Source organism: Corvus cornix, chromosome 2, assembly GCF_000738735.6.
Source record: "Corvus cornix cornix isolate S_Up_H32 chromosome 2, ASM73873v5, whole genome shotgun sequence".
In the NCBI taxonomy this organism is placed as follows: domain Eukaryota; kingdom Metazoa; phylum Chordata; class Aves; order Passeriformes; family Corvidae; genus Corvus; species Corvus cornix.
This window is the reverse complement of record NC_046333.1, coordinates 55,393,972-55,538,150: the sequence shown is the minus strand read 5'-3', so window position 1 is coordinate 55,538,150 and position 144,179 is coordinate 55,393,972. Positions and strand designations below refer to the sequence as shown.

The 144,179-nt window shown below is 40.6% G+C and overlaps 4 protein-coding genes and 1 long non-coding RNA gene across 9 annotated transcripts; 2 read left to right on the top strand and 3 right to left on the bottom strand.

Moving 5' to 3' along the window:
* Positions 1-24,186: 24,186 nt before the first annotated feature.
* Positions 24,187-33,912, bottom strand: TFPI2 (tissue factor pathway inhibitor 2). Of its 2 annotated transcripts, none has more exons than XM_039549523.1 (5): positions 33,611-33,912; positions 33,341-33,520; positions 32,708-32,887; positions 31,296-31,469; positions 24,187-28,923 (listed from the first exon to the last, which is right to left on the bottom strand). In XM_039549523.1, the coding sequence occupies exons 1-5, from the start codon at positions 33,690-33,692 to the stop codon at positions 28,823-28,825; spliced, it is 717 nt and encodes a 238-aa protein (XP_039405457.1). In that variant the 5' UTR covers positions 33,693-33,912; the 3' UTR covers positions 24,187-28,822. The 2 variants fall into 2 exon arrangements, with proteins under 2 accessions (XP_039405457.1, XP_039405456.1); XM_039549522.1 differs by having other exon boundaries at positions 24,187-28,926; positions 33,611-33,910.
* Positions 33,913-36,995: 3,083 nt separating this feature from the next.
* Positions 36,996-40,659, top strand: LOC120409816 (guanine nucleotide-binding protein G(I)/G(S)/G(O) subunit gamma-11). Of its 2 annotated transcripts, XM_039550143.1 has the most exons (3): positions 36,996-37,106; positions 37,235-37,338; positions 40,219-40,659. In XM_039550143.1, exons 2-3 carry the CDS (start codon positions 37,243-37,245, stop codon positions 40,342-40,344), a joined length of 222 nt encoding a protein of 73 aa, XP_039406077.1. In that variant the 5' UTR covers positions 36,996-37,106; positions 37,235-37,242; the 3' UTR covers positions 40,345-40,659. The 2 variants fall into 2 exon arrangements, with proteins under 2 accessions (XP_039406077.1, XP_039406078.1); XM_039550144.1 differs by lacking the exon at positions 36,996-37,106 and having other exon boundaries at positions 37,123-37,338.
* Positions 40,660-40,760: 101 nt separating this feature from the next.
* On the top strand, positions 40,761-121,567 carry LOC104689336 (probable acyl-CoA dehydrogenase 6). Of its 3 annotated transcripts, none has more exons than XM_010399402.4 (9): positions 40,761-40,899; positions 53,602-53,722; positions 92,711-92,840; positions 95,841-95,947; positions 101,957-102,124; positions 107,266-107,439; positions 113,439-113,600; positions 113,717-113,867; positions 120,740-121,567. In XM_010399402.4, the coding sequence occupies exons 1-9, from the start codon at positions 40,777-40,779 to the stop codon at positions 120,828-120,830; spliced, it is 1,227 nt and encodes a 408-aa protein (XP_010397704.2). In that variant the 5' UTR covers positions 40,761-40,776; the 3' UTR covers positions 120,831-121,567. The 3 variants fall into 3 exon arrangements, with proteins under 3 accessions (XP_010397704.2, XP_020440244.1, XP_019141136.2); XM_020584655.2 differs by lacking the exon at positions 120,740-121,567 and adding an exon at positions 114,359-115,475; XM_019285591.2 differs by lacking the exons at positions 40,761-40,899; positions 53,602-53,722 and adding an exon at positions 70,871-70,991.
* Positions 98,227-113,187, bottom strand: LOC120409817. The gene is made up of 2 exons (XR_005601618.1): positions 112,167-113,187; positions 98,227-107,605 (listed from the first exon to the last, which is right to left on the bottom strand). It is a non-coding gene; the product is annotated as an uncharacterized LOC120409817 (long non-coding RNA).
* BET1 (Bet1 golgi vesicular membrane trafficking protein) lies at positions 115,802-129,258 on the bottom strand. Its single transcript, XM_010399156.4, has 4 exons — positions 129,076-129,258; positions 125,521-125,636; positions 123,535-123,591; positions 115,802-122,995 (listed from the first exon to the last, which is right to left on the bottom strand). Exons 1-4 carry the CDS (start codon positions 129,092-129,094, stop codon positions 122,840-122,842), a joined length of 348 nt encoding a protein of 115 aa, XP_010397458.1. The 5' UTR covers positions 129,095-129,258; the 3' UTR covers positions 115,802-122,839.
* Positions 129,259-144,179: the final 14,921 nt, after the last annotated feature.

Below are 144,179 nucleotides of genomic sequence, written 5' to 3'. Positions count from 1 at the left end.
CAGCAGCAATTTTTACATTTCCGAAACTTTCACATTTGGCTGCTAAAGATGCATTCCAAAATCTAGACATAGATACCCACATAAATACAGGCTCAGACACAGAGCTCTGACTTCAGAGGGCTGTAGTCAGTTGATGTCTGAGAAAACCAGACCATTTTTTCTTAGCAATGAGCTCCACATGGAGCAGCCTGATTTCTCTGAACACCTTTCCTATATGTATAAGACCATTGCTAAAGCAGTGAAAATATTATTCAAAAGACACAGGATAAATGTTACAGATCCTGGATTTTTAAAACCTCTCTTCAAACCAAAACTTAACATTTATCTTAAAAAACTGACTATGTGTATTTGGACTAAGACTACCAAGCAGTATTTTTCTTACAGGTTGTTTAAAGGGAGAGTTAATCTGAGTTTTTATTCTTTTCTTTTAGCCATTGGGAAAGAATAACACAATATATATACAGGGAGAGTAAAAGCACAGAAAGCTTTGCAGAACCATAATTTTTTCTCTTCAGGTATTTATTTTTGGTGATATCTTATCTTGGTGACAGAAAACACAAATGACAAACAGCAGCAAACAGTGCAGAGACTGGCAGCTGTGTGCATGAAATATGACAAGGTTTATGTAACCAGCTCTGGCTCATTTCTCAACCATTATTCAAGAAGTGTTACACACTGAACCCGCATGACTCTGATGACCAGCAGCATGCATACAGATCACCTCCAGGGACTGAGCACCAGGGCTGCAAGTCACCAGATCCAGGATGGCAGGTCAGGAAGTCAGTCAAATTGTGTTCTTACCCTTTCTGTGTGCTTGCAGTTTCTTGTGAATGAGAGTAAAATACAATAATTCTTGAGTAATTTGTGAATAAAGCTGAATTAAAATTACCATACCTTCATCAGTTGTGAGAAACTACAAAATACAGGGGTTTTTCTTTATTTACCATTTTTTAATGAAATAATATGTGTCCATCGCTATAGAACTTATTCCACCAGAGAATATACATAACCACTTTGGAAAGCTGAAAAGGCAGAGGAGAGAGCTGGGCTGACCTACCACAATCACAGAATAATTCAGGAAAAGACCTTTAAGGTCATTAACTCCACTGTTAACCCAGCACTTCCAGATCTACCACAAATCATAACATCTAATAATGTTCCCAAGAAAACACCCCTGAGATAAAATATCAGCAAAATTTTCCTATGAAATGCCATTTGTAGACTGGCATCTGAAGAATGAGCTCCCACATTTAGGTGTTGCAATATTCCAAGGAAGTACTTTGATATTTTGATAACTACTTGATGACTAAATGCAAGAATCTATCTGTACTTCCGTCAGAAACCTGCCTTGTTTGGATGCACATACAGTCCTAGCTGGACTCTAGCCCACAGAATTGTCAATAGGCCAAGTACTGGATCCTGATGGGAAGCAAAACTTAGTATCTTTCCATCCTTTAACAAATAAAGATGTTCAGGAAAAAGCTCTGTAAGGTAACTAAGCCAAGCTTCTTCCTCAACATGTCTGGCATCCTGTCAGGAACTCTATGTTTTGTAGGCGATTGGCTGTTAAAGTGCATGTTCTTGTGCACTATGTGCTTTGTCATTCTCAGGCTCAGCTCAGTGGACACAGCCAACAGTAGCTTAATGCTGCTCTTGATGTGAGTCTCTGCTCCATCTTTAACATAGAATGCTTTCTTATCTATAAATTATTTCTAAAGATTTTTACACTGGTACCAGCACAGATAACAGCTTGGGTGGCTTTAATATTTTCAGATTCTGCTCCTTTAAGCCAGCTGCAGTGTGAAATGCAAATACAAACTGGGTGAACTGTTTGATCCCTATTTGCATATCTGGGACGGTGGTCAAGGACTGTGGTTCCAAGAACAGTAGTATTTTCAGGCTTTGCCCCAGAGCTGTTCAGCATCACTGAGTAGGTGGTGACACTACATTTATAACATCCAATTAGTGTTAGTAGTAGACAGCAAGAGCCGCACAAATGCCCCAGAAAAGCAAAAGAGAATGACTTGCTTCTGAAGCCCAACAGGTCAAGGGCAGTGATTCCACCCCTCTTCCCTTTCCTGATGAGACCCATCTGAAGTACTATGTCCAGCTCGGGGGTCATCACCACAGGAAAGACATGGACCTGTTGGAGTGGGTCTGGAGGAGGGTCACAAAAATGGTCAGAGGGCTGGAGCACCTTCCCCTGTGAGGAAAGACTGAGAGAGTTGGAGCTGTTAAACCTGGAGAAGGGAAGGTTCTACGGAAACTTTACTGTAGCATTTCAGTACTTTAAAGGGGGCTTATAAAAAAGATGGAGAAAGACTTTTTTTAGCAGGGCCTGTTGCAATAACACAATGGGTAATGGGTTTAAGCTAAAATACGGTAAATTTAGACTAGCTGTAAGGAAGAAGATTTTTGCAACGAGAGCAATGAGACACTGGAACACGTTGCCCAGAGAAGTTGTAAATGCCTCATCCCCACAAGTGTTCGAGGTCATGTTGATTTAGTTGTCCAGAGCAACTTGATCCTATTGAAGATGTCCCTGGTCATTGCAGGAGAGTTGGACAAGATGATCTTTAGAAGTCCCTTCCAACCCAAACTGTTATATGATTCTGTGATAATGTCTGGGCCTAGAAAGATGCATAGTATAGACTTGGCCCATTAAAATTATTTTCCTTTGATAACAAAGAGGAAATTCATTTATGTATCTTCCCTGTCTTCTGTTCAAATCACTAATATAATAAAAAGTTGCTACATGAATAACATGCATCTAGTGGAACAGCTCCAAGCTCATTTTCTTTCTGCTCCAACTATAATGAAAATAAAACATTTGATCTTCTTCTAGACAACACTTGGACTTGGTTTTCTACTATGGTTTAATTGGACTCTTGAAAACTTTTTATCCCACTGTTGTACAGATGAAAATTTATATATGACAGTCTTTCACATTAATAGTATAAACCTCTATGTTTGCACTAGATAGTGTCTTTTCTACAGCTGAAATGACATGAAAAATATATAGGTAGAAAAAATATTTGAACTGTCAGTCATCTGCTAAGCAGAGAAAGCCCACAGACCTCTGGGCCTGGACAATACTATGTGAAGAATGAAATATTAGGTGTTGAGGTGGGGAGGAAGAACAGGTTCTATTTTATTGATGCATTTTCAGGTGCTGACTGGTCGCTGCTAAGCTTAAGCACATAAACATCATAGGCACAGGGAAGAGAGTCCAAAACATCCCTGTGAGATTGCCAGCTCTGTATTTCCTCCCAATCATCAAACTCTCCAGCAGCCCCTGACGCACAAGTTACTCCTTCTTCCAAATCCCTCCCGGGGTTGACTAACCATGATGTGCAGAAACTCTGCCAAGGCAGCTTCTGACACAGATAGTAAATACCAGGATACATCACTGGGTTTGTACAAATATTTTTTATGTCTTGAAAGATTTTTTTAAATTTTAATTGGCACTTGCACCATAATGTAGAAGAATTGCATTATGTTATTCTGTGTCCTCTATGTATCATCCAGGCTTGTCCTTCAACAGATCTGTAATACAGATCTGTAATACCACTAGCTGGTGTAACTGCCTCCAAGGAGGTGCATGAAACTTCCTGGCTGCCCCTTGCTGTGGGCTTTTTAGATGACAATAATTACTCCAGCTTTACGTGTTCTTAAAGGTCAAAAGGCTGTTTTTCTTTTCAGAGTGCTTTTGCCAATGAACCTGTTGGTCTCTGCTCACAAATCTTTTGTTCTGTACCTATGAGAGAATTTCAACAACCAAAACAAACCTAGACATCTTAGGTCACCAGAAGAATCTTTTCCAAATACCTAGTGGGACTGAGGAGGTAGTTCATGCTATAAAATGCTGGTGTAAAGTGCTCATGCAGTCCAGTTCTCTCACACCTAAGCTAGCATGAACTGGACTGCATGAACTGGTGGTTCCTTACAGTCCCCAGTTAACAGAGAAGACTCCTAGCAGCTGCCAAACAAAAGCTGTGCTGACAGTGTGGCTGTAGTAATGCCTGAAGAGGCCACCTAAAAACAGAGAATAGACAAGAATAAGGGAATAAAGGTAGGTATTTATTTGAAAGGCCTTCAAAGGTACCCCCTGGGGAGCCAGAGGCTATTACTGCCAAGATAGACCCCAAGCTGGACAGCAGGTCACAAGTTCTTCACACTTTTGTAAGTTTGGTTCATTTGCATATCAGGGTTAATTCTCCAATTAAAGCTTCGGTTAATGATGTAATTTCCCCAAGCTTGCTCCACAGCCCCCCCCCCCCCCCCAACCCCCCCTTTCAGAGGCTTTGTTTTACATTTTGGGCCTAGGACAGTCTGAGTGTCCTTGGAGAGCAGCCCTGGAGAGGCTTTGTTATGTCTGCCTAGCACGAGAGAGCAGAAGTTAACAGGCTACAAGAAACTTCAGAGTTACACACTAGGCAGTACAGGATTTGAAAAATATGGAAGTTAAAACCTAAGGCATCAATAGATCCTCTGACATGTATTTAGAAGGTTTTTTTTGTGGGAAGAATCACATGAGGGAGAAGAATGACCAGGAGATGCCAGAGGAGAAATAATGAGTCATCATAACAACACTGCCAATTCTTTCTCTCCTTGCTTCTTTCCAACATAAAAGGAGCAAGTTCAGCACTTGCAGCCCCCAATACAGCTGCATTTTGTAGCAGCAATATTTCCCTCCAACACTGAAGTTTTTATTCTGGAAAGTGGCACCCCACTTATTGCTGGTTTAAATGATGATTCTCTTCCAACTCTGATCCCTTTTCTGAAAACCTAAAATATTTTCCTCCCATGAGGGGAGCAGCAATGACACCACTACATGTGACAGTCAAAACTCAAGTGAAGAATATAACCCATGGTCTGGATCCCAGCTATTCCAGCCAACCGCAATATATCACCCTCTTAATTAATTTTTTTAAAATTTACTTTGAAACTACTAAGGCTTCTTGACAGGTTATTGACCTACCATTTCCCAGCAGGAGGCTGTTAAGGGTTGAATTTATGCAACAGGAAGCAATCTTTTAATCTCTAATCTGTCCTTTCAAGAACAAATTAAAATTACTGCTGATAAGCCCCATCCTATCTTGATGAAACATTTAGGGATATGGGTAGATATGTATTTCACCCATAACTAGGCAGTAAAATTGTTTGCTTAATAAATTCTGCTTTTGCCCAGTTTGCTGCAACATCCAAACAATCTAAAGTTAAAGAACAATTTTATCTGATTTTGAAATATGCTGCACAATAAATAGCCTTATTTACAAAAAGGTTGGAATTCAGAACTTTCTAGAAGTTTGAGCGCTTTTACAATGTCCTACTTTTTCTTACTCAAAAGTCTGGAAGTGCATTTCTTCACAGATTTTCCTTGCATTGCTTATAATTTTATTTGCAGTGGTTTTTTCATGCTTCCTGTGCATCTGTAAGTGCCTTCTGGGATACAATCCCTTTCCTATGTCAAGAATAATATGTGAAATTGCTCCTTTGGTGGTTCTTGCCCTTTAAATCCTGTTTGTCTGCACCACTGGTGCTTGCTCACAATCCTCCACTTGCAAACCAAGGAAACAGCATTGATCCTGCGCTCCAACAAACCCCTGTAAATGAGTTCAGGAGCGATGTCGTAGGTTCTGCTCACACAAATGGGAGCTTGGGCTCTTCCGAGGTCAGTAACACAGCACCCTCTGCTCCAGAAGGCAAAAGCCACAGAACTCAACCCCATGGGCCAACCTTTCCAGCACTTTGGGGGCAAAGAATCCAGTAGGTCACCACTTACCCTACAAACTGAGAGCATATGTCATGGGCACTGCATCAGTGTCCCAAAAGGATGACACAGTGATCAGAACCAGTGACAACAGCTGCCAGTTGAAGAGTTCAGAGCTTTTTGTTGCTTTCTTTTTTTCTTTTAAAAATAAAGCTAAGCATGGACTTGTGTCATCTCTCTCTTGGATGACTGGTGAAATTCTCCAGTTTTCAGGTGTTAAAGCAGGGGAGCAGCTTTCCCTCCTCCTGGGTTATGGAAATAGATGATGGATCTGAAAGGTAAGTGGTGCCCAGAAGAGAGTTTGCTGCCAAGGCTTTGCTGACAGGTGCAGTTACACCTAGAGCTTCTGTCTGAAATTTGCAGGTGTCCTGCTAATTTTCAGAGGTTGCCTGATGGCTTACTTCTGCCTCATTTAATCTCATTTAATGCTGAAAATCATTTCTCTCTGTTTAGCATATTTCACAGTCTCTTTAACTTGACAGTGGTAATAGACACTCACCTGGCTAATCTTCATATAAAATTCCCAGTTTAGGTTTTATTTAACTTCTATCAGTTCAAATCTTTTTAAGGAATCTGAAGGAAATTTCCACCAAAATGCCCTTGTGAAAGATAAAATGTCACTTTTGAAAGATAAACTACCCTTTTTTCAACTTTCAGACATCCTACATAACTCACACATGTCATCCAATGTAAATGTGATACTGAAATAAACATAGAACAAAAGTTAAAAGGAAACTAAGCAACAAGGTTTGCATATTAGAAAACATTTTGATATTTGCAGAATAAAAGGAAAAAGATAGAAATGAACTTCTGAAATTTTCTCTGAGAAAATACATTAAAATCTCATCATCTTCACTTTTAACCTTGCTGTGAATAATGTCAGCTCTGGGTCAGCTTTGCAGTAGTGACCCCCACACTCCTCCTCCACCAACTGCCTCCCTTCCTTTCCTGGATTCCACAGCAGAGCTGGTATTTCTCTTATCTCTGCTAGCTTTTCCCACATCTAAAAACATAATTTCCTCCCCTAACTCCCCCAGTCACCAGCTCCTGGGAGTGCATGTACTCTCCAAGTAATAATTCTTGCTGATCTTAGCAAGCCACATCACTCTTCTGGCTCCTTTGAGTGCTCTCCAGAGCAAAACTGGCTGCAGAGCAACCAGGCTTATACCAAAGCACTTTCCTACATTCTCTTTCCTATGCCCTGTGTTGATGTAAAAAGCAGCCTGTAAAATGTTAAGTTATTCTCTATTATTTCAATAGTGGCCATGAAGTTTATTTGGTTTTATAGAAGGAAACAAGTATTTTAACCTGCTCTTTCTCTGCTTTTGCAAAGGGCTTCAATTTCATATTACTGTTTTCCTCTAATTCTTTCCTAACTGCTAGGATATTACCACAACACATTGAACCTCCTCCACATGTTTGCTAGAAGCCTTTTTTCAGGAAACCTATGAAAATGAAGTAGAAAAATGATCCCAGACCTAGTAAGTATAAGAAAGAATTGCCCAAGAATGCATTGCTGTTTGCTACTAAACAGGAATTAATTTGATATTCAACATTTCTATGATTGGATTTGTAAGTCAAGACTCTGGAGTGCCTTGGCGCTCTCACCAGAGCATGGCACTGCTGTGGGAAGTGCTGTGCAAGCAAAGGGGGAAAAAAAGACACTTGAAAAACTAAGTCAAACAATAAACCACTTGGAATCTGCATAGATGTAATTGCTGAAGTAAAACCACTCATTGTTCTGTCTGATTTTATCAAAACAAAATGCCAGCTGGTACAGAGGAATGCCTTTCTTCAAGAAAAGAAATGTCTCAAAGTGCCGGGCATGAACTCATTAGACAAAATATCTAGCTCCTCATAGTCCAGCCTGAACTGTGAAATCCAACAATTTATGTTTGCATTCTTGCAGTGGCTATCAAGAAGACATTATAAAAGAACTCTGCAAGAAAATTAAGTGGGATAGAAGGGGAGCACTGCTGTGGAAACAAATGTAAGAGTGACATCAAAAGGTAGCTGTGCTTAGTCATGAGACCAGACTCCTTACAGGACAAACGTGCTACCCTGGAGGCTGTGGTTTCCTACCTATCCAGCAGTAATAATGATGGGAAATGAATGCCACTTATATTTGGCAAACACTAGTAGAGGTACAATGCTGAGTATTTAAACAGCTTGGTCTGGTCTGGTTATTTCCTTGAGACCCAGAGCTAGAAGTGGGTGCTTAGACCTTTCTTGTCCAGCAAACGAAAAGTTCTTCTTCATTACAGGAAGTTTTTGGTAGAAACAGAATCTTTCTCAGCATTTTTTCCTCTTTTTTTTTCTGCCTTCTTTGTGTGAGGATGCTCTACTCTAACTAGCTTTTTCCTGTAGAAAAGAAGAGATGAGAAAAGTTTTCTACATACAAAAGTTTATTAGTAGCTGAGTGCAACCTTTCTTGAACGAGAAAACTTCACAAAAGCTTTGCATGCACAGGTTAACTCTCATTATTTATTTAAGACTGTCCAGCTGGCAGAAACACATCGAGACTTTAAGCCATTTCGTGTTGTATTTCTTTGTCCTCAACCTTTAACAGATGACCCAACTGAAGTAAAAACATAATAGCATAAATGTGTATAAAACTAGGAGGAAAGGGTACAGAAAATTATTTTCTTCACACATCCAGGGCAGTCCAGAGCAATGACAGGGTACTATTGAGGGTCCTGCACACACTCTATTTCAGGCAGCTTGTGGGGCTGGAGGTATGGAGCAAAACAGAGAAGGATTTGGAGGTGCAAAAAAGCCTCTAGCAAGATATTTCAGTTTCTGACATTCCTCATCTTCTGAGATAAGCACTGAATCACTTTTTGTCTATCAAATGCTGACCATTTTACACACAGACATTATCATCTGCTTTTGAGACTAAATGTAGGAATCAATCAGTATTTTAATGTAGCTCAATCATCACTGGGGATTTTATTCATATGTGTTCAGTTAATAATTTTAACATGAAAATTGATTAAGTTTAGAAAAAGATACCTGAAGCCTACTTGAATAGGTGAGGTAATCAACTTTTCTAGAAGCAGGGAGAAATGAAGTAAAACGCTAGAATCAGTTTGGGTAGATTTTATTCATCCACTGACTTCAGAAGGAACATAATTTCATCCATGACCTGATTTCTGTAGCAATACATTCACTGTTTTACTAAGTTTTATTTTAAAAATTCATTTGAAAAAAGAAAGATAAGGAGAATATTATTTGTGCTATCTTTATGGAGTTACTTGGGAATTAACTTATCATGGCAGTATTTCATTTGCCAGAATTCTTTTCTTAGGTATTTTCTATTTTTTCTGCCTAGTTGTTCAGGGAATACAGCTCAGACTTTAGTGTAATTTAAGAAATCACTGAGAAAGCAGAATTTTAAATGCAATCAGATTGTTTTAGCCCATGAAATCAAGACATTTTTTTACACAGATTTGTGTTCAAGAGTTAAAATAATTATCTCCACAAAGGGATCTGGACTCGTGTAGCCTAGTCTTCTAAACTGATTCATTTAAACCTTCCCCACTTCTCACAGCTGACAGAGACGCAGCCTAAAGGTGCTGTGGCAGCATAAGGTAATTAAAATCACAACACAAGATGACACCTTTTTTTTCCATGGAACAGGGAATCGATCTAGCAATTGGTCTGGACATACTTCCATAAAAAGAGATCTTTAGAGCATGATGAGGAGTCCCTAAATTAGCATAGGTGTCCTTACCACAGGGAAATGATTAGCTGAATTACTTCTTTGGCTATTTCTCTGCCTTGTGCAATGCTCAGTTAGAATAGATAAAATAGGATTGCTTAAGAGCTGAAATTATTTAACCTATGGGATTTATTGCATCTGAAAAATGAAGTCAGTTCTCTGGAGGGAACATGCAGTTACTTAGAAATACATGCGAAATATATAGGGTGAAGTAATTTATCTGGAATGGGGAACATTTCATTTCTGTAATTTAGTCCTTGATCTGTAGCTGCACTTTGTTTCACAGGCAATTTTAAGGATTATTTTATTTGACTAGCAGTATGGAATAAAATCCTGAAAATGTTGAAAACAGGCTGGTGCCGGAAAGAGTCTGGTGCTGAAGCACAACTGAAACAACTGCGACCTGCCCCACCAGCTGAGCATGCTGGTGTAACAGTACTAGCTCCAGAGGAGTAACACTGGAGAAACAGCCCAGAAAACTGTTATGAAGAGCAAAATTAAATTAAATATTTTGTTCATTTGTGCCCCACAACTTCCTGCATTCAAAATTTCGGCCCTCAAAATTTTGCTAACCTAGGAGATTTTAAATTCTGTAGATACCTACATTTTTTCCTCCAAAGACCTTAGTGACTAAAGATCTTTCAAACGTGGTTGTAAGTAAACAAACATTTCTCTCATAACCACCCTGGTGAGATTTACTGAGTCGTCATTCTTTTGTGTCTCATAACCATCTAGACATTGGCATTCTCAGAGCACATACATGAGAAAGCCTTGCACACACAGGGGCTATGGGAGAGATGAGAGATGAATCAGATGCTGGAATCTGACTGTAAAGTTGGTTTCTTTTCTTTTGAAGAGGCAGAAATTCAGATGGCAGCTACTTAAATTTTTCATACAAAATGTTCCCTGATGCAGCTTTCTGGAATCCAGCTCTCTGATTTTTTTATATTCCGTTGGACTATAGTTATGTTTAATAACATCTTTCTCTTTCAATGAATACTGAATTATTGAATAATTTCAACGAGAAAGATTGGAAGAGGCTGTATGGTGAGGCTAGAACGTTTAAGAGGAATGTGTAGGTTTACAATATTTTGGCAGAGGAAAGAACTGACTATGGGTCTTCATATCTATGCAAGAGCTGTAACCATTGAGCTGATGGCTGAAACAGTAGGAAAATTATTATTTAGCACAAACTTCCCTGCAAGGAAGAGCCTAGTGGGGAATTCCTCCCCAGAATGACAGGCCAGTAGTCTGCTAAGATTGAATTGTGTCCCACTGGCGCACTCAAAAACTGCTTTTTACTGTCTACCTTAAGTGTTGGCTATGATAGATACTTCTTGTTGTCAGTTAACCTTCCCCATGTACAATTTAGGGGCCTTAAGAATGTTGTTGGAGGTTATGAGTTTCTGCATTTTAACTGTGGTTAGGCTGAATAAGTATGCTTGAATTTATTTTTTTTCTTTTGGTGAATCATCTTCAGCTAATAATGAGGATTTTGCACATAGCTGAATCTTTCCTGTACACATTTAAGCTTCTACTGGCACCTAGACAAGCATACCTCATGGTATTGGCACCCTGCTCCTGGCAGGAGGCTGGGACATGTAGACTCCCACAACAGCAAAAACCAAGAGTGCTCCAACACTTGCTCAGCCCATGGCTGTTAATATGTTTTTGTCGTCTCTCTAGAAACTATCTAAATCAGCTTCTAAATGTTCCCAGATTCTTTTTCCTGGTGAGCAGAAATCTGATGGTGACACTGAAAGGCAAGACTCCCACAGGATGCTGTATGTCAGCCTGTCACAAGGCTCTTCAGTTGGAAATATTTCTTTTTTGTCTTAAGCTTTTATGTGGCCTTTTTACAGCTTGAAATAATGTTTTCTATCAGTTCAGGTAGAATATCCTTATAAACGTTTATTTATCTCTTCAGTACAACAATGAGATCTAGGGCTAAATGCTACAGATAAAAAGGAGATCGAAGTAACATGCACAGAGATGCAGCTAATACCTCTAAGTAAGTGTCATGTTCATAGTACTCATGGAGAAATGGCATTAGCCAGAGCAGTGTCTTTTCTCTCATGTCTTCCCAATCATTCACTCTTCCTTTCTAACCTGATATTCTTCCTATTCTTTCATTCTGTCTCTTAGTGACTGTACCTAGGCAGACACTTTTCACTGAACAGGCACACGCTTGGCAGAATGTCTTCAGGTGGGATATTTACAGACAAAACTAGATAAAAAAATTTTAACTTAATCTAAAACATTTCCTTCCCTTTCCTTTTACTTCATCCAAAACAAGCGTTCAAGAGGTTGAAGAGGGAGCAAGGAAACATCATGTTACCTGTACATCTTTGTGGGATTTCTTGAGATACTCAATGCAGTTACAGTCAACAGCTCATGAAACAAAGAAAATGTATCTTACATCGGGGAAAAGACTCAGGCAGAAACTCAAGTGATAGTGATATTGCAGGTATTTCATCTATCCTATTCAAAAGAAATCAAAATGGCTCAAAACAGTTCCTTGCATTATTAAGCCACTGAATCACTAATTTCCTCTTCAGCAGAAAAGCAGCTCCTGTGTAAAAGATGGCAATGAAATCAGAAAATGTGCTAAAAGACAGATCATTACTATTGTTTCACTAAGGGTATGGTACAGGTTTTCGGTGGCCCATCCAGCTGACCAGTGCTAATTTGTAGCTGGTAAGGATCTGATGCCTTGTAGGACTACCTAAAAACAGAGGCTAGACAAAATTAAGAGAATAAAAAGCAGTTATATTTATTGAAGGTCCTTCAGGTACATTTAGGACAGTCAAAGCCCCCAGGGGCTACAATCAAAAAATGGATGACAGGTCATGGGTTTTCATACTTTTATAAGTTTGGCTCATTTGCATATGCATAATCCTCCAATTACAGCTTCAGGTAATAAAGTAATTTATCCCAAGTTTGCTCCCCCCAAATCACTTTTTTTTACATTTCTCAGGGCCTGAGACAGTAAGGTGTCCTTGGTTTCCAGGCCTAGAGAGGAATTGTTTTGTCTGACCAAAATGGGAGAACAGTAGCTAACTTTATATATGGAGTTTAGAGTTATAAAGAGTTATAACTAAAGAATTACAGGGTTACAGATATATGAAAAATACAGAAGCTAAAATCCTAAGGCATCAGATCTATTCACAACAATATTGTGACAGCAGTCAATGTGAGCTGTCTTGGACACTGAGCTGTGATTTCTAAGCAACTAAGCCTTGTTGGGTGCATCCATTACAGCCTAACAATGCTGAACCTTGCTAAATGTTAGGCAAAATTAGTCACTCACTATGTGGTATTAACAGACTCTTGATAAATTTTCATGGTTAAGAAATATATATTTCTTCAGATTACCTGCATGTGAGACAAATATCCGTCACTTGCAAAGAGGAATTTAATTTGTCTGGACAAAAATAACCTCAAAGGCTCTGAGAACTCTGAAGATAAACTCCTTGGTATTTCTAATGGGCTAGAAGAAGAAAAGTTTCTGCCTTGGTATAATTAGGATCTTGTCTTTTTGATCCTCATTTTCAAGCTGCTGTGCTTCAGGACTCAGTGAATATTTTGGCCTCATGACACACATGCCTGTGTGCAAGCAGGGAGTCTGCGGGGCATGTAGGGAAGGGATGTCCTCATCAGGTTTTGGAGTGTGCAAATTAGGGTTGGGAGGGGGGGATACTGCAGCAGCTGGGGCCAGCGATCCCATCCAGGTGGGAAACAGTGCATCTCAGAGTTTCTGCTCTGGAAAGGAAGACTACAGCCCAACCCAGCACTCTGGAAGGTTTCTGAGTGCTTGCAGGCTGATAGGGAGGCACAACACATAAAGTGTGTGTCTAGATCAGGAACAGGACAGCTAAATACTTCTAAGGTTCTTGCTTTATTATAATATGCAGGTTGGGTCTCACAGAAAACTGGCTTTCCTGGAAGATGAGGCAATACATACTTTGAAGCTGTTCAGCATTTATGAAGAATTATCTCTGATTGTAATGAGAAATGATATAAATCTGCTTTTTTATTGATTTTCAAATTGAGTTATATTTTATATTTTTTAAAACTTCTCAGTCAGCCTTATTGAGTATAATTTCCCATTCTGTTTTCCAGTAGTTAGTGAAATGAATCTCACTTCCTTGTGGGGTATGTCAGCTCTGTGTGTCCTGGAACCAAAATGGAATAAAAAGACAAATTATATGGGGGACAGGGTAATGTCTGCTCCATATTGGAAATTCAGATTGTGTAGTTGTGTCGCAATGCCACATGACTTCTCTGTCCAAATCCAGCCCAGCATTACCCAAACCTTGTTTCTAATAATACATAAGGTGATCACTTACTCAGCCCAGTCTGCTGCTATTCCCCAGCAAAACAGAAACGGTACCACAAGGGCTGTGAGAGCAGCAGCTGGGAAATCTGATGGACATCAATTTTTTCAAGTGAGTTTATCCCCCTTCTGAGCCATGAAAATGTTTTCTCAAAAACAATTCCAGGCACTAATGATTTTACAGACAGAAATGTTGTAATTTTTGAGACCGTACATTATGCATTTTTTTGTGAAAAAAAAAAAAAAAGGAAAAAAGAAAACAGTCCACAGGGCAATTCAAAGTATTTTTTGAACCTGGAAAGAAGTCCTTGTTACAGTATCAAAAGAGTTACTTTAGTATTTTTCCTGGTTTTTATTTTTTCAAAAGCATTTCCTGGTTTAATTGTTGTTGCTAACTGGCTTTCATTTATTTACCACACACGTGGGAAGAATTGTAAAGTTCTCTCTATCAGTAGAAAAAGCAGTAAAAAAGAGCTGAGTTACAAGGGGTACAAGAGCGCAAACCAAAATTTTAGGGAAGGAAACTAGTGGAGCGAAGCTAGTACGATTTTCTGAAAGATGCTGTCATCATATTTGGTTGCAGTAGGGCATACCTGAAATTAAAACTGACGAAGCAAACAGAAACATCAAATTAGCTAAGAATGTTTTAAAGCCAAATTCTATGGTATTACCAAGAATTGCATTAAGAGTATTACCTAGAAAAAGACTGGAGGGTTAGACTTTTGGATGATAAGAACATGTGGGATGCTGCTAGGTTAGTTTCACAGAACATCATAAAATGCTGGGCTATAAAACCAGCAGTGCGTAATAAAAACTAACTGCAAACACTCTGTAAACCAATCTTTCTATTTTAACTTTAGAGGAAAATGTGATTTCAGAAGTGAAGGAACCATCCATGTTTCTTCCAAATAACTCTAACTAGATATGTACCTCTAACTATATATATTTTATATAGTAAACTAAATGGGAGACAATAGCTTCTTTCACTCTACGGTATACTAATAAACCTTAGTTTGAAAAAATAAATTCTTACTCCTAAGATGACTTAGCAGGAATAGTCTATTACCCACATTTAGCTTTCTAGACCCACTTTATGTGATAAGAAAAATGAATACAAGGGAACTCATGTATATGCTCCTACATTTCTCAGTATAATTTGTGTTCTATACATCTGTCTTTTAGATGACAAATTTTAGGGACCAGGTCTTTTAAAAAACATAAAATAAGCTGTTCATCTAAGTAAAAAAGAACAGACTTGTGCAACAAAAGAAACTGCTGATCAGATTTAACTTTAGAAAATAGCATGGCTGTTTATTCAGCTTGTAAAAAGTTGCTGAGACTTTATTTTTTGAAACAATTTTGAGACACAGAAATGGGTCAATGATGTGTGAGAAGAATCCCATGGGTGTCTGCCTATGTCAGATATTGCTCCAGCACCTTTGCTTTCCATTATACTAGATTTCAAACCTTTGTGCTTAAAGAGAAAGAATCCAAATATTTTATGTGGAACAGAAAATAGTATGTAAGAAGTATTTATATTTTAAATTATTTTATATTTTTATATAAAATATAAAGTAAATAAATATAAATATAAATAAATTTGCATTGACGTATAAAACATTTGGCTAAATAAACTAAGAGTAAGACCATCTTTCTTTTTGATGATGGACCAGCCTTGCCTTGCTTGTACTGTGGTCTGGCTGGACATGACTGCACTAGTGCTAAAACCAGCTGCCCATTTGAGAGCTGGTTTTCTTGGCATTAGGTACCAGAATTACCCAAACTGAAGTTTGCCTGCTATCCAAGCCTTTCCGTTCTGTTTTAGGCAAGTAAGTTAGGTCCGTTATGATCCAACTTGTAAGTAATTTTCACTAACTTTGTGAAATGTCTAACTGTACTACAGGACATGACTTCTACACTTTCTCTTTCCTGCTCTGCACAATGATCATGAAAGGACCTCCCTCGTTCACAGGACAGCATGAGTGGAACTGACAATGTATAACCTGAGAGACTGCGCCTTGAGGCTTAGCCATGTGCTGGGTCCCCAGTTTTTGCGTTGGTTTCCTAGCTCATGTGCAGTGCCAAGAAAATGCAACTTCACAATGTTTTTAAAGTCATGCAGGCCAGCAGCAGCCCTGGTGCTTTCATGCTAGGCTGAGACTGGGTTGGTATTTCCAGGCTGAAAGCCCTGGGGGTACAACACCGAGATGGATGATATGGCTCTGCAGGGATCTGTGCAGCTGCAGAAGCAGAAACACTTTCTTTATGTTCACTTATCTGCTCATCTTTAGCCCCAATGCCTCAGATAAAGGGACCCTGTCTGTAGATTAAGCATCTCTGATAACTGTTCACGGTGGATGTACAAGCACCCTGAAAGGACTCCTAGGCCTTGCAGTTCTTCAGATGATGTAACACTGGGGTTTTCCTGTATTTCTTTGTGACTTCTCAGTCAAATGAACATACCAAATTTTCATCTACCAGGCTTCTGTCTTGGTTTTGAAAGACAGGTGTCTGCTAAGGAAGGCAGAAGCCTCCCTTGAAGTGGCAGATATAACCCCCTTCCCTCCAAGTTATTATAATTTTGAAATCAAGGGCCTTTAGGCAAAGATGTGGGAAATAGGAATAACAGTTCTTTACTATTATATATCTATATGTGTATAACCAGTCAAACAAACAACAATAACCATGGCAGTAACAGCAAACAATCACAAACCCAGTCCCAGCCTTCTCGGCTGTCAGGCCCTTTCCCCTCGGGTGCAGTTCCGCTCGCAGCCGGCAGGGGCGCTGGCGGCTCCCGGTGAGCAGGGCAGGTGCGATGGTTCCCCCGCGGCTGCAGGGGGCGCTCCGGAGCGAGCTCGGGGAGCATGCGGCGCTGGTGCCCCGGGATCCCGGGAAGGGATGGAACAAAGGCTTCACAAACCCCTGGGCAGCCGATCCCGGTGTCCGGCCGGACTCTCGGGAACAGCAGGCTGGAGCGGCGGGCTGGAACGGCGGGCTGGAGCGGCAGGCTGGAGCGGCAGGGACGAGCACAAATCCCGGAGGCCAGACGAGATGTATCCAAATGGGGAACCCCCCGGAGGTCGGGCAGGCAGGGCAAGCACGGCTAACACGTAGTGAAGGCTGGAAGCGGCAGCGGGGCAGGGCGGTCACAGCCCGGCCTCCAGCAGGGCAGGGAAAGCGGCTTTGGGATCCCGGCATTGTTTCCAGCAGAAAGAAAAAGCAGCTCTTTTCTCTGCAGCTCCTCTCTCTGAACGCTGAGAGCGAACTGACCCCACACCCAGGTGAAACAAAGGAGTAGCCAGGCCCACCCCACCCCCAATGGGCAGCTCTTTTGTCTTTTTTAAGTACAGCCATTTGTCCCCTAGCAACATGCATGTGGGAAAAAATTCCTTTAACAGGAAAAAAACTAGGACTAAACTAAAACCCCAACAGCTTCCAAAATTTCTCATTGATATGAAAATTATATATGCACTGGGTATATATGAAATCTCTGACTTGGCTTTGTCGAAGCATTACAAAAGAAACAAACTTTGTGTTAAGGAATATCAGTCTGTGTGAGACTGTTTAGTGAGAACCTACTTCACACATTTTATAGGGCAGAAAAGAACAAAGCATTTTGCATCTTTATTTTTAGGACTTTTTGGTTAGACTTGATTGCTCTTGTACTCCTTTTACTAAAAATTATATATTTGAGAGGCAATTCAATCTTATAAAAACATTCTTTACTTAAAACCTGATATTTATACTTTCATTTTTGTTGCAGCCCAGCAGTGAAAGAAAATATTTGGAGCTTGGAGATTACCCAAAGGACAGAAATTTGGGGTTACAACAAGCAGCACTGCTTACCAGGCCTGCATTTCACACATATTGTGAGTGATTGTATTGAGTGTTCTGATTGCTTCCAAACCAGTTCCTTTCTGTATGCCTTCTATAGGAGAAATTCCCTCAGTTCATGGTTTACTCATATGTTTGTCATTCTCAACCATCAATGCATTTGTGAACCTCCCTGCTGTTTTACTAGCATGACTGGATCCACATGAACCCAAAGCTCTGGCCTTTCCCATAGTCTGCTGCAAGGCCACCCCATCACAGCTTTCTGATTCAGCTGGTGCAGGCAACCAATGCAAGAACATTACACAACACATAAGGTGTATGTGTATTTTCACACATTGCTCCTCACCCATCCCAGTCACTAACCAAACATTAGATGTGACAGAAGACATCTTGTCAGACATGGGTAAATGTGATAGATCATTCATCTTCTTTGTCTTTGCTGTGGCATTATAGCTTTCCTCTTTTTTCTGCAGTCAATGGGAGAATTTATGTCTTAGAAACTGATTGTGTTCCTTACAGATTTCCAAAATAAACAAAATCTCGAGCAATGCAGCTGGCATCTTAATTGTCTCTTTTGTGTTGAACATTAAAAAAAAAAAAAATCCAGTTATATCACAGTCTATGCCAAAAAAGTTAGTAAAAGGTCAAGAAGTCAGTACGAGAAGTTGGGTTGGATGATGACAGGGACGAATTCAGTGCAGCAGTACCTCCATTAGCCAAAAGGACTGTTAATGTGGGTGCCATGGCAGAGACCTTGAGAGTTACCACATGCTCACCTCAGTCCCATTTCTGAGATCTAGTGACATAGTAGCAGAGTCAGATATAAGCAGGGAAAGTGAAAATAACCACTACCTAAGGACAAAAAATAAGAAATTAAAACCAGTCTGCTTATCCTGGCCAATCTTTCACAAATATTTAAAGGTAATTGAATCATTATGAATAGAATAGTAATGGTTTTATTCAGTAGGTTTTCTGGATTGCCTTTTAATTGAATGAGAGGTACATATAAAATTCAGCTTCAGCCCCACCTTCTACCCTGAAACCATCACCCTTACTTTATACAGCACTGTAAAGCCTCTTGATGTGGTACAGCTCCCTTAACTGAGCTGACAGACCTATCTGTCTTTGCAATCTTCACAGTCTGCTCCCATCAATTCTCCTTCTCTTTCATGTATGCAAATACATATATATGGCATGAGCCATCAGTTGGGTTTTGGTTCTCATGAAGAGGCCAAACAATAGCACTCAGATTTTTTTACCATCTGCATTTTTAGTCAACTGTGTTCAGTTCAGGACTGCCACTCAGATGCACTTGAAATATCAACTTTCTTCAAATAATCTGTTCTTTGTGCCCCAGCCACAGACCACAAGCTCATTCCCTACTGTGCATCAAGTAAACTTTGAGATCAAAAATATTCTGGTCTTAGGTCTTACTGGAACTGGAAGTAGCAAGTGAAAGGCTGTGTATTGCAGGAATCCAAACTATTCAGTATGTCAACACTGTTTGAAGAGCCACATGTGCGTCATGTTCTTGTTTGCAAGCTAATTAGACCGCTTGTTTTGAAAGATGGATTAATGAATTAATCACAGGGTGCGGTAGATGTTTTTTCTTGTCATTCTGAGACTGATTTAATATAAAGTGTTCTATTTTTTTCCATGTATGATTCATTTCAGAACTCAAAAACACATAAAATAGAAATGTGAAATGATAACTGTGTTAAAAAATGAAAATTATAATCACTGCCATCTTTGGCACAGCAAGTTTTCTTTTCTGTTATCTGAAACTGCAGATAGTACCAGCAACCATGGAAAGAGGGAATGATATGGGAGCTTTCTCATTAATAAATCAAAGCTGAATGGAAAAGGGTGCAGTTTTGATTGCACAAAATGCCCGACAGGTTTCTGATTTGCAAATCTGAAAACAGGGATGGTTCACATCTTGATGCTTTCTCATACTGCAGCATTTATGGAATTTTTTTTCTTCTTTATTCAAATCAATTACATTTTGGGCAACTCCTAATATTGCAAAATTCACAGCCCCAAATTTACATTCAAAAGCAGAAGGCAGCAGAGACTGGGATCTGGCTCAGCCTCCAACCATTTCTGGCCACTCATTTCTGGCCAATTCACCAAGTCAGCCATTTATACATGCACTTTTCACTTATTTTCCTGTTTTTCAGCTTTCCCATTCTACACAACTGCCCACCTAATGGGCAGAATTATGCACACCCTTTTCATGGTGATCTAACCTGCACGGTGAGATCCTGGTACTCAAGAAAAGAAAGAGTCTTATGTTCAGCAATGCTAAGTTGTGTGATTCTGAGCAGGACATTTAGCATGAACTGTGAACCACCTGGTCTTCAACCACTTTGAAAATGAGAGGTGGAGCCAGATTTTCAAAGGTATTTACCTTAATAAATATAGATATAAATGTCCAAGGACAGAGATAAGGAGCCCTAGACACTTTCTTAAAAGCTCCTGGGAAATTCTTGGGAACTCAATAAATAGAGGTTAGAAAGCTATGCAGTTATTAAAATCCCACAAATCAAACCTTTGCAAATGCAATCTTTGTTTCCTGATCCCGTCTGTTTTCACCTTCAGCTATACAAACACTCTCTGTGCCAATAAAAGATTGTGCAGTTCATTCACCAACAACCTCCTTTTCATTCTTCTTCATTACTAAAACTGAAGAAATGTCAGAGACCAAAGTACAGACTGCAAAATCTGCATTACTAGTTGTAGGTTCTTGACGGGTTCGGTCGGGACGGTCGGTGACGGAGACGAGAGATCTCTATAGTCTGATCTTGGGACACATGGGGTTTATTGTAAAGGGCGTGGGTATAGGGGCACTGCTCAGAGCTGCCAGACTCAGCTCTGAGCAGGCCCAAGAGAGCAAGAGAGTAAGCGGGTAAGAGAGAGAGAGAGAGAGTGTAAGAGCAAGGAGAGTGAAGAAGAAGTAGTAAGAATAAGAGAATAGAATGGAAGTGTCTGAAGTCCTGGTTACAATACAATAAATCATCTTCTGCACTGAATATTCTAATTGTCACTAACCAATCTAATACAAGATACAAATCCTATAGCATTTACATACAGCCTATAAGAGTTCTTATATTACCATAGAGTGTTACATCTTAACTTCTAAAAACTACTCTTTGGACCCCTTCTGCTGAGCTAGTAGGGTCTGCTCTGACCCTTGCACCTGCTTGCAATCAAAGGGTATTGTTCAATCAGGAGGGGATTACCTTCAGTCGGCCATACCATTGTTTTCCAGTTGTTCAGTAACTAAGACTTGGTATTTCAAAAGTGGCTTTCATTTCGATGTTGCCTGTAGTTTTCATATTCCCAAAATCTTTTGTCAGGCAATCATATTTATAAGGCTTTCCTGTTTCATCTTCCCCAACACTAGTAAAGGGGACATTGTACAGCCCAAACATATCCCATAAGGTTGTGCACTGAGCCAAGGCAGCAATCCCACACCTGATTCAGAAAATAAGCATTTTTCTTGAACATTGACTGTTAAATGGAAATTTAGCAGAAGTAACACACAGGAAGACTGAGTCCTAATTATGTTTCAGAGTGTGACTATCCAAGTGTCTGAAAGAGACATTATCAAACCATAGTGAGTGAATGCCCCACTAATCCACTGCTAGGTATGGATTTAGTTATGCATTGCAATTTCTCTTCACATCTGCTTTGTTTGAAAGCAATAAAATAGAGAAAGCTGTCACAGTTATCCACCAGTTCAAAAAGCTCAAAAATCATGCTTTAGTGTGTTTTATGGAGCTCTCACTGCAGCTGAGATCTATTGCATAAGCTGGAAAACAAAATTATCATATTTTATGTTTTCTGTTGTCTGATGGTAAAAAACGCTACCTTTTAGGCTGTTGCTGACTACAGAGATACATTTCAAAACTCTATTAATCCCCTATGCTGCCACCTGAGAGTCCAGATAGCTGATTTTTAATTTCTTTTGCTTCTTGTACATTAGCTAGTGTATGATAGTGCTGCAATATGAACATATGACCAACAAGTTTGCCATGTAGTGCTCAAGAACATAAATCAACATTGTTCCTTGGAATAAAATATGCAGCTTTTATCACAGAGCATACTGTACAGAATAGACAGTGGGATGGGTTTGCTGGAAGGGGCAGGGAAGGAGGGCTCTGTCACTAACCTCAGCATCCCAGCAGGCCAGGTCGCGTGGTGGAAGCCCCCTGTTCACTCCTGCTCTCCCCCTCCCCATGGCCACTTCCCCACCCCCATCCAGAGTGATGCACCCAGTGCTGTGTCCCTCTTCAGGCCCTGCTCCTCTTGCTCTGTACCTCTCAGCTCATGTCCCTGGCAGTGAGCTGCCCCTGGCCCTGCACAGCACTGGGACAGATGTCCTCCCCAAATCAAAGTGGTGCTTCTAGCACAGGCTGTGACGTGCACTGGCAATAGGGATTTCCCGTGTAATCGCAATCCTAAGTGCTCTGGGTGCCCAGATGGATGGACTCACTTGTATCCTTAGTTTTTCTGTGATGTCCTCAGAAAACTTACTACCATTTCCAGCCTTATGTTACTCTTCACTTGAGACAGTCACTCATACTTACTGGAAAATTTGGACTGAAAGCTCAGACCATCTGGCTAATAAGCACAGAGAACATGGTCAGGTCCAGTGGCTCTTGGCTTTTTCAAGAACATGGTGCAGGCAGAGGCTGTTCAAGAGGGCAAAACAGAAGGAAGTGCGATGAGTCAAAAAAGGCTCTCCCCTCCTCCTTCCAGCCCAGGATTCCTTAGCCAAGGAATGATCATCACTGCACAACTTTCAAAAATGTCTCTTGTGATTAGGAGGGACCATGCAAGAGCTGGGATTATTTTATTTTCCTCTGATCTACCCTTCTCAAGTGCTTAAGAGAGTCCTACCTCTTTTCTCTCCACAAAGCCATCTGAGCTGTTTGTCAGTACTTCACAGAGCTGAGGGTTTCAGCAATAAATAGTTTGAGGGCATTTTGAGGCTCTGAGATCTGCAGCCTCGCCCTCTGCAGCTGAGACTCAGCATGCTCCTCCCTAACACTTTCTGGGCTGAAATCAGAAAGCTATTTTGCGAAGTCAGATTTCTCAAAACTGAGAAAAAATAAAATCTGAAACTTAAGTGCTACTGAGTGCTCACTGCCATATTTAAAGGCGTAATTCAGTCTGTTGGGGATAGAAAAACTGTGGGTGTCTATACAAAAATGAGGCAATAGAGTTGGATAATTCTCTGTCAGCTCTATTGCAATAGGTTTGTAAAGAGCTTCTTTACTGTATATCTGGAGTTCAAGAGAAGCTTTCCATCTGCATTACTGCAGAGCACAGTCTGTAATCTTTTTTCAGTCTCCTATTAAATAAGAAAATAGAAAATTGGAAAACAAAATGAGGTGAGCTCTACTTCACTACATTTTAGTGTTTGTGGCTTTAAAAGGTTCTATGATAATTAGAACTTACATTATTCATACTGTACAGTTTTGTTTGAGTATTGCTTAGGTTAGTTCACACTAGAAGGGTGCAAAATTGCTCTTATGAGACCAGTTAAGGAATTCATTTTAATTGCCAGTACAAAAGGGACACTTAGGTGCCTACTAGTGTATACTATATCAGAAAGAAGAGTATCCAAACTATATGATGAATTTAAACCATACTAAATTCCTCCTTCAATATAAACTGATTATCTAATTATCTGAATACTGTTTTAGATTTAAAAAGAAGTCTTGGCAAAGGTGGAAGGAACAAACCCTGATAAAACTGAATCAAGGAAATGCCTTCAATATTAAAACAGGTATTTCCCAATATTTTTGTAGAATAGGCTTCATAGCAGTTTTAGATCGAATCCTATTTGAAGACATATTGAAGTAAACCAATGAGAGTTGCTCCACCAGATCAAGCAATCACATGCAGAAGCTCTGTGGGCACTGAAACAAAGATTGGAAATTTTTTGTTTAGCCTTTGTTTTTTGGCTTGCACTCACTGATGAACACTGGAGAACTAGATCTCAGGTAAAGCAGATGCATGTGCTGCTGCAGAGGAGCACTGATCTATGCAAGATCATGTTTCTGCACTTAAAAGGAGGTTATTAAGTCTTTGGATTCACTCCAGCTCTCGTTGAAATCGTGGTAGAATCCCTCTGGATGGCACAGCGGAAATTGTACAGGCTCCTTGTGCTCCAGTGCAGCAGCCTGGATGCATGAGGGAGCAGTAAATACCATTTGTAATCACTGTTTTTCTCATTAGACTTCCCTCCCACTTTTAGAGAAAAGGGTGGGGGGGGGGGAGCTTTGCCAGTTGTGCTACTTTCTACCAGATGCATTTTTATTAAGTGTTTCAACATCAGTAAAAATCAAGATTCTCCTTGTTGAAAATTACGGTAACAATGCAAAGCTTTCTGATTTGGTAATGTGGTGTATTTTTCACGCTCTACTCTTTTGACTCTTTAAATAGCTTTTATTAGTATAATCCATTCTCTTTATCTTGCTTCCCATACACAGAAAAAAATCTCATAGACAATAGAGTTCATATGCATTTATTAGATACTATGAGCTTTATTATTGCATTTCACACTAAGCTTTAAAACATGTAAACAGGCACTGCCATCTTAGAAAAGCTGCTGCAAACTTCCCGAGCAGTGCCCTACCTCCAAGAAAGCTCACTGAGCAAAACTATTGTAACTCAGCTGGCAGATACAGCATTTAACCTGTAGTTAATACATTAAGGCCTTTAATGAGGATCTGGCCTGGGAAAACAATAAGGCTTAAGATTCCTGTGTGGTCACCAGCTTGAAGTTCAGCCCCACCAAGTCAGACAATGTGATGTGCTTTGAGTTGCAATTGCATTTAAAACCTTTTCACACAAAAGCAGGTGTGTGCTTTTGTGCCTAATCCGATCTCTCTGGAAGAGCACCAGTTTTGTCCATATTCATCTGAAATTATGGTCAGCGCTGCCAGTACAAAGGGGACCTTCATTAAAAGTGACTTGTTTTATTCCCACATAATAGATACAATGTCCTACATTTCATAGATTAGTCTTTAACTTGCCTGAACTATCTCTCTTTTATAAATAGTTCACACATGAGCTGGGAACGCTCATTTCTCCAGCATTTATTTGGAAATCACAGCTCATGATCACACCAGTGGCTAATGCTTTTATGTATCTTGTTTACATATATTACTTTTTATATATCACTGCTGTTCATCAGGCTCTATATTCTATGATTAACACCCCTTCTCCTCAGCAATTAAGTAATTTATCAGATGACAGACATTATTGTACTGGACCACCATACAATGAAAAATGAGGCTTACTTCAACAAAAGCAAGTTTTTCTGTTTTCTAATTATTGCCAGTGATAGTCTTCCTTTCTAGAAAGACAGTGAGGCAGATTTTGCTTTCAATAACACTGATGTAAATGCATAATAATTCTGGCAGAGCCACAGTGCAGTTCTTCCAGATTCACATAGTCATAGCTGAATAGTGTTTCTCTAGCAGAACAGATTTCTTTTCCCTGTCTGGGTTAGAACAGCTGCCCTCAGCCATATGGCTGACTTCAAGCTTTGGGATAAAATCTCTCACCTCTGATCTGAGACACAAGTTTAGGGATTTTTAATTTTTTTTTTTTTAACATGGCCCATTGTTTCTAATAAATGCTTCTTTCTAAAAAAAGTTCCATGTTTTCTACCTCCTCAACTGATGAGAAGTGACAGAGAAACAGGAATGCTTCTGGTAATCAGAAATCTGACTCCAGGCATACAAGCTGAATTCATTGTCAGTTTGCTACTACAGTATGGAATTGTGAGAAAGCCATTTATTGGGGCAAATCGCTGTTAAAATTATATGTGGTGAAATTCTGCTTGCCATCATGTAGCTTATCAATAAAAATATTATGTGGTTCCACGTTAATTTTTTTCTTTTCTCTTTTTGACATTTAAAATTCCATTGAAATATAAAGATGAAGACCTACGATGAAGAATCAGTGCAGATTTTCATTTTTATAATTTTTATACAGTTCTTTGCAAGATATCTCTAAGAAATTATCTGGAATAATGGGTCACAATGAAAGTTAAAGAGCAATGATGTTGCAATGGAGTTTATTCAAATCTGCTTATTCCAGCAACTACTTTTCAGGGGCAGGTATGACTGTCCTGTGCAAATCACTAGTCAGGAGTTTCAGTGGCAGTTTGCCTATGCAAACCTGACTGATTATAATCACTGCTTCCCTCCTCTACATTAGAAATTTGCACTGTGACACACAATAGTAGATGCTGGACACTGGCTACTATAATAAAAGTTAATTTGCAGGATGGTATGGGCTGCATCAATTTTCAACGTGGCAAAACACTAACAGTTGGCCCAACCTCGGGCCTGTGTTGCTTCATCAGCAAACTGAAAAAGGAAGTAAGTAATGAATCATATAAAAGGCTGTAGATGACAAGTGTTTAGATTAGTCAAAGTCACAGTAGTCTGAAGGGATAGTAAACTAAGAACACAAAGCAGAGCAGCACAGTGACAGCTGAAATTCTTTGTAGCTAAAAAAAAAAAAAAACCACCAACCAAAAAACAAGAGATGAAGGCATTTACCTGGAAATATGGTACAATTTATGTAATAGCTTCAATAAGGAACTGAAAAAACTTCCATGAGCACCTCCTTTCCCTGCCCCACCTCCTCCAGAATACTCTACAGCCTGCTCACTAGGAAACCCTGTGAAAATTATGGTTTACATTAAATTTCTATGTGATACCAGGTAGATAAGGGATTAAAACCCAAACCTATGATATTTCACTGCATACTTTAGCAGTAAGCCCTTAGACTTTAAATTGTATTTTTATGCAAGAAAAGAAAGTGCCTGTGGAACAGCTGCATTATAAAGGGCTGCAGTGGCCACTGCAGCACCCTGGTACATCAAGACAGCTCTTGCTGAGACCCTGAGCTGGCATGAACAGAAGAGTACCAAACTCTTGGATCCTTTCCAGGACATGAGCAGGGTATTGCGTTGCTCAGGGCATGTTATGATGTGTGACAAGGCACCCAATTCTGACATCAGAAAGTAGAGTGGAGCTGCTCTAAGACTTGGGACTCCCTTTAAATCCTAGGTCCACTTTTGTACCCCATTCTAAAGATACTCCTATGAAAGTCAAAGACCCAGAGACATAAGAAGTAATAGTAATTTCTCAAACATGATCCCAAAAATTATACCCCATGGTGTTGCTGTTAAAAGACAGCCATCCTCTACAGTTAAACACCATGTTTAAGTTGAACTCTGACTTCCTAAACAAGCTCGTGTTTTTATAAGCCATGGTCAGAACATGAAATAAACACAGCCCTAAACATTAGCATTAGGTATGAAAAAATATTCAGAGGATGCCTTGGGCTGCTGCTGTAAACAGGACAGCCAAAATTCATAACCCACAGGAAGGAATACGGGCAATGTCCATAGATATCGTACCCTGGCTCCCCCAGGGAGTTTATACTGTCCCCTTTATTTGAAGGCTGGTTACCAAGAGAAGAGGTCTGGCATGGGACAAGCACTCAAAGCTCTGTCACTAGTTACCTGCAATTGTCTGCTACAGTGTTCTCATTCATCTGCACTAAACAAGAGATGATTAAAATAAAAAGGGGTTTTGAGACCAAGAACCAGAAACAGAGTGGTAGAAAGACAATGGCAAGCACAGAGAGCTGCTTTAATTGGAAATGTGGCAGTGATAGAAACATTAGTAAGAAAATCTTGACTAGTTTGCCCATCATGTTCCCTCTCCAAAATAGGCTTAAAGCACACGCCTGAATTTTTCTAACTGAAAGCCAATGTCATTTCAAACAACTAGTTTGTCACCCACACAAAAGCTATTCATATAGTGCAACATCAAACAGGAGACCCAGCAGCAGACAATCAGCTTAACTATGCACCCCTTTGAGAGCAGGTCTTTCGAGAGAGCCAGCTGAGCTACAAAACTTCTGGGGATGAATAACCTCAATGCAATTTATTGGCTTTCTTCAAATAAAGACCTCAGTGTAAGGAAATGATTGAAGAGACAACTCTGTTAGAGTCATAATCAGCAAATTATAGGTTCCATTACACATATTGGTCTATACAACTCATTCAGGAAAATGACAGAACAATCTTTTTTTTTTTTTCCCACAAAAAACATTTTATTAACATTACTTACCAATTTATATTTAGAAAACATTGTAGGTGAAATTAACTGAAATTCAGGCATGATTAAAATACAAAACATAAAAGGATGTGCAAAAGTATCACCATAGGCATAACCTACCATAAGAAATATAAAAGTGCCTCAAAAGAGGGATTACTCTTTTGTAGATGAAATTTGCAGAAACTTCTACTGCTCTAACAGCTACTGCATTATCACAAATATCAAGATCCTCTGCAGATGTAATCAGCATAGCTCCATTAAAATCAGTAAAACTATGCTGATTAATGCCATATGAGGATCTGGAGTAACAGCAAAAATTTCAGATGTCATGAAAAGTAATGGCCATGTTTTTATTTTAATACTCAACTAGCTTATTCATTGCCTTTGTCAGAGTGTTTATCAAGGCACCCCTATTCCAAATTCTTTCCTGTGGGATGAGCTGCATTTAAATTTGTACTTCTTTTACTGTTATGACAGCTTCTGAAAGCCTTGACTAAGAATGTTAACTGTAAGTGACAATCTATTTAAATGATAGGGCCAAAGTACATAAATGGCAGAGCAATAAACCTCTGAACACACTTGTGAAAAGTTCATTTTCTTTAGTAAGCAGAGGATGCAAAAAAAATTTTAAAAATCCATGGTAGCTTTTCAGTGTTGTAGTCTCCTTAGTTATACTAACAGACAATTGATTTTTCAAATTTTAATTGATTTGCAACAGCTGAAATATTCTCCCAAGGCAGTAGTAATATTCCCCCCATAAAAACATGGAACTCTAAACACCTGTCTTTCCAAAGTATTATTGCAAAGACAACAGAGAGAAAAACCAAACTTAGGTTCATTCTTCTATTAAATGCAGTTCCTTATAAAAAAGTAAATTGCACAAAAAGCAGTCCTGAAAGACAGAACTATGTCAGTATAAAACTTAGTGAAAAATATCTTACAAAAGAAGAAAGTGGAATCAACAAAAAGTGTTTCAAACATCCAAGTGCACATCAGCTTTACGACTTTGGGTTATACGTCTGAGATTTTTTAATCAGTTTTCTCACTATTTTTCTGCGGAACCCATTTGTTGGCCTGTTGATCCTTGGTTTCTGATTTCCTGCTAAAAAAACAAAGGAAGCAGTTAGGGAAACAGCATGACAAAACTGTTACTACTCTTTATTGTTTGGTTTTTTTTCATGTTATGCTGTTCAAGCAGTTGTCCAATAATAACAAACATATCAGAAACTGTAAAATGTGCTCTGCATTCCCTATTCTCACACTCTAAGGTCTCCAGAGTGTTTACCTTTGGCACTGGAATCCTACTTTGTTGCTCTTTTCCTGAGCAGGCATCAAAGCCTTATCTAGCTGTCCTGCAGTGACAGCAGAATGGAACTAAATACACTGCCATCTATTAAAAAAACCCAAAACAAACAAAAAACGCCACCCTCCCCCCAAACAAAAAATCCCAAACTATTCTTACATTTGTCTGAACAGTGGGGTAAAGGTTAAAAAATACCCAGTGTTTCTGAGAGATGAAAAGAAAAGTTGAGTTTCTGCACAAAACTCACAGAAGCTGCAGAGTGGCCTAAGACAGTCCAAGTTAACTCCAGACATGCTTTCAAAGGCTGCAAGAACTGTGTGAGTGCCGTTCAGAAAACAAGTACTCTGCAGTCTTGACTGAAAATCTTTGTCTTTCTGCTACCTATTTACCAGCATGCAGAGCCACTGTGGCCAGTTACCAATTCTTTTGCTGTCACTCCAATGTGTTTGCTTTCTTTTCTAATATAATTTTTTAAAAATGAAATTCATCACAAACCTTTTCACTCAAAACACTATACATCAATTTAACAAGCAGTTGCATATTTGCACAGGGAAGGTCAACTGAATTCGAGACTCCAAAAGGTAACAGAAAAGATGCTGGGGAGGAAATAATGGAAGCAGAAGAGGAGGAGTGGCTTAAGTTGCCTGAATTATTTGCCTAATGTTGCAGTGCCAAGCCACAGAAATGAATATGCATAGCACAACATTAATTAGCACTAATTATGCCCTTAACTTTGGTCTTTGGCTGTACCAAGCCTTATTGAATTGTGAAATCCACAAGCTGATGAAAAAGCTTGTAACTGATACTTTACATGTGGCTATCTGGTGCTCTAGTTATAAGACAGACAGCATTTCCTTACTTCTTTCTTCCACAACAACAACAACAACAAAAAGGTGAGGAAGAGAGAAGCCCCAGGTGAATCTGGCAGGGGCAGTGTGGAGGTGAGACGCTGAAGAGGCAGTTTCCTTCCTCCTCTCCCCACACACTCCAGCCTGGAGCCTGGCCCTACCACTTCACAGGTAGTAATGAATGCGAATTAGATAATCACAAGCATCTCCCATAAACTTAACATACTATTAGAGACTCTCTCATAATACAATGGCAGAGACACACTCAGACTTGTCATCCACAGAAATACTGCTGTCATGACTAACTGGCAGGCAGTACTTTTATTTCTGAGGACCGTACTCAGGGTGCAATCCTTGCCCCAGTCCTGGATTTCCAGCCCAGAACTGAAGAATCATCTCCCAACATAAGGCTTCTGACTACACAACTTCAATACTGAGTACTCAGACCTTGTGCATATTATGTTTAAAACAGAACTACTTTTTAGTTTTTCCTTTTTTTTCCCCAAAGGCAATGTACATGCCTGATATGGCCTTAAATTTTTTTCCCATTAGTATCAATTTTTAAAATACTAGCTATGTCTGTTTCCTAAGTGTTCTGGGGAACAACATACAATTATGCATTTCTCTATTTCTCTCATTTATTTTCATATCAAATGAATTAAACTAGAGTATTAAAACTTGCAATAGCTGGTATGAACATATGACTGCAAGTAAAAGCACAACTGTTTTGATTTACAAACACAGCCATTAGCTGGTTTGAATAAAACCATTAGGAAAAAATCAATTATCATTCCAAGCTTTGCCCCCACAGCCACAGATACAGCTGACACAGCAAAACTGATGAGGCAAAAGTCTTTAGTAATGGGAATAGGAAATATGAGTAGGCAACAGGGAATTGAGGTAGGATGGTAACTTCTGAAAATGAAAAGGAAAAAAGTAAATTGATTTCACAACTGACTTTAATCCTATTTAAAACTATGCAGAATAAAATGATATTTTAATTAGTGGTCATGGAGGTACTGAACAGTTTGAAGACTGATTCCCTGTGGGCTCTAGAAAGCAGGCTTAGTCTTTTTGTGTGCCCTTCTCAATACTTCATTCAAATATGGTGTAACCACCTCACATCACAGTGATCTTGCCAGAAGGATTTAGCATTGTATTTCAATTTTCCCTGCCTTCGAAAACATTGAGTCCAAAACACAAAAAGCATACCCCTGTAGCAAGCCAAGGTGAATAAAAGAACACTGTGAACACTTGTTACTGGTATGTGGATTGCTTTACCTGCTTGTGACTGACAAAATACAAAAAAACCACCCTTACCTTTTCTACAGACATTGTAGCAATCCATTTCAGTGACAAAGTTGTTGGCATTTCCACCACAGCCAGTATATCTGAACTCTTTACATGATTTAGTCTTGGAGTCATAGTAATAGCGAGGCACAGAAGAAGAACACAGTCCTTCATCCTTTGGGCTATAGCATAGCAAGGGGCCAGCTTGGGGAAAAAAAGGACAAAGGAAAAATGGACAAAGGAAAAAAAGAGAGAGAGGAAAAAAAATTACATAATCTCTGTAAATGGCTTCTTAAAATTGACCCTGCTATAAATTTTGTGTCTAAACAGCTCTTTTTCCCCTTGAATTGACACTATTACCAATGACTTCAGAGACTTTCTGCATCTTATTCCAGTGAGTCGTGCATTTGAGAAAGCAACAAACCATCCCAGAAAACAGGATTATTATCCTGTAAGTGAAATTCATCTGCTTTCCCCATTTGTGGTGCTACACGTATGATAGCTAAGATTTTTATATAATGTTATTCCATATATATAGGAATATAGCAATAATTTCAGTGGAACAACCTCTGTAGAAAAAAAAAAAGGCACAACTTTGCTATGATTTTGCCAGCAAATTCTGCTTGCAGCAAAATGTACAAATCCAACAACTTTCCTCAAGAGCATGTTTCTTTTTGCCTCAACAAAATTTTACTTTTCCTGCTGTAGACCCCTTATCAACTCATTAGAAGTGCAAGAGAAATAATTCAGCTTTCACCTAAGAAAATGCTGACAATCTGTCATCAGCCACAAATAAATGTCATCAAGCACTAATAAAGTTTAGGCAGTTAACAGCTTTCATACATTCTGGTAGATTTTCAAAGATCCTATCTTGAACTGGATGTTCATACCAAATGATGAACCTGGTGTTCATACCAAAACTTAGTTATAGTCACCTGCTCATAATTACCACCATTCTTATTTAAAGCTCAAATAGAGAGACAGTGAAGAGTCACGTCAGGCAAAACACTTTTATCAGAAGCAGAGCTGTTGAGTGCCAAAAACCTGAGCCACCTAACACCATCTCTCAGGCCTGAATTTTAGAAAGGTGCTTCTGCTTTATATTACAATACCACTTCTCTGAATGTGACTGACACAATCTCTGACACGTCTGCCTCAACACAGATCTTCAACCTTATAATTTCCCTTCAGATACACCTCTCTAGAAGTAAAGAAATTATTTGGGTATAGTTGTGGGTATATTTAAGATCACAGCATTTTTGTTCTTTCAGTAACAGCTAAGACAACATATTAAAATTAAAGTGGACAATATAAACATCTGCTTCACACAAGTCTTCAAATATACCACTGTATGGGTATTCAGAGAAAAACATCAAATAAAGTATCATCTTCATATCACTTTCAAACCATCTATTTTATTAAAAATTTGGAACAACCATTACTTTTTTCTGGCAGACAGTGGTCCATACAAGACTGCAAATCTCTGAAGTTATTGCCATTTCCATAACAGCCACCGTAGATGAATTCCTCACACCGCATCGAGCTCAAGTTAAAGGCATATCTTCTTAGATAACTCCTGCAAGGTCCTCCATCAGCCTCCAGCCGGCATAATTTGGGCACTTCTGCAGAAAAAATAATTTCATCCTCTGTAAATTCACCTCTTCATGGTTCGCATGTTACTGCAGACAATACACTATTACTTCAGTTGCAAGCAAGTCCCAGTTTGTCCCACATGCATTTTACTGGAGGAATCCAATGCATTGATTAGCAAGTAGGTGCAATATTAAACTACACTTAAAGTACTAATAGATCAATTCCACACATCATCTCTGGGCCATCTCACTCTGGATTTTCTGCCTGAAATTTGACATCAGCAAGAAGCTGCAACAAGCAGGAGGGACATCAGTTAGACTCGATCATCTTAAAGGTCTTTTCCAACCTAAACAATTCTCTAAGATTCTATGATACATCGAGTGGGTGCAAAGCGTCCCGCAAGCCACGCAGCCTCCCCGGTGTCCCCTCCAGCCCCCTGCCACCCCGGGGCCCTCTGGGACACTGCCGGTCCCTGGACTCACTCTTGATGGTCCAGCAGCTCTTCTCACAGTCGTCGAAGGTGAGGAAGTTGTTGGCGTTGCCGTAGCAGCCCCCGTAGGTGAACTCCTGGCAGCTCTGCGTGTGCCGGTCGTAGTACCAGCGCGGCACCAAGGCGCGGCAGGGTCCGTCGTCGGGGGGCAGCAGGCAGGCGCGCTGCTTCTCTGCGGAGACACCAGCCACCGGGGCTAAGGCCACCGCGCCGGCGGAAGCGGCCCCGGCCCCGCGGGGTCCCACCGAGGGCCCTCTCCTACCTGTGAGGGGGCGCTGGGCCAGCGCGGCGCAGGCCAGCGGCAGCAGCAACGCGGGCAGCGGCAGGCGGCGGCCGGAGGCCATGGCGCGGCGGGCGGGCGACAGCGAGGACCCGGCAGCGAGCAGCGCTTCACGCTCCGACGGCAGCACTTTATATGCACCGAGGCGGCTTCCCCGGGCCGCCTCCTTGCGCAGGTGGTGGGAGGGGAGGGTGATTCAGCGGGTCAGGAGCTCTCCGTTGACCCGGCCGTCACCGGGGCGCGCCAGGCTGCGCGATGCGGGAGTCCGGGGAGCGCCCGCAGCCCCCGCCCCGCCCCGCCCCGCCGCCGTCGGGGGGAGCAGCGGGGGCCGGGCGGGGGGCGCCGCCGGGGCTGGCTCCCCGCAGGGCTGCGCCGCCCATAGCCCAGGGGCCTCCTTCCCGGGGCTGCGAGCAGCTGGCTAGGGTCCACTCCCCGCCCCACTCACATTACGGGATGATGCTCAAAGAGCATTTCCTGTAAATCACGGCGAAATCCGGACAGGTCACTTAGCGAAAGCCCCCTCTCTCTCCCCACGTCGTCGTTGTCCCCTACCCCCCACCCCCCGAGGCCGCTCCCTGTTCAGAGGCTCCGGGTAGAGGGCGGTGGGGCACCGAAAATCAAACGCTGAGCCTGCTGCAGGTCCTGATCCAGCTGGATCGACTACAGGTTGCGTAGCGAGTGCCGCTGAGACAAACGCGCGGCAGTAGTTTACTACCGTTGTGTAAAACGCTGGTGAACTTGAGAAAATCGAGGCATCGTCAGAGGGCTTGGACTCTGGGGAAACCCGAGGGGCCGAATGGATAACACCTCTGGCCAGTGCAAAGAGAGATGGATTTCAGGAAATGTAATGACCTGTCTTATTCTGCAGATTTTAACCCCACCAGGCAATGGGGTGTGGTCTGTGGGAGGAGGGGGTGAGCAGCAGCAGCACACTTTCCCTCTCTAATCTATTAGAGACATTACATTAATTAGTGTTTTCCTCAGACTGAATATAGTGAGAGATAAGAGTGGCTGCAAATTAGGCGTGTTCTCCATAGATAACGACAAACTAATCTGATCTCCTATTGTTGTTCTCTGATCCCTTTACAGTGACATTGGGCCGCAGTCCTGCGGGCAGGCACTGCCCTCGATGGGGTACAATACAGGGCCCTGGAAATCTGTGGCCTGCAGGAAAGAAGCCACAGTCTATACGGGCTGTAAGGAGGAGCTTCCTGATTATTTGAACTGACTTTCTCTCCACGGGTTCTCCGCTTTCCTTATGTTGTGGAGGATTACAACCTAGTTTTCTGACATCATTTTATTTTTCATAAAGGCAAGAAAGGAGCAAATCTAATCCCTACCCCACCTACGTGACTTCGGAAAGGATATGAATGGTACCTCTTTCCATTGTTTTTCAGAACTGTGCCTTTTTTCAGAATCTCCAGTAGCTAAAGGATAAGTGGGTGCTTTAGTGACAAGAAAATAAACCCTGGTGCAGCTTGAGTCATCATGATGGGATATATCTGCCGTGCTTTAGAATCTTATAGCTACAACTGTTACTAACAGGTGTCCTCATTTTTAGGGCTTTTGTTCAGCTTATTAGGCAGAGCAGCTATATTAAATCTTATGTCCCTCCAGAAGGAAAGAACAAACAAAACAACCATATACTTTTTCTATTTCCAAAAGAAAGCAAAAGGTCATCTTTCGAATATTGGGAAACAAAAGTGATTTTATTATGTTGTTCTTTAATATGATGTCCTCGACTGATGTCCTTTAGTTTTCATCACATTTTTTGAAATTGCAAAGAAAGTAATTGAAATACTGCTTTAAACAATAGCAGCAAAGTGAATGGTATAATGCAAACACCATTTTCAGTATTTTCCATTTCCTCTGTGCACAGACACTTATAAATCAAAGTCTGAGTTAAAGCCACCTATCCATCAATGCTGCTATTCAGCTTCTCCTTTGCTATAACTTAGATCAGGTAAATATCTGTAAAAATATATGAACCACAATAAAAGTTTACACAGCAAGTGATAGAAAGCCCATTTGTGACTGCCATCTGCAGAGCTAGTCATGTCAGCAGACAGATCAGTGAAGGCTTTCCATTACAGAGCTATGGATACCAAGTTCTTCCCACCCTAACCGTATCAGTGGTGTGCCAGAGCCCACTTTCAGCTCACTCCTGCACCTGCCACCACCACATCACATGCTCTCTGCCTCCCCACACCACAGTGTTTCTGCTCCCACCAACAGCCGGGGCTCCTCTGAGTCTCTGGCCAGCCAGTTCCTTCCATCTGTTTTGACTGGCCCAGGACCAGCAGCTGGTAGGGTTTGGGAATGCAGCTGTCAGTGTAGGTTATGAGGATGTAGAAAGTGCATACCAACAGCTGGGGAGGGGGAGATAGTAGCCAGAGGGAGAGGAAGAGAAACTGATTTTAGTGAACTGGCTAAAGTAAAATGAATACAAACCCCAAGAGCACTACAGGACCAGTGCTGGAGAAAATGTAAATCTTACATGCTGCTGACAGCTGCTTACATCTGGTGAGTAGGGAGAGGAGGAGAAAGGAGCTATGTTCAGTCTCAGGGGTCCTGAATTCTGCTTCCATTGCTATTGTACGAAAGCAGCTGCTAGGATGAGAGATGCTAGGTGCTGTACGAACATGCATGGAGGTGCCACTCTGTTCCTAAAAGCATAGAATCCTTTTTGGGATCTAGATGTCAAAACTATGCAACCACAGGAGAAGAATTTCCTAACTCCTTGCATCTTCTGAATGCATCACTTCCCTTACATTGAGTACTCCACCTCAACACCTGTCATAACTCCATGTGTCCAGAGACCCTTTGTGCTAACCAGGCACAATAACCCTCTTACACAGAGTTGCAATTCTGCTTTGCAGACATACCTACCAAAAAATTGCTATGTGTGGCATTGTCGGGCTGGCCGCCTGCTGAGGCACTTGACATGGGAGTGGTTCCTTCCCCTCTCTACTTGGTCCACACAGTTGTTATGCACAAGTAGTTGTAATGCACAAGTATTCAGGAATGTACCCATGCACACCACCTGCTTCTGCCTTAGCCGCTGGGCAGAAGAACACAGAGCCCAAGGATGCTGGTGGCACAGAGCATGAGTCATTTCTATGGCCGAGAGTTGCGTGAGGAGAAGGTGCTGGGGGGAAAGATCTCACTGCTGGGCCAGAAGCTCCAGCCGAGCTCGCTGCTCTTGCCCCGCACTGGTGTTGTAGAGGATGAGGCCGGGGAGGTCAGCACAGGAGGGTTTTCCCGCTCCCAGCTCCTGCTGGGACGGCCGGACCTCCCTGTGCAGGCAGGACCCGTGTCAACGCCCCGGCAGCGGGGCCGGGCCGAGCGGAGGGCTCTAATCCGGTTAGGGGGGATTAGCGTGCAGGTTTAAAGGCCGGAGCGGCGCGGGCCAGGGGTGCAGGCGCGCCGGAGAGGAAGCGGCCGCCACCGAGCAGCGGGGCAACTCGGCCGGCAGCGTGTGAGTGAGCCCGGGGGCGGGCCGGGGGCGGCCGTCCCACAGCCCCGCCACCGCCCGGGGGCTCCGGCCCCGGCGCCCTCGCTGCCCAGACGTAACCTTTTGTCCTTACTCCCTGCGCGCTTCAATAGTGTAGACGATGCCAGCCATCAACATCGAGGACCTGAGCGAGAAGGACAAACTGAAAATGGAAGTGGAGCAGCTCCGGAAAGAAGTCAAGCTGGAAAGGCAGCCGGTGAGCGGGCGCGGAGAAGGGGCCTGAAGCTGCCCGGCGGGCGGCGGGGCCGGGTGCGGAGCGGGGAGCAGCCCGTTCCTCCCCGGGCGGCGGTGCGGGGGCTCGGGAGGCGGCCCCGGGCACGTCGGGGGGAGCCGCTCGTCCGTAGAGCCCCGGCTGTTTTGGGACGCCCGCGGTTTGCACCGACGGCTCCTGCCACCACTTTGGGTCAGGGGCCCGGGACGGCGCTGTTGGCACCGCACCGCTAACACCCCATAGGAGCGCCGGTCCTTCTCGGGGTGACTGTGGAGCCGGGGGGAAGGAGCGCATCACCCCTGGGATAAAGCGCCCCGAGGGGCTGGCAGGGCCTGCCCGCCGCGGCTGTTCCCGGTGGATTTGGCATCCCTTAACTTCCCCTCCCTGTGTGTCCCTGGCGCCCAAGGCCGGCACAAGGCAGCCTTGCCAGGCGAGGGAGGAGCACGTCGCGTTCTGTCCCCCTCTTCTGCAGGCAGAACGCACTGGGACGTGCTGGTGCTAGGGGAGGGGTGGTCCTACCCTGGGAAGCCAGGGGAGCCCTGTCACGGCTCTACACCCTGCCCTGGCCCGTAGCTGGGTCTCGGGCGCCCGCGCCCCCGCCCCGCTTCCTGTGCTGTGCAGTGCCCGGGCGGAGGGCAGGACCCAAAGGACCGCCCGTGCCGAGCCGTGATCCACCCAGCCTTGAGCCATAGAAACATTTAGACATTTGCACTGATTGTTCCTTTCCACGAGTACTTTCCCGTTAAAGGTTTATGGTTTTGTACGTTTTCTATAGATGAAAGATGTGAAGAACTGATCTTGCTCCACGATGAAACTAATATTCTTTTTTCTCAGTTTTTTTCTTTTTTTTTCTTTAATTCTGCATGCAAGCAGAAGCAAACTGCACGTAAATAAACGCTTCTAGTTAGGACAAAAAATACATTTATATGTGGGAATCAGTAGCATTAGTCATGTTGATTATGCTGCAGTCTAGGTGTTCAGCCCAGAAAATAAGAATGCCAGAGTTACGTTTTAGGTGTGAGTTAGGTATCAGTGGTTGTAGATGTTGTGGTATAGTCTAAAGCTCCATCAGTACTGAGGGCTCAACATCCGACTAGTCTAGATATCTATATAATCTCTCAGAGAGTTCTCAGACGACTGAAATACACTCTGCAAGATGTAAAGTTTTCAAAATAATAATAATTTTAAATACTTGTCTACATCTTTGGAATAAACCAAAACCCTGATCACTTTAGGAAAATGGATATTTTTCAATTTTCCTGTAGTAAAGCACACACAGCATGCTCAATTTCACCAGTGCATTGTAACAGAAGCTTCACTGTGAGAATGAAATCTGTGTTGTAATTGCCACAGTCCCCTGGGACCTGTATGGGTGTTACAGAAACAGGAAAATGCAGAAACCATATTACTGTTGGTACCAAAAGTAAAAACTTCAGCGAAAGTTTTCTTGACCCCCACTTGCACCTTTACAGAATAAAAAGGAAGTGTCCTTTGGAATGAATAAAAATTTCTAAATGTGTATTTAAGCAAGCTTTTTTTCTTATAAGTGAAAATTATCCTGGCAGTGCTGGCTGAAGGAAAACAACCCCTGATCCTTCATATACTTTGGCATGCAACTTTGCTATGGTGTAAGCTGCTCCAATTTGAATGAACAAGGTTTGCAATGCATGGAAGAACAAGACGTGTAAGGGGATTTGTAGGCCCAGCTTCTTATTTCCTCTAAGGCAGCTAGATCTTATTTTATGCACTGTTTAACTGGGAATTAACTCTGTTCTTTCTGATGGCTTAAAGCCTAGTTTTGCACAGGCCATGCTCTGTTGTCTGTGATACAACAGGTATTTGTTGGTTCTTTTGTTGTAGTTTTACCTTTGAAATAAAGTATAATTAACAGAGGAGGCAAGGGGCCTTAAATTAGATATACTAATCATCTAGTGGCCTGGCCAACAGCTGGTTCCTGCTGCTGACTCTGCACAGCTGTGCTGCTGCAGGGACTGCGGGTAAGAAGGGAGGAGGTAGGAACAGAGCAGGAGGGTATCTTCCAGTATGTCAGGTATTCGAGCATCAAAGGACAGTTTCTGCTGACACGGAGCAAGAGATGTGTGTGCACAAGGAGCCTCAGGAGCCCCAGACATTCACTTGTGCACTCTCAGACTCCACAGACACCCTTTACCGCGTGCGCTGCATGTGCTCCTGTGTCAGTGAACAGAAACTAAACACACCTCTTCTCCATAGGTGGGTTCTGTGCAGGCTTACCTACATCAGTGCTAGTTTCCTTTGAATGCCATGGGAAGTGTTATGGTCTCTCATAACACAATAGGCTCTTCTATTAACCATAGCTTGAAATAACCCCTGGTAACAAGCAAACAAATTGTCTTTCCTAGTTAGGCTCTTATTCAAGGTGCATCATTGCTATACCAGAACTGCAAAGTAAGAATTTGCATTACCACTGAAAAATCATTGTTGAATGTTTTGTTTGTGAAAAACACATAAAGTCATAAACACTTTGAATTCAAAGTTACTGACCTTGAAACTATTCACCATAAGTCACGCTGCTGCTGAGGGAGAGCGTGATCCACAGCTTAATAAAACTAGATTGGTAATTATGAAGAACATACGTTTAACTATGCAGCAGGAACTGCTGTTCGGAGTGGCGTTTACATTCTCAGAGATACGAACATGTTCTGTGCGTATTGGGATGTGAAAAGAGAGGAAGGAAGCTGAGTCTGCATGTGCTTAGTGCTGTGGCCAGATATTTTATGCTTGGCGGAGAGGCGAATGAGAGAGAATGTAAATTCACGGGTTTCCTCCTCTGATGTACATTCCGCACGGCCGTAACGCAACCACTTCTCTGTCCTTTCCCTCGAGGTGTCCAAGTGCTCCGAAGAGATCAAGAACTACATCGAGGAGCGGTCGGGCGAGGACCCGCTGGTGAAGGGGGTTCCCGAGGACAAGAACCCCTTCAAGGAGAAGGGAGGCTGTGTCATCGCTTAGGAGAAGGGACCCCGCGCCTGCCCCCGGAGCAGACATTCCTCCTGTACCCCTAGGGCGTCACTAGCGTGTCCCCACCGCCGCCGGTCCGTGTCGAACGAGCACAGGAGCGGATTTCTTTTTATTTTCTATTTCTCCTTACAAAAATACAGAAACCCGCGCGAAAGCTGCCGAGCCCCCGCGCCGGCCGCTGGGCAGGGCCGGCTGTGTCCCGCTCCCCGGCGTGGCCGGCCCCTGTCGCTGCGCGGGGCCCTCTCGCCACCCGCTTGTCGGTCGCTTCATGGCTGTTCGTTGGCATTAAAGAAAACCTGCCCGTAACCCGAGAGCTGCCGTGACTTGCTGCAGGGGCGAGAGTAGCGGGAGGAGGGACGAGACGGGACGGGGCGGGGCAGGGCCTGCCCCGGCCTTTGCTCGGGAGCAGGAGCAGCGGCGACCATGGCGCTGCGGGGCGGCGGGCGCTGGGCGCGCCTGGGCTCGGCGCTGCGCGGCCGCAGCTCAGGGCCGCGGGACGCCGGGGGCACTCCGCAGCACCGCGACCTGCGGGAGGCCCTCAGGAAGGTACCGAGAGGGAACAGGGAGCGGCGGGACCGTGGGACACCCGGCCGCGCCGCCCCGTGCGGGGAGCGAGCCAGGGCAAGGGCAGCGAGCCGACGGAACGGCTCGGGGTGTGCTTAAATAAGTAAACTTCCCTCTGCCAAGGCCAGAAATGGAACCGTGTGTTCCCTGCCTGTGACGCGCGGGGTGGCAGAGCCCTGCCCTGCGTGTGCTGCCCCGGGCGGAGCGGGGGCTCGGTCCTGCAGAGCAGAGCCCCCGGGCACTGCGGCCGTTCTCCAGGCGCACGGATGGACACATAATGGGAGGCTCCTGCGAAACTAAATCATCAATCAAAAGGAAACGCTTCTGCTAACGTAGCGTGTAAATTGAATGCCAAATGGCAACCTGTAAGTGACAGTAGGGCCGGCGAACTCTGTGTATTCCCGTCAGCGAGGTCAATGTCACCTGTAGGACGCCGTGGTACTGTTAAGAGCACCTGCCAAAGCCAGAGAATCAGCCGGTTTGGCTGTAGGGAGCCCTGGTGTGGTGCCCGCTGCGGGGCCGAGCAGCGGTGGGAAAGAGACGTCCACCTTTAACCTATGAACCACTGAGAAAAGCGCTGGAGTTCAGTACCTGCTGTAAGGGCCAAACAGGATTATTGTGGCCACCAAGTAAGAACAAACATACAGTGGGTTCAGAAGAAGGCGATAGGGAATGTAAGGACATCTCAGATTGACCTGTAGGCAAGTTTCCAAGTTCTAGCTGGTCATGCAGTGCTCTGCTGTAGTTTTTTTTTTTAAACAGTATGCTCTGCATTGCCAGATACTGACTTTTTTACATGAGTTTGGAGTAATGCTGTCCTATCTTTCGTGGATGCTTTTAAAAATTACTTGCAGAATCTTATATTTCCCTGGAAAAACTTATTTTTTTCCAAATTTCACCTCTTTTCCAGTTCACTGTGGACAAAAGATAGTGGAGTTACTTCTGAGTCATGTGATGTTTACCTCAGGTTTGTTTTTTCAAGCATTAACTGTCACACTACCAGTGTTAAAATATCCCAAACCCAGTGTAATTAGTCAGGTTTTCTATCACTGAGATCTGGTATCACTGAGCTTTGGGAGAAGTGCATGCATCTTCTGTCTTACAAAAAAGAAACCTGAGCAAGAATGGAAAGAGGTGCATGACCTGTCACTTTCTTAGTAAATTAGTTTCATTAGTCTAAATTCCTGGACTCTTTGCGAAGCAGAAATAAGATGCTACAGAAAGAACCAGTAGAAAAAGCTGGAAATGAAGCCTCCTCTCTCACCTGGACTAATAGTGTAGAATTTCGTAGCTAATACCATTGCATCAAATTTGTGCTGATTCTGTCTAGAGAGAGCCTTCATATTTCTGTGTATCTACAGAGATATCTGCCCAATGAACTTGTTCCCTGGCACACTGCTTTTCATTACCTGCCCAGGGACAACAGCTGTATTAATAAAATCAATAAAAAATAAAAATAATAATAAAAAAATTGGTGTCCTGAAATACAGAGGAAAAGGCCAGACCTTGTGAAGGCAGTGATCTGGAAGATTTTGTAAGTTCCGCTTCTTTGTCATGTATAGATTAAGCTTCACATTGTTTTGTATCTCGAGTATTTGCAGCTGTGTATTTATTGATGCCAGGGGAAGTAGCTGTATTAGTGTCTGCTAGTGCAGTGTTTGCTGCTCAGCTGTGTGACACAATGCTTTTTTGTGCAAAAACTTTCCCCTCCCTTGTTTTTATGTCCCCCATGCCTACCGAAGTGCAGATAACAATATGCTCTATCTTGCTGGATTCAGTGCAGATAATTATATCACGGGCTAAGAGGGAATGTGATGCTACATTTTTTGCAGCCCTGTGATGAATATATTGTAGAATAAATCACAGTAGACAGTATAAAGCTGCTTCTTCGTTGTCCTGTAGTTTAAAAAAATGCTTATGTAACACTTACTTTAGATTTGATCTGATTTCATACTGGAAAAAAAGAAAAATCACTATTTATGTCAAATCCAGTCTGATGTTGTTCACACAAAGCTTCTAGCAATCAGTGTTTGTTTTGGCTTAAGTTAAGCCTGTGACAATGACTTTAGGATAAATCCCAAAGTCGTTGGGAGAGAATGACCATTCAGTACCTGCAACACATTTTAAGTATACATGTTATGTATTCTGGGGCACCCTTTCCAGTAGCTAAATCCAGACGCAAGTACCAGAGAAATCAGAGAAATGAGCAGTGCAATTCCATGAGTGAGAACTGGTTGGTTGGTTTTTTTGTTTGTTTCCATAATTTTTATTTTTTAGTATGTTAAGTTATTGTTCTTTAAATGATCTATAATTTCCCAATTGTTCTGAGCAGGATGAGGAAGAGACTCTTATAATTCTAGGGGGCTGTTTTTAGCACAGGTATTGAAATAATCCTGTGAGTGGTTTCCTTTACAACTTTATAGGTCACCACCCTTCCTCTTGGAGATTGAAAATGTAGCTTTTGCTTAACTTGTTGAACAATGCTTGCAGTACACTGATATCCTACAGCTTGCTTCAGTAATTAGTATAACTGATTTGAAGGAAAGAGATTAAATTTATTCTGTGTGTGTATGTTAACAGTATTCATATACGTACAGAACGTATATCTGCTATTTTTTTCTCTGGCGTTAGTAGTAAGAAACTTTGGGAAATGGGGAAATTTGACATATATTTTGCTAGAGTTGCCTGTAACATCAGTGACATTTAATTTTATGCCCAGTGGTGACTGGGTGTAGTTACACTGTGTTGTGTGTCTGTAGGATGAAAATTTCCCCTGTGACAATGAGACTCCCCAAAAGACAATGCTACTTTATTTGCTACTCTTGGCTTGTATGTCATGAGTTTCTGTTTAATAATATATGTATTTTTGCGAGCGTTAATGTCTCTTCATATTAGAGCATGCAGGATCTGAATTTAATCTTGACACTTTCTTTAACTTTCTGGTAAAATTTCTATAAATTTTCCATCAAAAAAACTCTTTCTGACTACCTGCAAAATACTGAAGGGTGACCACTATTAGCATTGGAGCACCTTGGATGGAGTTGGTTTATTTATCTTTGTAAGAAAACATAAAGCCCTCTTATAGAACAGCAAAGTAGTAACTTGCTGGTGTTACAAAAAAATCACTTAAACGTTAGTTTCTCACTAAGTTGGAAGAGAGAAAACACACAGCTGAATCTAAAAAATACATGACTTGCACCTGTCATTTAAAAACCTAATTTATCATGCACCTGAGTTAAAAGCTTCAGGAAGAAAACAGATGTGGCACTGGTAAGGCTCACAGATTCTGTACTGGCTGCCCTTCTGTCTAAGGGAAGCAAAGTGTATTCCCAGGTTCTGGGGTATTGCAGTAGCCTTTGTCATCTTGTGCCTTACAGAAACATCACACAAACCTTTAGGGTCTAACTCCCTTGCTGGTGCCAAGAATTTTTGGTAGCAATTTATCAGAGAGGAAATCTTCATGATTGAATTTTGTTGTTATTGGAAGAGGCAGCTGGGATATACCACTGTAATATGAGAGACCATCCAGTACACCTACTAGTGCCCTACCAAGAAGTGCTTTTGAATCAGTGTAGGTGAACAGGAGAGAAAAAAAAAAAAGAGCTTTAGCTTATTCAACCAACCTCTCTAAAAAGCTTTTTCTCATAATAGGAAAAAAAGTCACTTTCTGTACAAATGCTCAATTGTGTAGCAAAAGTGCAATAAAGGCAATTTTGTAATCAGTGCTCATATTTGTTATTTGGTGTCAGAGTAGTGCGTACATCTGAGATTGCACTTCTTGTGTCCTAACACTGGATTTTTTGCCTGCCCCATATTAACATTAGAACAAATTTCCGCTGTATCTAGTTAGACTTTTCAGTGAACAGTTTTTAGTAGAACTGTGCCTAGTGGATATTTTTGCATCTCAGGTCTAGCTATTATATTGCTTTATCATTGCCACGTTTGATTAGGTAATACAGTTACACACTTCTGACAACTAAAATTGTGTCTTAATAAGCAGTTTATGACTGAGTAAACACTGGGGTTGATACTGGTTTTGCATGGCTGTTCAGATGTGATGGTGTAGGCTGCAGTGAGATAAATTGTTTTGTTCCTGCAGGGATGCAACCCAGAGTCAGAAGGAGGACCCAAACCCCAACATCCCAGCCTCTAGTGGACATTACACTATATCTCAACTCAGCATCTCTGTTTTGGAAAGTATGACTCGAAGGAGCAAAAAAAGATGGTCACTTGCTCAGTTCTGTATCTCTTTCATAACTCAATACAAGTAGCCTGGATAACGTTCATAACTCAATGCCAGTAGCCAGATCTCCCAGTCATCCAAAAGGCTTGTCCAAGGTCAGTGCCTAGATTGGCACAGCACCCATTTTTGATCTTGTAGGACTACCCTGGTTTAAAAGCATCTGCCCTCAGATCCTAGGAATAGCTGTGCCCTCAGCACTCGCTTTTTCACAGATTTTAGGATCCTCTCTTTTCTGCCATACTCTTGGATAGGGCAGTTGAAGGGGTTCCAGTTGTGAATGTGCAGGGACTGCCAAGACACTCAGGTTTGCACAGGAAGGATTTGTCTTTGCAACTGTCTTTGGAAAAATGACATAGGGAGGGAGAAGGTGTTGGCTGGGATCATGTGTGTTCCTCCCCAGCTGGAGCTGCCTTCTAGCCATCTCATTCCTCAGGAAATGGTTGAGCAGGGCTCAACTCCAGGGTGGTGGCCTGAACCTTTCGTTTTCTTAATATGGTGATGATGTGTGCCCTCTCTGCTTCAGCAGTGGGGCTCCCAGATGTGCTGGCAGCTGCATGGGGTGGAGGGCAGAACATGCTTCTACACTCACTGGCAGACTTGTAATATTTGAAGCTTTCAGTAAATGTTGGCAAAAACTTTGTGGTTCATTCAGGGTTTGGATTTTTTGGTTTCCTGAAGTAACAACTGTAGCGAGATGTATGGGACCAAAAGATAATCAGTATTCAAATTTCTGAACCAGTAATCAGCTTTGCTTTATCTATTAGGTGTGTTGCAAGGAATTGAGTTGCAGTGAAAAGGAAGAAACACGATGATTGAAACAGAAGTGTGTCTAGATACTGAGAAATGAATAGACCAGGCAAAATGGCAGAATACTTATGAAGTAAGTGCATGCTTTTTTCTGTGGAAAATCGGGTCTTGTAAAAATAGATGAGTACAGATATGTTTTATTACACAATGAGAAGCTGCCAACTCTTACATTAGAGAGGGGTTCCTCCACTATTTTTGTCCTCTGAGAGGGGGAAAATTTCATTTAGTAGCAGTTTGTTCTTGTATTTGGTGATCACTGCAGTCTTTGGTACCCAGTGCAGTAGCAGATTGCAGATTATTTTGTTGCCTATGGCACAGCTTAATTGAAGGTACAAAAAGGAATTGTGGTGCTCTAATTAATCAGTTTTAATTACATATACTTCCCATTGCAGCCTTATATTTTCCAGCTATTAGGAAAATTTTCTGGGGTTTTTCCTTATATAAGCCTCCTGAATATAGGTTTAAAATCCATTGGAAGCTTCTCTGGAAGCTCAGCTCTGGCCACAGCTATGTGCAATAGTATTGCAGAAACCCACTTTCTTTTTTCTTCTCAGTGATAAATTCCGGCTGGCTTGAAGTGTTCTTTTCATCCAGTAGGTTTTTTTCTCTGTGTGGGCTACATCTTGTCCTGCAAGCACCATGTAGAGTAGTTGACTTCTGCATATGAAATGCGTGTGTGGTGGTTGGGGAGATCAAATGTTTAAAAATCTTAAGTCACAATTACTTCATTTTTGTTCTTTATTTTAATTATCAGGGTATTCTGCTTCTAGGACTTTTTTTCTGCCGCATATTTTTCACAGGGTCATGAAATGAAGGTCTACTTTTAAACTGAACTTTTTCAGTTCAACCCCATATCATTGTGGAAAATGTTATCTTGGCTTGTTTCCAGACACAGTCTAACGACAGCTCAGAGTATGGAAGTTTCCATATCTTCATTGAGGCCCAGCCTCAAATCCCATATGCAAACAGGGCAAATTCTTCATGGACAACTCTTGTAGACAATCTTTTGCCCAGGTGTGTCACATCATATATTTGGCTGGGTAGCCAACTGGCAATATTGAGTAAGAGGTGCATATTGTATCCAAATGCCAAATCTTCTATGTTGTGGGAAAGAGGAGACTTGTCTGTAAAGCACGGAAGTGTTTTGGCGGCATCTGGGACATTCACCACCTTGACAGGACCACTTGCATAGAAGTGAGTCATATTTTACATAGATCTCCTAGGTGAGCTCCTAACTAATAATAATGTATATTTTTATGAGAGGAGTGAGGACTATCCCACTTGTTTCAATTAGTATTAAAAAAAAAAACCCAAACCAACCCCAAAAAAATGCAAACAACCCCAAAAAACCCACCCACAAAAAAACAATCCCCAGAAAACAGTCCTGCAAAACTTCCTGAAGACCTTTGCCCTGTGCTGGTGATGCATCCTGAAAGAGGAAGCACTAGGCTGTAACTTTGCTCTCTGGATTACTGCAGACCACAGGCAAACTCATAATACTGGATTTCGCTTGCCAGTAGAAAGTGCACTTAATAACTTTGTATGAGCAGGCAACGTTAACACTGCAGGGAACATTTTCTGGCTGCTGTGTGGTTAAATCATATTTGTTTAATGGTGTTATTTTTAGCCTGTTGTGGTCTTTTAAGTCACATACTCCCTCTGCTTCTGCACCCAATGTCATCTCAGACTGAATGATTGTCTCTTCTGTTGGGGCACTCACTGACTGTGTCAGGTCCAGGCTCGCCACCACCATGCTGGGTGATCCAGGCACACGATCAGCTCCTGGCTTCTGCTCCTAGCATGTGTTGTGGGGACTGGAAGCACAGAAGCAACTAACTGCCATCCCTCCTGCCAGTGCTAGAGGGACTCCACAGGTGTCGGAGGGGACAGCAGGACATGGTTTTGCCTACTATGTGTCATAGACATTCTCATCAGTGAGCTGCCGTGGCAGAAGCTCAGTCTCTCCACAGACTCTCTAGTAGGTAGCAGCTACAAGGAGCTGACCTGCTTCTCTCATGCAACTGTATTCTCCCTAGTTCTGTCCCGAGTGTGTTTCCACACTTCAGTCTCCTTCCCTGTGCCCTTTCCCTACCTTTCCAAAGAGTATTACTGGGAAAGGATTGTTCATCAAGCTTTATGATGGCTTTGGAAGAGTCTTGAGGGAGTCAAGGAGGGCCATGACCTCCAAGCCCAGGAGTGAGAAGAAATGAGTAATACACTCTGAGAAACTCATTCAGGTGTGCTTGGGATGCATGCCTTGGGGGGACCCAGGTGGAGATCAACATGTGGGAAGTGGGCTGCTGCTCTTTGGACTTAGGACTTTTTTTCTGCCACATGTTTTTCACAGGGTCATGAAATGGATGTCTGCTTTTAAATTGAACTTTTTCAGTTCAACCCCATATGCTCATGGAAAACATTCCCCAGGCCCTCTTGGGGAGCAGCTGAGAAGACCTGCACAGGCTGCATGTGTGGCCAGTCAGGAGCTTGCCAGTGGGGTCCTGGCTGCCTTGCACCCCTGAGGTGGGTTTTGGTGTCCAAGTTCGGTAGCATCCATGTGTGGCCCACGGGTTTGAACACCTCAGCTTTGCCTTGCATCTTTGTAAAGTGCTACCTTGACCTCAGCACAGTGTTGCTCCAATGCTGAGTTGTCTCATGTGCAGTCATTGCTGCTTGTGGTTTTGATTAAAACTAAAGGAGAAATGTTGTTTTGAAGGCTGTTAATAATTTTCTTTCTTTATCGCTGATACGGAAAGCAAAGGAATCTCTGGTCTGTTACCTCCTATTCAAGTCATTGTTGTGCTAATGTCTAGGTGTAACCACTCAAGAACTGTCATTAGTGGTTTGTTGTTTATTTATTTGCTTTTTACATTAAAGATCCTATTAACTGTCATCTCTGGTTATTATATTAATAGAGTTAAGTTCAATTGCTGTAACTTGATTTAAAGGGAAAAAACATGCTGGTCCTAATATAATATGGAACAGTTATGTCATAAAATCATACAATCATAGAATGGTTTGGGTTGGATAGGACCTTAAAGATCATGTGTTTCCAGCCCCTCTGCCATGGGCAGGGATGCTGGTCACTAGATCAGGTTGCTCAAGGCCCCATCCAACCCGACCTTGAACACTTCCAGGGATGAGGCATCCACAACTTCCCTGGGCAGCCTGTTCCAGTGTTTTACCACCGTCTGAGTAAAGAATTTCTTCCTAACATCTAACCTAACCCTGGCCCCACAGACTGCCTTTAATCTTCTTAATACAAAATACCTTTTTCTCAGACATTTTCTCTTGCTTCTCTAGTAAATTAGTCTAATCTCAGCTGAGGTATAACTCACAGGAAGCTTTAGTAAAGACTTGTCATTTTTTTAAGAATTCAGTTTATTGTTTCAAAATTCATCATCTTGCTAATAGTGTGCTGAAATATCCTACCACTGTACAGTCTTACAAGGGGTGCTTAGAAGAGGTGTGTATAGAAGTAGTATGGCCTTTAGTGTCTGAATTGCAGGATAGAAGGTAAACATGCTGGTGGATAATGAAAACTAATCTTTAATTGCTGTAAGGGACATCTGTACATACTCTCAGTACCCAAATTAATTCAATTACAGTTTCTACTGTTGTAGAATGCATTTGTTTTAGAATGCAGAATTAAATGGCAATTGCTAATATTTCTGGGTAGTTGCTAGTACAGTATCAGCACAAAATACTGAACATCAGCATCATATATTTTTGTTACTTTTCTCATTTAAATGACATACTAAGTTTCAGTGGAAAATAGTCAGAACTGTGGCAATGATTTGGGGGGGTATTTTCATTGCTCTTTTCTGAAGAGAAATTAGAATTATCTATTTTTAAAAAATCTGAATTTATGTCTCTGTCCCTTCTCCAACCCTGCCATAGTATTTCCCCAGTCCTGGGCAGGGAGCTACAGGTGCTGTTTTCACAAAACTTTGCCCAGATAATTTCTAATGAAAACACTTATTTTTCTTACCATCATTCAGCATGAAGTGAGTTTGTTGGCTTGATCCATTTCCGACTGGGCAAGTGTCCACAGTGGTTTTTATAATTCCCAGCTGATAACAGCCCTGAGGCCATTCTTTTGGAGGCTCCCCAGAGAGCAGCCTGAACTCTTGCTGGGATGCAGGCTAAACCAAGGCTGCCTCCAGAGCCTAGTCCTTCATATTTGCATCTTCAGTGTTCAGATGAAGTAGCCTGACATAAAAACCAGTCCCATACATGAGACTTACTGTGCCCTTGCTGTCAGGAAAATAACAGTTTCTGTTGTGGTTTACTGGTACTTCAGCAGGTGGGAAAGTTATATGGCTCCTTGATCAACTTTACATCCCAAATGCCACTGAGATTTGGCAAGCTAGATCAGGTGGAAAGATTTCCTTTGTGGCTGGGAATATCTATCAGATTGTATCTGTAATAGGCAGTGCTAAATATTTCTACTCATAGAAGTTTTAGATCTTGTGATCGTTGGTATCCTAGTGGTGCAAGTCTAAATGCTGGCACCCATGACTTCCATGTTTCTCACGATAAAGCATATATAAATAAGCAGACCAGCTGCTCACATACTGCTGAAAGCTTGCTTCTGTATACTTACCAAGCACTGCATGGAAACCTTAGGGTTTAAGTTAAGGTGGCTATATAATACGTGTCTGCAGTTCAAGTGTAAAATAGTTCACTGGTGGCACAGATGTGAGGAAGTTGCTAAAACCAAGGGAAGGGATAAATCAAATGATTAGGTACAAAGCATTATTGGACCTGTCTTCAGCAAGGTTTTAAGCAAATGTTAAATTTTGTGATCATTCAGTCATTGCTGGCTTGACCTTTAAAATTACCTCTCCTTGTTTCAGTTAGCTTTTCTAGGAAGGGATGAAAATACCCAGTAATCAGTGCTGAAGCGCCAGCCAGTTGAGCAGTAATGCAGTTATCCAGCAATTTGGCTTAAGTTTGTGTCAGTACAAGGGAAGGTGTTCCCCCAATCCCCTTATGATTATAAAATCACATGTGTGATTTTTTGCAAGCAATTTGTGACTGAAGCGTAAAAGCTTTTGACAGGACTTAAATCTTTGCAAAAACACAGTGAATGGTCCAATAGCTAAGAAGAAACTGTGGCTATCAGTATCTGGACTGCAGTATAATTTTTTTTAATTGAGTTTAGAGCCATACAAAATTTATGGTTTGTGCAGTCAGATTGTCTTTGGGGTTTTTTTGTTGTGTCATGCAAGGCAGATCTTTTTTCACTCAACATGGCAAACCTCACCTGGTAATAAGTCCAATCTGTTAAGCAATTTGAGTTTTACTCAAAGGCACAGGAGAAAACAGGTTTTGCAGAAATCATGGCTTAGTCATTCAGAATCTGCTTAACTTCAAAGGTAGCTTTGTATGTAGGCTACGAAACACTTGGCCCAGTACAAGCTACAACAAACACAAAACCACAAAACTCTGTTAGTATATTCACCACGTTTTTGCCAAGATCCATCAAAACACTGGAATAACTTTTTGTGTGCTCTTCCAGGCATTCCCCTGGGTGTTATCCAATGAGCATTGCCAGAAGCTGTTACAGCCAAAAAGGTGTTTCACCACCTTCAACACTCAGGGTCAGCATCTTAGGATCTGAGCACATAGGATATGGCAATATAGAAGAGAAACGTGAGCTCTACTAGATAGGGTTCTGCTGAGTATTTTTTTGCTATTGATCCTTAGGCCTTATGTTAATCAATATAAGAGAGGGAGAGAGACAATAATTACTGAATGAGTTGAACGCTCAGTATGTGAATTTCTCAGAATTTGGTGAGAGGAGTGAAAAAGTGATTTTTCTGTTACCAGCAATCAAGTATGCTTATTTCTGTGGCCAACTGGAAGGCAGAAAGCAGCCATATATGGGCTGAAATTCTCCAAAGAATGTGCAATAAATAGATAGTTTGGAAGAAGGTTCCGCAGGGTCTCGAGAACACAGCAGTCTAGGAGGGAGAGGATTCTGTTTCCAGCTCAAGACATAGTTAGCACCACAGGACTTGTTTATTTAGCAGGAAGAGAAGACTAAGAGGAGTAAGTTCTTGAAATAACAAATTCTCTCTTCATGAAACAGCGTAGTAGTAAAATCATGGTCACAGGTTAAAGGCATTACCTTTCTATTGGGAACTGGTGTTTGTTTTGGTAGGGTTTAGTTTGGGGGAAGGATGTTTCCCGTTAGGACCGCCTTGTGTGGCTGACAGAGGTGTGTGGTGCTCTTGGCTGCGTGGCAGAAGCAGCCTTTTCCAAGGCCTGATTTGGGCTGCAGAGGTGGGCACCATACCATTGCCTCATGATGAGCTGGTAGGCAGCAGGAACACACCTGCAGGCTCCCACTTTGCTCCTTTCCCATGGCCATGGAAATCTGGGACTTCGTGGAGCAAAACATCCAGCTCTTGTGCCCTGAAAGTGTTGCTGAATGTAGTGGCTGTACTCCAGATGTGTTTTGCTTGCAAAGGCTGGAAGGGAATGCAGCAGCCTGAATAGTGTAAGGACTGCAGTCAGGCAGCTTAGGACTTTGGCTTTTGGAAGGTGTGCAGCAGTAGCACAGTCAAGAGTTGTGCAGGGACTAGATTTGGGAATATTATAAATTCTGGGAGAAGACCAAACTTTTCCAGTACATGTTTTGTCAGACTTGTGGGGAAGTCTAAATACAGACTAGACATAAATGCCCTGAACAGCACTGACTTCCTTGAGAGTGTTTAAGGCAAAGGGAGAGGAAATGAATCTCTTCTACTTGCCTTTCTTGGTACTGTGTGTGGTCATTGAGGACAGATCATCAACCTTTTATGCCAAGGTTCCTCTGAGGATAATCCAGACTTCCCTTCCTGTCACTTTCTACAAACTGCACGCAAAAAGGTAACAAATGGTGGGGGGAAACAGCCATTTTTGTGTACAGGGTGAGCACACAGCTCTGTGTCAGGCACATGTCTCATATGTATATCCAGGTGCTTCTCTGCAGGCTGCTACCTCTACAGAAGAGGGAATAGCTCTCAGAAGAGGCAAAATTAGCAAAAAGATCTTGTCTGGGTCTTAAAAGAGGATGTAGATTATGTGTTTAAAAGAGGATGTAGATTATTTCCACAGAGAAATGATTTTCACGTGCCATTTCCTATCTTCTCTTCAGGTATCTGATCCTGTTTCTAGCCTCTATTGCTATGTAGAAAAATACTCTGCCTGTATTCCTGTGAAAGCCCAGAGTTAACTCTTCGGTAGTTTGGATTCACAGAGGGTCTTTGTTGCCTGTTTCCTGGAGGCAGTTACAGATCATGCCCTCTGTACAAACTGTACACAAAAACGTAACAAATGGTGGGGGGGAAACAGCCATTTTCATAGACTTTGGAGAGGCTCAAAGCAGTTCTGAAGACCTGTTTTAGTAGTAATTGCTAAAAGAATGATTTACATTTGCCTCATTACATTTGTTGTAATAGTTGTGGGTGAGTGGAGAATAAGGGTATCCCAACAGGAAGTAAGAAAATTGGTGGGCTTTCAAATTTTTCCCTGTATGTTGTTTTTTCTATTACTTCTTAAATTACAATTTTGAGGTGAAAGTAGTCAAAAGTTTTTGTGTGGAATTTCTGTGTTAATAACTAATACAATTTATTTTCCAAATCTAGATCATTGACAAGGAGATTAATCCATTTGTGGACAAGTGGGAAGAAGAAGGACAGTTCCCAGCACATAAAGTGTTTAAAATCCTGGGACAGGCTGGATTCCTTGGTGTGGATAAGCCAACAGGTGGGAGAATATATAACTCCTAATAGTGATAGATTCAATACATTATCTCAATTAGCTTTTGCCCCAGGTCAAAGCATGGGCTGGAATTCAGTGCAAAGTTTACCTATATTCCTCAGTCATGCTGGCTGGCAACTCTGCAAATACATAAAATAACATTGCTGAGTGCTTAAGTTGATATTCTTCTAAATACAAATGTAAAATGTATGACTGTTATTTTAAAATTAGGGAAATTAACATCACTTCAGTTTTCAGCATAAAATCTGTGTAATAACTTTTCTTCTGGACCCAGACACATATGAAATAATCCAGATCTCCATTAAAGAAACCATAATTTGAAGGCACTGGAAGTGTTTTAAGATTTGGCTTATTATACTTCCTGAACATGTAACCTCTACATCATTTCAAAGGATGTGGATGGTGCGACCTTTAGGCCATTATCCCCTAGATTGTCTTTAAAATGCACTATTCCAGCCCGTAGAAGCCTGAACAGAACAAAAGCTGATGACACAGAGAGCAAGTTTTGTGTGTACATATATATATATATAGGTGACATAAAAGTCCAGGGGAATAGGAAGTATTTCTGCTTTTCAGCTAAAATACTTATTCTGCTATCTTTTCTGTTTATATGTGATATAATATGTACTTGCTTTCTTTTCAAATGTTCAAGTCAGAATTCTCTGTGATTCTTTTTACCCCCATTTTCCTATATCCAGAGCAGCCTGAAGTGACGTGTTTGAACAGTTAACTGCAGATAATTGCCCATATGCAGCAGCTCACACAGCCTTAGCTATGCCACACCACATCATGGTGTTGCTAAGGCCCAGGGTTCTGTGCAACAAATTATGTCTTTTCACCACTTACTTTCCGAGGAAATATTCCCTCTTTCATATAATCATATTACAATGTGGAAGGTTGTCCCATAGCTGTTCAGCTGTTAGATCTCAGAGAACTGCTTAGCTGTGATTGTCTGACCAATCCAATTAGGTCTGAGCTGGTATTTCTTTACAGAAATGCTGACAGTTTGAGATTGTGCTTAAGATCTATTTAAAGGACAAATGAGATTACTGGGGGAGAGAGAAGACCACTTCGAATTTCTGCTATAATTGTCTGATAGGCAGATTTGAATTGCATCTCAGTGGATCTCCTTCACATTGCTGGTACTCGTGTTGGTTGTAATAATGGCACATTGCATTGCTGATAGATTTCAGTCCTGCCTTCTTAAATTCCTCTCAGGGCATGCAGAGGTTCAGCTGGGGTAAGAAACATCATTGCTGAGCATGCTGCACATAAAACATTACAGAGGTGGGAACTTTGTATAATACTCACAAAATGGACAAGAAATAATCAGAGTGAAATCTAGTGAAGAAGGGACTCACGGAGGTAAAGGAGGCACAGAAGGTTGGATCTGCTGATTACACTTGTCATACTTATGTTTAAGACTTTTTTAACTTTGGCTTTGATGTTTGTATCTAGCTGTTAAGGTAATTTATTTGACCTCTGCAGCTACATTTTATAAAAGGTTTAGAATTTGATAAAATCCTCAGCAACCTGTGGTCCATCTCAGTTCATCTTCTGAAGCAAGGTATTGTTTGGTACAGAAAATTCACCAACTCCTTGGAAGATGTTGTCTTTGCAGTATTCAGTTGTGCAACAGAATGTCACCAGATGCAGCTTTGCTCCTTAGTGGTGCAATGCTGCCAGGTACATCCTGAAAGTCCTGAAACTTTCTCCTGACAGTAAGTCAAAGTCAGGTGTGTAACAGCACAGTCTCAACTGCACAACTTTGGCAAAGCCTGAAATTCTTTGTCTTACACGCTTCTACAAAGTGCTTAGGCTTACTGTATGATTAGTGTGTACTGCAAAACAAAATTAAAAGATACACCTTTTATACTCTGCTCAGCCGCTCCTGTTACTTATTTGCTGTTTGCAGAGGAAGAGAAGTCTTATGAGATTTGAGGAAGCCAAGAGCAGCCAGGAGTTCTAGAGGGGTATTGCAGGAGGACTGAAGAAGAGAGGATAAATTGATTTGAAGAGAGCAATTGCAATGCAGAGCACTTGTGAGTTAACAGTCTGCCCTACTTTCTCTTTCACAAACCAAAACTGTCATGTTGTATCTCTTCAAATCCAGATCATAAAACATTCTCTTTAAAGAACACTGATTTTTTAAAAGTTAATTCACTTTAGTAATAGTTGCAATTTTGAAATAAAAGTTTTATTGAATTTGTTTTCCATGATCATTCTTTCAAGTATGGAGGGGTTTTTTCCCTGCAGAAATAATTTTGAAGCTTTCTGATTGGGCAGAAATGGCTCACAAACTTGTTTTGCTTGGATAGAAGGAAACATCTGTTGGATTTCAGATTTGTTGAAAGTGGACTTTTTCCTGTGTAAACACCATTCCCTTTATGAACAATGAGTTGCTTAATGGGAGTCAGGTTTTTAAAAGAACGTGCCTTACATGTGTCCCTTATCACTGGAAACTTTCTCTGTGTGGAGAACAGATTTGGGGCACAGTTTGTATTGCAAAGGCTCCATCGATTCCTGCTATATGCAATTGTGGGCTACAAACTTGACAAAGCTTTTCCTGTACATTTTTTTCACAGCTGTTTACACAGTAGTAGTTGCTTCTAGTGAATATTGGCTGTAGTTCAGGATGCTCATTGGAGGTCCTGTAAACACTGTGGGCAAAGCTCAGACATGCACCCATAACTGGAGAATTTTTGAGATCATCAGTAGATTTAATTTACTGTCTGGTCAGTTCTCTGCCAGAGAAATTCTTCTCTTTGAACCATTTCTCTGCTCTGTTGTCCTTTACGTGACTCAAAATTAGTGCCTATGTTGGCTTTCCTTAGGAAAAACTTTGTGTTGTTCTGTTACATTGCAAGATTCTGCCTACTAGTAGAATACATGATGAAAACATGTACACTTATGCATACTTATCTTATGCATAAACACACGTAGGCATAAAAAGTGTCTTTCTGCCCTATGCAAAATGTGTCTTACAGAATTACTTAGTTCAGGATTTAGAAGAAAAAAACAACATCCCTATATACTTACTATTCTTCATTAATGTTTAATGTCATGTATTTCTCCATAAATTATAAAATTCTGAGTTATTGAGCTACTGCCAGTGCCAAAATTAAGGGCAAAAAATACTAGGGTAGGCAGCAGAAATATTTAAGCAGTTTTGGTATTTTGCCATTGTCTGTTTTGCTAAGGGAAGTAGGCAAGACATATTCTTTGAACTGTTTTATGTGCAGATTAGATGACATTCTGGATTAAAAGCTGAAAGTATCTATGTGGTTATTTGTGATCTTACGATTTATGAATCAAAGCCTTGACTGTTGCTAAATTTTAGGATGTGTTGCCAAAAATGCAGGCTCAAAATGTACTGTGTGCCTGCATATGCCAACACAGATGATTAAAAGTTGTTTTATCAGCTGATGTAAAAGCACAGGAATCCTGTAAAGGATGGGACAGAAAGGTCTGGAAGAGGGCGGTGTCTGCTCTCCTGCATGTTCACATGGCATCACTGTGAAACATGAGTGATAACGATGCCTGCTCTGGGTATTTCATTAGTGTTTATACTGGCAGTACTGTAGGAATATTTAGTGGAATGCGTTAGCATCTAGAAATAATTATGACAAGTTTGTCCAAATAGTAGCCTTCATTTATCCCTGTCAGACACTTAGCAGTGAACTTAGAAAATATTTTCTTATATATTTCAGGAAAATTAGGTAACTGTGGTTACACAGCACATTTGCACATGGATGGGAAAGTACAGTTCTATACTACCTGCCCCTTCCCCTACTGCTGGGGAAAATGCCAGATTTGGGACTGGAGAAGGTAATAATCAACACCTTCTTGTCACTTTAGACAGATAAGCATCTAATGAAACAAAAAGAATCTTTCAAGTGATTGACTGCACTGCAATTGGAAAATGATACAATACCTTTCCTGTGGAAAAGGATTATTTGCCTGTTTATTACAAGTGTCTGTGTGTTGAATGTGGGAAGGGAATATAGATAGATCTAGACTATCCTCTAAGGTTAATTTTGTTGTTTTCTTCACAAGTATAAATTTCTCTGTTAAAATGAGACCTTGTGAGAGTTTGGGCGTGGAGAGTCACTTGGAAAGAGTGTATGGAGTTATTTTTAACCCTTTCTGTAATACTAAGCCTTGTTATTATTGAGAATGAGCATAGAAGGACCTGGGAGGAGCAGTCACTAGAAAGGGATTTAGTAGTTAAGGTGACACGGGGTTTGATGGTATCTAAGAAAGTGAATGGAAGATGCTCAGGTATTTCTGTGGATAGAACTAGAAGGGATATATTTGTCAGAAGTGAATTCATTTGTCCCAAACCATTTCTGTATGGCAGTAGTGGACCAGCTGCTATGCTTGTGCTTGGTTTAGTAGACTTAAGTATAGTCAGCTGATCTGCTTGATCTTTTTCTCACTTACAACAGAGTGCAACAGTAGTTAATAAATAATAGTTGCACTCTAATGGTTTGCAAGAGAAACCTTTGGGCCATGTTTTCAGACACCAATGAAAAGGTAAAGCAGCACTCTCAAGTGTTTACCAGCTATCATTTTGTTCCAGTTTGGTCAAATTTAGAGATATATCCTCTGAGAGGAGGCACAACCACCCATCCCCCAACCAGGTTCGGGAAAAATAAATTTTCCTCTAAGGAAAGTGAAAGAGATAAAAACTATTTATTTAATAAACACATGGGAAAAGGATAATAATGCTAAATAATAAAATCTTTCACTGTGAAGAAAAAACCTGGGAAAATGTTAGAGTCCTCCCTTTGGTCTCCTTGGAGCTGGGGCTTGGCCCAGGGCCAGGCCCTCTGTGCCCGGTGGAAAGTCCTCCCGATGTGCTCTGATATTGAAGCAATCCACAGAAAAAGGGAAAAAATCCGGAATTCCAGGGAAGGAAAAAAGTTCAACTCTCAGTCTCTCTGCAGAGAAAAATAAACTGAAAAACTGGCCTAAAGCTGGCTGGAAAAAAAAAGTCGCTATCTCTGTGTGACCTTGAACAAGCTGCAGACTGCTTTGAAAAAGTTTTGCTCAGTTTTCCTTCCCCCTCTCAGGCTCAGTTTAAAGGCACAGAAAGGCACAAGAATTAATTTCTGGGCATAGGGCAGCGATATGGGGTACACATCATAAAGTCACCCCCAGACATATTTATACCTGTTTTGCAATCAAGACATAATTTTGATAGGCCTCCAAAATCCAGTAGACCAAATCAATCGCTGCTTTATTTGAATCTATTTGATGACAAAATTTGTGATGTGTTGGCAGGGTTTGGAGACCTTGATCAGATAAGTGTAAGAAATTTCAGGTCCTTATTGGACCTTCTAATTTGGTGGATTGGATTGAAATCTCAGGAAAACAGGGTTTTGTATGTGTACATATAAGTTCTGTGTAGTTGAGACTTTTTTCACTCCTCCACTGTTGTGAAATGCTGACTATTCAACTCCCATCTAGTGTCTTGCAAGTGCATGATGAAATTCAGTTGAAAATTGTAAGGGGGGGACAGTTTGCTATATTTCACAGATCATCAGATATTTCTGATCAGACAAGGAAATGAGCACTTGAGTTCATCTTTGGTTTTTTCCTCAACTGTGCACATGACTTGGGGAACGGTTGTGCTTCTTTTCTTCATGGCTGGTTGGGAAATGCAGCCGTACCTCTGGGAATAGCTTGTTCAGCTATCAGTAGCAGCCAGCAGAGAACTGACTTACTGAAGGACAGCCAGTCTTTGTGGAAGAGATAATCTTCCTTTAAATGTGTTGTTGATAGAGGGATCAGATTAGTTCCTGGGATTCTGCTTTTGTACTTGAGATAAGGCAAATCCTCACACTTGTGGCTTACAATGCAGAACACAGCAGTATCTCATGGAGCTCAGGAGTGCTCATACCAATACCTTAGGGGGCAGACTTAGGAATTTCTGAAATGTGGTACATGTACAGGTAGTTACAGGTGATGTCAAAATGATACTGAGAAGGCAATTTAAAATGCCTCTTTCCTGGAGAAAGTTAGAAGCATCTAACTGGGAGCAAATGCTCACCTGTGTATGTGCAATTACTGCTTGAGCTCTTGACACACAGTTTTCTCACAGCAGAGCTGCCATGCCAAATTCCCTTCTGGGTATCACAGGCTTTGCACAAACAAACACAAGACCCATGTGGTGTCTTGAAGGTGACTAGGAGCACCTAGAATCTGTTAGCAGAGATGAGAGTGTTGCAAGCAGCTGTTGCTGTTCTGTCCCTGTTCTGCACCTGTTCTACTCTGGGTTGTGCAGGAAAGTCTGTCCTCCATTATACTTGACTTTCCTCCAGTTTTGCAGGAAATTGTCAGTCTTGGGGATTTTCAAAGAGATGTATCTGCTAAAAATATGGTGTCCGTGGTTTTATAATTGTGAGAAAGAGAAGAATGCACACTAAAGAGAACAGTTGAATATATTAAAGAAATATTAAATAATATAACACCTGAAAAGAATATGGGGATTGAGACATTATCAAGTAAGACACACTGTTCAGGAAGTTTCCATTAGAGGAGTCTTGTTTATTCTTTACTTCTGTGGATGAAATGGCAAGACTGTCTCTTGACAAAGCTTGGCCAATGAATGAGCTTATACTAAAATAACTTGGGCATTACAAATCTCTGTAATTTACACATTGTTGGAGTGAAAGCATCTCTGGACTCAGGCCCAGAGGAAAACCAAAGCACAGGGGTTGAATTAAAACCTTTGGATAAACTGAGATACATGAAGTCACACCAAAGTGAAATAGAAGTATAGGTTTTTTCACTTTTAGTAGAAATATATGCTAAGTGCCTTAAACATTGAAAAGCTGCAGCAGAGACCTTAAACACAGTTCTTACTGCAGCAGTAGTACCTTTTCACAGAATTGTTTTACTTTAGACAAAATATAGATAGAACTATACTGTTCAAGTTTTTTAGATAGAGTGTTCACATAAACAATGAGAGCTGATAGAAACTATATATGCAAATCTGTGTAATACCTGTGTAACACTTGTGTAAAACTTACGACTGTTAGAATTAGACCAGGATAGGTTAAGAAAAGGAAAACTAGAATTGTGTGTTAATCTTACTGTCAATTAACAAATATAATCCACACTTCTGGAAGAAAAAATATAGAGCATATAGAAGAAACTAGAATTAGAAGAAGAAGCTGGTTTTGCCTGCTGTTGCTGTTTCTGCTTGCCTTTATCTTGTAACCCCCTTGAACTCTGCCTTCAAGAAAGCTATGAGACTATGAAATAAAGAACTTAGCAGAACAGCAGCCTCCTGTGCTCTCTTACCCTGGTCCGAGAAGGAAGGGTATCCCATCCAAGCTCACCAACACATAACTGTCTTTTCCCAGTCTCGAGATGCTTGACATCTGTCATATACCTAAATGGCGTAATTTAAAAGCTTTCTGAAAATATAAATGCACCTCTTACATTTGCATGTCAGTACACTGTATGGTGAGTTTTAGAAAATTATTTTTGTGAAGTGTAGGCTTGATTCAGTTTTACTCACTCGCTTTTGCATTATGCTGAATGTGAAGGTTGATTTCTTCCATGGGGTTGAAATGTGGAAAAATATTGTTAAACAGTCATTTTGATGTTGGCATGGAAGATCTGTGAATAGTTATTGACTTGTCAACACTTGCAGATCCCATTTTACAAATTTTGAATGACATCTGTCTTGAAGAAGGGATTCTACAAGATTGCAGTAAAAGTTTGCTGTTCCTAGTTGTGTTTCTATCCCCAGCATTTGAGCATGAGAAAATGGAGTCCAGGCTGTGCAAACCTGACCATGTGTAGCCAAGTAAGAAGAAAGGAAAGGAAAAAAATTCAGACAAGAAATGTATTTAGTTTTGATTCTCCTAATCTAACATTTCTAATTCCTGGTGACCCAGTTCATGCAAAATCATAAGCATCATTAATAATCTATTCCCTGGGGATCTTGCATGAGTCACTCCAGCATCTGTAGGGAAGTTCAGAGGTCCCCATACAATAAAGTGCCTTTTTATACAACTGGAAAACAGGTCATGTACCTACTCATGGCAGGAGGTTTGGAACTAGATGATCTTTATGGTCTCTTCCAGCCCAAACCATTCTATAATTTTGTAGAAAGGAGGACAGGCAAAGGCATGGACCCAGTATTTGTGGCTCTGTGTGTGACAGGCAACTTGCCTACAGGATAAGCAGTGCACACAAGACTTAATAGCTTCATATGCTGCACTGTAATAAAAAGATGTCAGGGAAGGATAGTAATATAAGGAATTTAGCTCCTTGGAGCTTAATATTTAAATAGGGCTAGAGCTGGCCATTTATGGTTTTCTTATTTGATGGACTGGAACCACTGAGTTTGTAGGCAGAGGTGCAGAGAACTGAAATGTGTTTTTAATCATGCTGTGTTCTGGGGAATAGATACCATCATTTCACAACAAACCTGAAAGTTATCTAAACCACGTTATTTGTCACGGGTCTTATGTTTATACTGCTTTTAGGTCTACTTTGAATTAATGTTTTAGTGTCATATAATACTGATATGCACATCAGAGAGTGCATGGTGTCTTTGACTAAGTGAAGTAGGAAGTGAGAAAATTCGTTTTATTCCAAAATACTTCTAAAATCTATTAAACTGATCTGAGAAGTATTTGGATATCCTACACTCTGGTCTGATGGCACAACCCTGTTGAAAGTCTTTTATAGAGTTTGTCTTAATAATGCACTGTATAGTAGATTTGAGATCTAAACAATCCATGTACCCTCAGTTTCTCAGCTGATTATTAAATTTTTTAAAAATGTGAACTGTTTTTGAAGTGATGATACATTAGAGATGGGAATGAAGGATGCTTTAAAACTTCAAAACTTGATCTTTAGTCTGGATGATCTGACCAGTGCAAGACAGCTCCTTGGCTCATTTATGGCGAGGCAAATGGGTATTTGGGGCCATCATTGCTTTATTTACCGTGTGCCTTGCAGCTCTGAGGGATGTATAAATTCCCAAGTTCCCTGAACTGGAGGCTCAGGTGGATGCAGCCATTCTTTCCAGAATATATATACTCCATATGGAAAAGTTCTCGTCTGCTTAGTATTTTGTAGAGATAAGCATGATTGTATATACATTTTAAATTTTTACATATATTGCAGTAAAGTATATCTTATTTTATACATAATTTGTATATATATAGAGAGACGGAATTTTTCATTATTTTTGTTCTATGAAATCATAAAATCATAGAATTCCAGTTGGAAGGGGCCTCAAGGATCATCTGTTCCAATCTTTCTTGGCAAAAACATGGGCTAGACAAGATAGCCCAGCAGTCTGTCTGTCTCAGTCTTAAAAGTGTCCAACATTGGGGAATTCACCACTTCTTTGGTGAGACTGTCCTAATAGCTGACTGTTCTCATGTGAAAACGTCTCCTTTTGTGTATAATCAGAATCCCCCCAGGAGTACCTTGTAACCATTACCGCCATCTCCTTTATGTGATTTCCTGTAAAAAGAGAGTCTCCATATTTTATCATCTTTGTGGCTTGTCTCTGAACCCTCTCCAGCCTGTCCACGTCTGTTTTGTGTAGCAGGCACCAAAACTGAACACAGTATTCCAGGCATGGCCTGACGAGGGCTGAGTAAATTGGGATAATGACTTCGTTATCTCTGATGGTGTTGGTCATGCTGATGCAGCCCAGCATCCTGCTGATTTTCTGTGCTGCAGCAGAACACTGCTTACTGATACTGAACTTGTCCACCAGGACCCCCAGGACTCTTTCCACAGAGCTGTTCCCCAGTCAGGTGAAGCCATCTTACCCTGCTTAGGTAAGATGTTCTCTCTGCAGAATTGCATCAACATGCTGGAAGTTCAGTGTGGTAGTCTTAATGGGCTTTGTTTTTCTGGTCTCCTACATGTTTTAAAAGAATGGTGCAGAAAACACCTTTTAAGTGAAGACACGAACAGCATTCAGGGCAAACTGGATTGATATCCACAGGGAATGGGTGCACAATTCAATGTGAAAACAGAGGATGGGAAAATAGCAAAACCCTAAGGCTCTGTGAAACAGTATCAGTCTTTAGGGGTGGAAGGAGCACTGAGCAGGACTGGTGGGTTGGATGTGCTGGGCAGAGTTAGTGGCAGTCTTGCTTCTGCAGTGTGGTGCCAGTGAAATCGGAGTAGTTGTTTTGGTTATTTTGCAGCTGACCTCGTTGACAGAAACATTTGGAGGAGATGTGTGAAAAGTTTATTGGGCCAGAGGTTGGGGACCTGGCACAGGGTTTGGGAGGAAATGCGAAAGAAACTGCAAGACAGGGTGAAGATTTGTTTAACACTATTATTCCAGGTGTGTTTGGTTGTGTGCTGTCATTTCAAAGTAATGATCATCTGCAGGAAATACAGCTTCACCCTGTTTGCAAAGAAGAAAGAAAAATAGAAGTGTGTGTCAGTTAAAAAAAAAAATTGTGAAAAAAACTTGAAATACAACTTTATTTTTTAAAATTATTTTCCTTCAGTCCACTGACGAAACCCTTTAAATATCTTAATCTTTTAAGGTTTTTTCAGTAACGTCAAGAGGCTGGAGACTTTTCTGAAAGCAGAGACTTGTGAAAAGTATCTGTTTAAGTATTTGAAGTGAGGACTAACTGTGAGAAACAAAGTCATAAGGAAAGTGTTCTTCCAATCACCAGAACTATACATACACTGAAATTTAATATAATTTTTCTGTTTTACAGACCAAGTTTTGAAGTAAGACCTTGGTGTCAGGTTTTTTTGTGGCTTTTTTTTTTCTTTGTTTTGTTTCTTAAGCAGAGGCATGGGAGACCATTTGTGATAAAGTACTTCTTGCAGGACAGTGTATTTCCTGAAGAATGTGCCTGTTTGTTCTCTTTGTGCCTTTCTGGGGTGGCCTAGAATAGCTGATTTCTCTGTTATCTCTAGGGCAGTAGCTATAGTTTTCCATAAGACTACAAACCCGCTCTGTGGTCTTGCCTGCTCTGGGAGATGCCCTCAGTGCTGGGTAGCAGGAACATGGCATGACTCTGGAGGAGGGCAGAAATTTTTTGTGTAGGACCTTTGAAACACCATGACCTGTGTATATGCACTTCCCTTGAGCCTGTGAACTGGCAGAAAACGGGCACTTGCCCAGAACCTCAACCACTTACAAATCAGCTTCACGTGTACAGCTGAAAGGGGAAACAAAGATGGAATTTATGAAAAATTTCCTTGAAGGAATATCACAGGGGAAGGTATTTTGAGTTTTTTGTGGTATCATTAAATGCTTTAAAATTCTTTGAGAGTGACTTGAGTCAGCATTTCTTCTGTTTCCTATACTGTGTGTCAGAGGAAATGAATGAGACTTTTTCTCACCCTTGAATTATTATTTAAGAACAGGAATTCTTTTTTTTTTTTCTTTTTACAATATGTATAACCTGTGAAACTCATTCCGCAGAAATCACAAGGAGCAAACTTTAATAGGAATCCAGAGTCTGTTAAATAAATGTATAGATGGTGGCACCATCAGTTACTACAGAGAAAGTGATTGTATTTCTGATCATCAGCTGCTCACTTAGCAGGTAAATACACCATTTCACAGCTTCTTGTTCTCAGTGGCCTCACCAACTCCCCCCTGAATAGCACATCCAGCACTGCTCCGTGTGCTGGAGTGTAAGCCTGGCAAAAACAATCACAATACATATTTCAGCTTGTTCAGGGTCCTTCCCCAGCCCAAGAATGGAAGCCTTTAATTAGTCACAGAATCATAAAGTTTGGAAAAGACCTCTTAGATCATCAAGTCCAATCATTAGCCCAGCACTGCCAGGTTAATTTTTGCACTTCCCTCCGTCTTTGTATGTTGGAATGGTTGTGATCATGTTTTTTTTTAGGTCATTATTATCCATATTTCTTTTCTAAATCTTACCAGTTGTTTTCAGCCACCTTTATCTACTTGTGTTTCCCACTGAACCTCATCTCTTTCTTCTTGCTTTTTTTCCCTCTTGAGAGGATTCTGGTGGGTCCTTGTGTAACTTCCCTAACAACTTCTATTTGCTGCTTCTTCTATTTTAACTGACTTTGGAAGGACTGAGGGTAATAAAAATATTTTGTTAAAAACTAATGAACATCTGGGTTTAAGGAGGGGGGGGAAATAATCTTTTATGATTAGATACTTTTGGTATTACTAACGACCTCAAAGTCCTGAAGAATGAGAATATTGAGGCTTTTTTAATCAACATAAATCACCAGCTGTGGATTTATTCTTCAAAGTCAGTGCCATTTAAGAGAAATTTAGAGAGATAGGCTTTGCACTGTGTGTAAAGCTTATTAAAGATTAAATTGCACTTTTTTTTCCTCAAGCTAGTAACATGCTGTGTTTCCGTTACCTGGCCTTTTGTTTGTTTTTGCTCAATAACATTTTTGTGAGTTATATTTTGGAAGATAAAGAGATTATCTTACTCATTCAGCATTCTAAAAGGGTTTTGCTTTCCAAGTTTCTCTTCTCATAGCTGAGCAGTTCAGGTTAAATCCTGGTATCATGGAATTCTGTGTTTACAGACCAAGTCAAAAAGCCTCTGAATCCATTTTACTGGCTTTTTGGGCTTGATTGTTTGCTTGTTTTAGGTAGAATAATGAGGGGGGCTTCCCCCCCTTTTTTTTTCCCAAGAGAGATAGCATGGGAGCAATTTGCTCTTCTGTAGCTGGTGTAAAGAAGCTGTTAGTTGAGTTTGTCACTCAAAGCTAGTCAGGAAATTCTTTCCAGTGTGTCCAGATGCTTCCTGTGCACAAGGCTGCTGTCATACTTGGCATATGATTAAAAAAAAAATTTACACTGGGGCTGCTTCTTATTTTGCTTTTAACCAGGTCCTTTGGCACAATGGAGGGAGGACAGTTCTGCTGTCTGGACAGTGGCACTGTGCTTGGGGTTGTTTGGGAGAACAAAAAGGAACCATGCAAATTTTTTTTTTTTTTTTTTTTAAATTTTTATAACCTTAAACTAATTCATATTCTGCACGTGACAGATTTTGCATTGTTAAAAAAAAATATTTATGGCAGCTGATACTTGTAGCAGTGCTGCATTTCAGGAGGAGATGTTGGCATCCTTGCATTCTGGGGGGTATTTGAGCTGATCACGATTCATCCTCTGACCTCTTTGTGGATTGTATTATTTTTTTACATGCTTTTGCATGGGAAAAGTTGTGTAAGCTGGGTGTTTCTTGTTGTTCCTGTAAAACCTGTGGGCTGCTGGACCTGTAAAGGAAGCAATTATGCACCTGCTACCTTTGGACAGGTCGCACCTGGACTCCCAGGCACCACACTAATGAGATGCCCAGATGAACTCGATTCTCGCAAGAACAAAGGCAGCTTCCTACATTTTCTCCCTCTTTCCTTACAACACAGTGTTGGGAATCCCATCCTCTGTCTCTGCCCAGGTTGAAACTGGATGCCATCAGGTCCCATAGCCTCAGAGGAGGTTGTGGAAAGAGGACAATACAAGAGGAAACAAACACCAGGACGAAAATTCTTTACATACAACTCATTCTGACAGGAAATGTTCTGCTTCTTCCAGCAGAACTTTGTAACTATTTTCGAGATACCAATTTCACTTTATTCTGGTTTTGCATTTATTTCTTGCTACTGAGAATCCAGTTTCTTCTCTCCTGGAAGATAGATGAATATTTTGATCTTTGAAAAGTTTTCTTCATCATCAACTTACAGTCACCAGCAGATCTTTAATGCACATGAAAGATGCTGTGAGTTCTGCTGGATGGTACATTTAAAACTGAAGGAACCCTCAGTTTTGGAGGTGACCACTAAACATTCTTCTGTGTAAACTGCACAGGAACTGGGCTGTCCTGTAAAGTCACTGCATTGTGTAACCCATAAGCAGCTCCAACGATTTCAGAGTAGCACCTCCTTGAGACAGATCAGAATCTGGCCGCTGCATGGATTCTGTGGTGCTGCCAGCTAAATTAGGGAAAGAAAGGAAAACACCCATTTTCTGTTAGGAAACTGGAAAAGCAGTGGAAGATAATGAATTGGACTTTCTCTAAAGATATTCTTCAAGCAGTTTAGTTACGTGTCTGAAACATAAAAATACGTAAATGCAGAGAATTAGAAAAATCTTCCAACTTTGATCTTGCTAAAGGTTTAACAGGTTTTAATTGCTCGCAGGTTTCAGACAACTGTTGCGGTGGCTAAGTCCACTTTACACCTCCCAGGTTGCCCTAAAAGTGGTCTCTCCCTACAACACTGTGCTAGAAAGTTCTCTCTTTGCCTAGATTCTGCTGGTCACTGGCCCTCTCCCCCCTCCCATCCCTTTTCCCATTGGCCCCTGTTATGCCATTCAACCTTGCCTCTGCCCCCTTGCCCTCAGACTCTTGGTTTTGGGAGCTCTCAGGATAAAACTGGCGTGGGTTTTCAGTTCAGGGTTCTTCTTGTCTCTGTTCTCTTCGGGGTGTTGCCATTAAACACCTCGGAATTGCATGCAGAGAACCCCTCTCGCCTCTCTGTCTCCGGTTCGTGCACAGACTGTGTGTGAGTGGGTGTTTGTGACCACCTGCGAAGGTGAGATCGGGTGCCCGCGTAGGCGCTGGCAGAGCGCCGCCTGAGCGTCTCCACGTGGGACCCTGTGGAATAAACGCGGCATCGATCCACCAAAGCTCTCTTTCCATAGACAACAGACTTTGAAACAATCTTAAATCCAAAAACTAAAATGATGAGATTATTAATGTAGAATATTTTTACCATTGCAGCAACCACTACCTAGATCTATAGCATAGTGTGGTTTCCGCAAGGAAAAATGCACAGCAAAGTGGTGAGGGTGGAGAGGGGGGACACATTCTATGTTGCACCTTGTGCCTGCATGATGGGCAGTCAGGAGGGAGCATCAGGTCTTCTGTCATAGTTTCGAGCTGTCTGGGATTCATGCAGAGTTTTGTGGATGGGCTGCCCTGCATGGCTTTAAAATGTTTTGCTTGGGTTTGGATAGGTCTGTGTTTGTGGTGTGCACAGTCTTCCAGTGATGGATTTAGTCAGGAGAAACTGAATAGAGAGTGGGTATGTGGACATGGCTGGTAGATCTGGGGGTTGAACCTGCTTCCTCTCCTACCACTCCAGTGAGCACTGTAACTAGCTTGTCTTTGATGAAAGATGGAAAAAACCTTCAGCAGAAACTTTCCATGTCCTGATGAGAGATGAAGCCACACATGTGAAGGGTGGTGATCTCTAACACTGGCTGCCATCATCTTCTTTCCTGTCATTTGAATGAAGACACTGGTAGTGCTTAAAATAAAAAAAAAAAAGATATTTTAACAGAATTTTCCCTTCATTTCACTATTTTATTTATTCACTGGGTAGTTGTGAGCTGTATTCTGTAAATGCCTCCACATGCTGAATGATCTAATTTTCCATGTGGGAGTACAGAATAAACTTTAGAACACAAAAGATTGCATGGAAAGGTGGAATTAATTATAAAAAATTACCATCAGAAGGCAGATTATTATACAGAACATTCACTTTAACATTATGAAACAGCTTTTAATTTAATATGAAGTTTAATCTGACAACACTCAAAAATAATCACAAAGCTTTGCAGTTTAATTTCTTGTAAGGGAGTATCCTTAAAGGTAGTTACTGAAGCGTACTAAGTAAGTTTGGGAGGAAAGAGAAATTTAAATGTAAGTTCTTCTGAATAATAGTAAAGGACTTAATTGAAATGATTAATTTCTGGTCATAACAGAGCTTGCTGAGAAAAGGTGAAATGGAACAGTACCAAGTCTGAGTCCCAAATATCCACTAGCTTTAAAATATGAGAGCAGCCTTACAGGGAACAACACTGCGGTTGGGTATACTGGTGGATGAAAAGCTGGACATGACCTGGCAAATATGCACTCATAACCCAGAAAGCCAAAAGCATCCTGGGCTGCATAGAAAGCAGTGTGACCAGCAGGTCAAGGGAGGGGGATTGTCCCCCTCTCCTTTGCCCTTGTGAGAAACCATCTGCAGTGCTGCATCCAGCTCTGGGGTCCCAGCACACGAAAGATGTGAGCCTGTTGAAGTGAGTCCAGAGGAGGGTCATAAAGATGATTAGAGGGATAGAGCACCTCTCCTATGAGCAAAGGCTGAGAGGGATGGTGTTGTTCAGCCTGGAGAAGACTCCAGAGAGACCTCGTTGCAGTCGTTCAGAGGGAAAGGAGCTTATAAGAAAGGTGGGGACAAGCTCTTTAGCAAGGCCTGTAGTGATAGTGCAGGGAGTAATAGTTTTAAATTAAAAGAGGATAGATCCAGAGGTAGATCCAGATTACATGCAAGGAAAACATTTTTCACATTTAAGATGCTGAAGCTCTGGAACAGGTTACTCAGAGAGGTGGTAGATGTCCCATCTGTGGAAACATTCAATGTCAGGTTAGACAGAGGTCTGATTTAGTTGGAGGAGTCCATGCTCAGTGCAGGAGTTGGACTAGATGACATTTAAAGGTCAAGCCAAACCATTCGATGAGTCTACATAGTTAATTTAATGGACATACAAATGTAAACAAAAGCTTGCAAAGAAAAGTATTGTCATTTAGTTGATGTATTGTTTAAAAAGAAACAAGAAAATTAGGTGGTAAATAAGAGGAAAAATCAAAACATAACATAGGCACCGATTTGTCTTGTGGCTGAAGTTGCCAAATGTGAAAGTAGACAGTGATGATGTAAGACTTGTGTTTTGCAATTATCCCTGGCTTTGGAGCTTCACAAGCCCTTACATGTTTCCTTTTTATCTCTAATTATGTCATCTTATTTTAAAAGGAAAAAAACCCCAAAAAACTAACCTACCCCAAGAGCTACACTTAACAGGGTTATTCCAGTGAGATGAAAACCCTCACATGGTCATAGTTCTTTTTGCTTATATCTGGAGGCCGCCAGTGTAACCAGGGCCATGATGCTAGGTGGATGGTGGGTGCCCACTGGGAGCCAGCTTCCAGGAGGCTTCATAGCTGTCTGCTGAAGTGCAGGGATGGCAAAGTCTGTAGCAGAGCTGGAAAATGAACCCTAAATTTGGGAGTCTGGGTAGCTGTGATGAATGTGGGAGACAGGGGATTCCTGATCAATGTGCTTTGTGCTTGCTTTCAGAAAATCTTGAGGGAGTTACTGTAGTCCAAAACTTGAAAGATCCCAACAGATGAACCTTGCGGAGAAGTGTTTACCTTCTGCCTTCTCCCAGCATTCCTGCTCAGCTTTCAACTGCCCTTCCCACTCTTGTCTGTGATGTTCGTGAGTCGAGGTACTTTGGGCTTTTTTTTGTGAGACTGGTAAATTTCAGAAAAAAAGGGGGATGTTTTAAAAACATGTTAGAAAATGTTCTTGCTGTTCAGGCATCAGGCTGTGAAATCATTTGGCAGGGGAGGTTTTATTTCAGCAGGGATGGTTTTATTTCAGCTGACTCTGGAGAACCTGAAGAATGCCACAAATGCATTTTTAATGGTCAGCTGCAATTTTACTCATAAGTAACAAATTGCAACCAATCAGGGTGTAATTTGGGATGAAAAATGGCTCAATGATATGAAGTCATTCTAAAGCACAGGGCCAGATGAAAATATCCATGTTCAACATAGGCTTTGAACTCATGTTTGTGAAGCTGATCAATAAAAAGCACAACTAAAACATGGCTCTTCTTTTCTGTGTGTGAGATGTGTGTCATAACAGACCTGCAAAGGACGAAACTGGAGGGATTATAGTCAAGCTTATTTTCAAGATGATACTCTGTTAAGACCGTATGTCCACATGGATCTGGCTCTTGCAACAGTACTTTCAGCACTCGGGCTGCTGGCTGAGACTTGGATAACTGAATATAGTGTCCCTGCTGCTTGCCTGTATCTTTTTAGCTGCTGTGGGGCAAATATCACATTTCTTTAAATAACCTCTGTGCAATGAAAGGCCTGAGTGCTAGTTATTGGGTTTTGGCTCTACTGCACACCAATGAGAACTGGGGACATATTTGCAATTTTAGTTTTTTGAAAACTGAGATTGTAATGAGAGAAAGGAAATTATGTGGTAAATATGCTTCCTCTGCTTCTGTAGGACATCTTTCCTTGTTGGTTTCTAATAAAGCCTTCAAGCTGCCTGGAACCAGGTAACCAGATCAGTCAGTCTGTCCTAGGTGTTTCTCTGCTGCAGACCTCCCCTGTCTCCCAGAATGATTACACCAGTGCAAGGCAGAGCAAGGGAATGATGAGACAGGTGTCAAGTACTGTGTGCAGTGATTTTAAAGGCAGCATCCTCACTGACTTTAGTAAGCCCTAGATTAAAGGGCAGGAGATGTCTAATGCAACATCTGTGTAACCAAGGGAAGCTCCCTGAGCCACTCATGGATATGTCACCAGGGGATGGGCAGGTGTCACCATGCCCCTTTTCTTGTCCAGAACAGAACAGAAGAGTGTTTAAAGTTTGGGCAGAGGGATACCTGTGATGAAATAAAACCAATGCTACGTGGTCTGCAGCAGTGGTCTTTGGAAGCAAGGGGGGGTACCGAAAGCTGTTTTTATGAAACCGTGATGTGGTTTGAGTCAGTTTCCTAAAAATCTCTTATGTCATTAAGTGCTCAGTTTCCTTTAATACTTTTGGATATTATCAAGCTTAGCCAGATTAATTTGAGGTCCCAAAGATAACCAGTTCCTGAGTGTCTGAGAAAGTCCTTAACGGGCAAGAGGAGAGAGACAAGAATGTGTGCTACCAAGAAAAGAAATGTGGTGTGAGTTGAAGCTGTCTACTCCCTTGGGCCAGTACCTGTCTTAGCTGCTCCCTCAGCACCAGCTGGAGCAGCTGCATTTGGAGCCGCCTATCCCATATACGCCAGCCTTTTTCCTGGCTGCAGCCTGAGGGCCTGGAGTGGGGAGCTGGTGGTGCAAAGCCTGAGCACAGAACAGGGGGAGCAGAGCACCTGGAGCTCGAAAAGGATTTCCCTCTACATGATGGCAAAAAATACCACAGTCTAATTATTTTTTGTTTGCTTGTTCACCAAGCAGAGTAATGATCATCACTGATGCCATAAATATTTATAGAAAAAAATTCCATTCCATTTTCCACTTTCACTGAGGTTTTTTTATCCTCACTGTTTCTCTGTTTGTTGTCAGGTTACCCACCTGGTTAATTTTTCATCACTCTACACTTGTGGGGCTACTGTAATGTTGCAAATATTCAGATTTTTGTGAGAAGAATTACTGCACTGTTTTTGCAGGAGTGGTTTTTTACTATATATTTTGCATGTTGGTAATAGAGTGTTTCTGTATTGCTTTGAGATGGTACATTACAGTTGTTGAGTGTATTTTTTTTTCTTTTGGATGTTTCATCAAAGCCTTCACTGGTTTGGTTTTTCTAAGAAAATCTTTATAAATCCATTTTCAGTTAGCTGTGCTTTACATATTAATGTATTCATATATATTTTACACAGCCTTAATATGTTAAAGAAAAATCAGGGGTCAAACAGAAGCTCATAGATCCAATTAATGAGTTCTAGTAAACGCTCTTAAATCCTTTGTGCACTGGGAGTGGGGCACAGAGACACTTCTCCTGATGCTTATTTTCACTTATTCCTTCAATATTTAATTAGCATGGCTTACTCACTGTAATTCTTAGTGAGTTTTTTAAAGATTTAATTTGAAACTAATTAGACCAATTCCCTGATTATTAATTACCCACACCTGCAGATGTAGGAATGGTAGGAGATCCGTTCATGTGAAGACGCTAGGTGCAGTTTTATATCAAGACCAAATCTCAGGTGTGGCTGAGCAGGCTTAGGCAAATCTCTCCAGCTTTTGCTGTGCCCCTTTTGTCATTGGGAAGAGGGGAGTGGGGTAACAGCCTCAACGTTGTGCTTGGCGTTTGTCCTACAAGGAGAACCAGGTCAGCCCCAAGCAGTGCTGCTCAGTCATGTCATCTGAAACATGAGTCAGAGTGGCAGGGCACGTTGCTGGTGTACATATGTGCACACCACATGTGTGTCTTATGGTACATAGGTGTTTGTGTGTGCATGTTGTGACACATCACAGAGTCACAGAATGTCTCAAGTCGGAAGGGACCCACAAGTATCATAGGGTTCAGCTCTCTGCTCCTCTCAGGACTACCTAAGACTAAACCATATGACTAAGAGCGTCATCCAGACATATGTATTTTCCAGTCTTTAAATTAATGAACCATTTTTATTTTGCCATAATTTTAAGGGGTGAAATAATTGCACTGCTTGTGGAACATCATCTTTTTTCTGAGGCTCTTTCCTGGCTGGATTTACAGATGTGGGAGTCTGTGCAGGAGACCTTGTTTCTCAGAGGTTCAATGTGCTTTTTTTGGCTAGTAGACATACTGCTAGTTGGAGATGGTAATTTGTTAATCAGCAAGTGAAGTTTCAGTCAAGCATTACAAACTCTTTAAGTTTTCCATTCCTGCTTCTGGGCATATGGACATTACTGTAAGTTTGCAATAAATGTGTCATACTGAAATTTGTAAACTTGCCAATTTGACTGAAGTGAGGAAGCTTGCTCATGCTTCGTAATTCTTGTGGTTTTGTGTAAACATTTCTTAAGCATTCTCAAGTTGCCGTAAGGAACATACACCTGAGTCTCTTCATTACTTCAGTAAAAACACACAGGCTCAGATCTCACTCTTAGAGGAATAAAAAGTAAAATTATGCTTCTATTTTTTTTACATTTTCCAAAACAATGCTGTCCATTTTTCCTGCTGGTACCTTGGTTCTTACCTGATACTTTGGTCTTGCATCTTGCTGAGTGGCTGGATGTGACTTGTTAGCAGTGGAATTGCAGGCATGGAAGCATTGCTGCGATGTGCTGTGCAAATCCTGCCCAGCTAGGTGTTTTCCCACAGACCTGCAGCCCTGCCAGGCAGCAAGAGGTGTGGATGGCAAAGCAGAGAGGCTGTCTGAGAAACCACCGTGCAGCTGTGGGGTCTGGTCATGCACCGAAGTGGGAATTAGACTTTTCTGTCCATCATTTCTTCAAACGGCAGCATGAACCCAGCTTCTGCCTGATTAAATCAGTACAACAGTAACTGATGGGAAAGTACTAGTGAGATTTATTTCTGTGTGTTTACAACTGTTCCTGATGCGGTGGCAATAGGTCTTCCAAGTGAGTTACTGCAGGTGCCCTGCATTTTCAGACACCCTCAGCTGCTGTAAATCGCAGTCATGCTCTGTGACTTTCAGTGTTTGTTCTTCACACTGATATCAGAACTGTGCCTGCCTTCATGCTTGTCTCCCAACCTCCCACTGCAGGAGGGAATGAAGAAAGCAGTGCTGTATCCTGAAACACACAGGAGATGAAGTGTATCTATTTTCACGAGAATACTCATGAGGAGCTGCAGACGGAATGACTTGAGTCTGTAGTAGTAAGGGTGACTGCAGTTTCTGTAACCCTTCATAGATGACAGTAAGATGAGGGTTTTACTTGGGGTAAAATTAAATCTCCATGCACTGGTTGCTCCAAACCCCAAGTAGCAATTGAGGATATTCTTAAGTAAGGTGTCTTTTAGTCTGCTATCTGTAGTTAATGCAGTATACATTATTGGCTAGGAAGGCTGTGGTTAATTTGTTTAAAACTGTAGAAACAACAGAACCCTTTTCCTGGCGCATGCTGTGTCCAGTGGCGGTAATAAAAAAAATAAACTTAGATCTGTTTTTAATTTTTTTAATTCACCTTAGTTTCCTATGATTCTTTCCTTTTTCCCAAATACAAAATACTGAAAAATAACCATTTTATGTGCTGCTAGAGACAAGTAATATATTTTATCTAGTTTAATTTGGTCTGTGATCTTGAATTTTTTTTTTTTAACCATCTGTTCATCAGCTAGAGAGACATTTTTGAGAGGTCTTCATGCTTGAATGTTGAAATAACTCTGCTGTGGTGCCAGACTGCTTCTGCCAGTAAAAGACCTAAGTTCAGTAAGTAGCATTGAACCATGTTCTGCTGTCAGAATGTTTATCCTTTATGTTTGAGCAGAATTTGATCCCATTCTTTATTTAAAAAGTTGTTTTCTTTTTTCTCTTTGCTGCAAGGCTGCTTTCTGCATCTGTTTATCACGTTTGTTGCAGAGGTCGTCACTGTAATTACCAGTGAAAGCTCAAAAAAGAGGGAATCAATCTTTTCTGTGTTTCAGGGAATTTTCATCTACAACTCTTAGGACAAAAACTAAATTAACTGCATATTTTACTAACACTGAGGACAGATTTGGAATGGAAGCTATTAGATGGGCATGTCTTGGCCTGCAAGTTTTTGGAAAACTAATGAGGTCAAGGAAGAAATTACGAAAGCTCGGGATTGATTTGTAGGAACAATTTAAGAGCTCTTTAGTTGAGCTATGGAGTGATCAGAGTAGTGTGATTATAATATAAGCGTCTGGCATAAACAAGGAAATGGGGACCTGTTTAGGACAGTGGAAGAAAATGAGAAATATAGGCTGAAAAACTGCCAGCAAATGAAATGCTGAGATTATTGCTTTTCACCAAAAGTTGGAAACCTTACTGGTGAAGACATACCAGTTGTATTAATGGAGAAGATACGCAGCTGGGACTCAGTCTTCTGGGACCTTCTGTAGAGGTTCTTGGCTTTGTTTCTCATGTCCTCAAGTCTTTAACTACCATTAAGAGCATCTTTATAAATAAGACAGATAAAAATAAGTCTCTTTTCAGTGAACAGTGGGAGAGTATGAATAATGAAAAAAAATCATGTTGGTATTGCTAATAGGCAGTTTGTCTTCAGAAACTCTGTAAATTTGTTCAGAAAAAGTGTTTATTAGACAATTTCAAGCACATTTCTAAGTTTGTTGTCTATTAGAAACCAGGCATAAAGACCATCTCTGACTGCAAATTATTTGCTATATACATTTCAATCGCATACATATTTATTTCAATTACATACATATTTATTTTATAAAAAAGTCTTGCTCTGTTTCTGTGTAAAAGAAACCTGGCTTATGTCATCATTGAAAGTAGTGAAAAATGTTCAATCATATGTCCTGAAGCTAATGAGAAAATATTCTCAACTGTAAACAGAAAAGGTAAGTAAGAAGAACATCAGTCTTCAGTCTAGACAGCTTGTTAAGTCACATTGAAGTTAGAGAGTGCATGCCATGGAAAGACTTCTAAAGCAAATTTTGGGGAACAAAGCACCGAAATGGGTGTGATTTTGTTTATGTCTTTTGCTATCTGTCATGTAAAAGACCCAGACAGAGTATTAAACAGACAAATCTGAAACTTCTATATAGAGTTTGGGTATGGGACAGGAGGTTTTTCATATACATCTAGTTTGGCTTTGCATTATTCAGACAGTTCTGTTGGGATTGGTGACGCTCATTAAAGAGCGTGTGGAGTGGCCATTAGAATTAGAAAAAAGGGAGATTTAAAGTGGAAGCATGCTTTCTTGCTACAACGGTTCTTAAAGAGCTGGTGTAAATTTTACAAATTGATTTTAAAAAGTATCCTTCTAATAATTAAAAGGGGGGGCCCACTGTGTTGTGCAGGGAGATAGCATAACCAGTGAAGTACACTGCAGTATAATTTAAAACAATCTGCCACTTTTTAGTACTGGTTATTTCACAGCTCTTCTGTTGATCCAGGCAGTTGTGATTGTGTGGCTGAGGGATAGGGAAAGAAACAGGCAGAGACAAATTATGCTTAGGCAGGAATAACAGCAGAGCTGCTGGCAGAACCACAGTGTGACGGCCATGGCTGCTCCAGGAGTCAAGCATTCTTGTCCTGCTGGTTTCTGCTTGCAAATGGGGCAGTGGTTCATACTTAGGGATAGTCTGTTATCTTCAAACCAGTCCTCACAGTGGGTTAAGGAAAATGAGAGTCCCAGCTGGTAAAAGTCCCAAACCTTCATTTGGGGCTGCAGCCTCTGTAGAACTGTGAGCCCCCTATCCTGTTGTTAGGTTTGTCCTGTACATGCCCATTTCTGTGGAGGCCACTCTTACACCAGACAAGATTATGGGATGGCAATAAAAAAATCTTAGTCTGTTAAAGCTGAGTTCCTCTAAGCAGCAGAGCTGGGCTGTTTCTCCAGGTCTCTACCTGCCTCTGAAGAAGCTTTTTCTTACTGTTTGCTTTTTCCAGGAGGAGTCTCCAGATAAAGCACATACCAAGTTGGTTGTGAAGATTCATATTTCCTTCCACTCCTTGCTTCATTGAATTAGGTTTAAAAATAAAATACTTTTATTCTTAAACTTCCTTCTCCTTTGTTTTTTGCAAAGGTGAGCATCACTCTCCCCAGCTGTCTGCCTTCCTTTCCATGCACTTCCCTGAAATTGCTCCTCTATTGTGTTCCTTGTTAATTATACTATTCTCAGCTTCAGGGTTTCTTTTTTTTCTCCTTTGGCTTCTTCCAGACTGTGGCAAAATCCCATAACTTGCATATCAAGAGACTTGCTCGTTATACTTGTGTTAGTTATCTTGCAGCATCTACTTTGTCATAGAGACCAGAAACATCACAATAGTAAGTTGCAGGCAGTGCACTGTTTCTAAATTACTTTGTCCTTCCACACGATCCTCCTCTGTGCCTTTTACCGGTTCTGTAAATCCTGCTGTCATCATTAAGGGGAAAAAATTTTCATATTTTCAGTGAGTAGTAGGGCATTTTAAAAGAAAGTTCATAGTATAATACCAAGGCTTATTGCCTCACTGGCCATTTATTTTAAAGACATATAAAATGCTTCTGTGTTTGTGCAAGAGATAAGAAAATGAAAGTAGATGAATGGGTAAATGAAGGATAAGAGGTACAACTGTTTGGCATTCCTCTTCCTTAGTGGAAAGACCTGATGGCAGGTAATACCTTGTATCTCTAAGTGAAATCTGACCATCAGGAAATGGGGAGGCAGCAAGGCAGTGTGGGGAGCTGAGGGTTTTTTGCTTAGCAATTGGCAGAGCACAGCACTTGTGGCTGTTGTTGACGGCAGTTGAGAAACTTAGCTAGAGGTCAGATTAAAAAAAAAATAAAGTGAGTCAACAGGGAAACATTAAGGATAATTGAATTCCAGTATGATTAGTTTTTATATAACCTTGTTGCAGCACATTATCCATTGCTGGCAGGCTAAACAGAGAGGTCTCCTGATCCAGCTGTAAAATCTGTATGAATTTGGTTTGGATTTTTCCATCTTCTCTGTGTTTGTAATCAACAAAACAGTCAGATCAGTAATGCCCATTCATCTTGCTAAGACATTCCAAAAACATCCTGAATGTGGGAAAAAGAAGATAAATCTTCATTAGCATAAGGAATAGGACTGAGTGAAGCACTGCCCAAAGCTGATTTCATTGGTATGATAAAGACCTTTCATTGAGGAAGAAGTTAGGGAGCAGTTTCACCCCAGGTTAGAATGGAAAACACAAATCAGAGAACAGGATTTGTCTGAAGACGCATCTTAGCTCTGGAAAGTCAGCATGGAAGGATACACTGAGAGATGGAAAACAAACAAAAATCATATCAAAGTTTGTTGTTTGATGACTCAAGCATATTCATCTTCAAAGATGTAACCAGTTTCTTATATCTCTTCATTCCAATACAGTAAAACTTGGTAGTTCTTCTCTTTTGCTTAAAGTTTTAGCCTAAAGTTTTCTGGAAACTGACAGGCTGCACACAACTTTTCAACTTCAGGGCAAGATTAACCACTCCAACACGAAGTCAGGAGCAAGCCAAATCTCAAAGAGTGAATTGCAATTAAATTGCAAGTGGAAGACTTTTTCCAGTGGTAAAACATTAGCGTGGGTAACCTCAGTCTCCAGCAGCAGAGCTTCCAAACAGCAATTTCCCTAAAATGGTAAAAGGTTGGGGTTCCTTTTGTGGGTTTTTTTGTTTCTTTCCATAGCAATGTTTCTAACACACATGAAAAATCTGTGCAACAGGAAAATTTATCTATTCTTTCATGTAAACCTCCTTAAAATGAAGAGAATAGTGACATGGTTTGGTTTGAAAGTGTAATTGCTAAGGTCTGTCTTTTAGCATGCTATTTAGGTGAATTTGTATTTGCTGCATTTTTCATGTCTTGCTTTTGTTACTTGCTCTCAGTCCATACTTTATCAATGCTACTCCAAAATTTAGAAAACAGCATTAGCCACAATGTGAGAAGGATTTCAAACAGGAAAAAATTCTTTATTGACACATGGTGGTGTAAGAAAAACAGAAGCTTGGTCATTACCATGTTTGCAGAAATGGGAGCAAAATAAATAAGCTCTTTTTTTTCTTTTGTTTCTGCGTTGGAGTTTTTTTGTGATAGAAGATACACATTAATTCATGTTTGACTTGGTTTATGTCACCTGACTTGAAGTGATGAGGCTGTAGCCTAGAAGATGCTGTGATCTTTTCCAGACAGAAAAACTTATCTCACTTCCCCCTCCCTTTTTTTTTTGGTTTAGGTTTGTTGTTGTTGTTTTTGTTGGGTTGGGTTTTTTTTGGAAAGAGAATTCCAGCTTTACAAGTGAGGAATTGTTCATGTAAGTTTTCATTGTTTCAATGATGTATAGCATGGTCTTAAACCTTACTGCTAATTTAGAGTGTTCAGTATTCAATGCACTATGTATTTTTCCTTTCCTCAACTATTTTAAACACAGGGTGAGATTTGAGCATAAACTGATGTCTTTGGTGTGGGCTCTCTCAATCTTCATGGTTCAATATAATGATGTAGTCGGGAAAAAGGAGTTACAGTCTCTGCTGCTTTGCTGACTGTTAATTTACTGTTGCCAGAATCCCTCAGTTTGGGACTACCTGATGCTGAGAGATGCTATGCACTGGGTTAATCATAATGAGTTAGCAAATAGTTGTAGTTCTTAAGGAGGAAAAGGACTACAATAATGCACTGCTGAAAGGATGTGCAGTATGCTCAGTATCATGAAGCTTATGAGTTGTAATACATTTATTATAATTTCATCTGAGACATTGCAGAAGCTTCAGAATGGGTCACTAATTACCGATGCTTATATATCACTTTGTTTCTTTGGCATCTAGCTCTGGATGTTGACCATGCTAATGTTGATGAAAAAGCTGCTTCACGCCTTTGAACAGCTGACCTGGCTCTTGGGCAGTTTATAAAGACAGTCTGTGTGGGGTTGGTGTCTCCACCAGACTAAGGGCACTCAGAGATGTTGACCGTGCTTTATTTTTACATAACTGTGAGATACAAGATTTGGAAATGCATTTTAAGCCAGAACCATTCCAGGGCAGACACCTGCACACTGCTGCCCCGGCTGTGCAACGTGGAAAGCCCACAGCACCTCAGCTGCAGGTGAACTCCAAGGGTCCAGCAGCAATGGGCTCCCTGTGTGGTTCATCAGGACGGTCCCTGCAGTCCCAGCCACCTCCCGTGTCATGTGCTGCCCATAAATGAGGAAACAAATTTAGCCCAACACCTCTTTCCGGTGTCTCTGAAATACTGGAAAGCTTATCAGCAGGCTCTTTGGAGACGTGGTTTGAGAGTAACAAGGAGGTGGTGGAAAATACTTCTCTCTCTGAACAGAAATGTCCAGGAGATCACAGGCAAACAAAGGATTCATCAGCAATCTTACTTAGAGTGGCTGCACAGTGAGATGTCTAACTGTGATAAAAGGTGCCTATTGTAATAAAATCCTCTTCAGTTCCCTTTCTTGCAGGCCTTTGCTGCCCAGTGGGGTCTCATGGCTACAGAAGCCTGTGGTGATAGATAGACATGTGAAAATTAGGCAAATAGTTTGTGACTATTGAGTGTCCTTCTAAAATAGTGCCTCTTATGAGATGGAAAGTTATGTAACTCAAAAACATGACAAAGAGCCTTAATATATTAAAATAATTTTCTAATTGTGTGGTTTGTGTCTGGAGAGTCTGACACTACTTGCCAGTAAATTGAATGGGATTTTACTTTTTATTTCAGATGTTTCAGTTACTCATTTAGAAACAATGCACACAACAATGTAATAAACACCTGGTATCTGAGGGATGCTTGTAAATGCTTTAAAAATTCTTCGCAATTAAATGAATCTAATGGAAAGTCCATTATACAAGACCAACTTAAAAATTAGTAATAATATGTAGTTTTGACAAGAGCTTTTTCCTGCATGAAAAGGCTACTTTTCCCTCCCCTGTCATCCCCACTTTCTCTCTACATGTGGATGTGTGGAAGAGATGGGGGAAGCATGATGACTCTGGACAGTCTGTGTCCCTGGGAGGTGGAAGGACTTCAGACTCCCTGATTGGTTTTTTTTGCTGTTGTTTGGTTGGTTTTGTTTTGGGTTTTTTTAAATTTGAAAGGAAGGTGTGTTATTGGCTAGATTATTGAGCCATGAAGATAGTAATTCAGGTATTTGGCAATACTTCTAAGACTATTTTTAAATATCTCCAGGAATAATTTATGAATTTCTATGAAGAATGGTTTGGGTTTTTTTTTCTCAATAAAAGTTGTTTTGCTTCTTTTATTTTAAAATATAAATATTTTAAATTCAGTTTCAGGGACATCCCATAACAATACATGTGTTGATTTAATATAATTTGACTTTCAGAATTACTTGGAGAATGCAATGAAATTTAATTCCTTTACAAATTTACTATGTGACCACATATTCAATATGTTATTGCCCTGAAAAACACATTTATTGCTATGTAACTCTAGAGGTATATTTTGAGAACAAGAATTTGAGATAAAATTTGCTGTATAGCTACTTATGAAAAAGTAAATTACTGAGATGTGTAGTGAACCCTGCTTGGATTCCTGAATGGTCTGTAAATAACAGAGGTAATATTCATAACTGTGAGAGGTCTGACTTTAACCTCAAGTGTTTATATAGTGAGTGGTGCAAATGCATCCTTACTGTAGACTATGACCAAATCTATTTTCTATTTCTGTTGGAAAAAATTTCAGCTAAGCTGTATAGTAAAAGGGTAGTTATACTACTGGGGGCATGAATTCTTGGGATCATTAATTATAATTCAGGTAGGATTGGGAGTTGAGGAAGATGACAGACAGGGATGTTGTGGGGAGGATGTTTTGTTATTTTTCTTATCTCAGTCTTCTACAGATACCTTTAGCCATGTCATTGTTCCATTTTGCACTAGGTTATTCTCTCGGTATGTTACAGACCTCAGTGTGTCACACAGGTAATTGTGTATTAGGCAGTTTGATGTGATTTTAATTGTAAACTGTATTAAAATTTTATCTGGTCTGTGTAGGGTGCTATTATTCCCCCTTGGAACAACCTGCTTTTCATGGGTTTGAGAGCTGATATGTTACTGATTTTAAAACCAAATCAGTAAGAAGAAACAGATAATTCTGGTCAATAATAATTTCTTGGAGTGGACTACACTGGGTGATTAAATGCTTATAGAAATAATATAATACTTTGAGTAGAAGGTTCTTTTGAAGAAAACAATCTGGAATGGGAAATTTGATTTGTGGTATGCTTGCACTATACTGAAAAACATTTCATTTTTGGCCAGTACCACATACAAGGCACACCCTCCAATGTCAGTGTAAATAAAAATTCCAGTGTAGCATATTTCACACTGGAGATTGCAGTTCAGATTTGAATTCTGTTGTGTCAGCTCTTCTACAAACAGAGAGGGATTATTTATTTCATGATATGGTCTGGCTGACAAATCTTAAGGACAAGGATGCACACAGAATCATAGCCAAAAATGAGAACTGAGCCAGATATTTTCAGCTCTAGAATAGCATTTAAAATGTTTATCCACACTCGTTAAATCAAATAAAAGTTTTCAATGAAATGTTTTCTCCATGAAAATTACCAAGAATAGAGAAAGCATGGAAACTTACTGGTTTTACTGAAATACTGTCTTTGTTGGAGAAAATGAAGGGGAAAGGCATTGTTGTGACATTGCAAATAGTCTTTCATTTTTACCCCAGAACTGGTTTTTATTTTGACATTTCCTTTGTGTGTCTTTCAAAAAAAATAAGGTCACCTGACAGAAGTAATTGTAATCAGTAATCACCTGAAAAAATTGTAAACATACAATTTAATGTTACAAAAATACTCATATTTTTGCATTTTTATTTGACTTTGTTCCTGGTTTCAGATCAAACCCGTTGCCTTTCCTGGAAAACTGCAAATTTGAGTTTTGTCTCAAAGAGCTCACCACAATGCATTGCTCAGATCTAGAAATACTCTTTCATAGCTTCGCTTTTGCTATCTGAAAGCAGTTTCAAAACCAGTCAGGTTTCTTAACAATCACAAATACAGAAGATGCTCTCCTTTGGTTCCTGCTGTACTGGGGAACTGAAACCTCTGGAGGTGCTCCAGCAGCATGATGGGCTGTCCCGCAGAGTGAGTGGCTGGCAGCTGCCAGAGATAAGGAGCTGTGGCACTGGTGGTCCCAGCCCTGCCCATGCTGAAGGCTGTGCCAGCATAGAGATGCAGATGGTGCCAGCTGAAGAGAATTTATAAACAAGGAAATTACCTAACAGGACAGGGGTGGGCTTCTAGCTGCAGCATTACGTGATAGATGTCTCTTTAATAATTTGTTGTGTGTGACTGTGCTGGGAATATGTTGACCTGCAATGTAGCAGGTATTTTAGGATGGCATGTTATGTTTTTCTCAGTATCTGACCCAACATCTCAAGGGCTTAAGAAGTCAGCCAGTGGAAATTCATTTAGTCTTAAGTCTGAGCTGATCAGAAATTCCTGTGGAAACCTCCTGCAGTGCACTTCTGTTCCAAGTTTGGTGCTACTGAACTAAAACCCTTGTGCTGGCCAGGCTAGCTCCAGAGCATGTCCAAAGTTTATTTCATTATTCACTGCACACATGCTGAAATCCCTTTTTTTTTTTTTTACAGTTATTGAAAACTAGCATTTTTCAAGTTTCTAACCCCATGCCCAAAATGTCAATTCTCAATCTGTAATTCCATTAGGAGATCGCAAGTTTTGGAAAATATGATCTAGTAAAATTTATGTCTTTTGGTGTGACATGTTGAGCTAAGTGTCTAAAGTTTTTCGTGTTGTTGTTTTTCCAATAAGCTTGGACTGGAATAAAAGATCTCGTAGGGAAGAAAATGAAACATAGCTTTCAGCTGATAAATATTTAGCCTTTGTATTAAATCTTAGCCTAGAAATTTTAATAAGTAGCAAAAGTAATACCTCTGTAATCCTTAAATCACTTAGTATTGCTTCTCAGATTCATTTTTTTTTTAATTGGAATGCAGAAGAAACAGAATCATCTTTTTAATATTGATTATATATCCTGATGCCTTAAAGAAATGAAAGAAATTAAATGCCTTAAAGAAATGAAAGCATTAAGTCTGCTTTTTGCTCATAGACTGTTACAAAACCGAGTACAGTGACTTCTTTTCATCCAGCTTTTAGAAATTTCTAACATACTTGTATTCAGTCATGTTACTCATCTTTTCTCTCTGTTGTGCTTAAACTGGGGAATGTTATTTAGGATATCTCTCTGTTATCCATTGATTAGTCAATCCCCATTTTCTTTCCCTGTTCACCTATGGATGGTTGAATGTCTGTATATTACTGTGTATTCCTTATAATATCTATTTGTGCATTCACATTTAAGATCCTACTGGAAGAAAATCTGCCGTGATGCAGAGTAATGTGAACTTTTTGTAGGAGTTTGTGGTAGTTCACGTGAGAGGACGAGTCCTGACTAGGAGCACCAGCAGCACATATAGATGATGTGCCTGCTTCATTCTTGTACAGGTGTGGGGTTAATTACCTGTTCAAAATGAACAAACATGTTTAAGATAGCTGAGCAGCTGTGCAGACATTTTCTTGGGAGGAAGAGTGCATTTTACGTGGGGCTGACAGATGCTGATGACGGATTTTGGAGCCTCTGAGGGCTGACTCATGGTTGTGTCAGTAGGACTGCAGTGGACGCGCACGTTGTTGAAGGATTTGAGGCAGTGGTGGCCTGATTGTCAGAAGGGTGGCTGCCTTCAAGCTGGAGAGAAGCAGCTGGATACGCCTGACTCAGAGAATTTACTTGAGCATCCACAAGCCATGTTTAGAGCAGGCGAATGTGCAAGAGCTTGCAGCAATGTGTGTGTTCGATGCACATGAGCTTGGCAGTTGTTGCTGGTTGACTGATCTCAAGCAGCAGGCAAGGTTGCAAAAATATCCTTGAAACCCATTCTATGATTTGTTTATGAGCTTGCCCAAAGAGAAGTCCCATGAGAAGCAACATGGCTTTGCCACTGAAGCTCAGGAGGGGTGATATTCAGCCCATATACTTCTTGACTTCATTTTTCTATGTGTTTGCGGTTTTTTTCATTTTCTTTATGCTGCGGCATTTAGTTTGACTGACATTTTCAAATGTACCATAATTGAGATCTGTACTCTTTAATTGCAAAGAAAAAATTGTAGGGTGGTCTAACTACTTCAGGTAAATTCTAGTTTCTTTGGAATAGATGTTGGATCAGACCTGAGTAGGGAAAAATAAACTCCATTTAAAACTCCAGGCAGAAGATGACTGAGGAGTCTGTGATCAGGGATTGCTTAAAGTTTTTCTCTGACTTGGAGCTGATGCGATAGCTGGTGCCTGGGGCTCTGTGCACTTTGGATCTTCTTTTTCCTCTTTTGTGTTTTGGCTACTGCATCTTTTACATTGTTAATGTGTCTTATGTTGCCATGTGCACATTTTATTCTATTGTACCAGGCAACTTAGCTTTTCCTTCCCCATAACATTGTTTGTACACAATTTGGGGGGGTTGCGTTACATTGTTTTTAAGAGCTCTGATAACCTTCTGGGTTGGAAGTTTTATGCAGATGTGACTGGTGACTCAATGTCACTGGGGATATACTGCATAACCACGTAGAAAATTAAGAAAACTTACAAATTTGTGAGGGATGATTTAGAAAGCAGAGGGTAGCAAGTTCAGCTGTTGACAACTTAGTGATTTAGAATATACTGCTCTGGCTTTTAAAAGTGTCTTATACAGCTTTGAACCCTTTTCAAACGTGTCCATGCTGCCCCTAGCTGGGGCCAGGTCTGTGTGGTGCATTTATCTGCTTAGCGGCAGTATTCATCTGCTCAATGGTAGGCACTGCCAAGTTCCTCTGTGGTATTTTGTGGTGGTGTTATAGAAGGGTTTTTATCCTTACACTGGGGGAGAAGTTTCTCCTTTATTTTACAGTGTGGCCCTGTCTTAACCTAAAACAGTGCTAGACAGACCCAACCACTTTAGTCATCTCAGTAAATTTAGTTTCTGTGGTGACAACTGTGATGACTTCTGTAGCAAGAGGGAACAGAATAGAGAATACAGAAGATAGGAGTATTGTAGAAACACGTATTTTGCATTGTTAATTGCTCTTGGGATTGTACTTGGTCTGCTAACCATGAGTGTTTGAAAAGTAATGAGAAGCCAATCCATATTTTTCCTTTGCAAGGGTTACTGGATCAAAAGAGTAATAGTTAAAGTTTGGTTAGCAGAGTAAGTCCTTATCTGTCTTGGAAATTTTGGTTGAAGTAGTATCTGTGAGAGAGCAAGTACTGAATGTGACTGCAGTCTTTCTAGGATCAACCAAACAAAATCTTGAAACACTATAATTTTTCCTGGTTTGGGACAAACTTTCATTCAAATGATAGAGTTTGGTCTATCTGACTATGGTAATCTGTTATAAGGAACTTTGCATCTGGTACAAGGGTTGGTTTGTGTCAAGAGTTTTTGTTCTTGGTTGGTTTTTTTGGTTTGTCGTTTTTTGTAAATTGATTGGGGGAGGGGAGGAATAGCCAAAAAATGCATATGTCTTAATCGCAACAAGAGTAAAGTGCACTCGCAGTGTTTCTATTACACTAAATGAGAGGTTTTTTCCTCTACACCCAGCCAGAAGCAAATAACCAAGAAGGCAGGAGGTGTTTTCTGAACTTCATTAGTCTCAGCTTTTCAGAATGGGTTATGGGAAATTGCAGAAGACACAAGAGTACACCCATGGTGATTCTTTAAATTCCTTCTATATAAAGCAGAGGAAAGGAATTATGATATGGATTTCTGTACTGTCCTACCTGATGACATTTGCAGCTATGTAGCTTCAAGGCTCTTTGCAGTTCTCTGGAGCTGAAATTCTTGAACCGTATTTATGACAGGTGAATAAGGTTTGAACACTTAAATTTTACTACTGTTGATTTAAAATTGTAGGCTGTGGTGAAAACTGGCATTTAGCTCTGTCTTCGTAGTGTCAAATATAGGAGTCTCTCAGACCTATCTACAAAATGGGACTTGATTCATGCTTTATTTGTCTTTCTAGTCACTAGAAGTGAGAGCACATATTTGTTTTTTTCTTGCACTGAGTTAGGTGCCAATAGTAGAAATAATACTGAGTGATTTTCTTAGGTGTAGATTTACTTTATTTCACTTTCACTTTATTGAAACTTTGGAAACCATGTAAACAAACAAATTATATATGCATTTAAAATGGAGTTCTGGATATGGCTGTATTGTGTTATCACCATTCCATTTTCCAGGCTCACTTACATTCTTAAAACATTGAGGACCACCTGTTTCACCTTGCTTTCACTTACTTACAGACCCCTTTCACCACAGATGTTGTCATTCCCACTGACAGCTACTAGAAGGGATTCAGAAACAAATTCCACAGAGAGACACTTGTAAACTCTTACAAATTTTTGACTAGAGACTTCAAGCCTGTCTCATCATTGAACAGAGTCATATTTGAACAGGGATCCTGAACAAGTGGCAAGAAATGCTCTGGTCTTCACAAAAGTGAAATGATTATATGAAAGACTTCAGCTTCTCATTTGCCTTTATGAGTCCTTTTTCATAGACTTTCTCTGCCTTTGTTTTTCCAATTGATCTTCTCAGCAGTGTTTCTATTTTGACATGTTGCAACTGGAGATCATGTCTTGCTCTTTTATTTGTAGTTTTGGGCATCATCTGTGCTGTGTGCCCCATATTCATATATAAAAGTCCTGATACCCTAAATTATCAAATCTAATAGAATGTACATCTTTTTGCATCTTTTAAGAAGAATGTTTTTTTAAGATTCACTGTGTTCTTTTGGATTCCTATTCCACTGCCAGGGTCACAGACATTACATGTAAAAATTTGCTGATCTATATAAAATAAGGAGCTTTTGCAGAGTGGGAGTGTTAAAATAATGCGATGGTGGTGATTAGTAGAAAAGCAGAGAGCCAATTTAAAGGAATAGGTTAATATACTGACTATGGTGTGGTGGGTTCACCTTGGCCAGCTGTTAGCTCACTCCCCCTCTTCAACAGAACAGGGAAGAAAATACAGTACCAAGGCCTGGCTGTCAAGAAAAGTCAGGGAGACTGGTCACCATTTACTGTCATGGTAAAAAGCAGACTTGGCTGGGGGAAAATTATTTTAATTTCCTGCCAATTAAAGTAGATTTGTGTAGTGGGAAGCAAAGGCAAATTAAAACAAGGTGTTCCACCATCCTCTTCCCCTTATTCCCAAGTTCTGCTTCAGTTCTTCATTCCTGAGTCATCTACCTCACTCCCCACCCCAAGTGGCACGGCAGGATGGGGAGGGGAGGTTGTAGTCAGTCCATAGCACATCCTCTCTGCTATTCTTCCCTCCTCACACTTTTTCCTTCCTGCACCTTGGGTCCTGTCCATGGGCTGCAGTGCAGAATCTTTATTTATTTGTATGTTCCTGTGCTCTCTGCTCTGGGCCTTATGTTTTAATTGCTTTGTAAAAGAATCTGAAATCCGACAATGGATAAGATATTGTATTAGGCCATTTAATAGCTGAAAGTTGTGCTATTATCATCAAAACAGAAATAATTTGAATATAACTGAGTTGCCTTTTTCTACCTGTTTTCAATTATAAAAGCAATAGTTCATTAGACTTTCTGCCTAGTTTAATCTAGTTCGTGTTTTGTTCTTTTAAATTTCTTGCAAATTAAAAATGGTAATGTAGCCAAGCAATTCTCTGAAGGTCCCTCATCTCATTTTAAAGTAAAATGAAATATTTACCCCAGAAATGTGAATATTTAAATATAGTTTGTTATTCTTGATGTGGGGGGTTTTTTGGGGGTTTTTTTGGGGGCGGGCAGAGGGGTTGGTTGGTTGTTTGTTTTGTAAAGCACTCAAATCTAGAATTTATTTGGTTTCTTTCATTATGGATTTTTCACCAAAAATTTCACCAAAGTGTTCACTCCTCTGTTAGGCATGGTGTTTGCTCTTCTGAATTAAAGTTTAATTGACCTATTAGCATAATATCATGGTACAGGTATTTCCAAGAAGTTTTTTTCATTGATGAGACTGGCGAATACAAACCTACTACCACCAGCATATTCCCTTTTTCGTAAATAAGTGTTATTCCAAAAAATAAGTCCTACTCCAAATAAAAATTAAACATTAAGTCCGTAAAACATTCACCATCATCACTGAAACAGATAGAAAAAAGAATGGCCTGGTGGTTTTGTCTCCGATTAAGAGCTGAATCCCATGTCATGCAGGAGAATGCGCTTGGACCAGCCCCACAATATCTGGCCGGAGTTCCAGCAGTGGGGCTGTGAACACCAGGCTGCCACCAGGAGCTGAGGGAAAAAGGAAGTTGCTTTGGTGCTTGTAGCCAGCACTGCCAGCTATTGCTGTGTGTGACACCCCTGGCAGCCTGGCTCGGTGTGGAGGCCCAGTTCTCCAAAGAGATGGGACACAACTGTGCTTCGCCATGCCCTAGGTTACCCAAATTACTGGGGAAATAACATCACAGACTGCACTGACAAGTCAATCGCCACCTTGATCAAGTATTCAGGGCTCAAAAAGACATTCTCTATCATTGTCCATCAAATCACTCACATTTCTCCATGAAAATTTAGCTTCTTGGCTCCTGGAACAGAACTGATGAAAGCTTAGGTGTGGTCTGATTAATATTTTTCCATTTGCTTCTGCCCTTCCTGCCTGCATCTGTGGTTGTCTCTTGCATTTTCTATCCCCAGATCATAAAATCTTTGGATTTTATCATCTCTTTGCCTGGCAGGACTTCCCTCTCCACCCCCAGCTCCCAAAGCTTCATTCTGTCCTTTGGTCAGAAATCCTTTCATTGTCATTCCTTTAAAAGTTGGCCTTTTGCAGCACTTTGTTTTTAAAATGTACTGCTTAGTAATTAATCTCAAATGAGAGCAATAAGAGTCTGTTATGTGGTAATATACAATGGACTGTGGTATGGACAAAGAATGTCTGTAAGCTGTATACTCGGATAAAGTAGCCCTTCTTTGGGTCAGTTTTGTGCATAACATTCCTCCTGGGAAGTTACTTCGGGTAAATCTAGAAACTAAGGTTTTGATCTGTGAAATTTAAGTGAAAGATGGGAATATAACTGCCTTGTAGACAAAACTAAAGATAAAATCAGTAATAACAGTAGTTTGGCAATAAAAGTATTGACTGATTTAAAAAAAAATAAAATCTAATGAAAAGTATTTGTGAGGTGCCAAACCTGAGGTTATCTTTTATAATTCTGCTATAGATCCATACAAAATTAGCAAAATCTCTCTCATGCCAGATATCTTTAAACAGTCCTGTCTTTACCTGCACATGCTTTCCTAACTGCTCCTCAGAGCATTCTTTTGCTGATGGGGGCTGTGTAAAGGCAAGAAAATTAGATTATGTTAAACACATTTCCATATTGTTATTGTTTCATTATACTGCTTAAGCTCACAGTAGGAACTTTAAGATTGCGTATATTTTTAAGAAACATTCTTTTCAAGCAAAAGTTTGGAAAAGTAGCCATTTTTTAATTCTGACAGTCTAGACTATTCAGTATGACCTAAGGAGAAGTGTTCTTTGCAAACCAAATTTTATGCTTTGCCTTTCCTACTGTGTTTTCCTTTCAGCAGGGAAAGGATGCACAAAGATAGTTCCTGTGGGTTTAGGAAACAGATGATAGCATGCAAAGCCCCATGTTCATACGCACTGTGGTGTTTTGACTTTTATTTAATGGTGTTTTTTGAAAACTTCAGAGCAGGTCAGTAGAGCGGTGTACTCAGTGTTTGAGGTCAGCAAGTGAAAACAAAAGAGGGTCATCTGCCCCTTATTGTGTGTGTGAGGGGTGAGGGTTTGTTTTTATTTATTTGAAATTTTCTTAGCCGGTCTTCAAGGCAGCTAAAAAACGAGGAGGTAACGTTATCTAATCACAGCTGCTCATCCAACTAATGACGTCAAGCAGTAACCTTTGCTTTCTCACCATATTTCCTTTGAACTGTAAGCTATTTAATACAGCTAAAAATTATCTCATCCACCATAGCAATGTAGCCCTTTTCTGTGCTTCACTTTGTAGTGGGTTTATCAGCACTGGGCATGGGAGTGAGGTGAAGAATAATTTTTTCTTTAATTGAATTTGCAGATTGGAATATGGACGGGAGAAGGGGAGCAATGGGCTGTGCTGGCACCAGGCCAGCATCCCAGGTTGTCAGTCCCCTATGAACAAAGAATGCTTTAATCACTGCACAGACCAGGTGCCAGGGTATGAAATACATGTGTTCGGTACTGTAGTTGTGCCTAACGTGAATTTTGAGCGATGGCAGTAATTTAGCATAGAAACACAACCTGCATGTGGTCTCACTCCATGCCGACTTGATTGCTGTGTCTGAGCAAGATGATTCCATTGTTGGATGAGAGCGGGTGTCAGGTGTTATCATGGGGAAATAAAAGCACTTCTTACCTTGTGTTGTGATCTGTTCATATGACCTTGCTGTTGGAAAGAATAATTTTGCCTTCTGATATAATTTTCAACAGCATGTCACTTCTTCCTGCTGCTTACAGTAAAAGTAATGAGGCTACTTAGGATACTCAGAGGTGACCTGATGTGCACATGGATAATTAGAGTGGGTGTAATTCTCAATTCAGACACTGTAAAGAATAGTGTGGTATTGCTTTTGTGAAAGGAAAGCTGGTAATTGTCAAATACTTAAAAATTAGCAGTTAAATTGCAGTTGGCAAGTGCTTGCAGTAGCAACATCTTTTTGTGTTGTTGTTTTTCTTGCTGCTTATGCCAGTCTAGAACATGAGAATCATAGATCTGTTTTTTCCTCAGAATATGGTGGCATGGGCTTGGACTTCTCCTATAATATTGCAGTGGCAGAAGAGCTGGGAAATATCCGCTGTGGAGGTATTACTATGGCTATTGGAGTGCAAGCTGGCATGGCTACTCCTGCTCTTACAAGGTAATTTTCAGAAAGTTTAGTTTAGCCTAAAACCCAAAGTGTCATGAGTAGAGAAAAACAACAGTGTATATTTCCTGTCCAGCCTGAGGAAAGAACCTCCTTCCTCTCTGCTTCTCTCAGACAGTTTGGTTTAGGGGAGAAAATACTCTTTTTTTTAATATATTTTTAACGCTAGAGTATTATATGTTAAAACATAAGCCTTGTTTAGTAGTAGATTATATGTTTACAAACACAGAATTTTGGTGCCACAACCAATTAAAAAATTTAATTCCAGAATCCAAGTTATTGGTGTTTGTCTTTTTTCTTAGCCAGATATGCCAGTGCAGTAATATTAAGGATGTGTTTAGTTGCAGTGATTAGGATCAATCTAATTCTGTTTTATAATTTACTTGTTCCTTTTCCAGCTTTGCAAGGTGTCAATCCTAAAGTTGTAGCACATATATCATGCTTCCTAAATATGCCCATTCTGGATAATTAATCATTTTTCTTTTTCTCGGCAGCTATGTCAGTGTTCCCATTTTAGTCACTTGCTATCATTCAGGCTCCTGCACTTGCTCAATCTGTTTTGTTGGGTTTTTTCCTCCCTCAATAAAACTGACAGTTACCAACTTCTTCATGTGGTAGTTTCACAGACATTCTGTGTCATAGCAACAGTTTTTAAAACTAGACTGGGGCAACTGACTGATCCAGCAGTTTGCCCCTGGAATGTGGATACACCCAAAATTCTGGAAGATGAGGTGCCACCCTTGTCAACAGCATACCTGGGAATGAATATCAAAAAAAGTTAGTTTTACTATGTGATTTATTGTTTGCTGTAAAGGAGAGAAGCTGCAGCTGACAATCAGAACATATAAACAGAACTGTGTGGATCACAGAAGTGTTATATCTGTATTTTGCCATGGTTTCTTTTCTTTCCTTTTGCCTTCTAATTATGGTATTGTATACCACCGGAATTTTTGTCTTTGTTTTCATGACATTCCACCAATGTTAGTTACGAAGTATGGAGCAAGAAAGGATGAACCACTTTCATGCAACTCGGTGTGTCAGAATCTCACACTTGGGACTTCTGTGTTACACAGGATCAACAAGATTCATTGACTGTAGACTTGTGTGTGTGTGTATGGATACCCAAATGCATAGAAATGTATTTTATAGTGATGCTAAGGCTGCACAGTTAATCACATGGGAAACTGTGTTCTGGGGTATGACCCCAACCAGAAAGCAGACATGGTCAGGTCTGTCTTGAGCCAGAGCACGATCTCCTTGAAAGTAGAGTTTTCTAATTCTGTAGCTGTTAAACTGGGAAGAAGTGGGTATCACATTTGTGCAAGCCTGAGGTTTTTCTGGGATGCATTTAAGATGGGTAGAATTTTACAGAAATGACATATTTCTAGCAGAAAGCTAGCAGTTGAGCAAGAAGCTAGCTGTCTCCTGCAAGGCACATCTTCTGAAGATAGAGTTGCATGACTTTTTTTTGATTGCAAAATAATATCTTCTACAGCCACATTTTTGGAAAGAACTGAACTGTTTTCTGGAACTCAAAACAAAGAAAGACATCAAACCAAAAATATCACCCTAAGAAAAGTTCTTGCTGTGAAAATTCTCTGTTGAAATGCTAAAGGTTAGCAAAGTTTCAAGCGTCAGAAAGCATTGCCAAAAATCACCACTATCTGCTCTCATTATCTAGTTTTCCATGTTGTTGGTTGGGTTGTTTGGGGTTTTTTTTGACTAATGAATGTGCAACTAGCCATACTTGATCATACCCATGGAAAGTTAAAAAAAAAGTATACTGCCTAACAGACATGGGAACTTTGTTCCAGTATGCTAGAGTGAGCAGTAAGCACTCCAAACTTGCTTCTTGTATTTATTTGGGATTGCTGCTGTGATTTTCAGCAGAGACAGGACTAGGAATTGAGCTCCTTGTGTGCACCAAGTGGAAGTGTCTGCCAGATCCCAGTCTGTTCTCTGGCTGTCCCATGTCCTTTGTGCCAGGGCTGGTTGGAGGGGATGGCTTAGTCTTAGCTTGAATGGCCCCACTCCTTTGGAAGTACTGGAACTATGTTTTAGAAGGAGGCCCCAGTGAGCCTAAGGAGGCGAGTGATGATGATGACCTGAGAAGCCTCATACCAAAGAGGAGGCTGAGGAGGAACTTGAATTTATGGATTCCTGCACACAGAAGACATTTCATGACCCAAGGAATTTTTCAGTCACACAAGAGAGGTTCAAGAACTGGACCTTGAACTCACCATTCACACTGGAGAAGAAATCAGTGAATGTTAATTAGGATAAAATCAAGCATAAAATGAGATGGACCATATTTTGAATGGATATGAGCTTCTAAACAATGGGAAAATAGTGTGTACCTCTTAACTGAACTGAAATACAGCCAAGTGAAATTTTTGTGTTAAAATACCATCAACAGCTTGCTGTTTCCCTTTTTATTTTTGTAGAGATAAAAGAGCAGCTGAGAAGAAGCATTAATGGATTTTACTATGTGATTTAAATATATTAAGATATAAATAATTTAAATACATATATTTGCAGATGGTGGCCATGACATGTCATAACTTTTCAGTCATCACTAAAACCTGGCAAAGAGCTGGTGCAGAAGTCAGAAGATAAACAGAGAGCAGGTCCTCCATCTTGGCTGACTTCAGGAGCATAAAGGGGAATCCTCAGGGGTTATGTTTATTTAGATCTGGAACTTTTAAAGCAACAATCATAAAGATAGATTTTGGGCATCTAGGCCACACATTTCTGTGGGAATAAGATGCCTGAATACTTTTGACTTGTATGAAATGATTGTGGCTGCACTTCTGGTCAAGACTGAATCACAGCTTTGGAAGGTATCTGTTCTATCTTTTGGCTCTGGGACAGCTTTAACCTGGTCATAGGAAAACTGATCACTGTGTGGGTAGAACAAGATTTGTAACGAACGCCTAAATAAAACTGACCTTCATAAGCTTTTAATAGCCTATCTTTTTCATTATTTTGTTGCAGGTTTGGTTCCCATGAGTTGAAAAAACAGTTCCTCATACCAACTATAGCTGGTGATTTTGTGGCTTGCTTGGGAATCAGTGAAGCTGGAGCTGGGTCAGATGTTGCAAGTAAGTTAACCTAGCAAACTGCCAGTTTTAGACAGCTTGATGTTTTAATGGAAAGAATCTGTTTTTCCTGACACTTCACTTTGCCCCCATCCTTTGTAATAAACAAAAGGAAGGAAAGTCTGGTGTGGTGAGGGCAAAAAGTAACATTCCAGGAACATAACACATGTTTCTCATGCATCCAAAAGCAATCAATTTTAACATATTTGTCAGCTGAATCAATGGAGTAACCTTGTACAGGCTGAGCACAAGAGATTTTTTTCTTTTATACTGGCCCCAGTTTTCTTCTACTGTTGTCCTGCTGCTGCCTTCCTGCTCTGTCCAGGCTCACCGCTGGCAGGAGCGCTCCAGCACCTCATTAGTTGCACAGCCAGCGTCAGTCATGCAACTCTAGATGTACGTGACGGGGAACGTAACCTGTTCAGCTGTACTGGAACTTGCACTGCCTTAACACAACCTCTCCTCTGAATGGGGGCAAACTACAGAGCCACTCTGTTCTGAAAATGATGGCATCACTTTCACAATGATTTCCTCTTGCTCATCCTTACCACACCTCAGCCCCTTCTGTCATTCTGGTGAAGCAAAAATATATCTCAACTGCTGATTGCTTTATTTAGAGGTAATGAAGAATTTGTGATGTCAAATCTGTTACCTTTGTAATTTAGTTACTTCGCATGCAACTGTTTTTCTTGGTTTAATGCAAGAATATGTTTAAAAACCTGAACAAATGAAACTATTACTCTAAAGTGCCTGAGGCAGTAGAAAATTTGAACAATTAAACCAAAACAGATACTGTGGAAAAAGAAAAGATGTCTCCTCTGATGCTGAATCATGGGCTCCATGGAAAAGAGAATGATAAGTGACCACTTTTAGAGGTTTAGTTGGACAGAGCATGGCTAAGTTGAACACATTGTGTTCTTACAAATTACTGAGACATTTTCCTGCAGACAAACTTGCCAAGTATGAGATATTTTTTATCGTAGGAGTCCTATATCCATCTCTGTGACCAAACTCCTGTTGGTTTTTTCAAGGCAAATAGATAAACATCCAGCTGCAAGGGTGCAGTAGGTAGATTTCAAGAACGTTAATGTGGATAATGAAATCATGGGACTAAATCTTCCTGCATGATCCATTGCTGTTTTCCTTTCTGGGTTAATTGAATTTGTTCATAAGAAAAATTCCATTATTGTAGTAGACTTGTTTATTAAAGAGCAACTATTAATAATACTTAATAATTAGAAATAATAAATATATAAATATTAAATTTCAATATTATTTAAATTAACATTATTGCTTGTCATAATTCAAATATTAAGATGTAAATAATTAATCTTATAATAGTACTTAGTAATTTACTTGTTAAAGTAATTATAAATTTGAATTTTGCTAATGTAAGAAATACATCATTTATTTTAATAAATGCCTCTCTAGTTTAATTAGATGATTATCAGAAATTTCCAAATATGAATTTTTTGATGCAGTGTTCCAGATAATAAGTAACATAAATAATGCTTCAGCAGCATGTTGTTTATAATCTAGTTAAAGCAGTATGATGTACTTAGATTAATGCAGTTAAAAACAAATTTGGAATCAAAGAGGAGTATCTAATGAACCTATGCTGCAGCTTGGAGACAGTGTAGGATGAAATGACAATACGTTTTCCCCCTGTTCTGGAAAATTTGATCCCTGATATAGATGCCAAATCCAGCTTACAGTGCTTCTAAAAGGTAATTAAATGGACAACTTAGGTGTGGGCAACAATAGGTTGTGTTCTGAGTTGCACCATTTTGCACCATCTCCAGGTGGCCCAGCTGTAAAGTAGACTGAGCTGTGTGAAACTGCACTTGGTGCTTCCTTTTGTTTCTCATGCTATTGGGGATGTTTGTTCCCCTAAGACAAGTGAAGGGACATAGCAACTCTTCACATGTGAGGGTTGGGGACATGCTTCTGCCATGTGAGCCAGTATATTTTAAACTGAAGAATGACAGAGACTGAGGTAGCTCTAACATTTTTTCCTGCAGTTCCAAAATTAATTAAGGTGATATGAGCTGGGAAGACAAAAAAAGTGTTTACATGAGAACTGAAATGTGCCTCAAACCAGTTTATTCAGAATTCAACAGAACAAAAAGGACTGTGTCTATTAGTCTAACAGAAAATTCATGTCAGTTTGAAGGAGCACCTGTCTGCTTTCAAGTGCAGTTGTTCTATATTGTCCATAGTAGTGACCGAGTGCACCAAAACTAGCGCAGAGTTGGCTTGAAAAGAAAAAGAGAACAGTACAGTTGGTACAGAAAGTTCTTTAATTTCAGGATTCTGGTACTACAAAGCATAAACATTTGTGTCAGTTTGAATTATATTGTCTCATTCTATCTCACTCCAATTCCACAATTTATAGAATGTTTTGCTGACAGTTTGTGGGGATATTTAAGAACACATCATGGAAAACACTTCCTCTTGTCTTCGAGTTATGTCCAGGCATCTACAGCTGATAACACTGTTCATGTATACCTCTTCAACATAGATATCTTTCCCTGTTTTGTCTCAGTGGAATCCAGCCTTTCTGCTTTTCTGAATTGAGGTTGTCTTTTTTGAGCAAAAAACCCCAGAATTTCACATGGTGTCTATAATGGCACAAATACTTTTACAACCCTAGTAGAAGTATTACTCTCCAATATGTGATGTTACACAACAGCTTGCAAACTTGCGAATCCTGTGATTAACTGTGGATCATCTTCATTACCAGTTTGCTATGGAAACATTGCAGGATTTAGCAATCACTTTTACTACTTTGTGTCTGAGTACTTGTACTTGCCATGTTGAATTTGAAAACTCAAGATCATTCGTTTCTCACTGGGCCACACTTCAGTTGTCTGTGTTGGTGATGTCTCCCAAGTTTGTGTCACAAATAAATTTAATTAGTGTATTCCTACCCTTTAAAAGATCATTAATGCAAATATTCAGTAGGTTTTGTCCAGAGGCTGATATCCAAGGAGGGGCTTAACTAGTACCTCTCCCTGCACATCAGAACTTCCTCTTTTAATGCAACCTGATGCAATTTCCCCTTTGCCAAGTTTCTTATGCACATTTCCACTTTTGTCCTAATTATCTTTTCAAATTTTAACTCATAGTTACCTAGTAGTGTCAATTTCACTTGCTTGGGTCCAATAGGATTTTTTCTCCAGAAAATCCAATTTCATAATAAACAAATCAGGTTGGGTTTCAATAAGATACCATGGGTAAATTGAATTCTCTTTTCTTTCCAAATGTATTTTGAGGCTGTGGAGATTGCCAAAACCAGCAACCTCTGTTTTCACTAATTTCAGTTTCTATACAGTCCTTCTTGTAGGCATTTTGCTTTGTCAACTATATTGTAATCCCTCTGTAATCTCCTGTAAAAAGTTCCTTTTTTTGAAGTGTCCTCTATATGCCTCATTTTTTTCCCATCCTCTTTTCATTTCTGTGGATGAAACATTTTTATTTGCCACCCTAACCTTCTTTGATTTTGTTGGGTTTCATCTGCAAGATTTAACTTAGTTCAACCTGTTGCAGTACTTATCTTCTGACCTCCAAACTGTAGCTTGCTTTCATGATTAATCTTGTTCATTTCCTGCAAGTCATCTCCTGGTTTTTGAAGTGATTATTCATTCAGTTAGACTTGAAGGTATTTCTTTAAAGTTTTGGGGCTTCTTTTCCTGTTCTGATGATGTAAATTTCAGATACATGTTCTTCATATTTTACTTGAATGATATGTGTTGCCTATCTTTGACTGTAATATTGACCTTAAAAGTTGAAGCCAACCTTACCTTTAGTCAAATCTATTTAGATGCATGACTGGACTCAAGAGTGCAGTGGAGAAGAAAATTGAGGCTCGAGTACACATGATTTGAATGGTGATATGACCAACCCTGATTGCTTATATGGCACCAGCTGTATCATACGCCTCTGGTGATGCCTTGTGCTCTTCCCCAGAAGGGCTCCTCAGAGCATGCTGTGTTGAGACATAAAAAATACAGGGTCAGTGGTGTGGGCCTGCAAAAATTAGTCATGGAGCACCCACTGAAGTAGCCTTTTCCCAGAGCTATGCTCTATCAGGGAAAATAATCAGTCAAATATTCCAAATTTTCTGTATAGCCACATTCCTGAGTCCACGTGACCTTAGTAAATTCTTAAGTACATTTTCAAAGCCTGCTGTATTTTAAACATAAAACTTACATATTGATTTGATCATCTTTCTTTTAATTAAAGATAATCAACTCTTCATAAGATCATTTTAAATAGTTGCTTCTCAAGTGTTTGAAGCAAACTTCGAACCATTGAATCTGGGAGTACTTAAACATTCTCATTAGTAAGGCATTTGTTCTTTAATCTGTATTTGGGTGGTTAGGCCCCTGTGACGCCATGCTTGCAAGAACTATTTACATTTGTGGTAACATCACAGTGCTCATTGTTCCTTTGCAGACCTTCTATGAGACTTCTATCTAATCTCGTCAGTAGCTGTTTCATAACAAAGGGATGAGTGATGTAAATCACTGTGTATGCTCCCATCCTTGTCACACCATTTCAGCAGTCATATTTCTTATTCCAGCTCTTGTGTGTCCTTCATTTATTATTTGGTCTCCATGTATATGAGTGTCCAGTGTCTGTGTCCATGTATTATGAGTGCCAGTACTTCAGATTCCTTCAATTTCTTGGCCTTCATTCTTACACAGATTTCATATCGAGTCCCTTGGACAGATTTGCCACAGCCCTTTCACTGGGTGAATTCCTCTGTGTCTGCTGGTTTTATCCGCATGATTACTATCTCCTTCCCTTGCTCTTGATCATTACCAGCTAGTACATTCCTTTAGCCATAGCTATATCCCATACTCCCCTGTTTTATACCTTATACAATTTTCTCCCATCATTTTTCCCCTGTTCCTTCATTAACAAGACTAGTTTTCAGCCATGCTGACCTCAGTCCCAGTTTATCTCCTAAATGAAGGTCAGATACTTGGGTTTGCTTTTGGCTTATGTTTAGGGCCCTAGGGAAGAACGTGCACGTGCAGATTGAGGTGGTTGTGTATGAAAGTGTAACCAGATGTCTTACATGTGCCTGCCCACTCCACCTGGTGTCTGACTCCTACCCTCCCAGTCTACGGTCCCTCTCAGTGGGTGGCCTCTTACAGACTTCATAGTCTTGTTAGATTTACAGGTGCTATTGGGAGTGTGGCAGGGTTCTCTTATACCATCACCTACTTATAGCTGGATATCTGTTGGAGAGTCTTTGTCAACTGGGGTTCTTGTCAAAGAGGTTCAATTGCAGGGAAAAGAAGCCAGCCCTTTGGAAAGTCTGCTGGGGGGTAAATAACAACGAGTGATTCTCTCTGGCTGTCTGTTGAAAGCAACTAGGGCTGCTTGCAGCGTAATGTGAACAGTCGCAGAGGAAAATAATACTGCTTTTTGCCAGGGTGCATAAACAGCAGGTGTTCAGATCTCCTTCATGTAAAGACGTTCATTGCATTCAGACTTGGCCTTTGATAGTTTACCAGCTTTGAAGGTATTGCACCCCGTGACCAAGAGCATGCAGGAAGTGGATGTCGGTTCGTCTTTATACATTCATAGATACCAAGGTTTATGTTTGTTTAAGTCATGACTCTGGAATTAATGGCTTCTTCAGAACCAGTGCACAGTGAGAGAAACTCTAGTAGGTCACCTCAGAGTGAAATGCTTCTGTCCCAAGTTTTTGACCACCACACTTAGGAAGTTTTCTGCTTTTATCCAGTGGGATGAAGATTCCATCTAAAGGAAGGTGAGAGAAGTGGAGAAGTGATCCTGTTTCCCTGACTTGCCTTCCAAGAGTTGTCCAGACTAGTTTGCCTCATGCCTGGAAGGATTATAGGACATGGGGTTATGAGGGAGAACCAAATACGAGTTTTGTGTCTGAGAGCAAGGGACTGACCCTGCCACTGATACCTGGACCAACATACCTCTCCTTCCCAAGAATAACCCTTCATTTCCTGTGTTTTGAAATAGATATCAAGACAACGGCTGTGAGAAAGGGCGATGAATATGTCATAAATGGAGGGAAGATGTGGATTACATCCGGGACCCAGGCAGACTGGATGTGCCTCCTGGCAAACACCAGTGAAGGACCTCCCCATCGAAATAAATCTCTCATATGTCTGCCAATGAATCTACCTGGTAATAACACAGGACTCTTTGTCTTCTAATTTGATTTTATTGATGTTTTTTGTATGCCTAATACAAGAAGGAAAGGTGCTTAATGAAAATATATTTAGAGAAGTTGTTCGGACACATTTTCATGGCAATGATTCATAACCATATAAAAGTAAAAGGATAAAGAGTTTAGAGATTTCAAACTTGGGAAATACCTCTCAAAACAAGCCTGGTGGGCTTGCTGAAGAGAATTGCATGCATTCTCAGAGTGTTTCATGGCTGTGCTGTGCAAAGGAATCTTTTCATGAGAGCACTACTACCAATTTGAATTATAAAAATGGTCTGAGAGTTAAATGTGGGCTGGAGTGAAAGATTCTTGGAAGTAGGGATTTGGTTTTGAATAAGACTAGCAATTCAGGTGAAAACATGGAAGAAATACAGCCTGGTCTAAGGGTACAAGTTTCAGTGGTACAGTCCACACAGTGTCTGTTCTGAGTAATCTGCAGACCTTGAAGAATGCAGGAGTGCTATATGCATAAAGAACATCATTCAGAGAGGATGCAGTTAAGATTGTGCTGGTGGGATCCTTTGCAGTTTTGACACTTGTGCAAAAGTTTCTAAATCTTTTAAGTTTTCACTCATTTTAATATTTTAAAATATGCAGTATATTAATTTATGCACTATATAATATATAGTATATTTTAATGTGCAATTTTAAAAATTAATGTTTATTTAATGGGATGAAACACTTGTTTTAATACTATTTAATATTTATTAAATCTAGAATAATGCATATCCATGCATTTATTATATAAAATATTTATAGTCAGGGCTGTTTTTTTCATTCCATTCAGAGTATTTTACACATGAAATATATGCCATTGTTGGCATTTCACATGTAGGAACACCACCGTGGCAGTGAAGTGGATGTCTCTGTGTTCACTTAATGGATTAGACTGAGAACAAAACCCAGGTCTTCAGTGTTGCAAAAGAGGATGATGAGAGATTCTTAAGGGAATGTCTTTTAAGTGAATTTCAGTATGGGGTAAGTCAAGCAAGTGAGCTGCCTTGAGAATCAAGCAGATTCTGAGTGAGTTGTGAGCTTCTACAACCTCTGCTCATGCAAGACAGTCTTTGAATGGGAGCTCACAGAAGACAGACCTGAGCTGCTTCACTAGTTGTGGACTTCATCCTTATTGAGAAGTGATGAGTGAACATGTAACTCAGAGCCAGAATCTCTCTGAATTTTCAGGTAAATTCACTTATCAGCCATCTGCTGAAAAATGAAAGAAGTCCTTCTTGTGATTTTTCATGAAAGGGTCAGAATGCAAATGCAGTACTACTTCTTTGAGATCAGTCTTCCTAAAACAACAAAGCAGCTGACCCGTGGCTGGTGGCAGATCAAATATACAGAAGTTTTCTTAGAGGTTTTCAGCTACTTTGCTTCCTACAAAAAGACGTGAATTGTCATAGCTCTAGGAGAGGGGAGATGTTAGATCACGTAGCCTAAACACAGACCTTCTTTACCTGCATTAAATAGATTTGGAGTCGAAAAATTGCCTGAGACACCTTAAGCTGATCTGCAGAAGTGTAGAAGTCTTCCTAGGAACAAAATTTGCACTCCTCAAAGTGCACGTGTTTTAATTCTTCTGTGATGATACACATATTTACCTCCAAAGAGGTCACAGTACCAAGATTGGTGACCTTTTGAAATTAAGTATTAAGACTGTTGATTGTGCTCAGTGGGTGAGTCATATCAGAAGTGAGATTTTTCAGGAAGCTCTATCTGGTTTGATACATCCTAAGGATGTCTGTCTGCTAAAGATTGTGCTCCATGGAGGGCAGCAGACCAAGGCTGTACAGGAAGCGTCTGGAGGACATCACGGAATGATGCACTCTCAAACGTCTGTGGATGTATGTGTGTCAAAGCTCAAAAACAGCTGCAATGGAGAGCAAATGTGTTATGTCTGACTCACCTCTGCAGGCACCAGCCTATATGACTGGGTAAAGAAGGATCCGTGGTGCGTTTTTTCTAAAAATCTAAGTTGTTTTGTACTTATATAGCATGGTGAACAAACAAAGAGGGAAAAAGATTACAAGTCTGAAAGTGAATTATTAACTTCAACAATTGGTAATTTATTGAAGATACAAAGTAGGATTTGCTTCTTCTAATTTTGGGTATGTGTACTCTCTAATCTGGGGTGAAGCAAATCATGGTCTAGATTTGACAGACACTGCTGGCTACATTTCTCCTAAAGAGAATTTGGATAACAGCACTATGGATCCACAATACATATCCAAATTAGGTGAATACTTCTCATACAATAACAGTGTCTGAAAAAAGCAGCTGAATTTTTCATATGATGAAAGAGGATCTAACAAATTACAAAATGTCTGTGTGTAAGGTATATAGACAAATTGCTTGCAGCCCTGATCTGGTAACTATTTGTCCTCTGAGTCCTCAGATAGAACTAGGGGAGATTGTAAGGGGGAGTTAATAAAGAGAAGAGCAACCAGGAAAAGAGAAAGAGCATGTTTCTCAAATTGAAATTTAGAATGTGTCTGTTTCCATTTGTAATGGCACTAAATGGTGTCAGGAGAGAGCAACTGCCTTTCTCTCAAGATAGAATATAGGAAATAAAAGAGATTTTCAGAAGGCTGGAGGAATGGGAGAAAATGAAAAGTCAAAGACACTTGGGAAGAACTGCCCAGGCAGAGAGATACCAATCCATCTCAGTGATACTGGTGCAAGTAGCTCAAATGGCTCTGTTAGAGTGATTTTATTAAGTCAGGTGCTTGGCCTTGTTAAATTGAGATTTGTGTTATTGCATGTGATTTATTTTGATTTCTACTGCTGCTGATAGTTTTACATTTGTAGTACCCCTTAGGAAGGGAAGGAAGACAAATGAAGGAAAGGGAGATTTTGATGCCCCCATGGTGGCCAAAGAGATGATTATGTATCACTGTCTTCCACAACATAAAGCATGTACTAGCCACGGAAGGGGCATTACATGAGACTGATGCAGCTTGGTCTCCTTGTGGGTGAGAAACATGATAAGGACAAGTGAAACTGGTATGGCATGACAAAGGGGAATGCTGGAAAATTGAGCACACAACCCAATCTGGAAGAATTACAGATAGAAATCATTAGCACATTTATCTCCTCTAACCAAGCCTGTAAGAGCTTTCTTCAATAGTTGTTGCTGTATGTGGATCTGGGAAGTTAACAACAGGATTGATTTAGCAATATAATGAACTGACAGCAGTTGTGCTTTCTCGAGGAGAGTCCTTTTAAACCACCCACTAACAAGAGCAGTAAGTGCATCTTCATATGGGTGAAGAGCAGTGATTGCATAAAGCCAGTTGGCTTTAGGCCACACATGATCTCTGTGACTCTCAAAGAAACCAAATAGAAGTATTCCAATGGGAAACAATGTTCCAGATTTCATCTGGGCTTGTAAATTGCTCAGTGTGTGGTTATTTAGCTCTGTTTATAAAATGGAAACAAACCACAAATGCTTTTTTGGCTGAGTACAAATTGCTAGATAATTTTCAATTCAAGAATCAAGAATTTTTATACAGCTGTCCTGATTTTATTCCTGCATTGACCACGTATCAAAGCAAGTCTTCCTAACACAAAATCTGATTACAGATTGGTTGGTGGAGAAAAAATCTTGAGTGGAACTTGTGGAAGTCTGTGTGGACCTTATTCTTAGAGCAGTCTTGGCATTTGTAAATGCTGTCAGTATTTCTTCTCTGTGAAGAGATGAAAATTTCCATAACCTTATTTAGTGCAGCCAGAGAGAGTGAATTTGAAGGAAATGACTGCCAACTCCTTCTGCCTGCAAAACCAAAGTAATTTTCACATGGCTGAAGGCCTCCTCTGAGTAAAAGTTGAGATGTCTGTATTAGTTCAGAAAATTGTGTTCTCTGAAAGCCACAAAGTATAGCAAGATACAAACGAGTACAGAGGGACCACAACAATCTGTGTGGTGACCAACCAGCTTCTAGTGAGCCATGTCAGAGAGTAGTAGAGATTGAAAAAAAAATAGAATAAAGAGGAAAACATTGACAGAATACCTCCTCATCACAAAACTGGGTGGAGTAACATGTACGTGAGTAGTAAAAAGGTTTTCTTTTCCAGCAAAGATACATATGCTGATACGGAGGACTGTTTTGCTACATATATAGAGTTGTCAGATGTAATTAACATGTTTTGCAAAAATCCTTCTGCCTGGTTGTTGTCCTCTCACTTTTGAAGCATTCTTGACTTTCACCCTGAATATTTGAATTAGCTCCAGATTAAAAGGGAGATAAAAGCTGAAGACAGGAGAATTGCCACAGGAAAACAGTGGGTGCCTGTTAAACTCCCACGGCACAGTGGTAAGCCATGCTTGCATCTGAACTACAGCAAGAAAGAACTTGTAGCTATGAGAAACAAACAATGGGACAGAGTCCTGCCCAGTGTGATGAGGTTACTGAACCCTCATGTGGCCAGACCTGAATGAACCAGGTTCATCTTCAACAGACCATTGCACGTGGGGTCAGAGTCAGTGCTGTGTAGAGAGAGGTCTGTGGGGAAGCAAACCCTCCTCACAAACATACACACATGAAAACTCAGAGTGATCCCTGTACCAGAAAAAAATCAGGGTAGGCTAGAAAGGGGAAGATAAATGAAGAAGAGAGGGAAGGAAGAGGATTTCCAGGAGGAGAAATACGTAAAATGTAGCTCTGTTTTTGTCCTTATTGAATAATTGTCTACTGTTTCATAGCAGTGCAGGCACTTGGAAAATATTGCTGAATTGAATTCCAGCATTTTATTATAATGCTAGATAAAAATCAAACATAAACACATAAATATTGCATTGTTTGAAGACCTGTGTGGAGTACAATTATTAGGACCAGTAAATACTTATTATTTGGGGAATAATGGAAAGTGGGACTTTTACATTTAAAGTTTCTGATTTGCTAGTTAAATAAAGTGAAAAAACCTTTTAAAATAGGATTTGGGCTATTTTACTCCAGAATACTGTTATGTTTTTCCTACAGGTAGGTTTCATTGTTGTCCTGGAACATACATCTGCAAAATTTTCTCTCTGAAAACATTGTACTTGTTCATAGTGATTCTATTTTTTGTGGTCTTTCTCATCCTCCTTTCTCTTCAGGCATTCATGTTGCTAGAAAGATAGACAAACTGGGTATGAGGTCATCAGACACAGCTCAGATATTTTTTGAAGATGTAAGGGTCCCCTGCAAAAACCTCATCGGTGAGGAAGGAAAGGGTTTTACATACCAGATGTTGCAATTCCAAGAAGAACGGCTGTGGGGAGTAGCCACTGGTAAGTCATCATTTGCGCTTCTGCAGCTGGGCAGGGACACAGGGGTCACTCTTTGCATGACTAACAGCACTTTTCTTTTCTTGTAAGTTACAATGACCTTTTAGGATCTGTTTTTGAAATCTGTCATAGCCTGGATACAGAAGACATTCCCTTTCTGTAGGAAAACCTGAAGCAGAAAATATTTTGTGAGCCATTGCAGAGGCTGATTTTGCCCTGGTTTTTTTTCTTGGTGATTCTCTGCAGATAAGAAAGTATAGTATCATGTTATGTCTACTACAAGTATAGTGCAAAGGCTATCAAAATACCAGCATGAAATAGAAGGATGGTGACTTTTCCTGTAGTACAGTGAGTTATGATGTTTATCATGGACTTTAGAAAATTAACTTATTGGCTGTGTAAAGAAGTGGCTCTTTCAGGATGTCAGAGCTTTGTTTTGCAGATCTGTTTTACCTCTGTACACTTTGGACATAAGTGGTACAGTACGACATTCATTTCCCTGCAGTTATGTTGTCACAGAGTTCGTTACTCAGAACTCAAGCTTACTCAAATCCATGTATTTGGGTTATATGGATTCTGGATATTCCAGGAAACCAGATCCAAGTCTGGATTGTCTATTTTCAACCTGCAAACTTTCTCCCTATTCCCCAGTGTTTGCTTCTTCAAGTTAAATATAATGTGGTTCACTGTAAGAAGATTGGTCCTCCTTCGATTCCAGGGTTGTCTAAATAATGTCACTGTATTCATGCTCTTGTGTATTCCCTGTCTGCCACTGTCTGTGTGTGGGAATTGAGAATTCCTAAGAAGTGGTGTTTTGATTCAGTGAACAAATAAAAAAGCACTCACTGTTTTGCGTTTATCCCAGACCAAATATTTTAGAGTTCAAATGCCTTTAAAAAAAAAATCTTTTTTTGAGACAAAGTTTTTAGTTCAGCCTGAGATAAACAGTACATGTGAGAGTAGTTTTAGCAAAGGACAGGAGGTTACACTTGCCAAGGATATCACTGCAGACACAGGCAAGCAGGAGATGTGATCCTACCACTGCTTCTGCTTTAATTGAGGTGTACACAGGCTGCAAGGGTGTACATTGTGCATTTTTATGCTCAGTTTGAAGTCTAAATTAAACTAACCATCAGAAGCTCTGGGTTGCAGTGAGACTCCCCAGGCAGCAGAGTAGCCAGCAGCTTTAGTCATGCCCTAGGCGAAAGTGACGCGCACTGACAGCATCAATACACAAAGCCTGGCAGGTTAGATCACTCCTGCTAAAACCACGGGCAGCTTGGTACTGTCCAGTCTTGCACAACTGCCTGGCTGTCGCTGTGCTCTGCCAGGAACTGGAACACCAGGTTTCAATTCTTTTTTTTGTCCAAAACAACGCAGCAGGAGCAGGTGAACTCTTGCCTTGGATGAGCAGCCTAGGAAGGGCATCTCTGCTCGCCTGCTATGGCCAGGCAGGGGCCATCAGAGAGTCTTGGAGCTCACCAAGGAGAGGGAGCTGCCTTCTGCAGTGGCTACTGTGTAAACCTTGCTGGACCCCTTGGGCTTGCTTTTTTCCCACTATCTAATACAAAATGCATGAAAGCACTGGCAGCGGGGACAAGACTCATGGTTTGGGCCAAGCTGCAAACTTCAGAGGTCACCAATTGTGGTAAACAAGAAAAAGAGTAACCACTGTTCAAAAGGAAGCCCGGTAGTTGATGGGTGCAGTTTGTTACACCACAGCATCTAGAGATGTTAACTTCCAGTGCTGCAAATGGTTTCACGTATGTTCAACCATGACTGCTTTGCTGAAGGCTCAGATGTGGGAAATGATCTAAGTGCCTTCAGTAGTTTCATGATTAGGTCTGCATGTTTAATCCTGGTCCTCACTTCTGCCCCTCAGCAGGACATTTCTGTTCCTTCCCATTTCATGACTGTGACATTTAAAATCGTCAATCTGCTTTTAAATGCTTTAGGAACCAGTCTTGGCATCCTCACTTTCACTGCTTCCTTTAACTTGGAAGAGGCAGTTGACTGCCATTCTTGTCTGTTTTTCCTTTCTGGGTGTTGTTTTCTGGTGTTTGTGGTTTTTGTTGTTTTTCTCTTTGTCTGGGAGCAGGGGGGGTTGGTTTATGTATCTTTAGTTTCAAGTATCACATACTCTAGATTACTTTTTGTTTATTAATTTCCTTCTTTGTGGCCAGTTTCTTCCTTCACCTTTTTTTTTTTTTCCTTTAAAATCTATTTTCAGTTTTTAAATATTTAAATATTTAAAATACAAATGGAAAACTAACTTCCTGGAACTGCAAAATCTGGTCCCAGGTGTGGTCTTTCCTTCTGAGTGACACATTTTCAAAGGCATTGGTCAAAGTCACTGTGTTTCTTGCTTCACTGAAAGAAAAGAGGTGCCACATGTGTGCCATGTTGTGACACTCGGTAAACACTGTCCATTTGAGGACCTGTTGCACTGATCACAGGAAAAGAATGTTGCTATGGCAAAAAAAGCAAACAGTTGTTTTGTGAATTGCTTAACTTGGAGGCAAAGAGGGAGTTCAGTGTGTGTGAGAGAGCAGAATGGCACTTTTCTAATGACTTCTATCTGCTCCTGCAACCTCAGTTTTATGAGCACCATTGAGTCACAGCCAGTAAGCAGGATGACAGATCATTTTGCATGGGCAACACACATCCTTAAGAGTCAGACTGCTCAGCTTAGAGCTCACTGTACGTCTCATTAGAGAGTAATCAGCCACCACCGAAGAAAAATATATTAATTTCCTTTTCTTTTCAGAGGAAACATAGCAACAAGGCAAAGTGTCTTTACAGTGATCAGAAGTTTCAAGTGGAAAAATATAAGTTGGATGGAGATGCAAGGAAAGATTATTCTGCATTTGGCAACTTCAAGTGCTTTCACAATTCTCAGCTGTGTGGTAGACGTGTTCCTTAGGTTGCCTTAGAGTGACATTTCCTGCATGTGCTGTCAGTTGAAACCCATGAGGCTAAGTTTGTCTGAGGATGTGGGGAACATTATATAAAGAAAGGAAACAAATATACAGAAAATAAAAGGGTTTCCCTGCTATGAATGGCATTTCATTGTACTTGTATGACTGGCAAAGTGTTGTGTGCTGTTACCTTGTTGAACACAACTGTTGGCTGTCATGGTGTTCATGATGTGCTGCATTTTGGTGCTGTTTGTTACACAGCCAAGCTTTGCTATATTAGAGCTGTGCTCAGAGCTCTGAATACCTGTCGTCACATCACAGAATGGTTTGGGAAGGGAGCTTTAAAGTTCATCACATCCAACCCCTCCACCATGGGCAGAGACACCTTTCACTAAACCACGTTGCTCAAAGCCCCATCCGTCCTGGCCTTGAACATGTTCAGGGAATGGACATGTCATGGGGCATCCACAACTTCTCTGGGCAACATGTTCCAGTGTCTCACCATTGTCATCATAAGGAATTCCTTAGAACCACAGAATGATAGAATGGTTTGGGTTGGAAGGGACCCTAAAGATCATCTAGTTCCAATTCCAAAACATTCTTCCTTATGTTCAATCTAAATCTACCTTCTTTCAATTTAAAACCAGTCCCCCTTGTCCTGATACTACAGGCTCTGGTAAAAACTCTGTCCCTATCTTTCTTATAAGCTCCCTTTATATATCAAAAGGCTGCAATAAGGTGTCCCCAGAGCCTGCACTGCTCCAGCCTGAACAACCCCAACACTCTCCGCCTGTCCTCACGGGAGAGGTGTTCCAGCCCTTTAATCTTCAGGACTCTCCTCTGGACCTGCTCCAACAGATCAATGTCTGTTTTGTACTGTGGGCTGCAGAGCTGGATGTAGTACTCCAGATGGGGTCTTGGGAGAACAGAGTAGAGGGAGAGAATTACGGCCCTTGACCTGATGGCCTCTTTGGAAGCAGCCCAGGACTGTCCTTAGATATCCTCAAATGACAGTTCCTGAAATAAGAGGGCAGTGATGGCAGCTAAGGAAACAGGAGGATGGATCAGCAGTGGCAGAAAGGGAGCAGTGAATTGGAGAGATGGACCCTCTAAGAGCAGTTTTCCCAGAACTCCAGTCTGAGCCATGATGTGTGGTGACAGCCTGAGCAGAGATTGGCCAAAGCCTCTTCATGGTCTTTAGACCTTTTGCAAGCAGGATCTAAGCAGTTTCTGTCCTGTTTGTTCCCACCGGATCTTGCTCCTGCCTCCTCTCTGCTGTTTCCGATCTCTTTCCCTGGCGCTGGATGCTGGGAACCACACAAGCCATGCTGTGTGGTCTGACAGACCAACACAAGATTAATCTCTTGTCCTTATCCCTTCCACCTCCCTTCTGCTCTCCTAGCACTGGCAGGTACTGTTTAGTTTCCCACCCAGCAACTCAGACTTGGCTGTATTCTTCCCAGATTTCAGTCTAAGGGCAAGGAACAAGTGGTGCCTGTATACTCCTTGCTCTTTCTTTACATTTCTCAAGCTGGAGACCATAGACATACAAGTGAAAATGCTGTTGGTGTTAGACATGCTACAGTGTTGTGTGACATTGTCCTTTGGAAGAACAGTATTTCCATTCAAGAGATGTTCCTGAAAACAGAAATTTATTTTCCTGTCCAGAAGACTAGCATTTGGGTGACAGCATAGCGTGTCAACACAGAAGAAATGAGGACATTACTGTATATGCTTTTCTGAAAAATAAGCATTGAGGTTAGTTGTATTAGAAAGGAGGGGAAAATATTTAGGGAAAGAAAAGCTGATCACCTTATGGAATGTGGAGACATCATGTGAAAACTGCTGCTCTTTGGAAGTGATGGTAAATGATCTTGGCAGGGGGCAATTGGTGGGAGCAGAGTCTACACCGGAGAGCAGTACAGAGATGAAATCTAGATAGCAGTGATCTTGAAAACAAAGGAAAAAGGTACATGGGACCACACCAGGCTCCTGCAAGGAATTGTCATGTGAGTAACTGGCAGGTAGGAAAACAGATACCATAGTAGTCCAAGGCTTGGTTTTATTTTGCATTTCAGACTCAGTTTTGTGGTTTAGACTCTAAATGCAAATGGATGTGGATATGCATATTTTGAAAAGAGAAACTGTGACCCTTCTCATCAGATAGATTTGTAAAATCATTCCCTGCTACTCATCATAGTAACATGGGTCCACATTTGCCAAACAAAATTCTCCACATATTCTGCACCTGCTGTTACCCCAGCTACACTGCAAGAGACTGATAGCTTAGTCATTCACTTCAAGGCTGGTTTGCCTTGGAAAATAAACTTTTCCCTTTTTTTCTTGTTTAAAATGGGATATGCTTGTCAGTTTGCACAAAAAGAAGGTAGCAAACTACTACTTCTGCTTTAAAGCATCGTCTGCTGCCTCTCTCACCTGTTTTTCAGCAGTATCCTATTTTCATTCTATTTCCATTAGGAGAATTCTTTAATGTTTTTTAAAGTGGATGTGAATCTTTTCCTCTCTTTGCTGGGACCTGATCACAGAATGTAGATGTAATAAGCAGTCTGTCTGTGTTTCTTGATCTCAGCATAGGTTTCTGCCTTCTCCCTGAAGGCTTCCTTCAATTTACATTTCTACAGCATTCCTCACTGAGCACACTACACTGTCTGCCTTCAGATTTTTTTCCCAGGATTTTAACAAACCTTCAGGACACAGGTAGCATGGAAAGTAGGAGTTGCCACAAGCTTTTGCTAAGGCCCCAAATGGGACACTAAGCATAAAGTTTACCTCATCATGTTGGTGCTGCTTTCTATGACTCTCCCTCCTTCCAACCCACCTCCCTTCCCTCTCCTCCAGATTTTGGCAGTTTGGGGCTCAGGTAAGGTAGATGTTGTCAAGGTACAAGGAGGTATCAGACTTTTCTCAGAATTGAAGCTGTACCCCAAACGGAGTGTACAGAACAATTTGCTTTAAAAAACCTAATGTGTTGGTTGTACAATGTGAAAAAACCTTATTTTTTCAACAAGCGAAACAACAGATCTGGCTAAAATGATGTCTTGTTCTGTGCTTTGTTTCTTCAAGCCCTGACACCACTGGAAACTATAATACAAGAAACTATTGACTACACCCGCCAGCGGGAGGTGTTTGGCCAGCCTGTCCTGCACAACCAAACCGTGCACTTCCGCCTGGCCGAGCTGGCAACCGAGGTGGAGCTCCTGCGCTCACTGCTGCACCGTGCCGTGGGTGAGCGCCCACATCTGCTTCCCAGATGTGCTTCTCTTCATGCAAAGAACCTTGTCAGGCTAAAGGAACATGGGGAAGGGGTTGACTGCTTTTTTATCTCTTCTTTTTTTTATTAGCTCTCTATGTAGAAGGCAACGATGTGACAAAATTTGCTTCCATGGCTAAGCTAAAGGCAGGTCGTCTGACCCGTGAAGTGACTGATAGCTGTCTCCAGTTTTGGGGAGGAATGGGATTCACCAGTGAAGTTCTGGTGAGCAGGTTTTACAGGTAAGGGAGTGATGAAAATACAAAGTGGCTTTAAAGGAAATTTAGCCTCTTAAATGTCCTGTTAAATGATCACCTACTTGAAAAGAGCACCAGCTCCTCACCAGCGTGAATGGTCTTGTTCTGCTTCGTGGCGTGTCACTGAAGTGCGTTATGGATACAACGACACCCAGTGCAATTAACCTTGGGGAGACATGTGTCAGTACTTACTATTCTTTTGCCATGTCTTTGCTTTGCATTACAGTTGTGAAGTTTGAACTACCCACAGGTTAGCTTAAATGTCAAATGAAAGAAGAAAACTCAGTATTTTCCCTGAGGGTCCTCTGGTATCTGCCACAGAGTAGAAAAAAGAGGGAAAAAAGGGAGAGCTACCAACCAGTGACTTTTTTTTCTCTTTGCTTTTTGTTTGCTTGTAATCTTGATTACAATAACAGAACTAAAACCAGAAGCTTTCTTCTAAAATGAATGAAAATCATCTTTATCTTTTTCCCCAGATATGTGTGAAACTGGAGTTCCTCACTTGGCTTCTGCAGTAGTCTTTTCTGACAGCAGTCTCCACCCACTTAGTCACACTAGATACCATGTGAGATATATGAGAGATGTAATTGTTTCCAGCAAGTTGTTAGATCATTTAAATGGTACAGAGGCCTTTTTGAAAATTAATTGAAGTATCTTCAAGTTTTAGTCTATATCTACTTAGAGCAAAGTTCTCCCTAAGCAAACAGCTTTCTTGGTATCTGGCCCTAGTGTCTTATATTCTGTAAAAGGACCAAAATTGACCTTGCATTCTCTTGCCAGTAACAGCTTTTTGTTCAGCCCTTACATAGACAATACCTAATCCAAAGTTAGCCAAATAAGTGGTTCAGTTAGTTGAAGATTTTGGTAAATGTGTCTATATAAACTGAGAGCAGAACACTTGAGAAAATCTGCAAAAAGCTTGTTTCTTCTTAGGTAGGTTACTTTTTCTGTTTTTAATAGCATTTTATGAACAAGAATGCTGTTGTGGTAAGTCAGAGAGATCCTCAGTGTTTTCTGACAAGTGGATTTCTAAATTTTCTTACAAAGGTACAGACTGCTTTATGATGGTGGTTTTAAGCCAGCTGTCAATATGATGGTTTTTCTTAGTTACTTTTTTCACAGCCTTATTTTAACAACTAATGGTCACGGATGATGGAGACATTAAGAGCACAGTAGGCAATCTGAATAAAATGAATCCCTGTCTTGAAGGACTTACTGTAAATGTCGTAGTCTGTACAGATTAATGTGTACCTGCTTTTACATAGCTTTAAGATTTCCTAGCCCAGTATAGTGATGTTAACTGTGAGCAGGGCTTTTGTGTGTGGATTCCAGAGCGGTTTCCAAGTATACCAGCACAGTGACATTTTTCCTGAGAAGACATCCAGAGTGTTTCCTCTTGGCGTACAAAGTCAGCTGGCTAAAGAAATGTATCTTTCCATCTCTAAAACAAACATCGTTCTAAATGAGGCTAAAGGCAGTGTGATATTTATACTCTGAAATTTTCTATGAATCAGTAAAATTCCATCATTGAGTAACCAAAGGTCCAGGAAGGGACAAGGAGAGTTTTACCTAATAAAATACCTACACGTTCAAGTCAGAATCTTGTTAATCTGTAACAAGCAAAGCAGCAACTTCCCTAAAGCCGTTCTTTTTAGTACAGCAGTCTGAGTAACCATTCACGTCACTGTGATGTTTGTCCAGTAGCAGCAGTGTAATTGCACAGCAGGCCATCTAGTCCTAGTGTACAAACATTTTTGTAGCATAATCTTTACGAAGTTCCCAAAGAAATGTTGCTTAGTCTTCGACAGATCAGGCTGTTACTCACTCCTCAAAGAACATGCAGCACAATGTATGCTTAGTGCATGAAGTCTCTGAATTTTAGTTATTAGTGTCAGAAGTAAACAGAAACAGCACAAAACTGTTTGCCAAGTTACTTTATTCATATCTGTCATTGAATCATTAACATTTTAAACTTTGTAGAACAACTGGCATTTCTTAAGTGCCTAATCTCTAGAAGGCATGAAGAGAGCTGCTTCACCATGTAGGTGCCTAGACTGGGTTGATTTTATATATGTAAATGTCTCATTTTCAGTTGTACAGATTCTAATAGGGAAAATAGGTTTTAAAAAAAAAGTTTAGAGCCCAAATATCAAAAGGTTTCATAGAAAAATACAAGCCAATATAAAACCCATAAAGAATGGACTTTCCAGTCTGTACCCTAAAAGCAGCATTCTGGAGAAGGAGAGCACTAACCTGGAGTCATGCTTGTTTATTTTTCTCTGTCTGAAAGGTTTTAAAGACATCATGAGTTGGCAAAAATGAATTATTGAACAAACCCATAAGCTATATGAAAAACCCTGTTTATAAGAGATCAGGGGAAAGAAACCTTTTAGTATCAAGTTTACTGCAATTTTTCAGATTTCATGAGTTTTAAAAAATTTCAGGTAGTGGTCCATATATTTTAATAGTAATTATGTACACTTCAATTGTTATAGGAAGAACTTACGTGGTCTTCTTAAAAGAGTTTGGGTTTTTTAATTGATTGTTACTAACTGCTAAACACCACATCTAACTGCTTCCAGTTCTTACAAATTTTACTCTTGTGGGCTGTGATGGGGAGAATGCTATCACTTCTTTACTCACTGCATTGTGAAAGACTCCAGAAAGCAGTAGTGAATAATACTGACTACTCATGTGAAATAGAAGTGTAAGTAGCATTGCAAATGCACAGCTGCAGAAGAAACTCATTTTCATTTTTCTCCTCAACCGTTGTGTAGTTATTGCAATATGAAGGTCTATCTGTAATTTAAGATAGTTAAAGAGCAAACTTCTGTATAGTTTTAAGTGGATTATTTTTACAAGTAATGTATTCCCATCTAGATTTTTTCCTTCACGTATTTTAAAAGTCAGTTCAAATACTTTATTCCGTTTCATTCTTTATTTCATTGTTTATAGTCTTTCATTCTTTACAAAGCATGTCTAAACTTGAGTGAGTCTAGACAATTGGGGGATTTTAATCAGTTTTTTCTATTATAGAAATTTATGGTTGTACCAAACAAAATGAAACCTATCCATTTCTGCTGACAAAAACCAATTTGTTTTGAGGTCTGTAGCTAACTGCTGAGACAACACTTAATATTAATTCCTGTCATCTGTGAAACGAAATCTGCAGTTTCCTCATTTTTCTGCAGAGGCTTTGAGACAGATGCCTGTCTACCAGTTTGTTTGACTTTTATGAGTATCTTGAGAAGGAGTTTAGGAGATGAAGCACATGACATCTACCTTTAAGACAGCAAATCAAAGCAGGTAACTGTATAGTGGCGATTTTAATGTAGAGCTATGCCCCAGAGCAGCAGAGGTGATGTCCACGGCCTCAGCTCGACCTTCAGAATGTCCCTGAGGAGAAAGGGACAGGGTCATGGGAACTGGCAGGCACAGCTGTGGGCTGTGCCAGCCTGGTCAGAGGCCTGCTGCACTGAGTGGCACCAGCTCGAACTCCTCTCCTAGAACAAAGCCTCCTTCAGATTCTGCTTAATTTGGGCAGCCTATAGGCAATCTAGCTGAGTCTGAAGATGGAAGAAGTCACAAAATATTAGGCTTGAGTGTTCATCAGTACATTTTTTGGAGAAAATTCCTGCCAGGAATGAAACCTTAAAATAGTTAAAATCTAAAAATCATTAGTCAAGGAAAAAAGGGCAAAGGTTTTGTAATCAAGTGCAATTTTTGCTGAAAAGAAGCAGTTCTGGCTTGGGAAGCAGTGCTACTCTGAGCCACACAAACTTTGGTAAGAATTTACCAATGGCCTTCTAACCAGGGAAGCAGAGAGCAGCATCTCTGAGGGACCACTGCCATGAAGCCAGGCTGTTAGGGGAAACCAGGGCTTAAGTCACCAAAACTCACTTTCTTCCCCATGTCTGACCAGCACTGATCACTGCCAGAAAAGGGAAAGAAAATTACTTATTTTTGCAGGAGTTTGAAGTTTGGTGATGACACCTGCATCAAAGATCATGTAGCAGGCTCCACTCAGGGTGTTTGGGAACAGAAAGGGCTTGTTCAGTTCAATGCCATATGGTTTTCCAGAGGAAAATGTACTGTAGAGCAGCTCCCAGAGCAGGCCCAGCTTCTCAGCTGCACGTAATAAATGGTACTGGAAGGCACAACTGCAAACACAATCACATTTTACCAGCTTGAAGCTACAGACAGATTTAGTGTGCCATGAGCTGCAACCTCAACACCTACATAGCACACTACAAGATCTGAAAGTTTCCTTGTGCTGTGAACAGGTACCTGTCCCTGCTTTATGGCTAGGGAGATTGCACACATGGGAGAGCTCAGCCAGCAATAAGGACCAGCCCTGATTTTCAGGAATACTAGCACCAAAAGTTTTAGGGGCAGGGTAAGAGACATGGCTTAGCTTGTGCAAAACAAGGTCCAAATGGTGCTCAGGGTGCAGAGGTGTCAACACCAGCCAAGAGAGGAATGCTAAGATGCAGACTATTTTGGATTACACTACTCAGAAACACATTCAGGCTGTAAATTAGAGGTCTCTTAATCATTAGAACAACTTTGTTGTCTGATAGCCTTCAAATTAGGGTAGTCCAAGATTAAAGGGAGCTTGTTTTTTCTCCTTCAAGCAGTGCTTGACACATTTCTGAAAGCTGTATGACATGGTTCCTATGGAGATGGGAAACATGATTTGACAACATGGACTTTTTTTGTTCCTGTTGCTATGTAACCAGAAGTTATTGATAACCTGGGTTGAGTTTGGTTGGTGGGAATTGGCTCCTCACCCTCCCTCCTACGTGAAGTTTTTTAACTTGCTATTGAAGGAATTTTTGCTTTTATTCATCAAAAAGTGGATTAATTTTTACCCTTTACACCTTTTGATTTGGTTGAGTAGTCTTATAATTTACAGTCAGTATTTCAGACACATGGAATTTCCCAAATGTAAGGGAACTCTTTGCAAGGAGGGTTTTAGAAGGACAGAACACAATAGTTGGATTTCTCTCCTTCCTCAGTTTAACTCCCCCTCTCTACAGAAAACAGCATTCAACAACACTCAACAAGTAGCTAAAGGTTTGGTCCCTCAAAATGACACCTTTACAAACTGCCTGGTGTGTTGCAGGCTAGTTCCTCATGGTCTTTGGTCATGGTGAAACCACCACTGGTTGGTGCTCACCTCAGCAAGGCTGCAGGTAGTTCAGAATGTGCTGCTCTGTCATGAGGCAGGAAAAAGGTGATGCAGAGATTAAAAGCAAAATGTTACTATGCCAGATCAAAAGCCTTTACAGCAGTAGCCTAACAATGTCCCTTACAAAAGCAATTAAATTATAGTATTTATATACATAGAAACATTTATGTGCTGTATTAATAATGCATTCTGGATAATAAATTATCAAATAAATAATAATTTATCAATTATCATAATAAAATGATATAAGTTATCAAACCATACGCATACATTAAAAAACTGATATGCAAGTTTACTTTACTATGTCCTCTTCCCCAGCTTCCTTACAGAGTTTCTGGCAGGATAGTTAATCCCATGGTTCTGTTTTCTTAGGATGAAAGCAAGTTTCTTTCCCAGAATAGGGCTGGCTAGATTAAAATCATTTGAGTCTTTTGTCATCTTAATCCGCTTAAATTAGGGGAAACCTTCTGTCCTGTGTCCCCAGAGGAGAGATCAGCATTAGTCACCTGGCTGTAGATTCTGTAAGAACTATTCCTTATCTCACCCATAGAGACAAAAATATAATTGTCAGCGAATTCATAAAGATACACACAAGCACAAAACATACGAAAGGTGTTCTGGTTTTTTGAGATGTGTCTTTGTATGTGACAGCCTGACTTGTCTGTCACACACACCACCAAAGCCAGATCTCCCCACTGCCTATTTAAAACTTCATATAAACAAGCCCCATGTGTCCAGGATTCCTGCTGCAGAGGATTTCTATTGACATCACAGAGGAGTTCTGAGGATTAGTTACTTGCTGTTGCTACAGTGAAGATGCCAAATGCTGAGCATTGGCAGGGACTTTCTGCAGCTTGATACAGCAGTAAGAAGCAACCTACCACTGTTCCAGGTCTGCTGCCTTCAGCAAGGCCCATGGGAAGGTGGGGAATCTTCAGCTACTAAGTAGAGATAGTTTAGAAGAATTGTTCTGGTAGTTTTATTGGTGCTGGCTTTTTCTTCTCCCCAAAGGAGGGAAGAAATTTGTGAGTAAAATTGCTCAAGGCTGCAGTAGTTTGCACTCTGGCTAGCACAGGGAACTTAGGCAGTATGTTTGGGATGACTTAGTGATGGTAATGGCAGGTTTTAAACGAGTGTGATCAGAAATATCAAATCAAGAGTAAATATTCTTGAAGCAGCCATTCATTTTTAAAGCACAGAAGCTTTATAGACTATATAAAACTATACCAGAATACTATACAACACTACTATCTAATACTAATAAGGCTTTTACCAGATCTTACATAGCCATTAGGGAAACCAGGATTGGTTAGAAAACCTGAATGGAAATTGTACCCTTTCTGTACAATTCTCCAGTAATTCACGTGCTGGTTGACTCTTCTACCACAGTTAAGCAAATTTAAGTGCCGCAACGCTTTTTGCTGCTGGCCCTGGAAAAGCTCCCTCCCCTCTTACAGGTCAGCTGCAGGCTTAGGCACCTACAGGTTTGGAACAGGACCAGCGGGGGTGTTGTGGGAAGCATCACAGAGCACCTGCCCAGGAACCAGTGGATGAGGTGTTCTGCAGGCATCTGGCATTTGCATGCAATGTGTAAGCAATTCTGAGCAAGCTGTCCACCATCAGAACAGCATGCAAATGTTTAAATCTATCCTTTATATTTCTGCAGAGACTTAAGATTGGTGTCAATAGGAGGTGGCACAGACGAAACCATGCTTTCCATCATATGCAAATACATGGAAATACTTCCAAGACAGTGATGCATCTCCACTCTTCCTTGAAAATTAAGAAAGCAAGAGCATGACTGGTGCTGCACACTGAAGGTGACAAGCAGCCAGTACGCTTCAAGTGGAAAATCGATCAGTAATTTTGCCATCAAAATGCACATCAAGGTCTTTCACCATTACCATTCTGTGTTCTCCAGTGTCAAATTTTTGTTGATATGAAGCACTCTGAAACCTTGCAGCCTCCTGCATCCCATTTTTTCAGTAGGTTACTTAAGTTTTCTAATGACCCATGCTAAGCACACAGAAAAAAAATGTGTTCTTTATCAAGCTTTATCTACACTTTAGAGCATCTAAACTGACAATTAAGAAACAGAACTTCCATATGAACAAAGCTATGTAGCTTAATCTAATTTCAGTATAGCTTTGCTTTCAAGATCAACAATTATGGCACAAATGATTCTCTGCCAGAATCAAACCCTAGAACAGTACCTTTCCTCTCAATTACAGGTACCTTCCCTATCTTTCCCTCTTAGCAAGCAATCATCAAAATAAGCTCTGTCATCTTTGCCAAATCCATATCAATTTGTACTACACTCTGTCATGGATTTTTGGTGATTGTAGTGGTGTTAGATTTTTATTTGCAGAATTCTACAAACAGCTGTTTAAATGTATCTGAAGCTTTCAGAGGCCTGAACTTCAACAGCAGTGTACCATGTTTTGTGCATAACTGTTAAAGAAAAATATTAAAAATAAACATGTTAATATGAAAACTGTGTGGTAAACTCTTCCTAAAACAGCCATTTAAGCTGGAAGAGGCAGCCTGTATTATTGACTATAAAAATAAAAATTGCCCCTTAAATACAGCACCGTTTCCAAACAAATACACTGCTATTCTACAGTAGAAAAAACTGTATATAAACAACACTAGCTAGGATAATACTACAGGACACTTTATTTGTAAGTTCATAATTGGTTATTAATGGCAACACATTATACAGTATTTCTAGAAAAGTTTTCCAAAATTGTAGATACAATTTCAATATCTAGGAAACTTAATTTTTTTTGAATGTTAAACTCAGCAATGTAATAGCCTCAATGATTAGAAACTACTTGGTGAGCCAAAACTAAGTCTTCAAAATAAAGTACCTTACTGTGACTGCACTTCCAACAAATGCATCATAATATACTTTAATATAAAATTCAAAATATCTGCCATTGTATTTCAGACATCATGCACTGTAGATTTAGAGACTATCACTAACTGAAAAGCAAACATACTAATGGTAAAAGTCCAAGTGATTCAATGGAATCATTAAGTTTTAAATACTTTAAATATAAAGAAAACATTTGTACTGTGTCCATATTGGTTGGTCCCAATGATGAAAGGCATTTGCTTAAAAGAGCAGATGTGTAAACATGATCTGTCACATTTAAATTAAAAAATAAAAATCCAGTTTTAAGTAACTTCTCCTCAGAACATGTAGTTTAAGCTACTTAAACAGTATCAGATCTAACCACAAAAGTAATTTTTGGGGGTACCACTATTACACTTGTTAGCTTCAGGCCAGCCTTTTAAAAATCCACAGGCAAGACCTAGTTAGAAAGATCCACATATTCTTCATGTCTTTGCAACCTAGGAAATTACTATATGCCTGAAACTGGAGCTCTAATTTAGAGCATGGTCCAGAATGAAAAGCAGAATGAAAAATAAAGCCTCGAAATTTTGCAATTACTTTATATTCAAATAACCATTGTTCTTTGAATTTTTTCAATCAATTCTAAAAACTATTTTCCCCCTAAAAAAAAATCTATCATGCTATGCTAGCAGTTTCTGCATATTTACAAATTATCCCCCCAAAACAGGGGATGATGGAAAAATTCTGATACATTAAGAAAACGATATATAATTTCGCATTAATTGTTAATGCAATTTACAACAATTTCACTGTGTTTTACCAACAGAATGTGCCACTTTAGATCAATGTCTTCATTAACTAAGGCTACAGCTGAAATTACACAATGTAAACCAGAGGTAACATGCATCACCTCAGTTTAATAATCCAGTATATTACAAAAAAAACAAATAATGAAAAGAGCATCATGTAGCATAATAGCTTTGTCTGGCTTCCTCTGGAGAGTGTTCTTAGTCTGCCCATAGTTGCACCTAGAAGTCCACCCGTAGAGTCAAAATCATTCTCCTACATTTAAAAAAAAACAAACAAGCAAACAAAACAACAAAAAAATGTCACTCTGAGAAAAGAAATACCCTTACAGCCTACTAAGTGTAGTTTTCCCTGTTTTTTCAAAATTTCCAAAACTAAAATTATTTTAGAGGCAAAAATGATCCAAGAAAAACTTTCACAGTTTTTTTTTCCATATTTTTTTTCCACAGTTTTTTTCACAGTTTATCCAGTGCTATTTTTACCCCAAGCCAAAGCAAAGCGTAAGCAAAAAAGGCATTTGCCTTTTTAATGATACTATACATTTGCTAATTGAAAACCAATACTCATATCTGAAGCATGAAGATCTTGGTTGTGTCTTAAAAGTAATGTATTTGCACACCTTATCTTTTTGAACAGAAATACTGATACTGTTGACAAATTAGTCACATATTACAGTCAACAATAAGCTGTCAACATTTTAATACAAATGTTCACACTAAAAGACAGGATGCTTTACATTATTAACTTCTTAATTCTGACTCATATTTAAAGGAAGCTAGATATTCAACACTTACCATTTCTGATAACATTTTATTCTGGTTTTTAACTTCTGTTCCAATTTCAATGGAAAGCTATGAAAAAAAACGCCAAACAAAATAAAACAAGAAGTATTAAATATGAGTAATCAGTTATACATACATTAGAGAACCCAGCTGAAAATACACGACATGACTAGCATTTCCCCAGTGAAAGCAATACCTGATATTTTCAAGAAACAAAATAACATGCACAGTGTTCTATCAATAACCCTTAAGGAAATAAAGATTTTTCATCTGACTAGATGAATCTCAAGAGTCAGAGAAAGTACTCAGTGCTCCTCTTCCCCTTTTCCAGATAATCTCTTACTTGAATTATTGCATGGACTTTTAAAAACTCAAGATCTAGTCAAGTCTGGAGTATCAACTACCCATTTCCTGGAACAACTGTTAAAATTGCTGGCACACAGCAGAGAGAACCACGAGCATTGGTTTGACTCAGTGTTGCTGGAGTTGACACTTGTAACCAGCGAACACGTCTCTTTTGACAAGCTGCTGCTGTGCTATAAATGGGACTTTCTTCAGCGAACTTGTGTAGCCCTTCTCTACTTTGTGTCCCAGAATAGAAGGGTGCTGCAGGACAAGGAGGAAAGCTGCACAGGCCAGGGACAGGCAGTCCTGAGACAGTGACCAGGGCCAGCAACAGCCCAGGCAGCAGCCTGAGACAGGTCTCAGGTGAAGCCAGAAAGTGAAGTCAGGTTAGGGTTGGAACCAGGGAGGTATGAGACCAGACACAGCTGGAGCTGCAACACAGCTGCAGCACCGCAAAGGTGGGAGCCAGCCAGAAGAGCCTTGGCTTAAAGCAGCTCTGGAGGTAAACGGGAGAACTGGCACTGAGCCTGACTCTTAGCAGCTTTTCCTCTGACATCAGCACACTGGCCTTGAACAACCTGCTCAACTCCTAGGATGGAGGGAAATGCACTCCATGCCCCCATACTTTGGATTAGCCAAAACCCATTTGTTTACACATGTCACAACTTGAATCTCATTATCTCATACTGGTGCATTTCAATCAAGAGTGAAACTGATTTTACATGAGGCTTCTTGGAAGGTTTGGAATATACAAAGATTATCACATTGCACTAAAAGATGCAACTACAGAAAGAGCTCCTTGGGGCACCATGAACTGCACTGTTGACATATACAGATTTTGAAACATAACATACCACTGGAGGAGACAAGAAATGAAATTTGATAACAAAGGTCAAAGCTTTTTTTTTACTCCCTTGTTTTAAATTCTTATTCTAAACTTGTTTAATTCCTCTTTGAGACTAAACCAATTTTAATCAACAGTATTAGCAGTAAGACTTCAAGTCAGTTCAGGCCTAAAAATTCACTGGAATGTACTTTATAAAACTTTAAGCTTTTAAGAACAAGAAACACACACAACTTTAATCTCAGAGCTGACTTTCAGTCAGACTTGTTTGAAAGAAGTCCTAAATCTCTGAAAGGAATTGGAATCATCAGAACACCAAATTTCTCCTTCAGAGGACATTAGCATGCTATTTCTAAGAGCTGTTTTCACATTACATTTTTTTTTTGACCGCAACTCCCATTCCCTGTTCCTGTGCACCACTGAGGGGTAGGAAGTAGAGAAAATTGGGAGTGAAGTTGAGTCCAGTAGAAAGGGAAGGGTAGTGGCAAGGTGTTTTAAGACTTTATTTCTCATTACCCCACGGATTTGACTGTCAATAAATTAATTTCCATAAGTCAAGTCTGTTTTGCCCACAATGGTAATTGGTGAGCGATCTCTCCCTGCCCTTGATACATGAACCTTTAATCATACTTGTTCCTCCCTCATCCTTCCACCTGAGGAGTGATAAAGCAGTTTTGGTGGTCACTTGGCATCCAAACAGGTTAACACATCGCAGTTCTAAATTTCTGTTTTAAACTATTCTACTGCTTCCCTTATTCAGGTAATTGGATTCAATGAATGTGACGATACCACTGTAGTTAAATACGTACCGATTTAATGGCACTGACTTTCGTACGCAGACTCTCTGTTAACCTGTCATTCTCTTCTTCATAAACACTGTAACCACTGTTGGTATAGCCATAGCTCCCTGCAGCTGCTGCATCACCTGTAAACACAACAATCAGTAGTCAGAGACAGAAGACACACTGGAGCAAGTGTTCTGCATGTTCCTGGAACAGGGACTCAATCTTTTTCCAAATGCAGAAGTTACCCTTCAATATGCAAATAAAAGAAGAGAAACTGAGGAATGGCTGTAATTTTTTTCCCTTGATAATGTTTTCAGATGAGTGCTATGGAAATCAATCCAGGCATTACATGGAGATGGGAATGAAGCACTGAGGCCATTACACATGGTAAACCAAACTGAAAATAGGAAAGACCATTCTCTAACAAAGATAAATATCACTCGATCACACATTTAAAGGAGAAACTATACCATGATCCTCCCATGAGTTTCTTTACAAACAAGACCTTAGAGCAGAAGTCAGGCCTCTGAGCAGAGCACTGCTGTTTCAGTCACCATTCCACAGTTCTCACTCCTGCCTGTGTTTTTTGGGTGATGGAGCTTCAGGACTGTCATCCAGACAACTGAGTCAGCACAGTATGCAAGGCAGAAGCAAATGAAAGCTGCTCAGCCCCACACCTTCACTTCCTCCAACTTCTAATAAACATCTCCTACAGACAGCAGCTGGACAGCAGCATGGGTAGAGGAGAATTAAAGTCATGTCCAGTTGAGACAAAAATCAGTCATAGACCTCAAATCTAAGAACTGAAAACAATGCAGAGATCAAGACTTAGAAAGGCAACCAGAAAAGAACTACTATAACCTTTATGATAAAGACCGCACTAGATTAATTCAACTAATAATGCAGTTATAACATTAAAAAATATTTTTCAAATATATATAAATATTTTTTTGCCTAGTCACAATGGAACACTTAAATTGAATGCCTTTTAAATACACTTTAAAGATTTTTGTGTTTAGGTAGATTTTTTCTTTTTGAGGCAAAAGGAGAGAAGAGACACCAACCATATTCACGTTGGGAGCTCCATCTCAGAAAGCTTCATTGTGTGCTTGGCATACATAATATTAATATTTTAAAATAGAGCATTACAATGCTATTTTGATGATATAATTTTGTATTTACCCATTAAACCATTCTTTAGATCTAATAATGAAGATCTTTTCATTTGTATGTTAAGCTAATGACAGATCTTCAACAAGACCGAATTACAGAATCTTCTGAGTTAGAAGGGACCCACAAGGATCATCCAAGTCCAGCTCCTGGCTCTGTGCAGGACCATTTCCAAGAGTCACACCATGTGGCTGACAGTGTTTGCTTCTTGAACTCTGCCAGGCTTGGTGCTGTGACCACTTCCCTGGGGAGCCTGTTCCAGAGCCCAACCACCCTGTGGGTGATGAACCTTTTACTGATACCCAACCTAAACCTCCCCTGCTACAGCTTCAGGCCACTCCCTTGGGTTCTGTCACTGGTCACCACAGAGAAGAGATCAGTGCCTGCCCCTCCTCTTCCCCTCACAAGGAAGTTGTAGACTGCAATGAAATGTATGTTTTTATTTCATCCCAGTGAGTCAAGAAGCCTTTTCTACCCTGACCTAAATTAAAAGTACCAATGCCTAACACAGAAATGTGACTAAAATGTTGTAATTTAGAGTCAGGGTTGTTCTCACTGTGTCTGATTTTACAAGTGCATCTAACTACAGTGCTTCCTACCAAGTGACCCATGATTTTGATTATGTTTGTAAGTTAATATACCATACAGCTTCATGCCAAAACACTGAAACTGGGTCTCTTAAATGGACTGTGACAATGCAGACATGAACAAGTGCCCCAAAGCTTTTCAACAGCACAGCTGCTTCTTTTCACGTCACAGGAAGCACAAGGAAGAAGCCTGGCTACAACTATTCATGGGAAACACAGAAACTTCAGCGTGGCAGTTCTACGGGCTCTCCTGCAACACTGCTCATTGCCATGTAACAGGGACATGACCAAACATAATTGCAGGCTAAGAGAGAGGTACCAGGTAGCTGGTGACAACTGCAGAGGTGCTGGTACCCAGTTTCTATTTCCAACTTATCAAATAAAAAATAGTTCTGAAGTGACAGCTGAAATGTGAAGGTAAAGCAGAATATTTTACTGCAGCTGGTAACAGACGTTTGAGCTTTCTGCTTAGCCTTCCAGAAAATTTTTTTAAAAAGCAGTTTCAGGATGATCCTTAAGGCATTGTTTGCCAGAGACAGCCTAGAAGCAAGCATGCTCTTTCTTCAGAACTCCTGCATAAACATCCATTACCTCTTCAGAAACACCACACTGAGCTGGGTGGCCTCCACTCCAGCCTCTCTCAGCTCACACCCAAGAGCAAGCTGTCAGTCTGACAAAGGAAAGGACTGAAGACCCAAGCACTATCAAATGCCCACTTTTTAATGATAAACATCCTACAACCTCTCTTGATCCACTAAGAAGCTTTCCCAAGACTTGTTTGATTTCATGAAAATACTACTGCACAATACAAATCTGAAGTGTAGGAGTAAGTCTAGGGTAGTGTCAGACACACCTGGTTTAGCCCTAAATATTTTGTAGGAGGAAGCCCCAGAACTCAGTCATACACTTCCGAAGCGCACACATCTCCTAAGCTATACGGTGCCGTCACAGCACCCACATGGTTGTAGAACATGATGTGGGAGTTCAAAGTTTCCTTATAGTCATCAGCATGACTGCTGGCTGAAAAATGCAGCCTAAGCTGCTCAAGACACTCAGCAGGAACTCTGCAAGGATTTCTCAATTTGCACCAGATTATATCTGTAATAAATTTATAATAGTTGGGATTATTGGCTTTTTACTCCCCAAACATGGCACGAAAACATACAGAAGTACTAAAAAAAAAAAAAAACGAAAAACAAAAAAACCCAAAAATTTCTGAACTTGGAGAGGACTTGACTGAAGAGCAACAAATCTGCCCATCCATGGGAACACATCTAAAACTAACATGGTGTTAGAACAACTAAACAACAGCACAACTAAATAGGGCAAAACTATTTACAAGAGCATGTAGTGACAGGACAAGGGAAATGTGTTCAAATTGAAAGACAATAGGTTTAAATGCAGTATTAGGAAAGAATGCTTTACTGCGAGGGTGGTGAGGCGCTGGAACACCCACAGAAGCTGTGGGTGCCTCATCCCCGGAAGTGTTCAAGGCCAGGTTGGATGGGGCTGTGAGCAACCTGGTCTAGAGAAAGGTATCACGGCATGGGGGGTGGACCTAGATGGTCTTTGAAGTCACTTCCAAACCAAATCGTATGATTCTATGATAAACCACAAACCCTAGTGCTGCTCCGTAAATCCAGCTGGGCCAGAAGGAGAGGCAGAGGCAGGGGTGATGGCCCTTCCCCGCCAAAGCTCCCAAGCTCTGCCGCAACCCTGCACCCACGGGCACAGCCCCTCTCACACCTCCCCGCCCCGAGCCCTGACTGCGGCCGGGTTCTGCCCGTGTCGCGGCCCGGCCCGGCCCCGCCGCCGCGCTTACCCAGCCCCGCGCGCCTCATGGCTCTGCCCTGAGCTGCCGCGGGAGGAGCGGGACAAGGAGAAGGAGGAAGAAGAAGAGGAGGATGAGGAGGAGGCCGGGAGCGCCGCAGGAACACGGCGGGGCTCGGCGCGGCGGCCGCGGACCCTTCACCCGCGAGCGCCACGACAGCGCTGCGCGCGCGGCCCGCTGGGTGCGCGCCCGGGGCGCGACGGGACCGCGAGGGGGCTGCTGGGGGCTGTAGTCCTGGCCGAGAGCCGTAACGGACTACCAAAAAAATTAAAATTCAGTGCCGAGTGGAGATTTTCACTTCTTTTTTCCTCCACCGTTTATTTAGAAATAACAGGCATGCCACTTCAGCATACAGCAACTTGGATTGGAAACTTGAAGATTACATTCTTATTGAATGATTTAAATTTTGTTTGCAATGATAGTTTCTCCTTCATTCTTTAACCCCTTGCAATGCTTTAGCACAAATTAGTTTTGTCTGCTTATATGAAAGATGTGACTCATTCTATACCACTGAATTGAATTTTTTTGCCAGGATGATGCCAGAAGGATTTATCAGCACTCCACTGAAGAGGAATCACCATGGAGTCCATACAGAGTTTGCTATTTCAGGTGTGGTTTAGTCCACTGGACTAAAGAAACTTCACTGTTTTTTCCAATTCCAACAAACTGCCTTATCATGAATTGCTTTGGTATGTATGTTCTTGTAGGAACCAGGACCTTCAGTATTGGGCCAGCACCCACTTGCATTGTACAAGGTATAGAAACACATACCACACCTCCTTCTTCAATGAGCTTGCGGTACAGCAGGAATCTTCACCTAGGCAGGCAGAGCTGTAGAAGGAAGAATAAAATAGTTCTGGTCAATAAGAAGGCCCATGGGATCCTGCTGGCATCCTGCTGGCATCCTGCTGACCTGCTGTGTAACTGCTGTATGACACCCCAAGTCTCTTTTTTGCAGTGCATAAACCCACAAATAATTGCAGCATTTCTTTTCTCTCCATTTGTCAAAGTGCATTTGAGACCTTAGTCTTGTATCTGTCCAACTTCAGGACAGACACTGAGAAGCTGCTCATTTATTTACTTCTCTGTTGCCTCTGGATGCCTCTGTCTCAAACAACATTACAAAGAGTAAAGTAACTTAGTGTAGAAAATGGCTCTTTATTTAATTTTTGATAATTTAAGGAGTTCATCCAAAATTTCAAGTACAGCATTATTTGCACATCCAAAACAGAAGAGAAAGCCAAGGAGATGAAATGAGCTGCAGAGCTGTGCCCTTTAGTGCTCACTGCAGAGGTAATCTCCACAGGATTCTGTCTGGAACTCAGCAATTCTTGCAGGAATTTGCAAGCTGCCATTATTGATAACCTGACACTTGATTTACAGCAGTTCAGGGAAATGCATCAGTTGTTTCAAAGAAGGGAAAAGTGCTATCACCAGATTAAAGCTCAAAGATTTAGCCCTTTGAGGTAAAACCATCTGAAGTTCACAGGTGCCCGTTTCTTACCTTGCCAGGGCAAAGATGTCTCTTAAAGGATTACATGCTTAAAGCACCAAAATTTAGATGTTGCAAAATTCACAGGAAATGAATGGATTCTGAGAAAACCTTCTTCCTGAGTGCTTCAGATTTGAACTAGGGCTCTGTTACGAGCAATGTCCTCATCATCACAATTTTTGAAGAGGGGCTAGTGTGACAGTCTATACAACAACTAAGTAATCAGAGAGTTAAAACTGAAGTTTTGGGATGCAGTAGGAAATGTCTTTTCCTAACAGCTGGCCTGACTCTCTCTCACTGTTAGGTGCAATTTTATTTACGTTTTTGTCTTCATACACCATTCGAGTAAATTATCGCATTTGGTGGCATTGCTATATGAAAATACTTGTCTTTATGGTATTTGCATATTATATGTCATCTTTTTATTTCCCACATGACTCACGTTCCATTTTTCAGTAAATATGGATTTATACATAACTAGGTAAAATGTATATCTCTCTACAAGGATTGTAGTTATGATTCATGTTAAGGGGCTCATTTTTCATTTTTGCTTACATTTTCTGTAAAATAAAATCCCATTTAACCACATGTAAGGTGTTCACAACTCATAGTGCTCAGATATATAATCTCCTTATGATGATGTGAAATAACATCTTGAGTCTCTGTGCAATTTATAAATAGCGCATTTAATTCTATAGTTTCTTACAGCAAAGCATGAAAATGGTACTGACGTGAATAATGTTTCAAATCCATTTCAGTCGTACTGAATTTATGTTTATTTAATACACTGGAAGTACCTCATAGGAGATTTAATTCTATAGATCTCCTGGCATTACAATAAGGCAATTGTGATTACATCTCACAGCAGAGGCTGGACACAGAGGTCAACTGGGTGTCATTAATATTCACTATGTTTACATTACATTTCCATGGAACAGCTTGTATTCATGCTGATGATTTCTCAGAACAGGTCTGTGAAATAAATACCGTTTTTCTGTTGAGGTGATTAACTGCACTCCTGTTGGCTTCCTGGCCCATTCCCTGGCAGCTCCCTACACGGAGCCCTGAACTCCTCTGCCTTGCAAACCGGCTGTGCATGGTTGGCTAGCAGGCGTGGCTGCAGCTGTTCCATAGCATCTGCAGTTCTTCCTGCCAGGAAGCCTAAATGAGTAGTCAGCAAGTGACTGACTCATCAATGTTTTGTTTATCAGTGACAACATACAGGAAGAAAAAGCATGTTAAAAAAAAAAAAAGCCAGCAAGCTTACCTGTCTTGTCAATGCTTTTACAGTCTTTTAATAGTAGCCTGCTACAGGTGTGTCATTGTCAGGGACCCTGCTGAGACAATGTGCATGTCAGACTCCTTTCCCCAAAATATTAATGAACAATTACTACTGTTTAAAAAAACACGAAAGATGTCTTTTATAAAAGAGGAGCGTTCCACATGCCCTACCAACTGTCCTATCATTGCTACCATTTTTTTGGTTCTCATTACTGACTCAAATTAAACTTGATGAACACATTTACATAACAAACAGTCCATAGATTTCATTAGTGGATTACTCCATGACTCCACTGCAAAAGCAATGAAAAGGTAAAAAAAACCAACTCACAGGGAAGATGATTCAAAGAATCCTGTAAAATCAATCTTCCAACACACAACTGAAAATCCATGACTCTTACTAACATGATATAATAATGACATGATTTTCATCAAATTATTAAATAAGTAAAAACAATTTCAATGTTTTTGCATGTTTAAAAAACAGGGTTTTACAGTCTTCATTATTAACTTGCTACTTTCAACAATAGACTGTGAAAACAGCCTGACAGTCACAAGCATCATTAGCAAGTTGAAAAGCTGATATAGCATGGTATAATGTTTAGTATCAAATATTTCAATCAATGTTTTGTTAAGCATTAAACTTCAATTATTATAAAAAAACCACTTGCTAATTAAGTCTTCATCCATTTGTACAATTCAGTAACAGCTGGCATTTCTAAATAAAACTAAAACATTAATGACATAGAAACAGCACTAGACAACAGACTATTCTAATTAGCCTCAAAATCAGCCTTCAAAAAGGAGTAATGTCAGCATCTTTCACCAGTATCCTTGTCACTTAATATCTTGGTTTGTTCTAAGACTATTTAGTGAATGAGAGCTCTCAAAATGCTTCTGTTCCAACAAATCCAGTAAGATCATCTAGGAATTTTCTCCCATGTTGTTAAGCTGAAAAAACTGATAGTGGGCTTGGGATGTCACCAGCCTTGTTCTTCCTGGTTGTGTTCTCCAAATAATGCCCTCAAGAAAACCAGATGCTGTGTAAAACCACACCTTCTGTAAGACTTTTAAATGGCTGAAGGAGGCTGCTGCTCGTTTCCACCCAGTTTGTCAAGCAAAGAATTAACCATCCAAGTCACCAGAGGAATAGTATGTGCAGTCATCATTCAAATTCTTTAGTTATGAGACCATATGTAGATCACTGCAAGTACCAACAAACTTGTTGGTGTCACCCATCATGATGATTCAAAACTTTATTAAATACTGCCAAAGAGAACCATGGCTGTTTCTGGTCTTAAAGCATTTCCATCATAGATGGCACCTTCCTTCTGGAATAAAGTTTTGACTCATTTCATCTCATTTTGTATTCCAAATACTTCTTTTTTAAATGGTGTTATTTTAATAGGACAGTTATAAAATATCTGCCAAAGTAGCCTTTTAGTGTTTTTAGAAGATAACCAAGAAGATATCTACCTGGACAAGATTCTGAGAACTCCTGTAATATTTTATAAAACCATGTTGCTGGGAATCAGAGGAGCTTCTTTGAATGTATGTAATCGTATTTATCCCTGCCTGGTCATCCTAAGCCTTTCCATACACAGTTTCAAAGGATCATTAACTGTTGCAGCGGGGATTACTGCAACAAGCATATTTCAAACCAGGAGTCCCGTGGAAACGAAGTATATATGGACAGATTCATGGTAGAGGTTTCAGAGATGTTTATTTCTCCAGCCGCATGGCCGGGGCTCAGCTCAGGAACTCCGCAGTCACGGGACCCGAGGGTCCTTGGCCACCCCGGGGAACCCAAACCAACCAATGGGAAATGAGACTGACCAGGGGCAGGGAAGCCCCGTGTCTGCCCCCCCAGGGCCCCTCTCCCAGGGCTCCATGGCAGGGGAGGGACCCCAACATCTCACCCGTTTTATTTTAATAAAAGGAGAATGAAAACAACTGGATAAACATAACAAGAACAGTTTCAAGACAAAACAAGCCACCCTCCTGAGTTTTTAAATGTCTAAACAGATTCTGTGGAACATCTTAGGGCTGACAGAAGGGAGACAGAACTCTCCGGGCATGTTTTGTGGGGAAACTGAGGCAGGAGAGGGTTTAATTTCTTCCCTCTCCCTTTTCATCCCCCCCTCGGCATCAGAGAGGAATTGTAGGGAAATGGAATTGTATAGGGAAGCCATGGGGTGAAAAACGGATTAGGAATAAACTGGGGATAGGGTAAACTTAGGAAGGGGTTCATATTGGGTATAGGGCAAAAGGGGGAAGTAGGCTGTGGGTAGGGAAGTTGCTGGGATGGATATTGTTTATAATTCTGTGCATAACGGCTGCCTTTGACTGGAATACCCCCAGGCCCAGTAACATTCGCTGCTTGTAAACCCTTCTTTCCTTGCACTATATCAAATTGCACAACCTCCCCATCTCCTGCACTTTGCAGGTAATTTTTAGGGTTATTCCTTTTAATGGCAGTTCTATGGATGAATAGATCTCCCCCTGTATCATCTCGTGTTATAAATCCATAGTTGTTTTTTACATTGTACCATTTCACAGTTCCTGTGACTTTCGTGGCTATAACTCCTCCTATCACGTGCTTGCGTGTTCGTTGTGGCTGCTGGTCCCGCGTGGCCGCTGCCTCGCTGACTCCGACGTCTCGGCCGGGCGCCCACGTTGTGGCTGCTCCGCGCTCTCCGAGCGGCGCTGCTCCGGCGTGTCCGGGCTCTGCGCGGCCCCGCGTTGCCATCGCCGCTGGCCCCGTGGCCTGTGAGCGGTTCCGCTCCGCAAACTCCACGCTGCTTTGAGAGTGGCCCCGTTCCGGCTCGGCGCTGCGCTGCGCGGCTTCTCGTGTCGCTGTGGAAACCGCCGCTTCTCCCTCCGCAGGGCTCTCCGAGCCGTGTGCTCAGAGCGGGCTGCCACGCCGATGCCCGGTTCCTGGCTGCTCGTGGCCCACGGCACCCGCGGCGCCTGCGGCATCGCTCCCTCACTCACGGCCGCGTGGCCGGGGACCCCGAGACAGGGATGGGGTCCGCGATAAGGCGCGCGCTCCCGAGGGGGCCGGGCGCATCCAGCGCAGGCATCTCCGCCGGCACGGCTGCAGTCATGCGCTCCCGGGATGGCGGCCGCGCGGCCTCGGCGGCGGGATTATGGCCATCCTTTGCTTTAGGGGTAATAGGACCATATAAATGCTCCTGAATAGCTTCACTGACCACCATGGATCCATGCAAGGATTCAATCACTAATGCAATGTTCTGTTTGATCTTTCATCTCCCACAAGATCTCGTCCCAAAAACACCCCTGACAAGATCCAGGAGGTTCAATATCAAGAAGTAAGTCTCGAGAAATACAGGAGAAATTTTTGAAAAGCCAGTTAAAAAAAAGTTCTAGATCTCCTGGTTCCATTACTTTTTTGTTTTGTTGTTCAAGGATTCCTTTAACTTCTAGGTACATTTCTTTCTGTGGCTCAGAGAGCCCCATTTCCCACGATTCTTCCATAGTCCAGAGAGAATATCCAAACCAAGATGAGAAGAGAGAGGTCTAGAGTGGTTATTTTACTCACGAATCTTCCTCAGGGATCGGTATCTTGCCCGCATTCCTCCACCAGTTTGTTGCAGCGGGGATTACTGCAACAAGCATATTTCAAACCAGGAGTCCCGTGGAAACGAAGTATATATGGACAGATTCGTGGTAGATGTTTCAGAGATGTTTATTTCTCCAGCCGCATGGCCGGGGCTCAGCTCAGGAACTCTGCAGTCACGGGACCCGAGGGTCCTTGGCCACCCCGGGGAACCCAAACCAACCAATGGGGAACAAAGGTGACCAGGGGCAGGGAGACCCCGTGTCTGTCCCCTCAGGGCCCATCTCCCAGGGCTCCATGGCAGGGGAGGAGACCCCAACAATTAACACTTTGTAGCTATAAAGACTTCCTATCTCATAGCTTTGCATATGTGTATTATTACAGGTTGAAAAACCACATAAACCTATCTTCAGATTTTTCAACTCAGTAAATATGCTTAGAGCAAAATTTACAGTGTGTGTTTGTAAAAAGTTGTGGCGTAACACATTCCACACTATTTTCTTGTTCCTGATTTCAGTATCATCTCCATTTTACAGTCACAGGAGAGGTCCCTCAGGAAGCTTGGATTGTCAGACACACATCAGCAGTGAAGAACCACCTGGGTGAAAGAGAAAGAATATCTGTAGTTGCATCAGCAGAAAGTATCTAGCAAGAAAGTATGGTCTTTTTCACCTTTACAACACTTTTTAAACTGTAAACACTTTTCACTCTTTACAACACTGTTAACAGTGAAGGCATCTTTCTTCTCACTTTGACATAAGTTATATTAGGGAAGTATTGAGCTTTATATTAGCTCATGCACAATGTAATTGAATTATAATTATTATATGCCTAATTGCAAAATACTGTGATTATTTGTATTGCCTCCTTCAGTTGCTTTTTAGTATCATAAACTGCTTTGGCTCCTGTTTAATTCTGCAGGGAACACACCCAGAAATCTCTGCTGTATTTTTATAAATTTCTTGTCAGTGCTGTTAAATTACATCAAAAGAGAGAAGAGAGGTTATGGACACAACTGCTGGTCTCCCTCCTAAATTTCATTACATAGGGGCTAGAATCAGAATTTACTGAAGCCATGGAGAATTTTTGTATTGTCTTTGGATCAGGCCATAAATTTTTATTAAAAAACTGCCTCTGCTGATTCTTTGTCTCCCAAGTAGTGTATGCTGTGTAATTTATGAATAATTCCAGTCATGATTTATTTTTTCTAATATTAAGGTACCATTTCTGATGTCAGCTTTGACTGGGTAATAATATCAGCTGAGTGAGTGATAAGAATTCAGATCCATGGTAGCAGCCTGAGCATTAATAACTGTAATGTCTAAAGAGGAGGAATAATACATTTAAAATAAAAAGTGGAAGTCAAAGTAATTTTTCATTTCAGTAGAACAAATGTATGGGATGAATGGAGCACACAGTCCCAATGCTTCATAAGATGCAATTAAATAGTAACTTCATGATTTGTGTTGTGTTTATTTTGACCTTTCAGATATGTGGGAAAGGCTTTCACCAGTCAAGCAGAGAATTCAATAAAAACAGAGACTTTGAGCACAATGACTTTCAGTGAAGGTAGTGCTATTTTGAAGACTTGCAGAGCATTTTCCTACAGGACGTTTTCAAGACAAATGGAGCAGACATCATGGTGCTTTCTTTGTCCAGCAAGGCAGAACTGAGAATGTGAATCAAGATTCCTGGATGTTGGAGCTACCTTTGTTCTACCTTTGTGCTTGGCCACTGAAGAATTACTTAAAAGGAAAAAAACAAGCCATCACGTACTTCCTTCCTAAGAGAACTCTCTTCAGTTTTCTCACGAATCAACATATCATGTGCAAACCAGTTTATTTGATGACTAGTTAGAGAAGCTAATGCCTGAACATAAATCTGCAAAAGCTCTTGCAAGCCACCTGTTTTCCAGAAAGACCATTACAAGCAAATTGTCCATCCAAAGCACCTTTATAAAGATCATTTTCTTAGGCTGCTGCACGGACTGCAGCAGTGGGGTTAATTACCTGTGCTGGACAGAGCACAGTGCTAATGGGACAGTGTGACTTCCTGTTCTGTGGTGGTTCATTCAGAGCTTACTTGTGTGTTTCTGCATAGCACTACACTGGGCCACAAGGATACTTACTTAATTTCTGTATTTGTATTGTTTGCTTGATGCAGTGTAGCAAACGGGAAGAAAGTGTAACATTGTTCACCACAAAGATGCCTCAATGCACTTCTAAGAAAAAGCTATTTTAACCTACTGAAAATCTGAGCGCATTATCTAACTTTGAATGAAATCAATAACCAAATTACATCCATTTTTATGGCATGGGATCAAAGACTGAAGTAATTAAAATGTAGATAGAATCATGTTTCAGAATTAAAAGTCATAGGTTCTCTTCATGGTTTTCTGTAAATATAGCTAAAATCAAACTTAGGTTATATTTTATGCTATGCTATGAAGAAAGATTCCATCTCCTGCAGCCCATTCATCAACAGAAGTAATCTTTTCTTGAAAATAACATGAAAAATCATTGCAGTTTTATAGTCAAAAAGAACATGATTTATGAGTTAGAATTAAATTATATTCTACACATCTATGCCACCACACACAAACCATCTACTTCATGGACGCAAACTGCACTTGGAAAGCCATACTTGGACAATAACTACAATCCTCTGTCACTTTAGGGATCATGTTAGGCAAAAGGTCCGGATACAGGATTAAAGGTTTCTACCCCATTTAACCCCAGTTGTAGTGCACCAAACCTGCGTCCTGTTGTGGATGGCTTGAGGTTCACCAGCCCATATCCAGCAGTGGGTTGCTCCTTGGTTCAAGGTCCACCAGCTGGTGCTTTGTTGGGTCCTGGCTTACAGTGCAAAATCTGCTGGACTGCTCCTCTTTTACACTCTGTGCTGGCCTTGGCCTGCTGGAGCTCCATTCCCTGCTGTTTGACTTGTGACAAATTAAGTAGGTCTCTTGGACATTTTTTCCTTCCCTTTTATGCTTTGCTAAGGAGACCTTATTCAGTTTGTCCATCCTAGTCAACACCATTTTATATACCTGCTTCTCAGATTATCCTTGAATAATCTGTAGTTGTACATAGCTGAGTAAATATGGGCTGGTGTTTTTGAATCCTTTTATCTAGAATCCAACTGCTTAATTGAACCCTCTTATCCAAATCTCTTCCCTGAAATCCTGAATGAGGGAAAAGGATCAGCCTGGTGGTTTCTAGAGAATATCTTTTCCTGGAAGGGGTCAGGAAGGATGGAGAGAGCACTAAACACAACAAACTCTACTCAGAGTGATGTTTCTGACTTGAATCCACATGGTAATTACTTGTAATCCTGTTGGAAATTCACAGAGTTAAAATACAAATGTTAGTTTACTAGAGTAATGCTGAACGCCCCTATACTCCACTGATGTAAAAGAAAATCAGCATATCTGAAGTTCATATTCACAAATCTTCATTTATAAAGATAATTTTTCTTTAAACGAGATTGCTAGGATAACCTCATTCATTAAAAATAAAAGTTGTTATTCCATATGACTGTCTTTTAAGTTATGTATTCCATATATACGTAAAAGCTATGCTTTAGGAATTACTAAATGAAGTGTACTAGTGCCCCAATCAGAATCCCTATTTCCTGACAGGATATATGGTCATGGATCTGGCTTCAAAAGTTCCTCTGATGACTTCCTGCTCAGTGGTGTCAGCAGTATAAACTTTAGACCAGATTCCTCCTTCATAGGTCAGCATAGATCATAGACCACAAGGTAACCCAAGTTACAAGGGTCCCACAAGGATCAATTCCAATTCTCATTCTTGCACAAGACAGCTCCAAGAATTACACCATTTTCCTGAGAAATGCATTGTTCAAATGCATTCTCCAGATTGCTTCAGGCTTTTTCCAGAGACTACAGTTCTTAAGAAATTAGTAACAGAAAGAAGCCTAGAAAAAGCAGCAAAACCATATAGCAAAAAAGGCAGGTCTGAGGCACCTGGCTCTTGTGCGTGGCATTTGCTTGGCACATACAGGTCAGCTCATCCTGTGCCAAGTGTCAGACTGGACTGGAGGCACTGGAGCCACTGCTGGCATGCTGTTGATTTGATGTAAGTGTAACATATCCAACATGTGCCATGTGTGTGCAAGTGCAACATGCGTGTGCACGTGGCACTGAGTACGCCACTCTCGGATATGACTCATGGTTTTTTTTAACCATAGGAAACACAAAATATCCTGGGCCAAGCCTCAGAAAAAACCTTGGTGACCTGCCAGGAGAGGAGGTCTGGCTGTAATTCTGGATTTGTGCCTCCTACCATGGTGGTAGATGAGAAGTGAGACTCAGTGTGTGCTCACATGCTGCTCCCTGGAGAAGGGGTAGTATTTCCTCATTTCTCTGCAGCACAAAGTGCAAATGACGGCACAGAAAGTATTCCTAGAAAGTGATATGCAGGATGGAGTGGGAGGATGATTGGATTCTAAATTTGGAAAATAGATTCTGGGATGGAGCCAAAAACATCCTTGCTCCTTTTTTTACCTGTCACTAAAATGTTAATTTCTTGCCAAGGGTGTTAAGAGGTTTATTTAATAATTTTTACTAATATGCTCTAATGCCTTGAAATGTGGCTTAGGAAAGAAAAGTATTATTCATAGCCACTGAAAGGATAATGTCCACTATTTGTTACAGTAGGAACAAATAACCTGATCTATCATGTAGATTATATAGGGAGATATGATTCCTTCCTCAGAGTCAGTGGGAGAGGAATGATCCTTCTTTGCATTACAATAGAGTCAGATGATATGGTTCATCTTGTATGCTTTATAGAAAGGCACAACAGCTCTCCTAGATGCCTTATAACTCTTATGACTCCTGTAGTGTGTTATGTTACTGTGAGCATTACATTTATGCCACATTTTAGCTACAAGGAAGCCATTTGAAGGAAAAATATATAGAAGTGCAAACTTAATAAAAATACATTAATATAACGTAATATATAAAATATATTTTTATGTGTAAGTCTTTATAATAAAGTAGAAATTTCTTCTTGCTAGAAATAATGTAAATTTGATAAAAGAAGCTATATGCTTTGTTTTGATGCTGCTGCACTGGAATTTCCAGTTTGATGAAAAAAGTAGAGAATGTGCAGACAAGTTAGCAATATCCTGTTCACACATATCACCAAACAGCTATATACAAAGAGCTTTCATGAGAGGCTGTTCATGGTCATGTTTTATTATGGAATAGATACAAATTCTGTGTGTGCACTTAGTGGTAATGAGAATCTAATAGAGGAATTGCATCATTTGTGGAGCAAAGGCTCATTTTAGGAATTATAAAGAAATATTTGATATCAATCACCTTTTAACAGATTCATAAGAATTTTTGAAAATTTACAGGAAGACAGGTAAAAATAAGCAGATTTTTTCTATTGTATACTATGAACGGATTTTTTCAAAGCTTTCTCCTGACCTTCCCTGCATCCCCCGCCCAGTGATTGTCACAAAGAGGAAATTCATCTCTCCCTTATGGCACTGCCAGCAGGGAGGGAAGCAGCCAGCAGCATTCAGAAGGATCCCTGCACCCTGATGTGCTCACAGGTGCAGGGGTTTCTACTGGTGGAGAACTGAAGACAGAAGAGCTGCGTGCTTCTCTGCTGTCTCAGGTCGAACTTCTCTAGCATCATCCCGGAGGATTGGTACCTGCGTGTTGCAGCTGCTCAGGTGCCCATGGTGAGGGTGCTGGGATGAGCACACCTGTTGTCTCTGCTTTTGGCCAAGTCAGGCAGCAGCCCTGGTGCTGATCCCAAGAGAAACAAGGAGCAGAGGGAGAAGGAAGGGGCAAGAGAGGGACCATCCTGACATGTAGTCAACTCCAAGCTTCCCTGTGAGCAATGAAGGCAATAAAATCTTTCTATTCTGGTTTTTCTGTGTAGCCTAAAAAGCTTAAGAACTTGCAAAACACCTTTCCTTCTACTGGTGTGTTATTAGGGTTTTTTTCACTAGTTGGGTGTTTTCAGGACACTTGTGGGAATTTAACGCCAATAAGGGCAGAAGCTTTTTCAAATTCGACAGCAATTAGCTAGGGCTTGTGTTCAAATGGATTCAGGGACTGAATGCAGTGTCACTGGGAGCTGGCTATCCTCCTGGGATAAAACTCCTCTGCTGGAGAAGCAATGGAGAAGAAGGGAGAGAGATCTCCTTAGACTGGAAGAAAATATGTGGAGGGGTAGAAATTGCTTAAAGCCTTGTGCGTGGTCAGTGCAATTACAAAAGCAAGGAGGTTATGCTGTGTAGGAGATGTCTTAAGGGAGCTGAGATATTCAACCATCCCTACCCAGTAGAATTCTCAAAAGATGTTGAATCCTTGCTGGACATAAGGGATGTGAATATTGTAGGCAGCTGAAAATGAGAGTATGTTCCTTTGTGGGTGACTTTTGCTGAGAGGTTAATTAGATAAGTTGTTACATCTTAACTTTGATGTTTATAGGTGAACTATGTTGTGCAAAACTGGTTTTCAGGAATCTCTTATATGAACTTTGATAGTAATCAATTTAGCCAAAGCTTTTAAAATAATTCAACTCTCTGCCTTCAATCATTTAAGAGCTTATTTTTTCTAAAACTCTGGAGAATATTACCTTGAAGTCAAATAAAACTGTTTACACATACTCTGAACGATCAGCAAAACAATTAAACCTCTTTCTGGGAGACCACAATGCACTGACAGTTAAGATTTTATTTAATGGAATACTAACAAGGATTTTAAATGACACTTAATGAATTTGAAAAGATTGTTTTCTTTCCACAGCTGAATTAATAGTAAGTTTGTACTGAGTTGCAGGGTATCATTATTATTTTTACGTCAGTAATGCCTTTCTAACCTCAATTAGCAGGAGATCAGAAGCCACGCTCTGAATCTTTCACTGAAATGCAGTTGTCAGCTATGTAAATGACTTTATAAATATGTCCTAAAAATGGAAATGGTTTATGCAAATTAACCTGAACCACAGCATGCAAGATTGGAAGTATAGGAAATAACTCGGTGATGTTGGGAAGCATTGAAAATCATGACTTAGAGAATCAGCTGAGTTCCACCAGAGGCAGGAAAGGAGACCTTGCTAACATTTTCAGGAGTGCCAGTGTTGGAGAAGGACATCTCTCATGCTCACCCTCTTTCCTTGTATTTTTTTCATTCTCAGAGTGTTTCTGCTCATGTAAAAAGAACTGTAATTTTAAATATATCCTCACCAGCTGGGTATATTATATAAACCTACTACAAATGGAAATAGATTTAAAATTTAGACATTAATATTTCATGCTCCTTGGTGGTACCTGACTCTTACAAAGATTTGGAAAGAAATATAAAAATCTTTTAAACCTTTCACTTTGAATTATTTGAAAGCTCATAGACTGACAAAAAGAAATACAAATCTTTTTCCTTCCTTCGAAAGTCCTGAATAATTGCTAATATTTGCAATATTATCTGTTATATTAAAGACTTATTGTGAGTGTCTGCTGTGAATTTGCTTTAGTCATTGATTATTAATGTCTCACATACTGTCATGTGAGACATTATTACTCAATGTCTTTCAGTAGGTTTAACTCAGTAAAATCTGCAATTGCTGCTCCTTTTTATTTTTATTTCATACAACTTGGGTGGAATTTCTGACCCAAAAGATATTAAGATGTATTATTCACCTTAAAGAGCATAGAATTTTGATCCTGAAATGAAAACTGATTGATGAAAGAAGATCCAAAAGAGGACCAGAAAGATGTCTGATGTGAAGCAGATTCAGGTGTTAGGTTTTAGTTTGTACAAATGTAGTAGTATAGATAAAAAGATACACCTTCCTCAATTCTAACAGACACGTTTTTCTTCTGTGAGGAATAGTGACTCTGTCCTAGATGCTTTCTTGAGAGATTTACTCATTCTTTTAAACTATTGATTCATAAAAGCTGATAATTTTTGTTAAATGAATTATAGTTTCTTTCAAGATACAGAAAAATAGCTAACCACAGCTATTTTAGAAGTTGACAATTACAGTGGTCACGTTAGGCTACTGCTGCTTAATAATTATTATTTCATAAAATATGTTTGTCTTCTAACTTTTTTGTTAACATTTTAAAGAAGTTGTCAGCTCACTGTTAAAATATGTCATGTTGATGCATTCCTTACCTTCAGTATGAAAAGTTCTCAGATAAGCTGAGATATTGCATCAAGTAGTACAAATTATTTGTGATGTTAAATTTCCCTAAGTATCAAAAATTGGAAGGGACCTCTGGAGATCAACTGGTCCAACCCTGTGCTCAAGCAGAGTCACAGCCAGAGGCTGCCAGGACAATGTCCAGAAGGCTTTTGAATATCTCCAAGGATGGGGATTATGTATCGATTACCTTGTGTCTCTTAATGACTCTTACAAACACTGAAGCAGGCTTAGCATTTTTGAGAAAGCTTCAAGGACACTTCTGACTAGTTCAGAGCTGTGAAATACACAGTGATTACACTGTTCTCTGTACAGAGGCCTTACCTGAGAGTCTGGGTTGAGATTCCACAGCACACTGGAATGGTTCAGTTATGTCTTAATTTTTATATTCGCTTCCTACTGTTTCATATGTTTCATTGGGACAAATCTGCTGAGGATTTTCATGAGCAGTTATATTTTTTTATTTGCGTTTTCAATTATACTTCTAGTCCAGACATTTTATCAAACACACAACAGTTTGCTGATAGCATTCACTGCTTCATGTCAAATG

Excerpts from the sequence above, each read along its gene's own strand:
- TFPI2 (XM_039549522.1), bottom strand. The coding sequence starts at position 33,692 with ATGGCCTCCGGCCGCCGCCTGCCGCTGCCCGCGTTGCTGCTGCCGCTG. Across the intron at positions 32,888-33,340 it reads GAGCTGCTGGACCATCAAGA|AAGTGCCCAAATTATGCCGG; the intron begins GTGAGTCCAGGG and ends TTTTTTCTGCAG. Across the intron at positions 31,470-32,707 it reads CCACTGTCTGCCAGAAAAAA|CTGGCCCCTTGCTATGCTAT; the intron begins GTAATGGTTGTT and ends TTTTTCCCCAAG.
- LOC120409816 (XM_039550143.1), top strand. The coding sequence starts at position 37,243 with ATGCCAGCCATCAACATCGAGGACCTGAGCGAGAAGGACAAACTGAAA. Across the intron at positions 37,339-40,218 it reads TCAAGCTGGAAAGGCAGCCG|GTGTCCAAGTGCTCCGAAGA; the intron begins GTGAGCGGGCGC and ends CTTTCCCTCGAG.
- LOC104689336 (XM_010399402.4), top strand. The coding sequence starts at position 40,777 with ATGGCGCTGCGGGGCGGCGGGCGCTGGGCGCGCCTGGGCTCGGCGCTG. Across the intron at positions 95,948-101,956 it reads AGCTGGGTCAGATGTTGCAA|ATATCAAGACAACGGCTGTG; the intron begins GTAAGTTAACCT and ends GTTTTGAAATAG. Across the intron at positions 113,601-113,716 it reads ACTGCTGCACCGTGCCGTGG|CTCTCTATGTAGAAGGCAAC; the intron begins GTGAGCGCCCAC and ends TTTTTTTATTAG.
- BET1 (XM_010399156.4), bottom strand. Across the intron at positions 123,592-125,520 it reads AAGTCAGTGCCATTAAATCG|CTTTCCATTGAAATTGGAAC; the intron begins GTACGTATTTAA and ends TTTTTTTCATAG. Across the intron at positions 122,996-123,534 it reads ATAAAATGTTATCAGAAATG|GAGAATGATTTTGACTCTAC; the intron begins GTAAGTGTTGAA and ends TTTTAAATGTAG.